Source organism: Physcomitrium patens, chromosome 26, assembly GCF_059467195.1.
Source record: "Physcomitrium patens ecotype Gransden chromosome 26, ASM5946719v1, whole genome shotgun sequence".
In the NCBI taxonomy this organism is placed as follows: Eukaryota; Viridiplantae; Streptophyta; class Bryopsida; order Funariales; family Funariaceae; genus Physcomitrium; species Physcomitrium patens.
This window is the reverse complement of record NC_143435.1, coordinates 6,613,802-6,757,980: the sequence shown is the minus strand read 5'-3', so window position 1 is coordinate 6,757,980 and position 144,179 is coordinate 6,613,802. Positions and strand designations below refer to the sequence as shown.

General features: G+C 33.4%; 8 protein-coding genes and 4 long non-coding RNA genes across 38 annotated transcripts; 8 read left to right on the top strand and 4 right to left on the bottom strand.

The window, feature by feature from the left end:
- Nucleotides 1–28,743: 28,743 nt before the first annotated feature.
- LOC112278040 (putative protein phosphatase 2C 55) lies at nt 28,744–34,117 on the top strand. Of its 5 annotated transcripts, none has more exons than XR_012216835.2 (10): nt 28,744–28,805; nt 29,850–30,206; nt 30,531–30,868; nt 31,365–31,441; nt 31,752–31,824; nt 32,084–32,171; nt 32,511–32,674; nt 32,983–33,139; nt 33,287–33,415; nt 33,848–34,117. XR_012216835.2 is itself a non-coding variant. In XM_024511042.3 (10 exons), the coding sequence occupies exons 2-10, from the start codon at nt 29,936–29,938 to the stop codon at nt 34,001–34,003; spliced, it is 1,440 nt and encodes a 479-aa protein (XP_024366810.1). In that variant the 5' UTR covers nt 28,744–28,805; nt 29,850–29,935; the 3' UTR covers nt 34,004–34,117. The 5 variants fall into 5 exon arrangements, 3 of the variants coding, with proteins under 3 accessions (XP_024366810.1, XP_024366809.1, XP_024366811.1); XR_016501142.1 differs by having other exon boundaries at nt 28,744–28,959; XM_024511042.3 differs by having other exon boundaries at nt 32,983–33,126.
- Nucleotides 34,118–37,624: 3,507 nt separating this feature from the next.
- LOC112278125 (uncharacterized) lies at nt 37,625–38,889 on the top strand. Its single transcript, XM_024511240.3, has 4 exons — nt 37,625–37,766; nt 38,173–38,295; nt 38,415–38,534; nt 38,683–38,889. Exons 1-4 carry the CDS (start codon nt 37,697–37,699, stop codon nt 38,742–38,744), a joined length of 375 nt encoding a protein of 124 aa, XP_024367008.1. The 5' UTR covers nt 37,625–37,696; the 3' UTR covers nt 38,745–38,889.
- Nucleotides 38,548–46,095, bottom strand: LOC112278124 (uncharacterized). 5 transcript variants are annotated; one of them, XM_090247941.1, is made up of 9 exons: nt 45,894–46,095; nt 45,517–45,575; nt 45,049–45,213; nt 44,614–44,741; nt 43,516–44,496; nt 41,846–42,291; nt 41,143–41,753; nt 39,581–40,945; nt 38,548–39,395 (listed from the first exon to the last, which is right to left on the bottom strand). In XM_090247941.1, exons 1-4 carry the CDS (start codon nt 46,093–46,095, stop codon nt 44,712–44,714), a joined length of 456 nt encoding a protein of 151 aa, XP_090104067.1. In that variant the 3' UTR covers nt 38,548–39,395; nt 39,581–40,945; nt 41,143–41,753; nt 41,846–42,291; nt 43,516–44,496; nt 44,614–44,711. The 5 variants fall into 5 exon arrangements, with proteins under 5 accessions (XP_090104067.1, XP_090104065.1, XP_073387805.1 ...); XM_090247939.1 differs by having other exon boundaries at nt 39,581–41,753; XM_073531704.1 differs by having other exon boundaries at nt 39,581–41,753; nt 45,067–45,213.
- LOC141044998 (uncharacterized) lies at nt 40,470–43,925 on the top strand. Of its 2 annotated transcripts, none has more exons than XM_073531703.1 (5): nt 40,470–40,919; nt 41,258–41,373; nt 41,506–41,749; nt 41,896–43,431; nt 43,555–43,925. In XM_073531703.1, exons 1-5 carry the CDS (start codon nt 40,470–40,472, stop codon nt 43,561–43,563), a joined length of 2,355 nt encoding a protein of 784 aa, XP_073387804.1. In that variant the 3' UTR covers nt 43,564–43,925. The 2 variants fall into 2 exon arrangements, with proteins under 2 accessions (XP_073387804.1, XP_073387803.1); XM_073531702.1 differs by having other exon boundaries at nt 43,543–43,925.
- A 7,282-nt stretch (nt 46,096–53,377) lies between the features above and the next one.
- Nucleotides 53,378–58,227, top strand: LOC112278141 (uncharacterized). Of its 13 annotated transcripts, none has more exons than XM_073531733.2 (11): nt 53,378–53,615; nt 54,211–54,284; nt 54,567–54,866; nt 54,986–55,190; nt 55,297–55,387; nt 55,626–55,765; nt 55,900–56,248; nt 56,444–56,626; nt 56,736–57,418; nt 57,588–57,659; nt 57,796–58,227. In XM_073531733.2, exons 3-10 carry the CDS (start codon nt 54,617–54,619, stop codon nt 57,598–57,600), a joined length of 1,914 nt encoding a protein of 637 aa, XP_073387834.1. In that variant the 5' UTR covers nt 53,378–53,615; nt 54,211–54,284; nt 54,567–54,616; the 3' UTR covers nt 57,601–57,659; nt 57,796–58,227. The 13 variants fall into 13 exon arrangements, with proteins under 13 accessions (XP_073387834.1, XP_073387830.1, XP_073387832.1 ...); XM_073531729.2 differs by lacking the exon at nt 53,378–53,615 and adding an exon at nt 53,622–53,769; XM_073531731.2 differs by lacking the exon at nt 53,378–53,615 and adding an exon at nt 53,622–53,769 and having other exon boundaries at nt 54,211–54,405.
- On the bottom strand, nt 57,836–60,004 carry LOC141045003 (uncharacterized). Its single transcript, XR_012216863.2, has 2 exons — nt 59,586–60,004; nt 57,836–59,213 (listed from the first exon to the last, which is right to left on the bottom strand). It is a non-coding gene; the product is annotated as an uncharacterized LOC141045003 (long non-coding RNA).
- LOC112278142 (uncharacterized) lies at nt 60,002–62,307 on the top strand. 2 transcript variants are annotated; one of them, XM_073531736.2, is made up of 4 exons: nt 60,002–60,421; nt 60,925–61,222; nt 61,644–61,826; nt 61,990–62,307. In XM_073531736.2, the coding sequence occupies exons 1-3, from the start codon at nt 60,131–60,133 to the stop codon at nt 61,700–61,702; spliced, it is 648 nt and encodes a 215-aa protein (XP_073387837.1). In that variant the 5' UTR covers nt 60,002–60,130; the 3' UTR covers nt 61,703–61,826; nt 61,990–62,307. The 2 variants fall into 2 exon arrangements, with proteins under 2 accessions (XP_073387837.1, XP_073387836.1); XM_073531735.2 differs by having other exon boundaries at nt 60,910–61,222.
- A 10,048-nt stretch (nt 62,308–72,355) lies between these two features.
- Nucleotides 72,356–75,692, top strand: LOC112277681 (3-phosphoinositide-dependent protein kinase 1). Of its 2 annotated transcripts, none has more exons than XM_024510292.3 (9): nt 72,356–72,764; nt 73,124–73,304; nt 73,501–73,553; nt 73,807–73,908; nt 74,212–74,314; nt 74,437–74,512; nt 74,669–74,834; nt 75,018–75,137; nt 75,328–75,692. In XM_024510292.3, exons 1-9 carry the CDS (start codon nt 72,612–72,614, stop codon nt 75,412–75,414), a joined length of 1,041 nt encoding a protein of 346 aa, XP_024366060.1. In that variant the 5' UTR covers nt 72,356–72,611; the 3' UTR covers nt 75,415–75,692. The 2 variants fall into 2 exon arrangements, with proteins under 2 accessions (XP_024366060.1, XP_024366059.1); XM_024510291.3 differs by having other exon boundaries at nt 74,434–74,512.
- Nucleotides 75,693–75,892: 200 nt separating this feature from the next.
- LOC141044975 (uncharacterized) lies at nt 75,893–80,692 on the bottom strand. The gene is made up of 3 exons (XR_012216822.2): nt 80,675–80,692; nt 80,028–80,120; nt 75,893–76,031 (listed from the first exon to the last, which is right to left on the bottom strand). It is a non-coding gene; the product is annotated as an uncharacterized LOC141044975 (long non-coding RNA).
- A 318-nt stretch (nt 80,693–81,010) lies between these two features.
- Nucleotides 81,011–87,971, top strand: LOC112278100 (uncharacterized). 2 transcript variants are annotated; one of them, XM_024511195.3, is made up of 17 exons: nt 81,011–81,266; nt 81,787–81,854; nt 82,044–82,184; nt 82,558–82,725; nt 82,995–83,151; nt 83,524–83,603; nt 83,708–83,983; nt 84,100–84,243; nt 84,719–84,853; nt 85,180–85,278; nt 85,477–85,527; nt 85,874–86,001; nt 86,138–86,226; nt 86,594–86,724; nt 87,004–87,072; nt 87,283–87,381; nt 87,656–87,971. In XM_024511195.3, exons 1-17 carry the CDS (start codon nt 81,191–81,193, stop codon nt 87,926–87,928), a joined length of 2,184 nt encoding a protein of 727 aa, XP_024366963.1. In that variant the 5' UTR covers nt 81,011–81,190; the 3' UTR covers nt 87,929–87,971. The 2 variants fall into 2 exon arrangements, with proteins under 2 accessions (XP_024366963.1, XP_024366964.1); XM_024511196.3 differs by having other exon boundaries at nt 81,021–81,266; nt 82,998–83,151.
- On the bottom strand, nt 87,839–88,320 carry LOC149986226 (uncharacterized). The gene is made up of 2 exons (XR_016501259.1): nt 88,181–88,320; nt 87,839–88,070 (listed from the first exon to the last, which is right to left on the bottom strand). It is a non-coding gene; the product is annotated as an uncharacterized LOC149986226 (long non-coding RNA).
- A 5,427-nt stretch (nt 88,321–93,747) lies between these two features.
- On the top strand, nt 93,748–97,998 carry LOC149986225 (uncharacterized). 3 transcript variants are annotated; one of them, XR_016501184.1, is made up of 6 exons: nt 93,748–93,890; nt 94,487–94,641; nt 94,995–95,064; nt 96,106–96,155; nt 96,322–96,448; nt 96,963–97,998. It is a non-coding gene; the product is annotated as an uncharacterized LOC149986225 (long non-coding RNA). The 3 variants fall into 3 exon arrangements; XR_016501182.1 differs by lacking the exon at nt 93,748–93,890 and adding an exon at nt 95,431–95,487 and having other exon boundaries at nt 94,500–94,641; nt 96,312–96,448; XR_016501183.1 differs by lacking the exons at nt 93,748–93,890; nt 94,487–94,641 and adding an exon at nt 95,431–95,487 and having other exon boundaries at nt 95,015–95,154; nt 96,312–96,448.
- Nucleotides 97,999–144,179: the final 46,181 nt, after the last annotated feature.

Below are 144,179 nucleotides of genomic sequence, written 5' to 3'. Positions count from 1 at the left end.
ATCTTGGAACGTGTTCCATCAAACTTATCTGGAAGGCTAACTCGAGGCTCCTTATGTTGTAGAACTAGTGGTTCTTGTCGAACCTGAGGTAAAGTTGTTTCTCCAAGTGCCGAAATTTGAGGCTGGTGTAGTTTAGATTGTACTATCCCAGATACTCCATCATTATGAAGCCTTGCCACCACTCCTTCAATCTCTGCAGTTCTTTGTGATAACGTAGCGAGGACATTCATAATAGCATCTAACTTAGACTCCGAACTTTCTGTCATACTAATATCTTGACCTCCGGCCATTCTAAAAGAAGGACAAAAATGACCGTATAAGAGGCAATATTGGTTTATAGGAGGGTAATCCACAACCTATAAAACGCCTTAAGAATTTCAAGAAGAGGGGTAATCCACTCTCTCCAAGAAGAATAAGACTCCAATATTGTAACAGAAGAAGTATTAATTTAGAGGAGGGTAATCCGCAACCTCTAAAAAATGCTAGCATACCTTCAAGTAGAGGGGTAATCCACACTCTACTAAGAAAGAACTAGCTCTGATATCTCAAGTTAGTGCAGTCTCGACAAACTGTCATGGACACAAATTACAGACTTGAAATCTAACAAGAAGTTCAAGAAGAAGTGGCAGAACTAGATTAAACAGATGAGTACAAGAACAACACCAGAAAGGTGAGCTAGAACTCCAAGAGATGTGTTGTCGAGACTGAAGAACTCTTCAGCCTCGATCCCTATATATACTCCTACTTAGGAAGCTTCTCGAGCTACTTCTATTAACTAGGAAGCTTCAAGAAGGTTCCAGAGGCTTCCTTTCTAGAAGGTTCTAGAAACTTCTCGAGCTACTTCTATTAATTAGGAAGCTTCTAGAAAGTTCCAGGGGATTCCTTTCTAGAAGCTTCTAGAAACTTCTCTTCTAGAAGATTCCAGAGACTTCCTTTCTAGAAGCTTCTAGAAACTTCTCTTCTAGAAGGTTCCAGAGGCTTGTTTTCTAGAAGGTTCTAGAAACTTCTCTCTAGAAAGTTCTAAGGAATATGTTCCTAACAAGAACATGCTAAACTAAGGTAGTTTGTATCACTACTACATCATATTGCCAATTACTCATGTCACATCTTATTTAGAGATGTGATAGAGGAGCAAGCACAAAGTACCATGAATAATAGCATAAAGAACATCAAACTACTCAAACAATATGACAAATCATACACATGTTGGACATTAATTAAATCTTATTACAAGTCCAATAACAATGCGAGCCAAATATTGCTTCTCAATAAACTCTTTGAAATTACAAAAAATAGTAGTATAGATGAATATCTCACTAATATAAAGAAGCAATAGATTTGCTATACAAGATAGATTGGAGACTGTCTAAATCTATTATTATTTTATTATACTTAGATAAATATTTCTAAAGAATATGATATAAAATGCTAAGTGATCTACAAAAAGAAACAACTATCCATGTATTTAAAACTCAAAGACAGATTATTAAGAAAAGATCTGAATAAAAAGCTCAAAAATAACAACAAGAATAACAATGCCTTATTCACATTTTGAAATAACTTATGAAGGTTCTTTAATATAAGCAACTAGAAATAAGGCAACAAAATGAACTACTAAAGATCTAATTAACACAATCTAGACTTTGGCAAACAACATCATCATAATTTAGGATCACTTTATCAAAATGACAAAAATCAATTATACTTCAAGAGAAATTGTCTATACAATCAATATCCAATTTATTTTCAATCTTAAGATGGTATTGATTGATTTCAATATTGCCAATATTTGAGATTATCAAGAGATATTAGACAGAAGAATAACTCTTTAGAAGAAGATTTTAAATCACTACTTAAACATATATAAGAAATGAAATCAAGCTCCAAAAAATTAATTATACAATACAAAATTGTTCCAACATGCAAATCCACAACATTAACATTGAATCACAAAATGACAACCTTGGCAGCTATAAAGCACTTGAAGATGAATAAGCCGAGGAAGAAACATCAAGTTCCAAAGTTGTAAAAATATACATAGCAAAAATAAAAATAAAAATAGATTTGAAAATATCATCCTCATTGTAGTACATCAACTCCAATAATTCTAATTTCATTACATGTGATATTTTAGTTTTTTCATTTTTCACTTTTAATTTAAGTACTTAAGTAACTTTTGTTGGTAGAAAAATACATAATGTAATTAGTACAAGATATGTAGCAATCCACCTTTCTAATAGTAAAATATAATGTATCAATTATGTGCTTTGCTTCCTTGGTATTTAAAAGAATCTACTATTTGTTGACTATCTTAGAAACAAAAATTTATAGTTTAATTTTTTAATAATCAATGTCAAATTAGTGATCAAAATGGCAACCCATTGATATTTACAATATGTAATAAGTACAATAGCTTATATTGATTATTAAGAGAAATTATACTCAATTATTTTGAAGTACTATTATACACAACTTAGCTTATAATTGGATGTAACAATAAAGCTTTGAATTATTCAATTGAACATCTTTAGAAATTATGATATGGCACAAGAGACTTGGATATTTTAATTATCAAGAAGTCAAAAGAATAATAGCAACAAGATGTGTCAATAGATTATTAAATCTTATTATTAGTAATAATTCTTGTGAGATTTACCTCTTAAAAAAATAAAGCATAAAATTATTTTAAAAGTCAAAACTATCAAAACTAATAGAACTTTCTAATTGATTTATATAGATATTGTTGGACTCTTTAGTGTTACATCAATTAGAGGGTTGAAATATTTCTTGATTTTTATTGATGGCTTCTTAAAAAAAATTGTATATTTTCTAATGTATAAAGGTAAGTGCTTCAAAAAATTCCAAAACTTCCATAAAGAATATAAGAAGCAGACAAAGTAACAACTTGTCACTCTATGTTTTAATAACAATAGAAAAATTTATCCACTAAATTTTGTAAGTATTGCTTTGATGATAGAATTCCACATCATTTCATGCAACTTTAAATATTACAACACAATTATGTAGCTAAATGTCACAATTGCATCGCTTTCAATGTGGCAAAGTATATTTTTTTACTAATTGCAATCTTTTCATACATCTTTGGGCTAAGAATATTAAAGTGGCGTACATTGTATTGAAACTCCAATCCATCCATGCATTCCTTGACAAAATCCATGATGAATTTTTATTGGAATTAAACCAAATATATTACACGTCCAAATTTTTGGATGTCTTATCTACATCGTAGATATACCTTCTCAAAAAGAAAACTTGATCCATGACCAAGTAAACATCTTCATATTAGTTTTGATAAAAATATTGAAGTGTATCATTATTATGAGTTGGTAAGCAGCAAAGTTATTATGTCAAAAGACAAGTACTTTTTTGAAACCCTGATATTTTTTGCTCTTCTTTCTATAAAACCAATATCTAATTCATCTTCAACTATTTGCTTCTAAAAGACTTAGATGATATTATTTTTAGCATGCTATCAATTCTACATCAACAACAATTGCTACTTTCACCAATCACAAGCTCTTCATTTTTATCTAATTTTTCATCACTATTATCAACTATTAATTCCATATAACTTCATACTCATCTAGATTCAATAAGCAACATACTATCACAACCTCCAGATCTTTCATTATCTCATATAACTCAAATTTTGCCTTATTAATTGGTACAACAAAGATTAATATCAACATATCTCATTGATTTTTTTTAATTAAATAATCTAGAATTCTACATTAATAACATTAAAAAAAAGAGAGAAATCTATCACCTTTGACTAAACTTCATAGGACTCTTGTTATATGAAAGCAATAGCAGCCAAATACTCTTCCATTTCAAAGAATGATACTTAACATCTTGTCCATTTCTTACTAAAATTTTTTTTATATAACAATGCAACAAGTTAAACTAAATCAAACTAGGTGTGAATGGAAGGCCCAAAAAATTCAAAGCCCAAATTATTGCACAAGGCTTTCAACAAAAATATGGAGTGAACTTTCAAGAAATTTTTGTACCAACAATTCATTAAAAATCAATCATATTAAATACAAGATAAGGAGTATATTATGGTTGAAAAATCTTCCAAATGGATGTTACTAGTGTCTTCCTAAAGGATCATTAAGAAAAAAATGTATACATAATACAATCACCAAGTTGGTTCAGTACAAACTGGCTCTAAGTATATTGTTTACAAATTGAAATAATCTTTATATGACTTAAAACAAAGTCTATAGGCTGGTATCGTGTTGTGGTTCGGCTACCATGTAAAAATAATGTGATTATGTATTTAATGTATAATTTACTTAGGAACATGGTGGGAACCATATTACTGGATTTTTGTTGGTTATAGGATGTAGATAGATTACTACCTCAAAAAGAGGTTGTTTGAAAGGTCTATTATTAGAATTTGTATAACTTTATTTCTTTTATAGTAACTTTGAAGTTGATCTTATTAGTAGTAAATTTTAAATATTTAGAATCACCTTTGTTAGATACTGGTGGCCCTTAAAGTCTTATATTGTTTCATTATATGGTGCTTAGGGCATATATTGATTAAACCTTATAAAGAAAAGAGTTGGAGAGGGATTTTGGTAGCAAAAAGAGAGTTTAGGGCATCCATGTAGATGAATGGAGATGGATGATGAAAATCTCTATTCCTAATGGTCAAAAATCATGACCAATGGACTTTAAGGAGGCTATCCGAGGCCATATTAGAGATAAGGGTTAGTTTTGGGGGGCATTCCAATTCTCAAGACTAGAGTTAGAGAGCTCATGTTTTTGGCTATGATTTTAGTACAAATCTTATATGATTTGGAATTTAAATGAAGGAGATATAGGCAGTCAAAGTTAAAATAATGATTTAGGAGTATCAAGGACAAGAACTTGATGAAAAAATAATTCAGACAAGTGAGCCTTCACTCAAAGAAAGGTAGCAAAATATAAATAAACAAGTATGTATATAGAAAGAGAAACAAAATTGCTATTGCCAAAAGGCAAGAAAACTAGAGATCCTTGAAACTAGACTGGAAGCAAGAAAAGAGTTGACAAGAGTGAAGAAGACTTCACTCTTGTCTCTATATATACTATCTAACTAGGGGCTACGTGGCGACGTTCTATAGGACCTCCAATAAATGTTGACTTTGTAGGACACATGCCTTGACTTATAAGGCAAGTTTTTCTATGTGTAGGTCGCATAGTTAGCTTGGACTTCAAGCTAATAATATGTGTGGCACATGGCCAACTTGTTGACCACGTTTCTAATCTAAAAAGTCAATTAAAGGCACCTATAAAGTCAAAGCAGCATCTATAAAGCTTCTAAGAAGCTTCCATATCAAATACATAGAATTAACTTACTTTTATCTACTTTTACTTACCTCTACCTATTTATATATGTAATTATTGGCTTATATGAGTATGTCCGTGACATTATCCCCTCTTCTAAGAACGAGTTCTACCATGGGCATTCATCATATGTTAAAGAAATCTATGATGCGACGAATTGTATTCATAACATACTCTGATCTTTGTTCTCTTCGAAGATGATTGATAAGGCCTCTCAACCATCGGTAGCGTCCCATACCAGGGCGGGAAGACCACCCAATTATTTGATCATTGTTGAGGCCTTCATAACTTCCTTCAAAATGAACATTTAGAATACTATTAAGAGTTGTTCCTACTTCTAGTAAAATCACCAAACATCACGAGTCCCTTCTCAAGTCGTGATATCAAACACGTTATATCTCACCATCTATTCGAGGAAGAACATATTGTTCTTCAAGATCTTCATTACGATTTTAAAATCTTGAAGGTTATAACAACCAAAATATTTCATCCAGTAGGTGAGTAAATGAAGGCTCTTGAGTCGAATCTACTGGTTGTTGGTTCTCCATCTCCCGAGCGTAACAACTACAAAGAAGCTATAAACAAAGATTGAAAGTAGTATGTTATCTTGCCTAGATGTTGTTTCTTTTATAAAGAAGGTTTTCATCTTGATTTTGATCGATGTCGTCGAAGAAAAGCCTCCACCGCCTTTGCTGCATTTGCAAGATTCTTTATTGGCTCCCATGTGTATTCACTAATATCATATCCGCGCCATTGGACAAGATATTCTAATTTATTTTGGCGCCGCCTTGAATCTAAGACTTCTTCTACTTCAAACTCTTCATTATTGTCCACTTCTATAGGAGGAGGTAGAGCTTGTCGTCTTCTTGGTATGTCCACTGTCTTGTATGGTTCAAGAAGAGATATATGGAATACCGTATGGATTTTTATTAACTTCAGTAGATGTAAACAATATGCAACTGGATTGATTTGTGTAGAAATAGAAAATGGTCAAAGTCTTTGATAGTCCAACTTGTCACAACAACGAGTGGTCTTGATATTACGACGAAGTAGCCATACCTTATCACTCAAGAGGAATGGTAGTTGTTCCTTTCGATAGACATCTGCATTGATCTTTTGTTGTTCTTGAGCCTCTTTTAACTGCGCCTTTATCGTTGCATGTAGCTCTGATAAATGAATCGCCAAATCTTTCGCAGCATGATTATCAACTTTTGAAAAGTCAAAAGTATCAAGTCGTAGATGATAACCATAATTAGCAAAGAAAGGTGTTTGTTTTGTAGAAGAATGAACCATATTATTGTAAGCAAACTCTGCCAATGTCAAAAGAGTTGTCCAATCATCTTGTTGATAATTAATGGTACATCTTAAATATTGCTCCAAAACTTGATTAACACGCTCCGTTTGTCCATCAATTTGAGGATGGAATGTCAAAGATAGTTTTATATCCACTTTTAGAATCTTAAAAAGAATCTACCAAAATCTTGATACAAATTGAGTTCTCCTATCTGATATAATATCCTTGGATAATCTATGATAGCGATAGATATTGTCAAGAAAGAGCTTAGCTGTTTTTTCACCTGTGATAGATTTTGTACATGGTACAAAATGTGCCATCTTGGTAAAACGATCCACTATCACGAATATAGAGTCATAAGAATCTGAGATTGAAAGATTTATGATGAAGTCCATAGAAACAGAAGACCATGGTTGTTCTGGAATGGGTAATGGCTGAAGAAGTTCAAAAGGTCGATGACAAGGAGTTTTTGAGCTTGAGCAAACATCACATGATTGTACAAAATCTTTGATTGCCTTCCACATTTGAGGCTATCAAAAATCCCTAGATATCAGCTTCAAAGTCTTATTATATCCAAAATATCTTGCTGCTTGGAAGTCGTGACGAGCTTGAAGAATACGTAAACGTGCTTCTCCTTTTGGAACATATAGGTGTCCTTTGAAATAGAGTAGGTAATTTTTGAACTCGAATTTAGAGAGATCATGAGATTTAAAAGAATTATTCTTGATATCATGAACAAGAGGGTCTAAAGACATACTTAACTGGACTTGCTTAAGAAAAGTTAAATCAACAGTCAATGTTGATTTTATTACTCAAAGATGAAATTGCTTTGGCTTCAAGAAAACCGTTCTTTGTTGCTCAAAAGCTCCATCTCCTTCTTTTGGTGCAAGATAAGAACATCTAGACAAAACATCGGACAAACCTTGTTGTTTTCCTAGCCAATAAGTGATGATGAACTCAAATCTTGATAAAGACATGCTCCAACGAGCTTGACGATAATTTAATATACGTGTTGACATAAAATACTCGAGGTTCTTGTGATCCGTATATACGGTGATTGGACTGGAAGTGCCTTCTAGATAATGACACCATTCTTGAAAAGAATCCACAATTGTAAGAAGTTCTTTGTTATAGATCTCATAATTGATTTCATCTGCTAAGAATTTTCTTGAATGAAAGGCTATTGGATGAAGTTTGTCATCTGTTCCTATTTGTGACAAAACAACACCCAGAGCAAAATCTGATGCATCTATTTCCATAAAGAATGCTTTGGAAAAATCAACATGATACAAAATTGGTGCAGAAACAAACGTTGTCTTCAAAGATTCAAAAGCAACTTCCGCTTCTTGATTCCATTGGAGTTTGGCTTTACAAGTCAAATGTGTAAGTGGAGCTGCAACTCGAGAGAAGTTATTCTTGAAGATCCGATAGTAGTTGGCAAATCTCAAAAAACATTGGACATCTCTTACCGTTTTTGGGATCTTCCAATCTATAATAGTTTCAACTTTCTTAGAATCCATCATATGTCCATCATTTGAAATGATATAACCTAAAAAATTGACTTGAGTAGTATGGAATACACACTTTTCTATCTTAGCATAGAGTCCTGCATCTCTTAATTTTTGTAACACACAACGAACATGAAGTTCATATTTTTCTGGATTCTTAGAATAGATCAAGATGTCATCGAGATAATAGACCACAAAATTATCCAAAAACTCTTGAAAAACATCATTCATTAGATGTTGAAAAGTTGCTGGTGCATTTGTAAGTCCAAAAGGCATGACATTGTATTCAAAATGTCCATACTTAGTTCGAAACACAGTCTTCCATTCATCTCTTTCTGTGATGCGTACCAGATTGTATGCTCCCTAGAGATCTATTTTTGTATAGATCTTAGCTTAATTCAATTGATCAAGAAGTCAAGATATTAAAGGTAGTGAATACCTGTTCTTGATGGTAATCTTATTGAGTCCTCAATAATCAACACACATCCACAATGATCCATCTTTTTTCTTCACAAATAGAATTGGAGCTCCTGTCGGAGATTTAGAATGGCGTATGAAATTCTTGGCTAGATTTTCTTCAATAAACTCCTTGAGTTCAGTCAACTCATTTTGTGATAAACTATAGAATGGTCCAAATGGTGGTTGTGCTCCTTCTTGAAGATCAATTGAGCAATCATAGAGATGATGTTCTGGGAGTGTATCCGTATTTTCTTTTTTCAAATACATCTTGAAATTCTTGATATTGGCTTGGAATACCACATGAAGTCTTTGCACTGTTAGAAACGGGTGTGACATAAATAATATATGGTGATTCCTTCATAACAACATGCAAGAAAGCTTTTGCACCTATAAACACGGGTTTAATTGAACTGAACTTATGACTCTCTACTTGATTAACTACACTGTTAGTTATACTTTTAGAGAAAGTAAGAGTTCGAAAAATCCAATCTATTTGAGGGTTGTATTTTTTTAACCACGATAAACCTAAAATGACTGGATTAGAAGGAGATCTAATGATATTAAATACTACAAAGCTATTATGACCATTGATTATTACTTCTATAGGAAGGATTTCGTGAATAATATCTCCAGAAGATAATGGACGACCATCTATGACTTCTACATGAACAGGTTTAGTTTTCTTTACTAAAGATATGCTATGTTTTTGAGTAAATTCTTCATCTAAGAAACACGCTGAGACTCCTGAATCTAATAAGGCAGAGGCTTTGTAATGTTTAGGTCCTGAAATAACATTTAATGTAAAATAAGGAGAGGGCTCTGAGGAGAGAATAAGACCTTTATTAGATGTTGTGCAAGGTTCCAGCCGCACGGTCCCTATTGTAGTTGGACAAACTCGTTTTCTAACATATTGTCTTTTTTAACAGCCATACTCCTCATTTTGTGGTTGTATTGTTTCTTTGGACAATATTGAGCAGTGTGTTTTGGTTCTCTACAATATAAACATAATCCTTCTTGTTGACAACAAGTCTTTTCTTTCGTAGTAAGATGTTTGAAACGTACTGCATCAATTTGCATATCCTTTACTTTCGAATATATGTGTTGAAGAGGTGTTGGTGTTGCCATTGAATTATAGTAACGTTGAGGTCCACTTTTACGGTTCTCAGATCAAAATTCATAAAGGCGATTGTCGCACTTCACAACAAAGTCAATTGCTTGACTCAATATTTGAGGATCAGGTAAGTTGAGCATTAATTATTTTTACCTCATATTGTAATCTGTAAAAAAATTGGCTAATAAGTGCAGCATCATCTCACTTCATATCAGTGGAAGTTGTCAAAATTGTGAAGCATACAACGTTACTTATCGATTGCTTTGTCGTAAAATACGGATCTTATTGGTTGCAACACGAATTGCATCATGTTTTCCATACATGGATCAAAATTCCTCTAGAAAAGCCTCTAGATTATTTAATATTGGATCTTGTTGTTCAAAAAAAGATGAAAACCACGATAGTACTGAACTTGAAAGAAGCGTACCAATGAATCTAACTTGCAATCCTAGAATTGAATAGCATTGGGATTGAAGTTAAATCACAAGTTGCACTTGATTGATAAATCCTCGAAACTTGGATTTGGTGCCATCAAACTTCTTGGGTAGGATAATTCTTGGTTCTCTTATACTAGAAGGGTGTTCCACCATAGGAAAAAAGACATGGTTTGGTGCAGATGTTGAAGCAGCTCCAACCATTTCTATATCTTCACTTCCTGCCAATCTTGTTGCTCCTTGTGGTGGTAAATTAAGTTAATGCATTGCAAGCATTAACTCCCTCAATTGCTCTTGCATTTGTGCCATTGCACTCTTCATTTTAACAAGTTCTGCCATGACAACACTTAGAAAAAAGAAGATGTCTTATATCACTTAAGTTAAATAGAAGAAAGGACTTGAGAACAAAGAAAATACTAAAGATAATATTAGTTTAGAAGAGGGTAATCCGTAACTTCTAATATGCTTATATCTTATCAAGAAAAAGAGGTAATCCACTCTCAATCAAGATTAGACAAAGCTCTGATATTGTAGGTGTATTCTTGACAATCTGTCAAGGATAAGAACTCGGTGAAAAAGCAATTCAGACAAGTGAGCGTTCACTCAAAGAAAAGTAACAAAATATAAATAAATAAGTATGTATATTGAAAGAAAAACTAGAATGACTATTGTCAAAAGATAAGAAAATCTAGAGACCCTTGAAACTAGACTGGAAGCAAGAAAAGAGTTGACAAGAGTGAAGAAGGCTTCACTCTTCTCTCTAAATATACTATCTAACTAGGGGCTACATGGCGACGTTCTATAGGACCTCCAATATGTGTTGACTTTGTAAGACACATGCGTTGACTTACAAGGCAAGTTTTTCTATGTGTGGACCACATAGTTAGCTTGGTCTTCAAGCTAACAACATATGTGGCACATGGCCAACTTGTTGACCACGTTTCTAGTCTAAAAAGTCAATTTAAGATACCTATGAAGTCAAAGCAGTGTCTATGAAGCTTCTAAGAAGCTTCCATATTAAATACTATAGAGTTAGCTTACTTTTATCTACTTTTACTTACTTCCACCTATTTGTATGTGTAATTACTAGCTTACATAAGTGTGTCTGTGATACCTGTTAACTCTTATGGCAAGCATTGAAGACTTATTTTCACATTTAAGTGTATACCGCTATTAACTAAAAGTCATTGGATTTCTAAAGAATTGAGCTTTTGAACAAGTTTTAATTAGTGGAGGTAGAAAAAGAAATTTGCAATGATGTAATGATCTGAAATGAAAAGATTCAAAAGAAAAAATAAAATAGAATTGAAAAAATAACTAACTAATAAAAGCTTGTATACAAAAATAATATATATTTAATAATATATATAATAATATAATATTGAACAAAAATAATATATACAACTATGTAAGTTAATTTATTTTAGTAATTAGAGGTGGTTTAATGACTGGGTTATAAACAAATATTGAAGCTTATATTTTTTTTTTTATTAATGTGCTTAATTAATTAGTATAGATTTTATATTACATTCTTTGAATAGATATGATATATATGCTTTTCTATTATTGAATGATCATTCTAAATTATATGCTTTAGGAAAATAAAATTTTACTTGAATCATATTTTGTTGGCTTATCTTTCTCTCATAAAATATTAGAAAATATAAATCATTATTATATATTTAGTAAAAATAAAAATATACATCAATACAAAAACTATTTCATATTAATTCATAATTTTGTATTAAATTAAAATTAATTATATGAAAAAATTAGTAAGACATAAACACTAGTAAATCAAGTCATTAACTATCCTTAGATTGCATGTGCTCACTTCAAAATCCAATATCTCCTTCAAACCAACATTGAATCCAGCAAGTAATATACAAAAAGTATAGGTACAAAAGTACTCTCTCCAATCACGATTACTGATCCTCAATTGCCCTCCATACAGATGCATTATGCCAAAAAAGATGAGAGTAGCTGCCTATCACAGACACACTTATGTAAGCTAGTAATTACACATACAAATAGGTGGAAGTAAGTAAAAGTAGATAAAAGTAAGCTAACTCTATAGTATTTAATATGGAAGCTTCTTAGAAGCTTCATAGACACTGCTTTGACTTCATAGGTATCTTAAATTGACTTTTTAGACTAGAAACGTGGTCAACAAGTTGGCCATGTGCCACATATGTTGTTAGCTTGAAGACCAAGCTAACTATGTGGTCCACACATAGAAAAACTTGCCTTGTAAGTCAACGCATGTGTCTTACAAAGTCAACACATATTGGAGGTCCTATAGAACGTCGCCATGTAGCCCCTAGTTAGATAGTATATTTAGAGAGAAGAGTGAAGCCTTCTTCACTCTTGTCAACTCTTTTCTTGCTTCCAGTCTAGTTTCAAGGGTCTCTAGATTTTCTTATCTTTTGACAATAGTCATTCTAGTTTTTCTTTCAATATACATACTTATTTATTTATATTTTGTTACTTTTCTTTGAGTGAACGCTCACTTGTCTGAATTGCTTTTTCACCGAGTTCTTATCCTTGACAGATTGTCAAGAATACACCTACAATATCAGAGCTTTGTCTAATCTTGATTGAGAGTGGATTACCTCTTTTTCTTGATAAGATATAAGCATATTAGAAGTTACGGATTACCCTCTTCTAAACTAATATTATCTTTAGTATTTTCTTTGTTCTCAAGTCCTTTCTTCTATTTAACTTAAGTGATATAAGACATCTTCTTTTTTCTAAGTGTTGTCATGGCAGAACTTGTTAAAATGAAGAGTGCAATGGCACAAATGCAAGAGCAATTGAGGGAGTTAATGCTTGCAATGCATTAACTTAATTTACCACCACAAGGAGCAACAAGATTGGCAGGAAGTGAAGATATAGAAATGGTTGGAGCTGCTTCAACATCTGCACCAAACCATGTCTTTTTTCCTATGGTGGAACACCCTTCTAGTATAAGAGAACCAAGAATTATCCTACCCAAGAAGTTTGATGGCACCAAATCCAAGTTTCGAGGATTTATCAATCAAGTGCAACTTGTGATTTAACTTCAATCCCAATGCTATTCAATTCTAGGATTGCAAGTTAGATTCATTGGTACGCTTCTTTCAAGTTCAGTACTATCGTGGTTTTCATCTTTTTTTGAACAACAAGATCCAATATTAAATAATCTAGAGGCTTTTCTAGAGGAATTTTGATCCATGTATGGAAAACATGATGCAATTCGTGTTGCAACCAATAAGATCCGTATTTTACGACAAAGCAATCGATAAGTAACGTTGTATGCTTCACAATTTTGACAACTTCCACTGATATGAAGTGAGATGATGCTGCACTTATTAGCCAATTTTTTTACAGATTACAATATGAGGTAAAAATAATTAATGCTCAACTTACCTGATCCTCAAATATTGAGTCAAGCAATTGACTTTGTTGTGAAGTGCGACAATCGCCTTTATGAATTTTGATCTGAGAACCGTAAAAGTGGACCTCAACGTTACTATAATTCAATGGCAACACCAACACCTCTTCAACACATATATTCGAAAGTAAAGGATATGCAAATTGATGCAGTACGTTTCAAACATCTTACTACGAAAGAAAAGACTTGTTGTCAACAAGAAGGATTATGTTTATATTGTAGAGAACCAAAACACACTGCTCAATATTGTCCAAAGAAACAATACAACCACAAAATGAGGAGTATGGCTGTTAAAAAAGACAATATGTTAGAAAACGAGTTTGTCCAACTACAATAGGGACCGTGCGGCTGGAACCTTGCACAACATCTAATAAAGGTCTTATTCTCTCCTCAGAGCCCTCTCCTTATTTTACATTAAATGTTATTTCAGGACCTAAACATTACAAAGCCTCTGCCTTATTAGATTCAGGAGTCTCAGCGTGTTTCTTAGATGAAGAATTTACTCAAAAACATAGCATATCTTTAGTAAAGAAAACTAAACCTGTTCATGTAGAAGTCATAGATGGTCGTCCATTATCTTCTGGAGATATTATTCACGAAATCCTTCCTATAGAAGTAATAATCAATGGTCATAATAGCTTTGTAGTATTTAATATCATTAGATCTCCTTCTAATCCAGTCATTTTAGGTTTATCGTGGTTAAAAAAATACAACCCTCAAATAGATTGGATTTTTCGAACTCTTACTTTCTCTAAAAGTATAACTAACAGTGTAGTTAATCAAGTAGAGAGTCATAAGTTCAGTTCAATTAAACCCGTGTTTATAGGTGCAAAAGCTTTCTTGCATGTTGTTATGAAGGAATCACCATATATTATTTATGTCACACCCGTTTCTAACAGTGCAAAGACTTCATGTGGTATTCCAAGCCAATATCAAGAATTTCAAGATGTATTTGAAAAAAGAAAATACGGATACACTCCCAGAACATCATCTCTATGATTGCTCAATTGATCTTCAAGAAGGAGCACAACCACCATTTGGACCATTCTATAGTTTATCACAAAATGAGTTGACTGAACTCAAGGAGTTTATTGAAGAAAATCTAGCCAAGAATTTCATACGCCATTCTAAATCTCCGACAGGAGCTCCAATTCTATTTGTGAAGAAAAAAGATGGATCATTGTGGATGTGTGTTGATTATTGAGGACTCAATAAGATTACCATCAAGAACAGGTATTCACTACCTTTAATATCTTGACTTCTTGATCAATTGAATCAAGCTAAGATCTATACAAAAATAGATCTCTAGGGAGCATACAATCTGGTACGCATCACAGAAAGAGATGAATGGAAGACTGTGTTTCGAACTAAGTATGGACATTTTGAATACAATGTCATGCCTTTTGGACTTACAAATGCACCAGCAACTTTTCAACATCTAATGAATGATGTTTTTCAAGAGTTTTTGGATAATTTTGTGGTCTATTATCTCGATGACATCTTGATCTATTCTAAGAATCCAGAAAAATATGAACTTCATGTTCGTTGTGTGTTACAAAAATTAAGAGATGCAGGACTCTATGCTAAGATAGAAAAGTGTGTATTCCATACTACTCAAGTCAATTTTTTAGGTTATATCATTTCAAATGATGGACATATGATGGATTCTAAGAAAGTTGAAACTATTATAGATTGGAAGATCCCAAAAACGGTAAGAGATGTCCAATGTTTTTTGAGATTTGCCAACTACTATCGGATCTTCAAGAATAACTTCTCTCGAGTTGCAGCTCCACTTACACATTTGACTTGTAAAGCCAAACTCCAATGGAATCAAGAAGCGGAAGTTGCTTTTGAATCTTTGAAGACAACGTTTGTTTCTGCACCAATTTTGTATCATGTTGATTTTTCCAAAGCATTCTTTATGGAAATAGATGCATCAGATTTTGCTCTGGGTGTTGTTTTGTCACAAATAGGAACAGATGACAAACTTCATCCAATAGCCTTTCATTCAAGAAAATTCTTAGCAGATGAAATCAATTATGAGATCTATAACAAAGAACTTCTTACAATTGTGGATTCTTTTCAAGAATGGTGTCATTATCTAGAAGGCACTTCCAGTCCAATCACCGTATATACGGATCACAAGAACCTCGAGTATTTTATGTCAACACGTATATTAAATTATCGTCAAGCTCGTTGGAGCATGTCTTTATCAAGATTTGAGTTCATCATCACTTATTGGCTAGGAAAACAACAAGGTTTGTCCGATGTTTTGTCTAGATGTTCTTATCTTGCACCAAAAGAAGGAGATGGAGCTTTTGAGCAACAAAGAACGGTTTTCTTGAAGCCAAAGCAATTTCATCTTTGAGTAATAAAATCAACATTGACTGTTGATTTAACTTTTCTTAAGCAAGTCCAGTTAAGTATGTCTTTAGACCCTCTTGTTCATGATATCAAGAATAATTCTTTTAAATCTCATGATCTCTCTAAATTCGAGTTCAAAAATTACCTACTCTATTTCAAAGGACACCTATATGTTCCAAAAGGAGAAGCACGTTTACGTATTCTTCAAGCTCGTCACGACTTCCAAGCAGCAAGATATTTTGGATATAATAAGACTTTGAAGCTGATATCTAGGGATTTTTGATAGCCTCAAATGTGGAAGGCAATCAAAGATTTTGTACAATCATGTGATGTTTGCTCAAGCTCAAAAACTCCTTGTCATCGACCTTTTGAACTTCTTCAGCCATTACCCATTCCAGAACAACCATGGTCTTCTGTTTCTATGGACTTCATCATAAATCTTTCAATCTCAGATTCTTATGACTCTATATTCGTGATAGTGGATCGTTTTACCAAGATGGCACATTTTGTACCATGTACAAAATCTATCACAGGTGAAAAAACAGCTAAGCTCTTTCTTGACAATATCTATCGCTATCATAGATTATCCAAGGATATTATATCAGATAGGAGAACTCAATTTGTATCAAGATTTTGGTAGATTCTTTTCAAGATTCTAAAAGTGGATATAAAACTATCTTTGACATTCCATCCTCAAATTGATGGACAAACGGAGCGTGTTAATCAAGTTTTGGAGCAATATTTAAGATGTACCATTAATTATCAACAAGATGATTGGACAACTCTTTTGACATTGGCAGAGTTTGCTTACAATAATATGGTTCATTCTTCTACAAAACAAACACCTTTCTTTGCTAATTATGGTTATCATCTACGACTTGATACTTTTGACTTTTCAAAAGTTGATAATCATGCTGCGAAAGATTTGGCGATTCATTTATCAGAGCTACATGCAACGATAAAGGCGCAGTTAAAAGAGGCTCAAGAACAACAAAAGATCAATGCAGATGTCTATCGAAAGGAACAACTACCATTCCTCTTGAGTGATAAGGTATGGCTACTTCGTCGTAATATCAAGACCACTCGTTGTTGTGACAAGTTGGACTATCAAAGACTTGGACCATTTTCTATTTCTACACAAATCAATCCAGTTGCATATTGTTTACATCTACTGAAGTCAATGAAAATCCATACGGTATTCCATATATCTCTTCTTGAACCATACAAGACAGTGGACATACCAAGAAGATGACAAGCTCTACCTCCTCCTATAGAAGTGGACAATAATGAAGAGTTTGAAGTAGAAGAAGTCTTAGATTCAAGGCGGCGCCAAAATAAATTAGAATATCTTGTCCAATGGCGCGGATATGATATTAGTGAATACACATGGGAGCCAATAAAGAATCTTGCAAATGCAGCAAAGGCGGTGGAGGCTTTTCATCGACGACATCGATCAAAATCAAGATGAAAACCTTCTTTATAAAAGAAACAACATCTAGGCAAGATAACATACTACTTTCAATCTTTGTTTATAGCTTCTTTGTAGTTGTTACGCTTGGGAGATGGAGAACCAACAACCAGTAGATTCGACTCAAGAGCCTTCATTTGCTCACCTATCAGACGAGACATTACAATTATCATATCTTTCAAGACGACGCAATCGAGATGAAGATCTTCAAGAACGATATGGTCTTCCTCAAATAGATGGCGAGATACAATGCGTTTGATATCACGATTTGGGAAGGGACTCTTGATGTTTGGTGATTTTGCTAGAAGTAGGAACAACTCTTGATGGTGTTCCAAATATTCTATTCGAAGAAAGTTATGAAGGCCTCAAGAATGATCAATTAACTGAGTGGTCTTTCCGCCCTCGTATGGAACACTACCAATGGTTGAGAGGCCCTATCAATCATCTTTGAAGAGAACAAAGATCAGAGTATGTGTTGAATACGATTCGTCGCATCATAGATTTCTTCAACATATGATGACCGCTCCTCGTGGAATTCATTCCTAGAAGAGAGGTAATTACACGGACATACTCTTCTAAGCTAGTAATTACATATAAAAATAAGTGGAAGTAAGTAAAAGTAGGTAAAAGTAAGTTAATTCTATTGTATTTAATATAGAAGCTTCTTAGAAGCATCATAGACACTGCTTTGACTTCATATGTGTCTTTAATTGACTTTTTGGATTAGAAACATAGTCAATAAGTTCGCCATGTGCCATACATGTTGTTAGCTTGAAGATCAAGCTAACTATGTTGCCCACACGTAGAAAAACTTGCCTTATAAGTCAAGGCATGTATCCTACAAAGTCAAAACATATTGGAGGTCCTATAGAACATCACCACATAGCCCCTAGTTAGATAGTATATATAGAGACAAGAGTGAAGCCTTCTTTACTCTTGTCAACTCTTTTCTTGCTTCCAGTCTAGTTTCAAGGGTCTCTAGTTTTTCTTGTCTTTTGGCAATAGCCATTCTAGTTTCTCTTTCAATATACATACTTATTTATTTATATTTTGTTACTTTTCTTTGAGTGAAAGCTGACTTGTCTGAATTGCTTTTTCATCGAGTTCTTGTCCTTGAGAATTGGTTTTAAACAATTAGTTTATTATACATTTTTTAAACTTATTTTTATAACACTTTTTATTTTTCTTTTATAATTTCTATCTAAATGTATTAAGTAGATATATACATGTTCTACTTAAACTTGTGTGTATATAAAAATAAAAATAAATTATAATTCTTTATATAATAACTACTTCATTGATTTCTTATATTTTCTCTGTAAATTTTAATCAAATTTTTAGTTCTATCAACTAATATTTTAGTGATATCATTTATATTTTAAATCATTTGACATCAATAATTAGTGCACATATCATTGATTAATATTGAATACAAGACATATAAATGCTTTACTTCTATTTAAGAGTTACAATAACAATGAAAATGGTTTAAGAATATATTAATTCAATATGTTATCATACATAGTTACTTCTGTAAAGAAATGATTAAAATATAAATATAAATATAAATAAATTTTAACATATTTTTGTATGTATGATAGATAAATTAGAATATATCATGTGCTAGTATGCTTTAACTATTGCAAGAAAAAAATACCTAATATAAAGAGCAAAAAATTAAAATTTATCATTAACCCTGAATTTTTTTAAATTATTACAAACTTAAAATCTTATTGCTTGCATTGTAAAAATTTTTATTCACAATAAATTTTAGAAATAAAATCAAAAATATAGATTAAAATATGAAATATATGTATTAATATTTTTAGTTCTATATAATGGAATTTATAGTATTTTATTCTTTGAAATAACTATATTAAGTATATAAAAATTATTTAATAATTATCTATACATAAAAAAATTCTTATATGAATAATAATAAGAAAAAGAAAGTTTTTAATAAATTTTGAATATCTAGAACTAAAAAATATTAATAAAATTATAGAATTAAATCAATATTTGTCAAAGTAAATCTTGATTAACAACTTTAAAATACTTTATTATAATATAAATGTGTATCTTTAATTATTGTAATACCACTGTAAATAGGAATAAATAGAAGTAGGTAAAATTATGTTATAGATACGTTTTAAAAGTATCATAAAGACTTTTCAAATATAAATTTAATCTATAATTGTACCATGTAGATATAAAAAAAAAATCATATCTATATATGAAAATATTGTCTTTCATAAGTTTGTTTCAATCTGTATCTTCAATAGTTTGATAAAATTAATATTTGCAAAATGAGTGTTTATCTGTTCTTCACAAGTAGTAGACTATTTCTTCTTAAGAAAAATATTTAAGTAATTTAGGCATATCAGATTTTTTTCTTTTAAAATAATGTGTGTATATATATATATACATATACATATGATTTCATTTTATATTTTTTAGAATCTAAATATAAAACATAGATTATATTTCTTTCTTCTAAAAAAAATATTATAGATAATGAAAAAAATTAATGCATAAATGCACCAAAAATTATAAAAAAATAATTCCTATAATAATTCAAATTTATTTTTTACCACAACCAACATCAAAGTATTTTAAAAGTCATAAATATAGAAAGAGGTTTTTGTACAACTCTATTATTTCAAATATCCACTTTAATTGTAAATGAACATGTAATCATAATCTTCTATATTAGAGAACCAAGAGTTGTATATATAAATTTTTAAATATAAAATTATCTAATTTCAATAAAATTTTCAATTAATTACATCTTGTCATTAAGCTAAAACCACAAAGTCATACTGTGATAATATTTCAAATAAGGTTTATGACTGCTTTGATTTGTAGAACAACTATATCTTAAATTTTATCATTTTAAAGGAAAAGATGTAGTATTGAACAACTTACATGGTTTTTGTAAAATTTATATTTAAAGTCAAAGAATATTATAGCATATTTGCTACAAAAAATCATTTTGCATTTGTGTATGTCTCATAATTTTGATAGTTATAAATCAATGTAAAGTAGAATAATGTTGCACATTCCCACTACTTTCTTTATGAGTTAAAACATAAGAAATAACTGAATTTTGAATCTACTTGATTTACAAATTTTAAATTAAACACTTAATTTATTTGTCAAATGTGACACTAAATTCTTAATTGTTTTTTCAAAGTATCACATGATTGTACCTTAATATTTTTTTTAATCTTGTAGTATTAATTATAATTTCTAAAAATAAAAAATAAAAAATGCAACTCATGCAAGTTGATGTTGTATAATTTAAGCTCTTTATGGTACAAGAATAGACTTAATATTAGTAGGAATGTTATGATTTATATTTTTGAAAGCATAATATTTTTCTTATCATTTTCATAATAAGCACCACAATTTCAAAACAAAAGCCTAACCTCAATAAATAATAATAATTAAAAAAAAGAAAACAACGTGTCAAAATCAAGTTTGTCTACCTACAATAATAAAGATTATACAACTATAATTGTTAAAAATAATAGCTTGTTCTGCCATTCACATCTTCTCCTTGATTTGTATTACTACTTTTTGAGAATCAAAATACCATATAATCTTTGTTTAACTAGATTTTTTTTTTCATTTTATTACTTTAATAAAAGATTTGATAAGTTTTATTAGATATTTTTGGTTAAAAAAAACTGAAAATTCTGCATAAAAAAGTCGTAGATTTTTAACTTTATCTTTTGAAAACATCACACGTGAAATTATGGTTACATATGTAGTTGTTTAAAGTTTTAAAACTATTGTAGAATTTCATACAATAAAATTTCTAATTAATTATGTTATTTTGGATTCATCTTGATTAATAAAGTAATTTTTTAGATATAATAAAAATCATACATATATATATATATATATATATATATATATTATTCATGATTTCTTGGAAGTGCCTCAATCTTATTAGTTAAAGAAAAATAGATTTTTAAAAATGTCAGTAGATAATAGCAGACTTAAAAAATGAACCAGCAAAATTTGTTATTTTTATGAATTTTTTATAAAATTATTTTTCAATTTTATACAGCTAAGCTACATGTTAAAATAGATCTTTAGAAGTTATATAATATAATCAGCATTAAAAAAAATGATTGATTAAAAAAATAAAAGATGGACAAAGACATTTTAAATTCAGCATTATGAATACTGTTTCAAAACAATGTTGTAGCTTTTTTCACCACTTGATAAATCATATTTTTGTAAAATTTTAGATAATTGATGGATATTCATAGAAAAAATTGTTACTTATTCTAGGTATTTATTAGAATGTAAACATTATATATGTTTTATATTATTAAATACCAAAATTAAAAAGATTGTATTCCACTATATATATATATATATATATATATATGTATTTATATTGCATTCCAAGTAATGTTTTTAGATTATGTCATTACCAGTAATGGTCTAAATGTGATGTTAAAAAATAATGAAATATTATAGCTTAGATTTATTTTGAGGATGTTTCTATTCAATCATGGTTTTCAACAATAACACAGATTCGAAGTATTTCATATTGTCAGATGTCTTAAATTATTTCCAAACTTGTTTAAATACTTAATCATTACAAATTATTTTTAATATTTTATAAAATATTATAAAGAAAAAATGTGGTGAATGATTGATCTAATTTTTTTATATTACGTTTGATGTTAATTAATATTATTAACATAATTAGATCAATCATTCACCACATTTTTTTATATAAATTGTTTTGAAAGAATTGTTTAATGTTAATTATATAAAAATGTGGTGAATGTTTGATGTTAATTATATTATTTTAAAAACTACTATATACTAAAAAAAAATATTATTTTTTAAATATAAATTATTAATACTATGGGTCTTTAATAGATATTATTATTTTAAATTTTATAATTTCTTAGATACTTAGCCTACAAGCCTTGTAGTTCTTAAGAAGCTTTAAAATAGTTTTTTTTTAAATTAATATATTTATAAATCTATCTTCAATCTTGTCAATTCATTCTTTTTTATTCATTTTTATTTTAGACTTTATAATATCTTTGTAGTTAATAATTATGATTTTCAAATCTTCATGCCTTACAACATATTTCTTTGTAAATTTTTGTACTTGCATTTTTTTTCTTCTACAAATATGTTTAGATTTAAGTTTTTAATAAAAAAAATAATATTATTAATATTATGAATAGATAATAAAATATATAATAATCTTTTCAAAAATTAAAAAAATATTATATTTTAGAATTTTAATATGCTTATTTTTAGCTTAAATATTTATATTTATATTTATTAAAAATACTAATTTCATTTAAAATCTGAAATAAAATATCATGATCAATTTATATTAATTTTTAATGATTTTTAACATATATTATACATAATTGGTTTATAGTTCAAACTATCCTAATTTATGATAATTTAAAACAAATCTTAAACAAAAAACGTGAATAGAGTAATATTTACTCTAATTGTATATGCATCATGAACATGAATTTAAATAAAATTTAAAATATAAATATTTATGTATTAGTAATGAATGAAAAAAAGGAAGAAAATATAAGATAGTTACGAAGTAGAAAAGAAATAAAATAGTTATTGTCAAATTTTCAGAAATTTGAGTCTTGAATTGACGTTGGAGCAAAAAAAAGACATTTATCATGATGATGAAGGACATAAATGATGTGAAGGAAAAAATCACAAAAAAACTCTAAAGAGATAATATATTCTTGTATTATTGAAAGAAAGAAAATTTACAAATTAAAGATAGATATAAGATAGAAATTAGAATGATTATTATAAAATACAAAGAAATTAGAGAATCTTCCATTAAAAGCAAAGCACAAGAAAGTTTTTGACTAGAGTAAAAAAGAATTCACTCTTATCTATGTATATAAAATTTAACTAAAGAACTATGTGGCAACATTGTATATGCCACATAATATATATCCAACTTGTGAAACATTGGTTTTAACTTATAGAACAAGTTTTCAACATGTGCATCTGATAGGCAACTTATATTACAAGTATTCAACACATTGAACATGTTGACCAAGGTTTCAACCTATCAACCACCTACAAGTATTTGAAAAGACAAGTTTGTGTTTTTGAAGCTTCTAATATGTATTTCAACAAGATAGTATTTATTTTATTTTATTTTATTTAATTCTATTAAATCCTACTTATTTATACTTATTCAAGTAAATATATTGATAAATATGGATATCTATGACATATCGCCTTAATCTTGCTTCTATGTATAGGAGCTAAAAATAAAAACGTGTAAAATCTATCAAAGAACTAGAAAGCTTGTGGCCTAAACAATATGTTGTATGTTGCTTCTAACACAGTTTCTTAAAAGTAAGAAAATGATAGATTTTTTAAAAACAATCATGTGACATATCAATAAAAGCCTGATTATCCAATCTTTATGCAAGAAACTTCTTCAAAGCTTCTAAAGGAAGTTATAATATTTTCAAATTTTTTTCAATTTAATTATATTTATCATTATTTGTTTAAAAACTATGGAAATTTATTACAATACTTCCTCTTCTAGGCAACAAGTTCCATGAGAAACAATCAAATTATTTCACAAACTAGTGAAGTTGAAGATCTTTGACATGATGTTGTAGATATACCATGATCTATGCTCTATACAAAAGTGTTTGATTAGTTCTTTTAACCATTGATAATATTCTATAATAGGGCAAAAAGACCATCATCTTTTAGTATCATAGAACATCAAGAATCTCTTCTAAGCTAGTTGTATTAAATATGTCATATCTTATTATGTATTTATAGAAGAATATGTCTTTCTTGAAGTTTTTCATGATAATTCTAATATTTTCTAAGTTAAGACAACCTAAGTGCTATATTTATTTTAAAATCTAATAATAACTCTTGAGATGACATCATTGTTGACTTCTTCCAAAGATATAGCAATAGTGATTTTATAAATAAAATTGCTAATATGTGATATTTTAATTGAAAGAATATTAAAAAGCTTATGAATATTTTTAATAGTTTAAAATACATTCTTATTTTCATTAATTATAACATTCATATATTTTTTTCTTCCATCTAAGTTATAAACAATTAAAAAAATAAATAAAAAATAAAATACATACACACAAGTTAAATTAAATAAGGATAATCCACAACCTCCATCACCAAATAAAAATTTGTACAAAAAGAGGTATTTACATTATTTTAAGAAATATATATATATATATATATATATATATATATATACATATCAAAGAAAAATGTTAGTCTAAAGTTTAGTATTCAACAATCTATAAAACCACAAAATTATTTCTTAAGCGATAGATTAATCCATTCATTTTTTAAACAAAACAACTATAGCAAGTTATTAATCTTGTCAAATTTTGAACAACAAAAAGCTGGATAAAACCCAAAATATGATATATTTATGTGTTACCTATGAAAGGAGAAATTTAAGAAAGATGAATTTGTTAAAAGATTGAAAAGAATTAAAATGGCTTATGTCAAATACAAAGAAATCATTTATTTAGTATATCTACAAAAATCTAAATATCTAATCCACATTCAAAAAACATATTTAAAGCTTCTTAAAGATATTATTATTTTTCCAACATGTTATAATTTAATTCTATTTAATTTTTTATTTTAGTAATATAATATTTTATTATAATATACCATATTTTTATTTTTCTCTGTAATATTATAAATCAAATTAATGTATAAAATCTGAGATGTATTATTTTTATTACTTTGTTATTATTTTAGTAATCAATAATTTCAATTCATAAAAATATTTGATGATTTTGGTTTTCGTTAAAATATTGATATAAGCAAAAACATGTACTTTATTATCTAATCTGTACTCTTAAAAAGTCTTTTATATAATTTTAGATTTTTTTTTTAAACCTGTGACAATTTTTTTAACTTGAATAATTATATTGTAAAATATTAATATCTTGTTTTAATATAAAACAATATATATATATATATATATATATATAGTGGTATTAAGATAAGCTTATTACAAAGGAATTTCGTATTTAAATCTATAGAAATGAAGGATGAAGATCATGTTTTAATGATACTTCATTAAAAAAAGTATGTATATATTTAATTTAGAAACTAAAAAATTATTTATAGTTTCTAAATTATGAACACTACATATTAATACAGAAAATATATAAAAAAAAAATTACTTTAATATAGAATTTTAAAAATAAAATAAAACATATTATTATATTCAAATTGAAGATTTCTAAATCAATGCAACTATAGTATGTCAAGAACATAAAATCAAATATTCTCCTTTCAAAAATAAAAAAATAAAAAATTACAAAAGCTGGAACACTAATTTTAATCTTAAGATCTCTTTCCAGTGACAAATTATTGTTAGTATTGATAGAATTTAAATTTAAGGTTAAATAAAGTTTGTTATTAAAGAAAAAAGAATTTAATACAATTGTTGTAGAAATAACTGTTTTAAAAACAAAAAATAATTTTGTATTGCTTAATATGGGTTTAACTCTCTTTTATGTGTCATCAAGTGTGCTTTCCTGCATAGTATATAAGAAATTTTGTTATTTGTATTTAAAATTTTATTCAAAATAAACAAAAATAACAATATGTCATTAAGTAACTTCAATTTAATATTATATTTAATTAATTTTTTATCTTTAAAATTAAATATTTTACCAAAAAATTGATTTTTTTTTTGTTTTAGTTTGTCAATTTAGTATTTGGAAATAACTTATATTTTTTCAAAATCTAATTATGAAATTAATATTTAATATAGTTTAACTATATTTTCTTGTTGAATATATTTATATGAATACATATATAGATATAGATATTATCTTTTTTTTTACTTTTTGTAAAATATGTAATTTTCTTGAGGATTCTCTAATTTTAAGAATAATAAATATACTTATTTCAATGAAAAATTGAGTAGAGTAAAATATTACAAAATATTATAAAGTTACAAAATCTATTTGAAACTTAAGTTTTTGTAAGCTGTTTTAGCAACCCACTAGTTCAATTTTAGTTGCTTTTGTTACAAAGTAATAAAAGATACTTTTCTGTGATGATTATTTCAAAATTAATATTTCTGTAATCGTTTTAATAGCTTACTTTAAGGTTTTCTATTTAAAACTTGAGTTCAGTTTAAATACGTTAGATTAATTTAACATATTAAAAAATAAATCTACATTTAACTAATAAAATCAGAAATTTATTTTTATAAATCCCTGTAAATTCTGATCAAGATTCAATAATATAGTTTTTCATATGTTGAAGTTTATCAGGATATTTTATAAAAAAATATTTAACAAAACCAAAATATAAAAGAAAAACTAGCTAATTTATTACATAATAAGAATAAAGTTAAAAAATTGTAGTTGTTTTATAATAATTATTTTTAAATTGTATTTTTTTAGAACGCTCTATAATTTTACATGTTAAATTAATAATGAATTTTTATTTTTATTTAATTTTATCTTATATTATTGTATTTTACTACTGTAGATGTATTAGTTATAAGTTAAAGATTTCTATCTTGTGGAATAAAGATTTAATGTTTGGTTTTTTTTGTATCTTTCTATTGGTTTGAAAATTTACAAATCAATCACTCCTTCAGCAATTTACAATGACCTTCATCAAGTTATTGAAACATTTCTGTGATACCAAGATACATGACTGAATTACATTATTTATTTTTTTTGTATTAAATATCATTTTTATAAGATCATGAATCCTTAACATTAACACTATCTTTCACTTCACGAAATTAGTTTATTGGTCGAATAATATCTTGTTTGACGTGACTAGGTGACTGTCAAAGGTTGTTGTACATATTTGATTATTATTTAATTAGGTTGTCAAATTATGTGTTGTATAGGTTGTTATGAATTATAGTACAGTATGTATATATATATATATATATATATATATGAGTGACTTTGAACTCTAAAAACATAAATATTAACAGAGTGCACATCTTTGGTGTAGATTGTTGACAAATTTTACATAAAGTGGTTGAACTGAGTGCCTTTTTTGTTCAAGTCAAAATCAATTACCAATCTTGCAAGATTCAAAATTTTGATGTACTTATATTTTTTCTTGTAGACCAACTCATGATCATATAAATAAAAATGAATTACAGCTACATTTTTTATTTATTTTTATTTTGCTTTTTATTTTGCTTTCTTAATTTACTTGCATTCCAAAAGTCAACTAATACTTGGTAATAATATTGAAAGTTTTAATTCTTACTTTTCATTTATTTTTTCAATCTTAATATCTTAAAAAGAACATATGTTGGTTGCTGACAAGATAATAGATCCAAGTTTGTATGTTGCACACATTTTAGTTTTACATTTCTGATGAAACAATCTATTCTGATGCTTAGTTTTGTTTTTAAAATTATAATTATAAAATCAAAGCTGTGAATAAAATTAGCACAACAGAAGCATTGACATAAGCAATCAGCAACCTTGTGTAAACTCTGAAATAAATAAAAATTAATTGATGATTTTGAGAAAACTATTACAACACACACACACACACACACATATATATATATATATATATATATACACCAATGATTTTATAAGTAATTGAAATTTACGTTTGAAAGATTTTTTCATTGATACAATTGCACCAATAAAATAATAAAACTCAATGATCTCCTTACAAGATAATACATATATATTTTTAATAAGTATTTATTTCAAAACATGATTGATTTATGAATATGAATAAAAGCTCTATTGATATGATTCATTGGATTTGAAAGTACTTTACTCTTTGATATTGTTAACATAAAAAGAACTCATTAGTCATGTTTTTAGTATTAGAAGTAGACGAAGGTGAGTTACACATCCAAAATCATTAGTTTTTTTTTGAGGTTAAAAACAAGAATCACTACCCACATGTTCATCGTGATCATCCATCCACGCCATCATCCATCCACGCCATCATCCATCCACGTAACGATTCATCGATGCCATGACGGAACAAGTGTGAATAGCACACTCCACGTGGCGTTCCCCACCGTGGGGACGTGTGCCTCCACGTGGTCCTTGTTGTGGGCGAGATATTTTCAATCACTTCATCCACTCGCTTGATATTACGTAGATCAATTCAACACCTATCTAGGATAATGCGAACTCTTCCAGAGAGTAGATGTATTGGTATAATCTTGGAAATTGAAGATTGGGGGGAGAGAGGGCGTGAAACCCTAGTATCTATCTATCCATCTGTCTATCTTTGTGTCTATCTTGACAGCATTAGCCGCGAAGCAGGCTTTCCTCCCATTAGTCGGCCTTCAATTGTGCGTCGGACCAGGTGCGTTGTTGTTGTTGTTGTTCCTGAGTGAGTGAGTCATTCGGATTCTCCTCTCTTCCTGTGCTTGTGCGCAATCTTCCAATACTGTGCATGTGTGTGTGTGTGTCGTCATTGCGCCGTGTTGGGCTGCAATTGTGGAATTTGTGTTCTCCAGGTATTGGTCCTTTCCACTCCGTTGTCTGCGTGAGTTCGTCTCGCAGAGATTGCAGCTGGCGATCGTTGAGGTTGAGATAGCTAGCTCTTTGGTTTTTCTATTTGTCATCTTATTCTGTTCTGATCGAGGTGATTCTCATTTTGCTGTGAGTGCTGGCGTGTATTGAGACTGTGCTTTTTTAGGGTTTTTTTTCGGGGTTATTGGGGTTTTGGGAGTGATCCTTGTCGTCGTGAGTAGAAGAAACTTTTGGATTGTTCATGGATCATGTTTCATTATAGAGCGGATTGTGTTAAAGTCTTCAGTCTCGTTGGGAATATGAGATTCACATGAAACGGCTAAGGGCGGGAATACAGTGGTAGGGTTTTAATTCTTGTCTTGTTTGTGCTTAAAATTTTGGCTTGCATTGTATACTAGACTGGATCGTGCATCATGGCAAACATAAGTGTATTCTGGGTGTACCCCTAGAGAGTTGTTGATTCTACGATCGCACCGGATCAGTTTTCGATTCATTGTATGGTAGTGTAGCTCTAATTCTGGGATAAGCAGTCTTCGATTAATTTCTTCTCCGGTTTTATTGGTCTCGTTTGTGTTAGCGCTGTATCTCTGGCATTCGAATTGAGATTATTCAACATTAAGATCATTGCCTTGAAACCATACAAAATTTAGAATAATGAAGAGCTTTAGTTTTGAAAGTGGGACGTTGTTGCACCTTCATCAGATTGAATTTATATGCGCATTTTTTTTTGGATTTAAACCACAATGGCGACTCCGATCGTAGCTGATGGTTTTGGACGCATCTGCTTATGTTTTCGCTTTAGTAGAACTTTCTAGAGAAGATGATCCCAAAAGTAATCGATTATCACAAGAAATGTCGCATTCATGGTGTGCAGGCATTTCAGTAACCAAGGCAATGTCGGCGTAAAGAGATTTTGGTTCAAGGGGAAAATTTGAAAATATTTAGAGCTGTGGAAAGACTATGAACAACACCTGTTGCAATCCAACCATGTCAGTGGTGGGCGTGCGAGCAGCTGCTTTAGGAAGTCGAGGTTTATTGTTCTGTCAAAGCCAATGCAAATTCGTGCTTGGGATCAAGGGCTCCTCTCTCCCTCATTATGCTCGGTCCGTGTTGCCCCATCCTCATAGGCCGACTCAGAAGAGTTCTCGGCTTCCTTCGCTACTCACAGTGAAGTGTGCGTCACATGATCCGTTTCCGCCAGCCACTACGTTTGTTCTTCTGAACACCAAAGGTATTAATTTCTGCTTCAATAGCTTGAACAAAATTCACTGCTTTCAAGTGTATGGTGTTAGGTGACTAAAGTATGATCCTCTTCCTGGATTTGAAACTTTTAGTTTAGTTTTGATTTTGGTTTCAACTTTGACTTCAGTTCTTTGTGATAGACAAGATCTAGCACAAATGATGCAGATGTGACATAGAGTAAGCTTTTAGACATCCATTCTGAATCGCATCAAAGGCCGCCCTGGTGCCACTGTTTAGCTCAATTCATTGCTAGGCCGAATCGGGACCTTGTCTGAGTTCACAGTTGCTGATGTTTTGCAATTATTCGTCGCAGAGTGTGCAGATGGCAGCATCATGTTCAACTTTGGTTCAACTGAACAACAGACCTCTAATGCACAATCAAGTGAAACAAACATTGCTGAAGTTAATAGTTCAGACTCTGGAGACGTGAAGGCTAGTGTGAATATAAGCCGCAACGAGAGTGTCGTGGGCAACTCCGCAGCAGGTGCAGAGGATTCGTCTGACATCGAGGATGTACCAGATGCAGCAAGCTTGAGTGATTTAGTTCATGGTGCCGAGGAACTCGCAGAAGAGCTGAATAAGGAGGACGATGAACTGAAGGCAGAAGCATCAAGAATTAAAGAACAGCGCCAGTCGGAAATAGCAGACAAGGTATCCATTTATAATTGAAAAGCCACAAGCTGTGTTTGATTGTGTACTGTTGTATCCACAATATATTGCAGTAATCTCCGTGTTCTTGGCGATGTAGCTAGTTTACAATGTAGGAACCTCCCCTGAAGAGACCTGAAGGTCTGGGGGATTCCTAGCGTCACCTACAACCCCTGGACTGCACTGTGAAATTGGTTTCTGCATATTGTTAGATATCTGTGAGAATTTGCCAGTTTAGAACACGACTCTGGGAGTGATCACGTGGTGCCTGTTCAGAGGTTGTCAAGTATTCTCTCTATTCTGCCAATAGTGTTTTAATGCAGATCTTGCTCTTGCTGCTTGCACACTTGCAATTGTTAGTTACTTCTTTACCCACAGTTATCTAGTTACTCTTCTTTATCGGCTGCTGAGGTCTGCCTAGCATCACATCATTGCCGTGGTCTGGAGATGATTATGTGTATTTCATTACAAATTACTGTCTGTGAATAACAAAACCCAGGCAGGAGCTAAAAGCAACGGGTCGTCAAATGCAGTTGCCCCAACCAGCAGTGATGGCTCTGATTCGTCGGATACCGGGTTAGCTTATCTCTACTTGCTTCCTTCATAACTGCAGATTCAGCTGCCCAGGAAAGGGATGTTCAATGTTGTTTCGTATTCTCATCTTTCACAAATTATATTAACTATATCAATCTTCTCTCATAGGTTGAAGAAATGCATTGCAGACAGTAGGTGTAAGTGTTTGTTTTGTTTTGTTTTGTTTTGTTTTTTTTTCAAATTTTTCTCCCCTCACGGTGTATATAGAATTTACGCAATTAATCATTTTCATTACTCTGCTCTTTGTGTACACAAGAGTAAACTTAGATCATTCAACCCGCTTTATTGTCAGAATCAAAGAAGGGATTCCGAATCACGATGTGATGTTCAATTCTGCAGCTGCTATGATTCCTCATCCGGAGAAGGTCTGTGAAAATTAAACAGATGTATAAATGAGCTGATTGTGCTTGGCCTTGAACTTCTACTGATTTTGGTTTTCTCTATTGTACTTGAAATTGACCTTATTCACTGTCTTAGCTATCTTTCTCTCTGCAATTTTGCTAATGGTTCTAAAAAGGTTGTAAATCTCTCTACTATAGTTGTATTTGATTATTTTGATTTAATGACATGAGACTGCTCTGTCCCTATTTGTCTCATGTTTAGTTTGTTCTACATGGCATGTAGGCTAGTATCGGAGGAGAAGATGCGTACTTCATAGATGGAACGAGGTGGGTGGGAGTAGCTGATGGTGTTGGTGGTTGGGCTCTTAGTGGTAATCATTTCTTGACCTAGCATTGTGTGACTACGCATCAGCCATAGCACAGTTTTCTACCTTTCAGTTGAAAGCTTTCATGAAGTGTGGTATGTTTAGAAACTCCAGTCGTGTTTCTTGCGATGCTAATTTTGGGATGTTTTTTGAATTATCGCGCTGGTTTCGCAACGTCTTTTACTTACTCCCCTTAAGCTTTCTACATAACTACATGTTTTGTAAGGTGTTTTGCCTTGTATCTTTATTTCCTAACTTTAGATTATGCTTCCTGACTTCTATAGATAGAAGTCTGTATACATGAGAAGTGATGATGTCCAACTTTTTGAACGTGTGATCTGACAGGAGTCAATGCTGGAGATTATGCTCGGGAGCTTATGTGGAACTGTGCGGAGAGGGCTCGCAAAGTTGGAAGTGAGTCCGACCCCAAATCAGTTCTTATTTATGCTGCTAAGCGAACGAAGTCCAAAGGCACTGCAGCGACATTGATTGCTTCACTATACGACCAGGTGAAGTTCGCCTCCTGGAGTGTCAGCTCACATATTCATCATAAAAGTTTTGGACCAATTTAGCTGCTCCATCTTTTAGCTTGAATAGAATTCACGAGGTATTTAGTCTCATTGTTCCACCAAGGATTTGTAGGACCTCACTTGTGATGTAAGTGTTAGTCGAAGCCTCGGACCTAATCCGATATAATATCATATTCAGCTCGACTTTAAGGCTCAATTTCCAGAATATCATGAGGTCTAACGGAATTCCGTCATATTGTTACTCCTATGTATGCACATGCATCCTCACGCTTGAGACTGGTATGCAGACGCTTCGAGTAGCCAACGTCGGTGATAGTGGGTTTGTGGTGGTGCGGGATTCTACCGTCGTAGCAAGATCAGAACCTATGATCCGGGGGTTCAACTTCCCCTATCAAATCGGTACCGACGGAGATGACCCAGAGATGGCCGAGGTTCGAACTTTCGGTAGTCCCTATTATCAGTGGCCTGAAAAATCAAATGAAGCTTGTATATGTGTAAATTTCAGCATGTGGTACTTGCCGTTAGTCATCTCATCTTGCATCCATTAGTTGCCCTCTTTAACATGTCTGTGTTAATTCTGACCCTATGCAGGTTTACGATATCAAAGTGCAGAAAAATGATGTAGTAATTCTAGGCTCAGATGGTATTTGGGACAATCTATTTGAGCAACAGGTGATCGAGATTGTTGATTCTGTTCACACGGCTGGCGGTGGACCAGAGGTATGATCACTATCGCGACTACATCTACAAGTCCAATCTTTGATATTCGTGAACAGTTGGAGTTTATTCATTTATTTTTTGGTGGGCTCATGTTGTACATGATTTGTGAACACGGTCTGTAATTGGTGAATTTGGGATTCCATCACAAGATGATGTATTATGAACTTTACTGTAAATTCCTTTTTGTTGTGCTGATTTTATTTGGTTTTTTTTACTTTGAGCTTGGAAAATGATTATGTATTCTTTGTGGTAGAGTTTTTGAGTGAGATATCACATAATCATACCTGCTCAATTTCTGGTGGTATTTAATGATATTCGTTTCTTTTTTTCTCTCTAAAATGGTTTAGAAGTAGTTACAAGAATTAGATATTTAGGAAGTCCGGATTTATTCTTCTAATTGGTTACTATATTTGATGTTCTCTGTTCTCGCAGATTTTAGCGAAACAGTTGGTGACAATGGCAAACAAATTGGGACAAAGGAAGCAGGGAATGAGTCCATTTGCAGCAGCAGCACATGCGGCTGGGTACACTAGTTATTTTGGAGGAAAGCTGGACGACAGCACAGCTGTTGTAGCGTACGTGACCTGAGGCGACAGGCCATCTTATCTAAATTTTTTTCATGATGCTTCCCTCTCTTGTACATCTATCACCATCATTTGCCAAGGGCTGAATACCTCAAAATGCTGTTTAGATTGCCCTGTACGCATCTCTAATCTCTGCATTTTTCTGATGATGCGTAATCTCCTCTACACATTTTCCCGGAGTTGCTGCAAGTATCCAGCATAAAGAGTTTCATTGGTGTAATTAGATGCAGGACTAACTTTTGAGTGAACTGCATCTAGGTAGTACAGAAGATGCGTGTTGTAGCCTAAGCTTTAGTGTAATTCTCTTACTAGAATTATTGGTTGTCAGCTGCAGGTTTGGTATCTCATCTTTTGTTATCACAAGTGCCTCAAGTAGTTCCAGTGATTCTTTTTCAAAAAATATTTGTCTTGATTTTCGAATGACGTTATTCCGTTGTTGTTCATCAATAATTAGCCTACTTTCTCTTAATGATCAAAACATTTTAAAAATACGACATATCACGAAACCGATTATTATTATTTGCGACAAGTTCTTTGTCCTTGTCTGTGAATAATCAATCTAGTCACGAACGATCAATATGTCAAACAGGTGAAACTACTTAGAAAATCAAAGATTAGGAATGCTTACAAAATACAGGAAGTAGCACATTCTTCTCGATTTGATGAAACTACTTTTTCATTTCTTTTTGTCTTGCAGCCATGTTATCTTTTAAAATTATCATAACGGTAAAAGTAAAAATAAAAAATGTTCCAAACTTGACACCAAAATCTCAATCAATATTCATTCTGTTGAATCTAAAACAAAATAAAAAATAAAAACTTCAAATAAGAATATGACTGTTAATAAAAACAAAACTTAGTAAATTGAGTATTACAAATCCACCAATAAAAACTATATCTCAATCAAAACAAATTAACACCAGTACAAATCTTTTAAATATATTTTTTATTTTAAAACCAAAAAGAAAGAAAATGCATAAATTACAATTGTCTCATGGCAAAAAATCACTTTAAATAATCCTAAGATATAAACATAATTGCTTAACAGTAAATATAAATAAATAAATAAATAACATTGTCTGTACTTTTGATGCAATTCTTTTTATCATTCTTAGAATGTAATTAATGCATTAAAAAACATTATTTCAAAAGTTAAAATTAATTTTGTTTAAATACATTTTTTTGAAATGCATTGGTTATTAATAGTAATTATAATAAAAATTAATAACTTATCTATCACAACTTGGTTCAAGACAAAACTTCTTGTAAGGCCAAGTTTCTACTTCAAATAGAATTTTTAATGCATCAAATTTTATGAATCCTAGTATTTCACATAAATTCAAAAATATAATAATATCACAATATATTAAATTAATATTTTACATCAAATTTGATGAATCTGAATTAATAATATTATTAATTTTTATTTTTAATATTATTCTTAACATTATTGGTTGTATAATTTATATTATTGATTTTTTTAATTATATTATAAATAAAAAAGAAAGGATGATATATAAAAATTTAACGAAATAATTTAGAGGTAGAATTAAAAGTAATATATGCCAATATTACTTAAGTAAATAGAAATAGAAAGAAATATGTTGAGAAGATAATATATTTTTTAATAAATTTCAAGAAAGCTCTTTAGATGTAGATTAGATATTGAAACTTTTATAGATATGTTACATGACTATTGAAATTTGTCTTATAAGTTTTGTACTTTTAGAAAGTTGAGTTAAATGCAATCTACAATTTGATACTTTGACCAGAAGTCTTGTGGTCCCTAGTAAGCTTCTACAAGACCATGTTCATTACTAGTATATATTAAAGTAAGACTAATGCTATCTTTAGTTTTGTTAATACTCAACTTGTATTCAATCTTAATTCAAGCCTCTCTAATTTCTTTGTATTTGCCAATAGCCACTTTAATTCTTTTCTATCTTATAACCATTGTTACTTTCTTTATTCTTTATTTTTTTATTTTTTAAAATTAACACATGAATATATTGTCTTTTAGGTTTTGTTGTGATTCATGTCATTGAGATCAAGAAGATGCTACAAACACTGCAATATAGCAATTATGTTATAGAAATATGATGGTTATAGGTGCAAAGAATGATTAAGAATGATGTTAGAATTGAATAGGTGGCATAGAATGCCAACTTTGTTTTTGATACTTTTGGTATTGATAATGTTTGATGTATGAACAATAATTTATACCAAATCATTTAATAACATCTTTTATGTACATTTGTTGTCATAGTCATTTTTTTCACTTGATACAATAAAAAAAAATCTTCCTTTGCTTTGCTTAAAATATGGTTATTATATATTGATATAAATAATAATAGACAACCTTGAATAAGAAGACAACATCAACCTTATAATGTAATGGGAAATTTTTTTCTTCTCTTCCATACTCCCAAAAAATACAACCCATCCACCCACAGCTCACACAAGCAGAACTGTTATTTTTGTTATTTTTGTTTTTGTCATAAATCTTTCCCTTGGATCAAAATATTAATTAATTCAGAATTAGATGGCAAAGAGAGAGGGGTGTGATGTGGGGTTGTGGCAGTTCCTCCGTTGCCTCAAAGAAAGATGAACATGGAGAATGAAAATGGCAACAACGCCACCTTGGCAAGCAAGCAAGCACAGGATTGCATTTGCAAATTGCACAGGATTTCAGAAGATAGAGGAGGGAGGGACACGGTAGAATGATGCAGCCTCAACAAGCAAGCAAAGCATCGCATCGCATCGCACTACCCAAATGCCCACAACAGAGCGAGAGAGCGCAGATGCAGTTTGGGATTAATATTGGTATGGAGATGGCAACACTGTGGAGTGGAGTAGAGTGGTGTGGTGTTGTGCCCCAACAGCAGGGCTTCGATTCTGACCTGGAGGAGAATCTAGATTCTTATAATAGTGCCCCCCATAAGCCAATGCTATAATGTGATCACGGTGACACATTGTAGTTGGAGAATCCGAATAATTTCCTTCTCGCCCCGTTTGTCAGAGCACTTCGTACGCTAATAAAGTGAAGATTAGAACTGGAAGTGTGGCGAAGAACGGATAATCTGTTTTAGACCTCATTTGTTCTTTTTTGTTTCTTTTTTGTTTTTTGCAATTTCCGGCAACGGAAATGTACGTCAAAGTTTGGGTTGGAATGGACCCTTGCCTGCTTTCTACCCCCCCACACCTCTCTTTTCACACCCTTGTGTGGATGGATGTTTTGGTTGCGATGATTGTGTACTTGCCCTTACCTTTTTTTCCTGTGCTGCTGTGCTTTGAATGATTGTACTCCGCCAACCTAGGATTGAGTGATGACACCGTGAATGCGCCACTGTGGATGCGATTGTGAGAAGAGTTATATTATTGCGTGTACAATTTGAGCGCCTGCCATGTGAAGTCCACGCATCCGGCAGCCAGAACCCAGAACACGGGTTGTGTAGAATCGAGATCAGTCAAAGGCGTAGGTAGTAGGCCTTCTTTCCCTTCACCTCCTCGCACTCAACACTGTTTGTTTCTCCCTCTCCTCCCACCTCTGATTGTTGCGGGTGCCGAGTCGGTCGTCTCCATTTTGAAGTACTGTGAAGAAATGGCTGCTCACAGAAAATTGCACACTGTAATTCCGATCCCAACCTACCTCTGGGCAGGCACTCGGCAACGTTCTCCCGAGTGTTGTGCTTGAAAAATGTCGCAATCTTATCGTTGGGTCGAGACACCTCCTGCACAGTTCACGTCACGAGGAGGTCGCTACATGGGTATCTTCCTGTCCCCGCAAAATTGATGGGGTGACGCAGAGCAGGAAGAAATAGAACAGTTAGATTTGGTTTTATGATGACAGGGAAAGGAATGAACCTGCACGCACGAGGGGTGCAATGAAGCTGAAGTCAGAGCCACCGCCTTTTGGATTTCATCGCATGATGTTTTTATTAATGTCGCACTTCTGACGTTCGATGTAGGCGATGATACGCATAGATTGCGTCCCGTGTCTTTTTGTCTGAATCAGAAATACGTCTAGAATTTAGGTCAGATTGGACATTATTACGAGGCATTGAGCATGGCCTCAGGGCGTGCCCTTAACTCCCACCCCCAATCCCACTACTTCGTTTGATAATGATGGTGCCTTTAATATAATAAACTTTTTTCTCTCTTTCTCTCTGCCAGGGCATCGTAAGAATTTCAGAAAACCAAGGTCGTGGAAACACACTGAAGCCATTACTCGCGCACAGCTGAAGCAGATGAGAGACGAGTTTTGGGATACAGCTCTTCACTATGGTGGTCAGAAAGGTATGCTACTAGTTACTGTATAGCTCAAGGAACATCACTTCTCTCATACTGTTTTTTTGCAGGTTTGGTGCATCCCACCAAATGAATCGCAGGCTCTGACTACACGTTTGTGTATGCAGAAATTTGGGACGCTCTTCGAGCTGCTGCTGGAGCTGAAATCAATCTGGCGCAACTAATTGTTGATAGCGCTGGTATTATCGTCCAGTCTGAAGATTTGTCTACTTGTTATGATGAAAGAGGTCAGCTTCATACCTTGCAATTCCTATTTGCGTTCTTTTGCAATACAATTAGGGTTTCGCGTTACTCGATCGTTGTTCAGATGGCCTCTTGTAATGCTGAATTGGTTCAGGGTCTTGTTGATTGATATAATGTATTCATGCCTGCCAGGTGCTAAGTATGACCTACCCACTTATGTGTTGAGTGAGCCAACAAACATCAAAGAGGACTAGCCCTTCTGTTACTGCCGGTGTTACCGTGACGTATTTTTATTTAACAGCGGCCGATGGATACTTCTGTAAGGAGCCGTGCAAGTTCAACATCTGTATTCGTGTGCTTGGATTCAATGGCCAAACTTGAATTGCTCCTTTGATTGCATTCTCATGTAGGTACAGAAATCCCGTACGATGTGATTCTTGTATATATATTCTTCGGCACAACCTGTTCTGGTTTCATGCAACGTTTACGTCGTTGTCTCACTGTTGTGAAGAGCCTCTACACATGTATGTCGCAACCCTGCTGCTTTCCATGGGATCGAAGGAGTTGAACTAAACTCAGAACTGCAACATTGTCCTTGACTTACGAAATTGTGGAAACATCCGTCTCAGCTGCGCCAGCCTTGCCTGGGTTTTCACGAAATTCGGTTTATGGAGAATGTCTTCTTATGATTGATTGCTACTCTACTTTTCAAAAGAAGTCATGCTTCTTTTGAAGTCATCCTATCTTTAGGCAGCTACTAATGACCAACAATATGATTCAAATCTTTGTATGGTGCTCTTTCCATCATGAAGCAGTAGAACCTTCAGTTGATGAAACGGTTGGGAAACGGCTCCGGGTAGAGCTTCAAAGAACGGAATCCTACTCAAGGAATGAATCAACTGTACCTGTCAACCAAATCGTTTTGATCATCATACAGTGCAGCCTGTTGTTACAAATCTGAACAAAAGCTCAATAAATTCGGTTACAACAATACCAACGTGAAGTTAGTGGACTCGGCACCGACTAACAGCAAGCGGACATAGAAAAACGAAATCTCCATAGTTTTGAGGAAAAGTGCGCGAGTAGTTACCCTTAAAGTAAAATAGATCCGAAAGTCAAGCTGCCTGGCGCACGCTTTGTTATGACAGACTGTTGTCGAAGTAGCTATTGCAGAAAGCCCAACCAGAAGAGATACGTTGTGGAGTATGAGACATGTCAAATTGTTCGACCACCTTGAATGTTGATAGGCCCAATTTATGACTCGTCCAACACAGGACAGTGAGTATTTACTAAGATTCTGAGTATTTTACTCCGAAGCTCCTGTCGATCCCATGTCAAGCACATCCTGCCTAATGCAGATAGAAGAATTAAATATACGCTTTAAAAGAACCACCGATCAGAGTATGTTATTTAACTTAACTCGGAGTGATTCTCAATAGGTTCCTTATAACATGAAAGTTGATCCTAACCACTTCTTCTACACAAATCAATTGATTCTTGACATGATACAGTTAGGTCAGGTTCATGACAATGCGGGATTATGTCATGAGTTGTCCTGCTATAACTACCACCCAGTAAAAAGGCTTCACTCACCTTCTTACTAGATTCAAAAGAATGGCCAATCGTACCTTAATGCACTAGTTCTTGATGCCCGCAAGAGCATTTTGACCTAATTTACCGACCACAACTTCGGCATTATTCAGACCTATTCGCTTAATTTATGATGCTCACTCAACAATCGATCATTTGACGCCAATTATTTCATCTATTTTTTCTGGCAGAATGTGAATTTTTCAAAAGAAAAGTTGCCCTTCGTAATCAGATGCTCCTTCCCAGGAACAACATACTCTATAATAGAAAAATACTTCCAACTTCCGAGGCATAATTTCCAAAATTTTCCGTAGTGTGTTCCACTTAATCTGAATTTTGGCCAGAATCACATAGACTCTCGTCAATCTCGTACAGAGTTATTTCTGGCCATGATGCCGCTGATTTCTTCAGAGGAGCATAATGCATCCGAAGCTTCAACAAATAGTGCCGCCGCCAGCGTAATCCATCCTCATTTTCCCAGCGAAAAACCAGACGCCACTGTAGAGGCAACATCAGTATCGTCTAGTACCAAAAACTCTTTACTGAAGCATTTGCCATCCTCAGATAAACCAGAAAGAAAAGCAACAGGCATGGACTCAAAGGGCAAGATGATGAGGACTGGGCTGGAATCAGCACTGGAGACTTCGCAAATATGGTTGTCAGCGGAAGAGCCCGCAACACAGCTGGGAACTGCCCCAGAAGATTCCTTGAAATGGTTGCAAGCTTTGGATCTCCAAGTCGTTGGAGCTTGTAGAACTGACGAACGTCTTCAGCTTTTGTTGCGCTGGAATGTGTTGTGCTTCGGATCAGACGGCAAACTTCTTGCTCACCTAGATCAGGTTCTCATTCATCAACCCTACTACTCCTAAAACGTGCCAAGGATATCCACATGGCCACCAAACACGTCAATGAAAATCTCACTTAGCTGTTTGACAACCTGCTAGAATCATCTGGGTACAATACTCTGGGCTTCATTCATGATAAGATAACTGTTGCAAAGCTGTGAGGAATCCATTAGAATCTGCCATGGCTTGTCCTGTCGTTGAATCTCTGACCACTTACCCCGTCAATTTCCTCGAGGGCAAATGAACAAATTGCCAATCGAATCCTCGAGTGTTGTGTCGAAGTATGTTGGATGCTGAAATACCAAGTGACTATTGCGTATTTTGATGGGTAGCTTTTCAAAGCAAGAGAATTGGCTTTGTTGGCACGTTCTCTCTGCACTCCAGTGGTTTCACTTCGAGTTGGGAAAGTGACTCGCTATGGCCGATACCTTTACCCGACTTCTGCAAGGTGATCTGCTTAAATCTTTTACTCCACTCCACACTCCGAAATGCTATCCCATCTGTGATCCTTCCGCATCCGACAGTGGATTTTGAGCCCTTTTGAGTAAATGAGATAATCCTAATAGACTGGAGTCTGCAGGGGTTACTTGAACTTGATGCTGCTACCATGTTCAGAAATGCGCTTGTCATTCGCCGATGATGTTGGCATGGTAGAGCGAGTGGCAATTACGAGCCCTGGAATGGAAAATGGTGGTATCTTAATCCAAGAGCTGAAAGAGGATGCCTCCAAAAGGACGTTTCTCTCGAAGGACCGAAGTGGGAGATATCAATACTTCTGGCAATCGGAGAAACTGAATACCACTGGGGATGAACTCATCAGTAAGGTACCTGTTTTAGCCACTCCAAACATGAGCAACATTATGTTGTGGTTTGGATTTTCCATCAAATAGAAACAAACTAAATAGTATGATAGATCTCACCAATTGATACTTGAAACCAACGAGAGTCTGAATTATTTCTTAATCTGCAGATAAAGAGCATGTTGAAACGCCGGCCGACGTTGACCCATTTGACAGGCATAGAGGAGGGTAAATTGGAGTCCTTCGTTAGCTATCTCCGTACTACAAATCTATCCCAAGCATCTAATCCTTCGTCTCAAACACCGACTGTCCCCCGGCTCCCTTCCCTTGGAAATGGCGAAAAACCTTCCAAAAGTGTATCTAACACCCTCCTTCCGCTTCGGAAATCTTTCTTAAAATTCTCCACCTTAAAAGAATTCTCCGGTCGAACTGATGTGGGCAATCATACCCATCTCAGTCAAGCAATGACATCCGCATGGTCCATGATTCCTGAGGATTCAGCACCCCACAGCAGAAAACGGGATCCATCAATTCTCTTCCAACATCTTCAGTCTTCCATAGATAACCTGCGTCGATTCATGAATGGCACCGATAAGTCAGAGTGTTCACCTGGCCCTGATGGCAGCTCGTCAAAAAGTCGCCATCCCGGCACAGCTAAACTCATAGAAAGTCTCAAGAGACTTCAAAATAGCCTTCGTTCTCTCAACGATAGAAGGTCCGAGATTTCCCTTAGCCTTGGTGAAACCCTACCTTCTTCGTCACGAGTTCAAGAATATCAGTTGAGGCACACAGACAGTCCACCAGATTCAAACGGTGTAGGTCGTATTCTTACAAAGTTCATCACCAAACCACTGATTACCAACGTTCATGCTGCAACACCATTTGCATGTCGTAAATATCTGCCAGTTTTATTTTCCTCGCCTATCCCAACCCAGATACCCTTGGAGACTCGTCATGGTCTATCTAAACCATGCCCATCAAATCGTGCACAAGGACCATCATCTACCACAGTAGTACACAGAGATCTGGGACCTGCCCTAGACCTAACTAGGAGATTACAAGCTCAGTCTGTGCACTACTGTCCTTCGGAGACAAAATTCTTTGATTTAAATTGCCCATGTCTGATTCCTCCGACAGATTCTGATGCTCCTTCCCAGCTGTTTGCACAATTAGTATCACAAATTCCACTGACGATTTCCCACTTGTCAAACGAAACCCCTGGCACACACAACTTGTATGTTCTACCGTTTGTGTTGAAACATGAAGGCGCTAGCTCCCTTCATTTGAGTATTCTCTCTCGTGTAAGAGACCACCTCCGGAGAGTGAAGTATTTGCACCTCCAAGCCTACTCAGGATATAGCGTTCCATCCTTAAGTAAGACCCTACCCATGTTTTCTACCCTAAATCAGAGGATTATACGTTGGAGAAGTGGAGGGCCACATCCCATGACCAAGAATGTCGTCGTCCACCCAAGTGCCAAATTGCGAGGGCCAGGATATAAGACTACAGGATTGGAACAAACTAGCTTGGAGATTTGTCATGACAAGGGAACATCCTCCAGTGGACGATGTAAGAGGTGTTATCGCTGCGAACCAGGATCTGGTTTGGGCAATCTTGTCCTCATCAACTACTATGCACAACAAACTGGGCATGGTCTCAGAGTTGTCATAGCAGAGATCACCAGCGGCAACATATCGTACATCGTTGTAAGAGATTTTCAGTTTGGCTTCATGACTACAATATTGCTTCGTGCATTTTAGCTCAGACAATGTATAATATGAAACACTTACTTTGAAATCTGTTTTCTTTAATTTCAGAGATTTTTGCAGAGCTTCTAGCCGGATCTTGCACTTCGATGACTTTTAGTACGCGGATCTTAAATGATCATCGTTCCTGAAAGCTTCTGCAACTATCTGAGGTACGGCAAGATCCTTTTCATGGACCTTGCTCAGGAGTTCTCCAGCTCCAGAACTCACAAAAAAAATGGTGAACAATGTCGACAGTCTGAAACTTGTTAAGATGAACAACAGTGCATGAATACAATCAACACTAAACTCATTACCCACCTTAATATGGCAGAGATAACCATAGCTGAACTCAGAGGTTTGAACAACAGAAAATATCTGTTTATGTACGTTGTAAAATGATGAAGTCCATTCCCAATGATGAGATTAGACATGCCAGAGACAATTAAACAACATACGATGCGTATTTCGACAGAGTTTCACACTCAAGTTCGCCTTCCATATCACTACATGTCGATACTATCCAACTGATCAAGAACTAAATTAAGCACCAAGGGATTGGTCATGCGCACCATTATCCGGGTCATTTTCTAAAAGAAGAATTCTAGGAGGGAAACAAAGAAAATGATAACCCTTCATGCCAAACAACATGTTTTAACTAAATGATAACCTGCAGTGGGCTGAGGTCCATGAGATCAATGGCAAACAAACCTACACCCTATCTGCAGTCCACATCATTGACTCTCTTACAAAGATTTGTGAATCTGGCAGAACTTGCTTGGAATCATCTATGAGAGAATACTGATTCCACCTTGGGTACGCAAGGAAAAATTTCGGAGGTAGTAAGTTCCTAACTTAGTGGAGATATTTACAAAACCTTCGCAGAATGCAGAGCACGTCATTGTAATGATAGTTCAGATGCTGACATGTGCTTAAATTTTGATTTTTAAGACTAGTATGCTCCATCTTTTCTACCGATCCATGTCCATTGTTGAAGCTTCGGGTTCTTGTACAGCAACTCTCACCCTGTAGCAGAAGCGTAAAAAGAAGCTACTAAAACCTCAGAAGATTGACTGGTAAAGAGCTACTACTGATATTTAGAGAAGAATCAAAAGTAGTCACAACAGAGAGCAAACTGTGCACCTGAAACGAATCAGAAATTTCTTCTCGAGTTACCGAAGCATCGCTCTGTACCCCTTGATATTTTGTTTTGGTGAGATTCATTTGTTTGTCATCAATTTCTACGAACGAGCACCATGCATGATCATGTCCTACATAAACACCATAAACTTTAGAAATACAGATTATTTATGATTAGGATTAGGTGGGCGAAATAAAAGATTAAAAAAAAAAACATAAAAAAGCGAAAGCAAAAGCAAAGCCCAAACGATTCAACAAACGTCACATCAAGATGTATCGACCCGAATATCACAAGTAACAAAAACTGAAAGTAAACTAGTTACTAGTGACAAACCGCCATGGAAAATACATAGCCACCAATCGAACAGTAGCTACAGTTAAGCCCAAACTATACGGGGTGGGCAAGACTATAGTTGCCATCGACGTGCGGACACCTACTGTAGTCCAGTGGAAAACCTGTTGGGAATCTGCCCTCTTAATTTCGTCTTCTCCATGTGTCACGTTTGTGGCAACCTGTGTTTGTTCTTCAAACCTTACCAAAGCTTCAATATCCTCCGCAACTTCCTGAGCTTGTTCATTCTTCTGATGAAGAACTACTGACAACTGTAAAAGACAACATTATTTATTTGCAACAAAAACAAAACTGGCCGTATAAAAGAAGAGGCAGACCACTGGGAATACGTCTATGAACATCCAGCGATATGAATTTTCAGTCGTGCAAAGACGCCGAAGCATTCATAATGCCACAACATTCAGGCACCAAATGGTCCTCTCAAAACAGCGTGCACTTTCAATCAACAAATTCAGCGTCATAAGCCATTAAACTAGCACGTATTTAGGGATATTTTAAAAGGAATTTTAGGGGATGATAATGACTTGGTGTTCATGAAAGGACTGACCACATACGGGCAAAAATCGCAGGGACTTGGTCACTGTCAGCTCCTCCGACGTGGACTCTTTTGAACCTGACATGATATGACCCAGTTCAAATTTAAAACCTCAACATTGAGTCATAATAATTTTCAAGTGATGGACAGTGGAAATCCCACTTCATTTTGCAGCTCCTCATGTATCTAAAGTTTGCAGTTGCTTATCACACTCTCTCTCTCTCTCTCTCTCTCTCTCTCTCTCTCTCTACCCACGCTTATCAAGCATCCTATCGAACATCACAACTAAACGCACATCCCTCAAGATTCAGAAACTGCTATTATCAAGTGGATGAGTAGAAAGATGTTTCAATAATCCGCTCTCCACTTCAGCTCAATAATATTGGAAGGCCTTACCAGTTGCATGAACCACAGCAACAGGACACCACTTGTAGAGCACGACACTACAAACGGCAGCTGACGCAGTACAAGAAGGAGCCACCGCCGTCAAGGACTTATTCCATCGCCTCACTCGCCCTTGAAACAAAGGAGCGTTGGGTCCATGGCGCGTGGAAGTCCGACTACTCATCCTGGTGCTCCCGAAAAGACCCCTCTCCATATCCGACCCCCCCTTCACCCACCCTCATCACGACCCCTACAAACCTGTCCTAATTCTACCTGTAGCCATAGCCTGAATCGCTTTCGCCATGCATCGGAGGTTCGATTTAAGCAGCCCACCGCAGTGTAAAACTCGCGCCGCGAACGATACATGCAAGGGTAGGAATCCACAGTCTGACACACACGTCGCTGCTGCATGTTGCGTCCGTCTCCATGAGAGGCAGGCATGCGGACATCCACAGTCTGCGAATATGTCAGGAATCTATGACGATGCATGCTTGCTTGCTTACACACAGGGAGGGAGGGTCATGACGATGGTGGATGTGGTGCACTCCGATGACAATGTCGCTTGAAGGGAGCGCCGCGGAGCACGTAGAGGAGGAGGATCGCCGCGGTCCATTATGCCACGTCGGACGATCCCTCCAGTTTGAATTCGAACACAGTTGGCGCCAAACTCACGAACCCCCCGCCAAGCCCCGCTCTTTTTCCCATCTTTTTCTTTCTCTCACTCTACCTTCCGTCCTCGTGAGTTTACGACTTACTATTTCATTTCACTGCAGTATTTCAATACTTCCATGTGAAAAAAATAGGGGTATGGTACAATTCTAAGGTTGGTAATAATTTACACGACCAATTTCATGGTCATGTTGAAGCCAGTCTCTCTCTCTCTCTCTCTCTCTCTCTCTATATATATATATATATATATATTTAACTTTTTATCTAGAAGTCCACTATGAAGGTTCAAAAGTCTTATTTCTCATTTGGTGAAAAATAACCCATATTTAGAACATCTTCAAAAAGTCATTAGAGGTCATGGAATGAACCAACTTGAACAACAAAAACTAAACAAAAAAACATGTCTTTCTTAGAAATCTAATCCATACCCTTAAATAATAAGTTCTGCAAATAATGGGAAAGAAATCTATCATTTTATAATGATTATAACATTTTAATGATTTTATTATTAAATCCTGATTAAAAGAAAAAAAAAATCCAAAAAATAAACACATCTATTCATAGAAAAAAATCAGAAAATAATTTTAAAACAACAATTTGAATGATTTTCTTGGATTTAAGTATAGAGGCTTGTTGAGGCTTGGCAAGTTGTGGAGGTGCCAAAAGTATGAACTTTGCCACTCCCCATGTGATTCATGTTTCTAGGGTGGGCTTTCCATCATGCTCATGCTTCTTTTCACTCCTCTCTTTGCTTCGGGTCTCTCTTTCATGCTGTGCCTTTCATGGTAAGGTACCCACAAACTTCTATTCTTTCAGACCTGACCCATAAATAAATTTTGTCATTGTAAAAACTTAAATATGACTAACAAAACATAGATTTACAAATGAAATTGAGAAAATGATATATATATATATATATATATACATATAATTTTAAAAAAAATGAAAATTACAATATTCAAGAGTGCAAACATGTATTTATTATGTATGAATATCTATTGTATAAAACAACTCGGGTAAAACAAAAAGAGACAAAAAAGTCTTTTGATTGGATGTGAAGAAAGGAACTAGGATAATGCAAATGGTGTGATGTTGTCAACATCACTGTAAGAACTAGGAAACATGAAAATGGATGGATGTGCTGAAGATTGCAGTGCCCAATGGCACAAGTTTGTACTGTGATATCTCTATCTCTCTCTCTCTCTCTCTCTCTCTATATATATATATATATATATATACATACTCTTCCTAAATGTGATACATGCCTTTCTCTAGAAGAATTCATGTAAGTTATGTAATGCTTGGCATGAAAATAACACAGAAACATTGTACAAATTTGAGATGTTATATATATATATATATATATATATTTAAAATACGTTTAACAGAAACTTAACAATTGAAACACAATTATCACAAACCACAATGAACTGAGGATATAGCTTGATAGTCATCAAAGGCCAAAATTCACAGACAGGAGAGAATAATAGAATCAAATGCTAGGAATGTATGTAACTATTGAATGAAAAAAGAAACACTGTTAATATTGAAAGCAGCAATATTGTTTCATTCATTTTTTTAAAAAACCAAGATGATGCAATTAAAGAATTTATGTGACCATGTTTTTTTGTTTTTGAATTTAGATCTACAGCATAGAAAACTATTGAGAAAAATTGATAAAAATATGTAAAACCTTTGAAATGTGATAAAAAAATAATATCTATATTGATTTGACGATTAATCCGAAGAATTTTCTTTTTCATATGGGGTATGTTTCATAAGAATTCTCAACTCAAAATAAGCAAGTGCAAAAATGAATCCACTGTGTGTGTGTGGGTTCAATGAAAGGGAAGCAAGGGAGGAAAACGGGGACTTGGAAGCTGGATCGACAGTGAAGAACAAGAAAAGCAGGCTGGCTTCAGGGCAGGGATTGGGTTGGGGGTTGGGGGGGATCATGATTCATTCTTTCCTTCATTCTATTCATTCTGTTCTATTCACAATCCCAGCACTCACTCACTTACTGGATGTAGAACCCCAGGCAGGCAGGCAGGCTGGCAGGCAACAAATGTGTGTGTATGTGAATGGAGTATGGCTGCAAAGCAGCAGCAGCAGCAAGAGGATGAGGAGGCGGATGAGGAGTAGCATGGCTGGGTCTGTGCATGTGTACAGCCACACACACACACACACACACAGAGAGCCACAGACACTGTGAGTGAGTGCATATGTGTGTTTGGGTGGAAGCCTCCCTCCCTCCCTCTCTCCCAGGGTGAGGGAGAGAGAGCATGCTGAGGAATGCTGCCGCAGCCGGGAAAGGCTATGGCAGGGAAGGCAGTTCGGGTGGACGAGTGAGTGGGTAAGTGGGGGCACAGAGTCGTCAGTCCGTCAGTCAGCCCCCTTATGGCTTTTTGTGATCCCCAACGTAGTGTGCATGACACCACTACATGGATGGATGGATGGATGGATGGATGACAGAGAACACAAGGGAGGTAGGGAAGGAAGGAAGGAAGGAAGGGAGATGCATTAGAGCAGCAAAGACCAGGTTTAAATTTAACTAGATAAAATTAGAAACAGATTAATTGTATGTTACTAAATGCAGATATAAATAATTATTTATTCTAAAGATTATCTGATTTTTTGTAAATAAATTTTAGTATTAAACAAATAAGAATATAATTTAAAATTAAACTTCATATATATATATATATATATATATATATATATTTCATAATGTAATGTAATGTTTAAAACGTAGATTTTCTTCGAAAAGTTTAGTTTTAAGTAAAAAAATAGAGATAGAATTAATTAAAAATGAAAATGTATACCAAATATTCTAAAGTAACTATTCAGTTCTCAATTATTTCTAAGTAAAATCTTAGTTGATTGTATTGAACGTGGTTAAAAATTAACCATTGATCAGAAATTATTTGATCAGAATATAATTTGAATTTACCAAATATAAAACGAAATGATTTTAGATTTGTGTGATCTTTTCTGTACAGTCTACATACTATAAAACAGTAAATCGTATGGTATAAACCATGTATTTCTTGATAGGCTATTATTATTTTACAACTATAAGAATTAATATTATACATATAAGTTAAACATTATTTATATATATATATATACACACACACACATTTTGGATGATTGTTTATAATATGTTTTCTATTCAAATACCTACAACATAATTTGAAAGAAAATAATTCTTATAAGCTTTACATTATTATCAATAAATTATTTATTTAGTTAATTTTTTATCACTTTGTGCTTTATAATTTTTATCATGTAATTAAAACAAGTTTAAAATTTGTATGCAGTTATACATATTGTTTAATTATTTTTTATTAAATTAGTTATAAAAGATTTCATAACTACTTATAACATTATTTTATTTTTTCATTTAGATTTTCTTATGAATATTGTTGATACATTCTTATTGATACATGTTATCAAACTAGTTTATGTATTCAAAATTTAGATTTTTTGATTTTTACATAATTTATTAAATACATAAAAATTAAATCTTAATAAAAATAAGTTTAGTTCTTTTATTTTTTTTAGTAATATTCATCTTATATTTTATATTTTTTGTAAATATTAAATATAAATTAATCATAAAAATCATGATTATTATATATTATAGAAAACATCATGCATTATGTGTGTGTGTATATATATATATATATATAAGAAGTTGTTAAAGCCTCACTCCAACATTATTAAAGCCACCCATTCATTCCCAACTCATGCCTCATTTTTGTACAAGTTCCACGTCCCCCACCCCGTTCCCATCTCACATCCCTGTTCCCCTGCCCCAACCCAACCCCCTTGTTTTCATCTCTCCCTTTGGCCAAAAATTAATGATATATGTATGTATGTTTAAGTCTATGTAAATATACATTTTAATTTTTTTTTTTTGAATGGAAGTCAACAATGACTTGTGCAATATAAAGTAGAAGTGCTTCTGATTTTGATAAGGCTGAGATCATATCTGTCACTATTTATTCAATTAGAATCATTCATTTTAATTAATTGTTTGAAGAATATTAACTTTATTACGGATAATTAAATGTTTTGTAATCTCTATATGACTACTTTCTTACATTAGTTAATTTTTAATAATTGAAAATTTTCTATTGTGTTTCAGTATGTGTATATATGAATTTGCTGGGATTTGAAAATAAATAAATAAATAAATAATCACGAAATGCTTTACTCCAAAGGTCTTTGCCTGATAGAGATTTTTAAAGTACATACGGATTCCAAAATTATTTTGATTAAAATCAATGTATTACATCAGTAAAACTGACATTTAATTAATTGATTGCTTTTTTTGTTTTGTTAACCTTATATATTATAGTTAATAATTAAAAATAAAATAATAGAAAATTATTGCAATGAAAACACATGACCATGGACAGCATTTGACATAAAGAAGTGACACAATAAATAAATAAAATAAAATAGCCACTTGCGGATGATTTGGCCATAATGAAAAATATATTGTTAAGAAATAACCACAATAATCCGATTCTTTATTAGTATTCAATCTTTTATTTTGATATTTTGATATCTAAAAATAAACAGGTTTTATAATCTAAGTTACATATTTAAGGTATTGATATTTTTAATTTTGTGTATATGTATGTATATATATATATATATATATAGCCGCTTTGCTAAGCAATTAAAATTATAAATTAGATGTGGCTTCTTGAAGGCTTGGATTGATATCTTAATTGTAACGTAAAGATGAGAGCAAACCAAATACCCATATTAAAAAAATGTATATTCACATATAAACATATATCATTAATTTTATGCAATGACCGAAGTGAGAGGGGGAAATAAGAAGGTGGGGCTGGAACAGGGATGGGGTAGGCTGGGGTGGAGAACGGGGGTGGGGGACATAGAACTTGTACAAAAATGAATCATGAGTTGAGAACGGGTGTGGCTTTAACAATGTTGGGGTGCAGCTTTAATATATATATATATATATATATATATATACATACATACATACACATAATAAATAATAAATGTAAGTTTGATTGATAAACTAAGTCTTTATCAAATAATATCAAAGAAGCTTTTTATACACACATTAGATCTATAATTGTGTATAAATGCACCATTTGTTTATAAAAGCTTCTTTTATAAGTTTATTACAATAGAAAAGTCATTATGTTGGCATCTTACATCTTAGATTTGACTGTGATTTGTATGAAGCTTTGACTAGGCCTTGTTGTTGAATTATTTACAAAGAGAGAAAATTAGAATATTGATTTGATAGATATATGAATTATGGTTTGTTTTAAATGCTACATAAGTAGAATATTGATCTGATAGATAATTTGAAGATTCGAATTTTTAACTCAGTCATCCTTGTTAATAACAGTACACACAACTTTTTAGTACAATCATAGAAGATAGATGTGTATTTACAATAGTAAAAAGATTGTGAATAGGAGTCATTTTCAATATGTTAAGTTGTTTATATTTCAAATTAATCAATTTGACAAATATATTGTGTTATTTTAAAAGATGATCCACTAATACGGGTAACTGAAACAAGATCTTCAACACTGCAGAAGAATAATCATCAAACAACTTTGTATTTCCTTATTCCTTTCAAACTTGTTGTTACTTTATTTTGTGTGCACTCAGTTAAGCTTCAGTAAATGTGTATAAATAATTTCTCTTTAGTAAGACATTTATGATTGCAACTAAAAAGACAATGCATCGTCCAATAATCAGGTGTAGCAATATAGGGTTAGGTTGGAAGTTTTGAGATGAAGAAATCCACATGATCTTGATCTCCTCTGGTGAAATCAACTGGGTAGCAAAGATCAGATAAAATATATATATATATATATATATAAATAAAGGGGTGTAGCAAAAAAGGTGGTTTGCAGAGGGCTTCAGCTATGCAATAACCTGCCAGTACTGACATCAAATCATGTCCTATCTTTCACCATTCTCCTATAGATTACACATTATGCACAAATAGAGTTCACCAGATTCCTTTTACCCATCAAGCCAATGGCACACTTTAATTCCATCTTAACCCTAAAAAAACTCATACAGTACAATGCCATGTACACACACAAGTCATATCTTGTTATGATTTAGTTTATCATTGTTTGTGTATTTCAATTCCACCCAATTTAACCCAATTCATTCATGAACACGAAAAGAGCAAAAGAATAGGATGATTGCCAAAGGGAAAGGGAGTGTGGGGAGGCGGGGGGGGGGATTGAATGCTTCAGGGAGAAGTGTGGGCCATAAAGTCAGACATTTAAGACATCCTGCTGACTCCAGTCTCTCTGGAAGTTATGCTGCTGCTGGTGCAGCAGCATAGAATCCAACCATCACTTATACACGCCAAAGGAACCATAAATAAGCGGCAGGAGCTCAGAATGGCAACCAATTACTATCAATAAAGGTGGAAAAAGCAAAATGGAGGAGGAAGACCACTCTCAAGGGGCGTTGAGAGTGGTCCCGTTGGCAGCTCCCACAACAAACGACACGCTCTCCCGCTGATTCATGCGTCGACGACCATGGTGGCGATGCCGAAGAGTGATCCCCGGCCATGATTCTGGCCGCTCTCGACACCCAGCCCCACAAGTCGTGCTGCAAAATCTGTCAGGGGGTGAGGGGAGGGAGCAGAGCAGGGCACTGGACTGGGTCCTGTCACTGCATCATCATGTGTACAACGTGGAAATGAATTGGTGCAGCCCAGTCCAGCGACACACCCAGTTGTGCAAAGAGATGTAGCACAGCACTGAAGCGGTGTCACTAAATCAAAGGAGGAGGACGAGGAGGAGGAGGCCAATCGCTCGACGGAAGGGGTTAAAAGCAAAACCTCGTGCAGCACACAGTGTGCATGGCCGGTGAGAGGGAAAGGCTAATTAATCGCCATTTCGTGTCGTGGGTACAACCACATCTGCTGCAGAAGAAGCTGCAGTCAGTCAGAGAGCTATCCCTCTAACCCTACTGCCACGTACATATCTGGAGCTGGCCCTTCATATATTCGTCGCCGCATTCTTCGATGGCAGCCTGGTATGCGCACCAGCAGACAAACATGTTACGAATATGTTCTCCCCTGCGTTCCCTGCAGTGCCCTTGAGCTCCATCCGATCAATATCTTTCCTGTTTCGTCTTATATGTTGGCAAACAGCTGAGATGGTCTTGCCACCTGCCACATCTTCACCAGGCGAGAAAACGTCTCTGTTTGCTGCAGTTTATTGTTTTGCTGACTCTGGTGGGTGGACTTGGGCCGTGCTCTGCGAGTTTTAGCGTTTCCCATGCGGTTACCGAGTATCATCACTCGTTATCGTTCTTTCTATCTTCGTAGGAGTAGCTATCGTTCTCTTGCGCGTCCGCGGCCATTGTGCTTCTGTGGTTCGAGGTGTCTTCGAACTCTGCATGGCATGTACCTGAGGTTTGAGGAGCTTCGTTGGGATTGGTTGTGATTAGCTGTGAGGCTGTCCTGTTTTCTGCAGCTGCTCTGTGTTGGAGCCCTCTCCTCTTACCGGTCTTCTTGGACAGGTTGCCGAGTCGGCTATCTGTCACGCAGAAGTTGAGTGTCTTAGAACACACCCGTGTGCTGTTGCAACATTCTGAAGCAATGTGGCGTTGTGTGCACATGATTCAGGGACAGAAATCCCGGTGCTGACCCAACTTCCAGACATCCCAGTCCCGACATAGCTTCGAGCCAAACATGCAAAGGTGCAGCTTGAGTCACAGGGACATCTTTCATCTGGAATCCACTGTAATATTTTTTTAGAGATTATCTTGAGTAAAGATTCTTCCAGTGACTGTCCTTCCTTTTTGTGGAAGTCCATGGTTGGTACGTGATTGCAGCTATACTCCGAAAATCCCGTCGTTTTGTTAGCACTCACCGATGCTCTCTTTCCGTGTGTTGAGTGTGTTATGCTTCTGAGAGAAAGTGGTGACATTAGCTCGAGATCACCTTCTATAGTCATTGACGAACAGGTATTACACATGCAGGTGAATTAACAGGAATTCAGTTGAAGTCTCGGCTGCGACATAGTTAGCTCATGGCAATGGCATTGACCTCGCGGCTGGTTCTGGTCACTCTGGTGGCGTTCTTGGCATTTCATGGCACCCGAGCCAAACAGTCGTCTGTGAGCAGGGACCGTTACCGATTGTACCAGGATGCGAAGCGGCCCGTGGAGGACCGAATCCAGGATCTACTCTCCCGCATGACACTTCTGGAGAAGATAGGACAGATGACGCAGACAGAGCGCACCGTTACCAATCACACTAATATTAGGGAATTCGGACTCGGTGTGTGTGCTTGCTGGTCACTCTCTGTGCGTCATTGAATTATTTGAATAAGGATATCGAAGTGCGAAGTTGGTGATTGAGCTCGATTATGAACCTGTTATTCTTGGTGCATTGCGCAGGAAGTATCTTGAGTGGAGGAGGAAGCGCTCCGGCCGAGAATGCAAGTGTGTTTCAATGGGACAATATGACCAACTACTTTCAGAGGGCTGCCATGAGCTCACGCTTGCAAATTCCAATTAATTACGGGATTGATGCAGTTCACGGCAATAACAACATCTACGGTGCTACAATCTTCCCTCACAACATTGGCCTCGGTTGCACAAGGTAACAGTTCTGCGCATTCTGTTTCTTCCTAACAACTGACAGTTAGACATTGGTGATTAATGGCTTGTTACGGATTTTCTCAAAATCAACCTCATGGAACGTGCAGGGATTCCGACTTAGTGGAGCGCATTGGGACGGCCACAGCTCTGGAGAGTCGGGCAACGGGAATTTCATACGTCTTTGCTCCTTGCATTGCGGTATAAAAGTTTGTAACTGCGACAGAGTGAATGGGATTCGCTGGATTTACTCGGATATTAGAGCTGAGGAATTCGTGTACTGTCACCTCATCAAAATTGTCATCCGGGAAACATCTTCTGTGACTTGGGTCTGCGTTTTTTGAGATTGGAAGCATGCAATGTGAACCAGTTTGGTGTGCGAACGGAATATTGAAGTGCCCGATAGATTTTTGATCGGAATTGGTGATAATTTTGCCAGGTTTGTCGGGATCCAAGGTGGGGACGGTGCTATGAGAGTTACAGTGAAGACCCGGAGATTGTGAGGAACATGACATCCCTGATCGATGGTTTGCAAGGCAGGGCTCCTCCCGGATGGGATGGCCCCTACGTAGAGAGTAGGTACGCGGCATGTTTGCTGGTACACTCTTTTTGTTGCTAAAGAAATTCGAAGATATAGAAGTTTATGAAACAATTCAAGCGAAATTCTTTCGCTCACAAAGATTAATTTCGGTGCCATGGCTGTGATCATGCAGCGACAGGGTGGCCGCGTGTGCCAAACATTTTGTGGGTGACGGAGGCACAACTGACGGAATCAACGGAAACAACACCGAAGTTAGCTACGATGAGCTAGTGAACATTCACATGAAGGCCTACAAAGATGCTATTGACAAAGGAGTGACAACTATCATGGCGTCTTACAGCAGCTGGAATGGGGTGAAAATGCACGCCAACCATTTCCTGTTGACTAAAGTGCTAAAGGAGCAGCTGGGTTTCAAGGGTTTCATCATCTCGGATTACATGGGTATCGACCAGATCACTGATCCACCGGGAGTTAACTACACGTACTCTGTTTACGCTGGCATTCAAGCCGGCCTGGACATGGTACCACCCACCCATTACCCATATGTGAAGTTTAATGTCAATCTTAGCAATATGGTTCAGCAACTACATTAGTTCGGTGTGTTTGATCAGATCGAAGCTTCTCGAAGACCTGTTAAAACGATTAATGGTGTGTTAGATCCTGAGCTTTACATGACAAACGTTAATTGATGAATTTCAAAATTGACGGTGGCATAGATAATGGTTCCTTTCGCGTACGACCAGTTCATTGGAAACTTGACCCAAATGGTGAAGAGCGGCTTAATTCCCATGTCTCGTATTGATGATGCGGTCACGCGCATCCTGCGCGTCAAATTCCAGTTGGGCCTTTTTGAGCGCCCTTATTCTGATAACAAGCTCAAGTTGAGTGTCGGCCACGATGTAAGTCACGTCAACATAAATTTACAGTCATCTCTTAACTTGATGGCAATTTCTATCGAAACATGCTTAATTATCTGAAATAACTGTTGTCATCTCGTGACGATTGCAGTGGCACAGGCAATTGAGCAGAGAGGCAGTGCGCAAATCTCTTGTTTTATTGAAGAATGGAATCTATCCGGGGTCGCGCCTTCTTCCATTAAACAGACATGCGAAGAAGATCCTTGTGGTTGGCTCTCACGCTAACGACATTGGATTGCAATGTGGAGGATGGACGATTCATTGGCAAGGAGGCTTTGGGGACATAACCCCTGGCACAACAGTCCTGCAGGGAATTCAGCAGGCTGTCTCTCCCACCACCGAAGTGGTGTACTCCGAGAGGGCTAAGAAGAGTCTTATCAAGGACCAAGACTTTGATTACGCCGTCGTCGTGGTTGGAGAACCTCCATATGCCGAAAGCCAAGGGGATAATACCAACCTTACCATCCCTCTTATGGGCACCCACGCCATCCGGAACACCTGCCGCTACGTAAGATGCGTGGTGGTGATCATCTCCGGAAGGCCTTTGGTGATCGAGCCATACCTGCCTATGATGGATGCTCTTGTTGCAGCATGGTTGCCTGGAACGGAGGCGGGCCTCGGCATCGCAGACGTTCTCTTCGGCGCTTACGATTTCACAGGAAAGCTCTCAAGAACGTGGTTCCGAAGCGTAGATCAGCTGCCCATGAATGTGGGCGATAAGTATTACGATCCTCTGTTTCCGTTCGGCTTCGGCTTATCCATGGGAATCGACGGGTACACACTCATCTCGTCTGGTTGAGTTTGTGATCTTGTTCTAAAGAATTGCACCACACATCTTGTGGTCGTATGCTGTGTGATCATTCAGTTTGTTTCAGCTCATCACATTTTTGCAACGCGGAATTGTTCGCTGAATCAATCTATTGAATTGCCGCTTCTATCACAGGACAAGGAATTAACAATGCGCATCCTTTTCTGTCCTCCGAGCTGCCTACTACGAGACATCAAATTGACCCTAGTGAGTAACAGCTGTACATTTTGATTCTGGTTTTGTGTAAACATCATGGTATCTGATTACCGCAATCATTTGTTTTATTTCTATACCAATTGTGAGTTCATTCTAGCTAATCCCTGACATTCTGTGGTTGACTCAGCAAAACCTCATGCGTGATAGGATATGGAGGACATGCGGTACCACCAATTTATTTGTGATGCTTATTCAATAGTTTCAAAAGTAGTGTGGAATTAGCACAAACTTTCCACTTATTATCCCGCTACAAAGAACGGGTGCAGGAAAGTTTATTGGTACTCCAATCGATTGTTTGATAGATTCTTCATAGTAATAAGATGCAGACGAAGCTATCTACTAACCTCCTTTCTCTAGACGCTCTCTGTTTGCAGCGTGAAGTATCTCGTCGTCGGCTACATGGAGATAAGTTAAGAGTTGTTCAATTTGCTTGTTAACAATGTTTTACAGCCAACATGGCTCAAATAGCTGTTCTCTGACGTGAAGACCGTAGAAAATTGAACAGTATGATGTGAAAAAGCCCATTTTAATGCTACTATCTATGGCTATTCTTTGTTCACAGTCCGATTCTACGGATCTTTTCCACATATCTTGCTGGTCATTGGCATGGTGATTATTTCATTTGTGGCACTCAAATATCCACTTGCTGCATTTCACCGATGTTCCTTCGACATTACCGATGTCGAATCACCGATGTTCCTTCGACATTAGTTATTTCTCAAGCCATTACTTGTGAGAACTGAATCAATGCACCATACTTCTTCGTCGTCCTTCGGAAACCCAGAGCATCCGTGCACATAAGTTCTTCGCCCACCACCCACACGGGCAGTAAGGAACACTAGTTCAGCCAGGCCAGTCGACAAACGTCTCATTCGAACCACTACAGCTATGCAAATGTGTTGTTTTGCTTAAGAGATTTCCGCTTCCTAACCGACCGCCTTGTTCACTCCTTCAGACTCACAAAACCACATACTACACTCTCCACGATCACTTAAATTGTAACAAATTAGTGGGTGCTTTTGGTGCCTGTGCGCAAGGCCCAGCTATGTAATCAATCACAGCAAGCATCAATTAACCCCATGAGGGCTTCAGCACGGGGTATGTGTTGATATGAACTCGCATGGTTTAAATTAGGGGAATATTAAATTGATCCACTTAAATTTTAAATTGATCTATGGTCTTACTTCCACCAAATTCCCTCTATTCTACTCTATTTTTTGACATGTACTCAATGTGTAATACATATTGCATAAGATTTCAATAGATAGAATTGTAGATGCCTTATCCATGATTTGTACAAAATGATTAATGGCTGTTTTGGTGGAGGTAAGATTTGTATTTTTAGTAACAATGAGTTGATTTAAGATTTAGGTGGATAGATTTAATACTACCCTCAAATTGTCATCACTAATGGTGTGCATGTGATAACGATATTACAGATGGTGTGCATTGTTGAACATTCATACGCACAATGTAATCAAATTCTTTGTAGTAGTTCAAATCAGTGTTTCAAATCATATGCTAGGTTGAAGAAATTACTTCATTCTGCAATTCCGGTACAACCACAAATATATCTCTTTAGTTATAATCCGTTTATTTAAGTGGATCAAATTTAAAATAAAATCTTTACAGAATGGATTTGGTTAATCAAAACTACGAACTAACAAATGATTATTTTATCTTTGCACCTTTACACTCCACATGCCATAACTCAAAATTTTCTTAAAAACAACTTAATGAAATTGCCACAAAACGTGAGTTTGAAAATCAAATCATGTTACGTTACTCTGAAAACATGATGAGCTTGCAAGGGGATGTGTCTACTGCAACAGAATCTTTTCAATTCGTTCAAATTACACGTTCTAAATGAATCAAAACACTTCCTTCTCTTACTTCAAAAAAATCATTCAAGTTTACCATGGTTTCCCGATTGAATTGGTTACAGCTTTGTGTAGAAGTGCCGGGTGTGCTATCCGAACAAACGTAACAAAGTATTCCAGGCTCGAGGAACACCGGTTTTCATTGAACCCATGTGCTCATTAATGCACGTTGTTCTTCGTTATCCTTAAAAGCGATCACATCAGAAGCTCGTAGCATGACCAGCATCGGATCTCGAAGGCCGTCGTCGCGGTGGTGAGTCAGATAGCTCGTTATGAATCTGTGGAGGCTGCTAAACGGACACATGACTAGAAGCATGTCGCATCACGGTCTGCCAGTAGAACGTTGCCACAGACTGGTGTATCGTTTGGGAAGTTCCTGATTAACCGGCGTGCGAAGGGTCAAGAGGCGCGTCCGTTAGGGATCAGTAACCTCATCAAGAGAAGAAGTTAAGCTCCACCCGGTGCACGACTTGCCCATAATATCGACCATTTCCCGGTCCTGTCAATCCTGCAGAGCTGGTCGGGTTGCAGTAGCGTTAGATTCCAGGACAATCAAGTAACAAAGCTCACCTCGCGTGCGGCATGGCCTGTGAACAAAGGGCGTCAACCAATCCCCCTACCCGATCACGATGGAGTGCTAATCAGCAGCAGCTGCAAAACCTAGAGAGTATCTTCGAGCAGGGAAATGGAAACACTCCCAACAAAGCTAGGATTAAAGACATAACCATAGAACTTAACCAGTTTGGTCACATCTCAGAAACAAATGTGTACAACTGGTTTCAGAACCGTAAAGCACGAGCTAAGCGAAAGCTGCAGCAGCGGGTTGGCAGAACTCGCAGGCTGAGCTGCACCGCAACTGGAAGTACTTGTAAGGTAATCTGAATATGACTGACTTGATCCACACGTCTCTTCATTACAGCAAAATAGCTCTCCACCCTTATCTTACAGCAACCTAACCAACCAATCATCGCTTGATCGACGAGTAGCAATTCAAACCGCATTGTGAATAGATTATGAGTTGCATTATGAGTGGCATTCCTCATAGTAACACTGCCGATCGCTTTCATTTGCTTAGCCCAATGTCGTAACATGCAATACACATCCACACAGTTTTCAACATGTCTAGATGACTCTCTTATCTCGGTACTCAAGGCACCCATCAGCTGAATGTCCAGAATACGTCCACCACCGCAACTGTTCCAACTTCCACAAATCCACATCACAAGCTGCCAACTAGACCGCATTCACAGAGGAAACATGTCCTCCGGGCGTAATTGAAGTATGCAAAACCGATTACACAAGAAACGGAAGGTGTGGATCGCATTTTCATGGGGTTTTTGTGTGTGTGTGTCGATGCGGAGTGGCGGGTGAACCAGATGAGGAGCGGGGAAGCGGAGATCAGTGGGGATGTGCAGCCGTATCTGCCGGACGCCAAAAGGTTGAAGGCGGTCGGGCCTCAGAGCCAGTCGGCGACCGGGTCAGCAGCCACGCCTGCGTCGGCGCTGGACGCAGGGAGCTCCATCGCTGCGGCGGAGATTGACACTGAGCTGCGGTCGCGGCCGGCATTGATGCCGCTGACGTCGATTACGCCGCTGACGATGCCGCTGACGGTGACGCGCGTCGAAGCGATAGAAGAGACGCTAGGCGGCGGGGCAGAGCATTGGCATGATCAAGGTCTGCCCGTCCTCCTGCCCCCTTCTTTACATGGAGAGACCTCGTTTATTGATTATTACCGCTTCAGAAAATAAAATAAAAATTATTATTATTATTATTAAATAATTAATAATAATTAAAAAATTAATTAAATAATTATTGATATTTAGAAATATTTAATTCTAAAAAATTCAGTTAATAACATGTTATAGAGTTTTTACTTATCATTATTATTAAATTTATGTTTTATTCTATTATTAAAAAAATGAAAAAACATTTGATGGCTTCAAACATGTCAAAGACTTTACAATAATAATAATAATAAAACATAAGGTGATATGTGGAAGTTGGATTTCTTTATTTTTAGAATGAATTAATATTGATTGATTCATTTATTTAATTTGATTTGATTTGTTTTGGTGGATGGGATTTTGAAATTTAGAGGTTGAAGATTATAGTATTTGGCAAGGATTTCTGAACAACCAATATGTATTATTATAAAAGAAAGATTCAGCCCAGCCTACTCATTTCTAAACTTTTTTGCAAAGACAATGTAACATTAATTCATCAATCATTTCATTAATTACATCAAGCACATCCAAGGCAATCCGCACGTACACATAATGTAATGCTCAAACTTAATACTAAATTATGATTTTTGGATTTCATATTTGATACCTTTTATTTGTGTTTGTGTGAATGTATGTGAATATATATATATGTATATATATATATATATATATATCTCATGTCTTTATATAGTAAGTATGACTTGAATGCTAATGCAGGAATAGTTCATGAAAGTAGTCTATTAAAGACATACTGGAAGCAAAAGAAATTATTTGATAAGAACTTTTATGGGACAAAAAATATTTTTTTAAAAGATTAGAAAATTTGGTGATGATATTTTTAAGAATCAAATTTTATGTCTATCTATAATCACTTGAAAATTGTTTATAGTTCTATTGAAATGTAAGTAGTTAATATAGCACAATACAATCAGCATTCAAATTTATTTAACCTTGCACTTTCACAAGATTTTCAGTTACATATGCATTTATTTAATTGAATTTAAATATTAAAGCTAGTTTAGTCATAGCAAACCTGATTTGCTGTACGTTTTCTTGCGCTTAATGCATAAATAATAATTATATATATATATATATATATAGCTCGTACTTTTGCTTGACATAATAACAAAAACCAACAAATAATCATGACATAAATATATTTAAATTTCTTAATTTTTTCTTACTCTATGATTAATTTGACACAATTTGTCCAATTTTTAAAATATCAGCTAGTAAAATGATGTTCATAAATTATTTTCTTACATATGTTTTGATCATGAGTAATCATCAAAAGAGCAACAGTTTAAATACGATTGACTAATGATATCCTTAAAAAACATAATTTATTTTAAAAAATTATTTTAAAAATAATTCACCATATATTTGTATTAAAAAAATTAGGTTCAAACTCAATATTTCTACAAAACTTATGTCACTTATTTTTTTAAAATTTCTAAATAAAAGATAAATAGATGTTATTAAAGTCCAATATTTTTGTCATGATTATTTGTTGGTTTTTACTTTCTTTTACCTCCATATATATTCTCTAATTAAGAGCTATGTGGCAATATGCTATAAGACCTTCAACACATATTGACTTTGTTAGACACATGTCTTAACTTGCAAATTATCTATATGTAGGCCACATAATTAACTTGTTATATAAGTTATTAATATGAGTGATACGTGGCTAACTTATTGACCAAGTTTCTAGCCTATCAATTAACTATAAACTTGTGTAAAGTCAAAGCAATGTCTATGAAGCTTCTAAAAAGCTTTTTTAAAAGATATTATGAAATTAATTTATTTTTATCTACTTCTACCTAATCATATTGATAATTATTAGAATAAATATATATATATATATATATATCCATGATATTATCTTTTCTTTTAGAGACAAGTTCTACAAGGAGCAATTATTCTCTTTCATGGATCTTACTTTTCTTCATCTTGATTTTGATGGATGTCATTAATGAAAAACTTCAATTTTCTTTGTTGCATTTGCAAGATTTTTTATTAGGTACCATGTGCATTTATTAATATCATATCTATGTCAATGAATAAGATATTTTAATTTATTTTGGCATTACTTTGAATCTAAAATTTCTTCTATTTAGAAAAATGTACTAAATTATTGTATGTAAATTTTGCCAATAGCAAAAGAATTGTTCAATCATCTTAATGATCGTTGATAGTACACCTAAAATATTGTTCTAGAACTTGATTCATCCATTTTGTTTGCTTATCAATTTGTAGATTCAAAGCCAAAAAAAATCTTTATATCTACTTTTAAAATCTTGAAAAGGATTTTTCAAAAGCTTAATACAAATTGATTCTTCCTATTTGATATTATATCCTTGGGCAATCCATGATAGCAATAAATATTGTTAAGAAAAAGCTTAGTCATTTTTTTACTTATGATAGATTTTGTATATAGTATAAAATGTACCATCTTGATAAAATGGTTTATTATTATAAATATAAAATCATACAATTATAAGACTCAAAGATCTATGATAAAATCCATAGAAATAAAAGACTATGTTTGTTTGAAAATAGGTAATGGTTGAAGACTTCTTCAACCATTAGACAAAAATTGTCATCAAAAACTTCAACCATTAGAATTCTTGTCATCAAAAACAAGGAGTTTTTGATCTTAAAAAAATATCACTTGATTATACAAAGTCTTTCACAACTTTCTACATTTGAGGTCACCAAAAATCTTTCAATAATAGCTCCAAATTATATCCAAAATATTTAGTTGCTAGAAAGTCATGACAAACTTGAAGAACACATAATTGATCTTTGCTTTCTAGAATATATAATTGTTTGTCAAAATAGAATAGATTATTTTTAAACTTAAACTTGGAAGTTATATGAGACTTAAAAGAATTATTCTTGATATTATGAATAAGAAGATCAAAGGACATATTTGATTGAATTTGCTTGACAAAGGTTAAATCAATAGTTATTGTTGATTTTATTACTCAAAGATGAAAATACTATAGCTTTAAAAAAAATCCTTATTGATAAAAAGTTATGTTTCTTTCTTTTGGTAAAAGATACAAACATCTAAAAAGTTGTCTAACAAACCTTATTATTTTTGAATTGATAAGTAATCCTAAAATTAAATCTTAATAAAGACATGCTCCAACAAGCTTAGCAATGATTCAAAACACACGTCAACTTGAAATACTTAAGATTTTTATGATTTATATATATAGCAATTGGATTTAAGGCGCCTTTTAGATAATAATGCCATTTTTGAAATGAATCCTCAATTATATAAAGCTCTTTGTCATGAATCTCATAATTAATCTTAACTATTAAAAATTTCTTAGAATGAAAAACTATTAGATAGAGCTTATCATCTGCTCTCATTTGTAACAAAATGGCACCTATAGCAAAGTTTGATACATTTATTACTATAAATAATGCCTTAAAAAAATCAACTCAATACAAAGTTGGTACAAAAACAAATGCTTTCTTTAAGGCTTCAAAAGATGCCTTAATTTCTTTGTTCTATTAAAATTTATCTTTACATGTCAAACATATAAGAAGAACTAAAATTTAAAAAAATTTCTTTATGAAAATCCTATAATAATTGACAAATTAAAAAAATCATTGCACATCTCTTATTGTTATTGAAATCTTCTTATCTTTGATAGTCTGGACTTTCTTCAAATCTATTATTTGACCTTTGTTAGAAATGATGTATCCTAAGAAATCAACTTGAGTAGTATAGAATATACACTTTTTTTTGGTATATAATCATGTATCTCTAAATTTTTGTAATATTCAAAAAACATGAAGTTCATATTCTCTTATATTCTTAGAAAAAATTAGAATATTATTTAAATAACAAACAATAAAATTATTTAAAAAATTACAAAAAATATCAATTTTAAGATATTAAAAAGAGGATTATGTATTTGTGAATCCAAAAAGCATGACATAATATTCAAAATGTCCATACCTAGTTTAAAAAGTAGTCTTCTATTTATCTCTTTTTTTGATGTAGACTAGATTGTATGCTCGTCATAGATCTATTTTTGTATGGATTTTTGTTTGATTGAATTGATTAAGAAGTTTTAAAATCAAAAGTAAAAAAATACCTATTCTTCATGGTGATCTTGTTAAATCTATGCACATCCATAGATGTCCATTTTTTTCTTCACAAATAAGATAAGAGTTCTTGTTGAAAATTTTAAATAATATATGAAGTTAGCTAAGTTTTCATCAATGTATTTCTTTAGTATAGCCAGATCATTTTGCAATAAGCTATAAATTGGTCTAAATGGTCATTGAATTCATTCTTGCAAATCAATTGATTAATCATAAGGTTGATGCTTTGAAAGAATATCTATATTTTTTTTATAAAAAACATCCTAAAAATCTTGATACTGGCTAAGAATATTACTTGTTATCTTTCTATTATTAAAAATAAATATGATATATATAGCAAAAAATAATTCTTCTTTTGCTACATGCATGAAAGCTCTTGCACCTATAAATAAAGGTTTGGATATATTAGAATTATGTATTTCTACTTGACTAACAAGACTTTGGATTAAACTATCAAAATAGTTAAGGTTATGAAAAATCCAATCTATTTAAGGATTATATTTTTTTAACCACAATAATCCTAAAATAATTGGATTGAAGGAAGATCTTATTATATTAAATATTACTATGCTATTATGACCTTTAATTACTACATCTAAAGGAATAGTGTCATGAGTAATATCTCTCAAAGTTAACAAATGTCCATCTATGACTTTTACATATACAAGTTTAGTTTTCTTCACTAAAAATATTTCTTATTTTTTAACAGAGCCTTTGTCTATATAACAAGTTAAGGCTCTTAAATATAATAATGCAAAGTCTTTGTGATTTTTAGGTCTTAAATATCTATTTATTGTAAAAAAAGTTGAGAGATTTGAAGAGAGAATAAGACCTTTATTAGGTATTGCATATGATTCCAATTGCATGGTCTTTATTATAATTGAAGAAACTTGTTTTCTAATACATTGTCTTCTTTGGCAATCATACTCTTCATTTTGTGATTGCATTACTTCTATGAATAAAGTTGAATAATAAGTTTAGATTATTCACAACATAAGCACAAACCTTCTTGACAATGTTGAGTTTTTTTTTGCTATGTGAGGAATTTAAAATGTATTGTATCAATTTGTATTGGTTTTAATCTTGATGAATAAGTTTTTGAAAGTTTAAAAGATATTTGTTATTACTTGATTTATTCCTCTTTAGTCAAGTCTTTGTTCTTAGTGCCTTTCAAATAATCAATTATTGCATGTAATGGCTTCAGTACTAAATTATTCCAAAGATTTTGCTTTCAATATTGTCATTTGAGTCTACAATACAAGCAAGGTTTTAGAATTTAGTAGTATATATGGTGGCTAATTGTCATTCTTATCATAAAGATAAGAGCTTGATCTTTGTTATTCTTACTCAATTATTTTCTCCAAATATGAATATAAATACTTTTAAGAATGAATTCAAATCATAAAAGAATTATGAATCTTTTTCTATCAAAGGTGAAAATTAAGAGAAAGCACTTTCAAATAGAAGTGCACCTATGAACTCAACTTGAATAAATCTATTAGGGTATTGGAAGGAATGCAACCTTAGAGAGAACTTAACATGTTGCAACATGTCAAAATTTTGTCCTTATTCCATCAAACTTCTTAGGCAGACTAATCCTTATCCTTATTGTACTTATACAAACAAAACTTCATAGATTTAGTTATGAAATCAATCTATTTGCTTCCTTTAATTATACAACTTCTTGACATAGACTATGAACTTCTTCCATAGGCATAGAATTGGTATTTCCATGGTTGAGACTAGTAATACATAAAATTTCTATCTTAAGAGTATTGAAAAATTTATAAAGATCTATAATAGTTACAAATCTATTTTCACTTTTGTCAAGTGTAGCATCTATGATTTTTTCTTCTATTTCAAATAATTTAATAAATTCACAATTCAAATTAAAAAAAGATAATCCACAATCTTTTAATATCAATAAAAATTTCTAGAAAGAAAAATAATTTGTTTTCTTTAAAGAAAAAATGATTATTAAAAAAATAAATAATTTATTTAAAGGTGGATAATTTGCAAGCTTCAAAAGATAATAATAAAAGTGAAATAATCTATTTATTTTTAAAATAAGACAAAAACAATGAATTAGCACTCTTATCAAACTATCAAGGATATAAATCTTAAAGAACTAAAAAATCAAGATATTCTTGTGGCACTCGAAAAGACTAGATAATCATTCAAATTATATAATGTTAAATTAGAATGGCTATTGCCAAAGACAAGAAGACTAGAAAGTCTTGAAACAAGACTAAGGAATAAAAAGGCATTGATAAGAGTGAAGAAGGCTTCATTCTTGCCTCTATATATATTTTCTAACTAGGAGCTACATGAGAATATACTATAGGTCCTCTAATATAAGTTGACTTTGCTAGATATATGTCTTAACTTCCAACACAAATTATCTATATGTAGGCCACATAGTTAGTTTGTTCCACAAGTTACTAATACGTGTGATACATGGCTAACTTATTGATCAAGTTTTCAGCCTATCAATTAACTACAAACATGTGTAAAGTCAAAACAATATCTAAGAAGCTTCTAGGAAGCTTTTTTAGAAGATATTATAAAATTAATCTATTTTTATGTACTTCTACTTAATCATATAGATAATTATTGGAGTAAATATGTATATCCATGACAATAGTATCTAAAAAGTTATTATTAAAAAAAATCAATATACAAGATTCATTTAAGATAAAAGATCAATTTCCATCAATTAAGATAAAAAGAAATTAAATGAAATTTGATGGATGTCTATTAATAATTTTAAATTACAAATCCTATGATTATTAAAATTATATTCAACATAATAGAAGAAAAGTAATCCACATATGAAGAATTTTTTCATGAGGATCTACTTACTATTATTTTAAAAAACAAACTATAAAAAATACAATAGATTAAGATTAAAATGAAAAGCTAACTTTATTTTGGACAAAGAAAAAAGTTGGTTTCAAATTTTTTGATTAATTATTAGAGATTATTTATGTTTAAAAAAATGATTATTAAGAAGATAATCATATTTATTTTATAATTGAAAAAATGGATTTCTATATCTTTGCATTAAGTACTATAGACCTAGCAAAATTATAATTTTTAAAAAATAATAAATTGATAGAATAAGTTTTTGAAATGTAATATTATAAGAAAATAAAAATTAATCAAAAAATAACATATTGTGACAAAAAAATTAATCAAATATCCCATTTAAGTATATACAAACATATATACATACACTAAAATATTTTTTTGATTTTATGATATTTTTAATAAATATATTATTTTTTATTAAATAGTATTATAATAAAAATGATAATTTATCCACTTTATATATATGTATACATATATTTCTTAAAATTAATTTAAATAAATAAGAGTATTGATTTTATTTTTATTTTTTATAAGAAGCATTTTTTTAAAGAAGAGTATTGATTAGAATTTATATAGAATTTAGAAGAAATGTGATAATATTTGACTTATTATAACTATCTTATTTCTTATGCAATAGTAGCAAAATCTCACATCATAGTACATAATTTTTTTTAATATAATTTTAATTAATTTCTTAGTTTGAATAAATCTCTTCTAAATTCCATATAAACTCTAGACAATACTATTACTAAAAAACTTCTTATACACAAAAAAAGTAATGTATTTTTTGAAAAGTCTTAAAAATAATAGAATTAATATATTAGATATGAGAAGTGGATATATAATCTTTTTATAGTAAAATAAAAAATATGTAGAAATTTTAATATTTATCAAATACTGGTTGGTTTTAAAGTTAAAAATAAGAAACCATAAGTTTATAGTAGAATCTAATATCATATTTTGTCCAATATATTGATAGATTTATACACATATGACAAAAAAAACTATGATGATTAAAATAACTAGAAATCTAATGGTCCCTAACCTAATTTAATTATTGATATTTTTGAGTGTTTTTTTTAAAGATTCATCTTAAAAATGATATTTTCATAAGTTTTTTTTTTTTATTAGATATATTATTATTTCTTATTTCTTAATTTTTATAGTGTGGCAAAAATAATTACCTCCAAATAAAAGTTTAACATACACAATCCTCATTGGTGCACTAACACATCATTTTCTATCAATACTTTTAGTTCACTACATTTTATCTTCAAACAAACTAACATAAAACAAAAATCAAACCAAAATAATAAAAAAAAAAGAATAATAAAAAAACAAATAGTATAACAAGATTGAAGTATTATCTGAAATAAGAGGCTTTTTAAGATATCTCTAATTTCTTCAAAATCTTTTTGAGGGCAGCATCCTTTAAAATATTTTTTTTACAAAAAATAAAAAATAAAAACAGAGATTAAGGCAATTTTTGAGATTTGGTAGTGACATGGCAATATGATGCAATGCATGCACAGCTCCAAACCCTTTTTTTTTATTTTGGTGGCAAAGGCGTTGTCTTCCAAATTGTGGCAATGATGCCAAATAGACTGACTAATTGATTATAGTTCAGAAATTCTTTAATTTGATGCTTTGTGAAGAGAGAGAGAGAGAAAGAAATCTTATAGTTTATATTTATATGTTCTCAATTCATTTATATTAAACTTTTGATTGGATCATTAGTAAGTCTCTTTAAATTAGTCTTTTTTCAAGAAAAATCCTATTTTTCATAGAATAAGCTTAGCAAAAAGTCCTAAAATAAGGCCCCTACAATATTCCTCTATACAATTTGGAGAGATGCTGCATGATGCAATCGTTATGAAGGAATATCAATTTGTAATTACAACAGTTGCATTGAGGTATACATATCAAATTCACTATAATAAAGGAATTGCAAACTCTTTGGAAATCTTCTATGGAAACAAAGTTTGATCTTGTGCCAAACCTGCAAGAAGTAAACCTCAACCAAGTTCTATCAACATGGTGCTTGTTTTGTAAGAAGCTCAGTTGTAAAGAAGTCAATCTCATAGAACAAAAGCAAACAATGAATGTAAAAATATTTTCAATTCATTTTTGTACAAATGATGATGTTGAGGAATCTATAACAACTTTTAAATAGGCATTGTTAATTTTCAAGTTATTTGAAGAAGCAAACAATGACCAAGTTGAGCTCGATGGAAAGCAAGATTTGAACTACAAAGTGTATATGGTGGAAATCAATTCTTTGTGGCTATTTTGTCTAATGATCAACTTTGTTTCTTTTGGAGTCTTATTCCAAATGATAGTATATCTCATGGATGTCACAAAGACCATATTGTACATGAGCTACTTCAATGGGTGTAATAACAACCATGTGGCTTTATTCACAAAGGTGGTTTGAATTATGAGCTTATAAAAAATCATCAAGTTTTTTTATATGTAGCACATATTTTTGCTCACTCTTAATGTCAATTCAAATCAAGGTACTTCTTACCTTGACTTTTGAGTTTGATTTGAGCATCAATCAAAGTTACACAATCTCTATCTTCTTATTATTTTGCTTTTTGATTGCAAGACAATCAAAGTAATCTTCATTGTAGATACAATTTTTTGAGATATTGTTGTTCCAAAATAGAAGACACAACTAGTAGGAATTAGCATGGATGGCAAGTAGACAATGACTCAGCAAATTTTTGGTATCGTGATGAGGATGGTCAAGGTGGCTAGTAATAGGATTGTACTAGTCTGGTGTGCTTTGCACCAACTTAATCTCGTGGTCCAAGTTGAATACGTCAAGTTGTATGAGGACCAATTTGCCAACATCTTGATGGGCCTCATTTCTTACCTACACTGATAGTACAATCTCATTGGAAGAATGGGTTCTACATGTCCAAAATGCATGGATATGCAGTGGTCATCCATGAAAAAAATTGAGTAGATTTTTGCAATAAGAGCACATAATGATCTATAAGTACCTTGCAAAGAAGCTACCCGCATATATCTCTCTTTTTTGGTAGGTGGTATTTCTAACACTCAATGATGTTGCGTAAGTAATCTCTACTATTGTGACATATTTGCAAGGACTAGGTACCTTTTTGAAAGAAAGTCCAACTCAATGACTTAATTCAATCTTTGATAGATTTATATAATGTAAAGACTCCAGCTATGACTTATGGCTCCTAAAATCTGGTCATTTATAGATCTTGGTGTATTGCTCTCAGAAGTGCAAAGGCTTTCATTCAAGATCAAGGCATCTTTGTCATGAGCCTCATAGCTTCATTACTTATAGTTGAAGCCAAGGTCATAGTTTGTAATATGGCGGCCTTATTTGTTGGCCTCATCAACATCATTGTGTCCATTGTTGCTCAACATAATTACAACAAAGATGTCAACAATGATGATATTTTATAAGTGTTGTCCCACGATTTATATACACTATGGATGTCTCCGTTGTGCATTTCCATGTGTTGATATAAGTTAGAATTGCAATTGATTGAATAGGATGTTGAATCTATTGAGATTATTGAGAATGACCACCAAGCCATGATGCGTGCCTACTATAAGGAGATGATTTTCAAAGACATTGTTGATAAGTGCTCTAATTTGCAAACATAATTTCATGGTGGATGGGCTTATTGTAATGGCCGATTTCCACGACTTCAAATTTTTTGTGGTGGACTGGCCTCCATTTTTCCTACCACAAGCATTGTCAAATCCACCTACTTTGTGATGGAGTGGGAGAAGGACGAGTATTGGCAGTGCATCACAAACTTCTTGCTTGAGAATATCCTACATTCTAAACAATTCAACAAAGTATGTCATGATTGACAAGGATGGATGTTTTTTGACAACTACATAAATGAATTTCATCCATTCCTAATTTACCTTAAAATAAAGTAAATTAGGTATTGCAGGGAAATCCTGGGGACCCAAGCGAGAGCGAGAGAGCAAATGCCGGCGAAAACGACCTCGATTGGCGCCCGTCGAGCAGCATCATCGCCCAGACGATGATAGAATCGCGGATTCCTCCGCACAGCCCTGGATTGTCAGGGTTGCTCCCCCCTTGTCCTGCTGGAGGCTCGTGATTTTCGTCAGCTTTGCAGCACGCAGCTGCAGTTGAATCGCTGCGTTCTTCGCGATTCGGCCCTGTCTGTGTTGTGATGTGAATGGTGCCGAGGGAATGTTGTGCGGGTGATTCAGTGCCATGGCTCTAGGATTGGGTGCTTGTGGGTCGTGAGGTTGGTGGGCGGCTGTGACGGGGAAGCAGAGGACCTTGGCAGAGGATTCTCGGCACCAACATTACAGGAATGGCCATGGATGGGACCTCCCCCGTGTCGCCTGAGCCGAATCAGTCCAAACCTCTCGACCCCAAACAACTCGTCATGCGTGCACCGCAGATGGATTTTACTTCCAACGATTTCTTGTTTGCCAAGTTGCTCGGCCTGGGGTCCTATTCAAAGGTGAGCTACGATTTCTCGTTTCTTGGGCAGACCGACATGGGATTAATCGCTGTTTGTCATTGTAAAAGTAGATACTACATTGTGCGTTTTGTATGACGTTGCTTTGTTTAAATGTGTTGAACCTTGGAAAAAGGTGGGTGTTCTTTTGTACATCGTCCCCATGTTGAATCAGGCATTATGCAATTTTAGGGGATTTTTTTGGATTGTTTCCGAGCGGTTTTCGTACTTGTTGGATACTTGAAATTTGGGTCTTTCTGAAGTGCTTCTAAGAAGGCTGTTGATTTGATGTGCTTTCTTGAAAACGGTTCTCATGGTATTATCAATTTAAGCCATAACATGTGAAAGCTGGCGATGAGCAGGTGACAAAAGCGAAGAGGAAGAACACGGGCGAAATATATGCGTTGAAGATAATGAACAAGAAGCACATAATTCGTGAGAATAAGGTTAAGTTTGTGAAAATGGAGCGCATGATACTCGACCAGCTCGACCATCCGGGCGTAGTGAAGCTATGCTTTACATTCCAGGATGTCCACTCTTTGTGTAATGATCATTCTCGCAAATTGTTCTGTGTCTGATCGTCTGCACCGCTGTGGATTATTGTCCGTGCAAGTGATCTTAGCTGAGTGCCTGTTAGGCACTTCCAGTACTGAAGAAGACAGACATTTGTTTTAGCCCATATGTCCAACCTGTCAATTATGAGCTTGCTACTAATCAGTCTGATTGATGGACATGCTAGACATGGGGCTTGAATGTTGCACTGGTGGAGAACTTTTCGAGCAGATAAGAAGGGTACGTAATCATATCCAGCAAGAGTACTTGCGCTTCTTTCTCAATTTGGTTTGTATCATATCAAGATTCTGTCCTAAGCAGCCACTATCAGATCTTCCCAACGGCTCGTCCGGAATTGCTTCGCTTAAATCATTATCCTAAAGTAGATCTTGTTCTTGCCAGGATGTGAATACACTACATAAAGGGGATTGTTAATGTCAATGGCAACTCAATATAATTATCCATTTTTTATTTATTTATTTTTAATGTACAGAGTAAACGGATGTCCGAAGAAGATACTCGATTCTATACAGCGGAGATTGTTGATATTCTGGAGTACATTCATTCCCAAGGCATTGTCCACCGTGATCTTAAGGTAACCCCTTTTGCCTTTTTTGTATACATATGAGTATTAAGTGCTATTCGGACCATGAAAAGCTGCATTGGTACTCGGTGCATAGTCTTGTTTGCTAATTGTGCGATTTTTTTCCCAGCATCTTGTATCTGCATAAATTTCTTCTTAGTTGGGATTTCACGAGTCGCTTTGATTGTATTACCTGTTATCACAATCTGTTTGTACGTATGCATCATCACTTCAAACCATGTAAGTTGTCGAGATCTCCAGTGAGCCCCTTGACCTCCAATTTACGATTGCACTGATGTTCTGCAAATGTGGCAGCCAGAGAACATACTCATATCAGCAGAGGGAAACCTTAAACTGTGCGACTTCGGCAGTGCAAAGATGTTCCGACCATTACCAAATGGATTTTTCCAATCTGAAGGTGCTGATTATCCGAAGCTTGTTTTTGGATTCTATTACGAGTAGTACGAAGCTTCTCCATGCTGAAAGGTTCATTGCAGATGAGTTCTTGTGATAAAAAGCCCTAATTACCTGTGACAGAAGAAGATTCTTCCGCCTTCGTTGGCACAGCAGAATATGTGTCACCAGAAGTTCTTCACGGCAAATCAGCTAGCCATTCGTATGTTACAAAATTCTGTCCTGCGAAGATTTGCTTGAATATGTTTTCTTTACATGAGTTACATTTAAGATATTGTTAGCAATTTCATGTGCAGTTTGCCTTTCAAGTTGCGGATTCTGCATCTTCTTATTGTGCTATATTCTTGTTTTGCATCAGTGTCGACTTGTGGGCATTGGGTTGCACTATATACCAAATGTTAGAAGGCAGACCCCCGTTCAAAGCTGCGACAGAATATTTGACCTTTCAGAAAGTGATGGCACGAGAGCTTTCCATTCCATCGCATTTTAGTCCCGAAGCCAAAGACCTGGTAGACAGTCTGCTGGTAAATATTCTGTTCTACTATTCATTTCGGTCCATTTTTATACGTCGCTGTTTGTTTCTATGAAAGGAGGTAGAATTTGAATTCCAAGATGTATTTTGTTTACTATTTTAGTTTTCAGGTTTTCTTGTACTAAGTTTATACGATTAGCTGTCCGCTAATGGAAGTGGCTTTTAACAACTGCAGAATTTGAAACCTAATGAGAGACTGGGAGTTCAAGGCTATGATGACATCAAGAACCATCCGTTCTTTAAAGGATTTGATTGGTCCAGGCTCAGGAAAATGGCTACTCCGAAGCTGCTAAAGGTCCGGAACAAGTGTACTGATTCTATTGTGATGTTAACAATTTACTCCTTGTCTAACAATCTATACCTGCGTATCTTCATTGTGTTTCAAGATGATCACTGAAATGAATGTGAATGGAAACAAAAGCGAATCTGTTTTTTTGCACTTTCAGATACTATTCAGTGGTCCTTACGTTGCGATTACTTGGCAGGATCCCAATACTGAAAGTTTGGATGAAGAAGAAAAATGGCAAGCAGGGATAATTGATGGTTTGGATGCATTTGTATACGACGTATGAATTATCAGTAGACTCACATGTAGAATCTGCTGTTGAACAAGTTTGGCTCCCTGCCTCTCGCTCTTAATGTGTTTTCCTCGATAGAAATTCATGTTAAGTTGCTAACTGATGGAAGGCCCGATCCATTGCAGCATTAATTACCAGTTGGAGATAAATGTATTTTTTGAAAACCTCGATCTCTTTTATGAACATCTTATAAAATTCCCTTCAGTCCATAATGTGGTCTGATTCCCATATTAATGCTAATTGAATCATCTTGATTCTCAAATTGTTTGACACTTGGTTCTATTAAATAGTGGTTATTGGACTTCGATGATGTCCATTATGTATCGTTTTTACACCATCTTGTCTGATTATTTGATGGGACATGCTGCCTCAACCTCACAAATTGTTGATAGATTCTGGAAGAGAGTGTCACCACAAAATCCCACTTGGATTCATGATCCATATTTATTCACAAATGCCCGCAGGTAATCTGTTTTGCTATGTTGCGCCTATTATTCACATTACGGAATTTGGTTCTCGGTGTGGCAAGACTCATTTTGGCAACTGAATGTGGGGGTCGATCAGCATTGAATGCAGAAATTGCTTGGTGTTATTCTTCATGTATATTGAAACTACACCAACCAAGCCAGGAAAGTTGCACATGTTAGGGGTGGGATTTCTACAAGTTTTAGATTATTTATATTCAAAATTAAATATATGAAATCCATATAATTAAGTGTAATCATACTCACATTTATTAGAAATACAAACTATCTATTGCAAATTTAGGGAGACTTTAGACTTTCAAGTCAACTTTCAAAGGCTACAGTTTAAAAGTCTTATAAAGGTCTTCTATTAGGTGAAGCAAAGTTGACATTTGGAGATAGTATAAAGTAAAAAAAAGACACCAATTTTCTAAAAATATATATATATATATATATATATATAAGAAAATTAATAGTATTTTTGTTTTATGAGTTTAAATTTAAATTAAATTTTGTTTATTGGATTCAAAGTCTTTATCTTATTGATGCAATGTAAGTATCACAATCAGTTTATAATATTTTTATTTTTATTTTTATTTTTCTAGTACTTCTAAAATATTATAATTAATTAAAATATTCCTTTTAATCACTAATATTAATTCTAGGTTGGTGTTACATATCTTTTTGTTATTATTCTAGTATGAACTTAATATCTTTTTGTTACAAAAAAGTAATAATAATTAATTCTAAATACAATGTTTTTATAAATTATATTATAATGAAAAGGTCTTTATGCTGAGGAAAGAATACAAGAAGTTGTAACTTTTAAAGCTAGTAGTTAATTGTAATCATGAACAATTTCTTGGTTAGATGTATACTTAAAAAATTAGCAAAAAATCATAAAAGTAAAATATGAGGTAGAATGTAATTTTTTTTCCCACATGAATATTATTGCTCCTTATAGTTTGAATGTGATCCACCCTAAGACCTAAAATTTTCAACAATTTGATAAGTTATAAAAAAATAATGCTAAAAATAACTATTTAATTTTTTTGAATATAATTTTTAAAAAAAATTGTTATGACTATTAAAATTAAGGTATAAAGTACCATATTTTGAATTATAACAAAATAGTAACTTGACATAAGTTATAGCCTTTTCTTCCTTTAAACTATCTCCAAGGGACAAATCTTTCAAAGAAAAGCTTTTCTACACCAAGTAAAGGACTTATAAGAGGTTTTTGAACCATTGCCTTTCAAAGTGGACTTTTAGGCATAAATACATCTTAACATTAGATTAAATTTATGTCACAATATTCATGATAAATATTCATATTCTTACTCACTTATCTTTTTAATATAAAACTAATTAAACAATAATAAATCAATATTAAAACTTATAAAGTATTTACAATGACATGCATTAAAACTTGATAAACATATTTGAAAAAAGAAAAAGAAAATTCAAGATTGTATTACAAAATACACCATTTTCTATTAATGCTTAATAGAAAGGAAAATATTACAATGGAGGTCTTTGCATTTAAGAGACGAGGTAAGAGGCCACAATTTTAAATCCTTTGATTGGTTAAAATTAAGAAGCCTCACTTAGGTAGTTGTATACTTAGAAAAATGAATTCAAAGGCCATAAGAGAATAATATGAGATATAATGCAATTTTTTTCTTCATAGCATGAGCAAGGTTGTCTCCTAAAGTTTTTGCTGGGCCAATCTCAAGAGGTAGTTTTTTAAAATAATTGGTAAGGAGTGACTAAAATTGCTAAAAAAAAAAAAAACCATTAAAATTTGTAAACCATATTTTTAAACTTCTCATAATTTTTAAAGTCAAGATATAAGGTAACACATTTAGACTTGTAATAAAAGAATAAATTGGTTGATTTTATGGAGTCTTCTCATCGCATACTATATTCAAAGGCCTAGGCTTTAAAAGAGAGTTTTTTCTCACTAAACAAGGGACCAAGCATGATTTTGAACCATAGCCTTTCAAAATGAGCTTCTAAGTATAAAGACCCCTTAAGATTCTAGACTAATCATAGAAAACTTTAGAGACTTAACATTCACTTTACATTTTTATTTATTTTCTATTTATACAAAACTTGTATACAAGTCATAATGATAATAATACTAATAATCATAATAAAATTATGACAATTAATGAGATAAAATTTCAAAAATAGCTTTTCAATTATATTTTTAAAGAAAAAAGATCTGTTGTCTGAAATATTAAAAATTAAACTCAAAATAAGAAAACTTGTGACTGGACATGAAAAATCAGACCTAAAATTAAATAACTATTCTTGAAGTAAGTACCTATTACCGCTTACAAAACAAATAACACATATATTGTTCAAAAACAAATTCTCTCTCTCTCTCTCTCTCTCTCTCTCTCTCTCTATATATATATATATATATATATATACACAAATGAAGAAATTATACCATGCAAAAATCTCAATTATAAATAAAATTACACTCAAATGTCTTCGAAATCATAAATAAAATCTATCAATGCATATTAACTTCTGGAGAAACAAACTGGTAAATGTACCAATGTGTGATTTAATTTAATTTTTGAAAACGAAATTCTAGGTGATTTTAATGCCCATAACTTTTAAATTTTTCATATTCATTCATACAAACATGTATGTGTATATGTGTGTATGTAATGCAATGTAATTTTATGAAAATCAAAGTTTAGAAACTTTGTTCAAAAGTAAATAAATAAGATTGCACATGAAATATTTACTTAAATTGTCTACATTTTCTAGAGTTTTTCTTTTTTCTTTTTTCTTTGTTTATGTTCACTTCTACGTGCAGATCAATGTAAATATCTTACGATAATATGTTTCTCCAAAAACCATACAATTTCTAAAAAAAACTAACATTTCATATATATATATATATATATATATATATATATATATATATTACTCATATGCTGCAAAAAAAAGAAGTAATAGTGGTTTTTTCTATCATGTAGAAGTTGTTTTTCAAGATGAAATGCATGAAAACAAAGTTCTAATATGAAGATTACAAATATTGATCACAATTGAAAATATGATTTTTTCGTAAAAAAGGGTAAAATCTAATATTTTTCATGTAATTATTTTTTTACTTGAAACTGACATTCAAGGAATCATTGAACTTAATTGTGACAAGTTCAAATTAATCAAAATCTTAGATTATAGACCAACTATTTTAAACCAAATAACACTGTGTATATAATCCTTGTATCATGTTGTAGATGAGAATAGTCAAATTTTTAATTTGGAATTTTCAGAAGATTACCTCATTCATTCATTTGTTCACATGCATTTATGAACATATGTAAATGAATGTGAACCACTAAGTATAAATATGAATTTGTTCTTCTTATCAAAACCTATTAAATTGATGTGCAAAATTATATATAATGGGTTTCAAGAAATTAGACAACACAATAAATAGCAATTTTCCTCTGTTATTTTTGTATATAAATACATATTCAAATACATGTAATTTTACAAGATGATTTGGGTTGTTTTGAATTACCAATAAGTTGATTACAAAACTAGAAAGATCCACATATATTTGAAAAATGTACCAAATTTGATATTTTTAGAATACCAAATTTTATTGTTAATCATTTGAATTATTATAAAGTATTTAATTTAAATCATTATATGGACATGTTTGAATTTATGTGCCATGTGTTTTATATCAAATTGACATTTTAAAATGACTAGATATATTTTAAAACTCTTTAAAACATTATTAAGATATTATTTCTGTTTCTTGTTTGATTATATTTTAATCTTATATATATATATATATATATATATATACCACAATTTGCTATTGCCACTACAACTTGCCATCCATTTGATACATTTTTAAAGTTTTTATAACTTTTAAATTATTTATTCTATATTATTTGAATATAAATAAAAACACACACACACACACATATATATATAGATATATGTATCAATATATATATATATATATATATATATATATGTACATTAGAAATATTAAGATTTTTTTGATGGAAATATAAAAACTAAAAAATTGTTTTGAGTGGGTGACAAGTTGTGGTGGTATTAGCAACATCTTATATATACAAGGAATTATTGAAACCACACCTCCATATTATTAAAGCCACACCCCAAAAGCTGTTGTAGTTGCTCGCATCATGATTCCTTTTGGGATTGCACTTAACAATTCCTTTTGGAATGCTTTAGAGAAGATTATGCACAAGTAAAAAGTAAAATGAGAGAGCATGTGTATACACAAATAAAAAAACAACAAGGGAGAGCTGGAGTAAACACAATTAGAAAGTAGGAGTGTATCTACGTGAGGTGTGGCTTTAATAATACAGAGGTGCTTCTTTAGCAACTCCCTATATATATATATATATATAAGACATATAAAAATTTATTTGAATTTTAAAAATTTGATTGTAAAATTATAATGTCAAAAGTATTATAATCATTTTTGGTAAATGTTTGTCTAAAAGAATTGAAAAAGATGATATTCAATTTTCAACTTATGTATCTAAGTAAATATAAATTTATTGCATAAAATTCAATATTCATAGCAAACTATTAATTAGGGTAATTGCTTGAATATATTTTTTTTCTTTATAAGTAATTTAAGTAACATGTGAAACTTGTGATTATTTTGTAATAAATCTTTAATTTAGCTTCTGAAACTCATTTAAAATTAAATTTTCTACAAAAAAATAAAAATTCAGGATAAATAAAAAAATTTAAAATTTCAAAATAAATACCAATGGATTGAACTCAAATTAAACTCAATTTTTTTGAGATACATATGAAAATGAAGCCGTTTTGTTCAGCAGGGTTCGGGCGAGATACTAATGCCATTTGGATGAGAAAAGGGGATGAGAAACGAGGATGACGAAAGAGAATGAAAACCGAGGATGAAAAGGGTGAACGAGCGTCGAGGATGAAAGATGGAGATGAAAAACGTGGACGGTCGTCGTGGATGAAGATGGAGGATGAGGAACAGTAAGCATGTGGGGAACGGGGAAAGAAGGGAACGGTAATTACGTGGGGAACGGGGAAAATGTGTTGAAGCTTATTCCTCGCTCCCTTTCTAGGGTTTCGTGCTGTTGCTCCTGTTGCTGCTGCTGTTGCTGCTCTTGCTCTTACCGCGCTTGGCCTCAAGCTCCCTCCCTCTCTCTCCCTTCCTCGGTCTATTCTAGAGCTGCTGTTTCTTCCTCTTCCTCCTCTTTCCTTCAACCTGGGACATGCCCTGGTAGTGGGCCACCATCTCCGCTACCATGGATGCTGCTGTCCCCGCGGGTGACCAGACCATCTGGCTCGACGCCTCGTCCTTCCTCTCCTCTGTCTGCAATGGTACCCTACTGCCCTGTTTCCCCGTGCCCTCGCCCGACTGTTCCATGTTCTGATTGCTTCTTCTCGGTCGTATTCTCGGTTCTCGCCGGCGGCAGCGAGGAGGATTGTTAGTCGTCTCAGAATTTCGCCCTTTCTTCCTACCAACACTGTGGATTTTGAGAAGTGATGCTCTGTGTCCGGGTTGCTGTTGGCCCTGATTGCACTGGACAACTACATCGTGCTTTGCGCTTTAATTTGAACGATTTGAGTTGGGTTGAATACTTATTGTCCGTGTATCTGATGTCCACTGGACGTCAGGTGCATGCTTTTTCTCCTGCTATTACACACACTCTCTCTAGAACCTCTAATTACCTCTTGAGGGTGATGGTGAGCAATATGAGCAATCTGCGTTAGTATAGCTCATGCTTCCCTCAGTGTTGAATGGTTCTTCCATTTGTGGACTGATGAAGGCATGTTGCGATCAAATGAGCTTACTTGGTCACGCCAAACCATCAATAATTATACTTCACTCGTATTGCAGAGCTGAGTGTTGGAGAGCTGGTCCATGGCGAAAACTTCAGATTGTTTGAGGCTATGTCAGCATTGGAGGTATAACTCTCTTACTGCACGAATTTTTGCCCGATAACTTCACAGTGATATTTGTTGCACCGGAAAAGTGCATTTTGAGTTTCAGTCGTTCCTTTCCTGCCTCAAGAATCTGTTTTGACAAGTAGTGGGCATGAGGATTAAGAAAACTTGCTTTCCTTTGCGCTGATAGAATTTTGTTGTTTGGACAAGATTATGGACCCGAAAATGGACGCAGGCATGGCCACCACAGGGTTCAAAACCTTTGAAGAGGCCATAGAAAGCGGCGCAGCTCCAATTGAGCTGACCATCCCGCAATTAGTGGATGTTTTCGACCATATTCTCGCATGTGAGGTATGTCTGATCTCCAGGTATCAAAGTTCATACTTTTAAGAGTTAAATATGGAATCTTGGATACTTCACGGAGGGATGTCTTCGTTGAGAATACTGCACATGCCATGCTTTTGGCATATAAAATATTTCAGTATTGTGCGGTATGCCGCTACACATATGTAACAAGCTTGAATTTTGATTATATAACCGTGAATTTTCTTTGGGTTTTTCCAGCTCTTATGTCTTGTAGCTGTTGAAAAATGAGCTTGCTAAGGTTTTTCAAATTAAAATTACCTCATTCCCATTAGTTTACCAAAGTACGTAGTTATAGCAGTTGTTTGTAAGTCAGAGATTTAAGTTTAATTCAAGTTAACTAGGGGTCGTGATGTTACAGGCTACGTGGCAAAACGGTCATGCCCTTGCGCAGACTGTATTTTCTTGCCTTTACCTCTTGAATGTGGATCGAACAGCTCCGAATGCCTTGCTTCATGCGTTTTGCAAAACTACTCGAGCCTCTTGTAGCATGATACGAACAGCTATTGCACTGGCGGATATCCACGAGGTACAAATTGGTCTTGCTGTAAATTCATTTGGTTGTTGCCCAAAACCCTAGGTTTTTCTACATCGTCCATTTACAAAGCATCCTTAGGAATTTACAACATCATGTCCGACAGAGGGGTTCTACGAGTTTTTTTTTTTTTTTTTTTTTTTTTTTGTCCCAGGATTCACAATCTGAAACCCACTTCCTTTGGTGTAAATGTCTCGGCTCTGTTCTGTCCGGGAAGAAGTTGCAAGGTCTGAGGTTTTCTTGGCGTTTTCGTCTGGAATCAGCAGGAAGAAGATTTTATAACAATGGCATACGGTTTACCCGTTGAAGGAGAGGGTGACTCTAGGTGCTTGGCACTTTTGAACACAGTAGAAGAAGTTGTTGCTAGGCAGCTGCGGGGATGCAAAGGTGGCCTTTCTACGAAAAAGAAGAGTCTTGAAGGTAGGTGTCCTGGTTACTGGGCTTAGAACTACAATTTCTGCATGTTGCTTGTTCAGTATAAGGTATATATGTATGAAGCGGAATGGAGTTTACTCAAGACATACACATGATTCAGCTGCTGTTTGAGTATCTCTTACGTGAGGTAGATCTGACATGATTAGTGTAATTTTTTTCAGTTGATCTTTCTCTTCTCAGAATGACATGTAAGAGTTGAATATTCGGGACTCGGGTGATGTTACATATTTGTTCTGCTGGTAGCATTATCTAGGAACAGGGAGGTCCTATTTTTGTCGCATCACCTTACAAAAGTCGCGGCTGTTTTGGGCTCGCAATCGATATATCGTTAACTTGCTTGAGAGCCATGATATTCAGATGCCGAACCGTTGCAAGATGATCCTGCTCTTGAAGAGGGTTACTGCCACGCTATTTTATGCCGACTGCGGTTTCGTAAGGTTGTAATACTATATCCAAGTTCTTAAAATTAATCATTTGTGGACCAACTTATTTTCCTTACCATTGTAGTTCTTCCTAAAACGGTAGATCCTGATTGTAACAGGCACTGTACCATATTTTGACCTACATGGACAAACCTCAAGGAAGAGGATTAGAAATGGCTCGTAAGCACATCTTAGTTGCTTTGTCTGAGCTGCAAAATATACGTTCTTCGTCGGCATTCCTATCTTTTGGGCAGGCCCCTGACTCTGTAGTTGAAAGTAAGGAACGAGGTTCAACTGCTTCCGGAAGAGTTGCTATAGGGTTTGATGAGTGTGTGAATCGAAGGCTATTAGCTCCCACTCCCCCTCGGTCAATCAGTATTCTCAGCTGGGAAGATGTAAGCAGTTCGTACCTCCCTTGAATTTGAAGAAATAAGTGCTGTTCATCTTAAAGACTCTGACATACACCCGGTTTAGAAAGATTTACTAGTACTTACTTTGTGTTTTGTCACAGACTTTAGCTTACTTTGAGAAGCTATTACAAGACCTGGACCGTATCTGCTCCCTACCTATGACGCTTGGATTAGAGGAGATTCTGCAGTTTGTGATGGATTACCAGAAATTAAAACCTGATCTTTTCGCACGGGCTAGGTTACAGGTACTCCGATACGATGCATCTCGCTCCTACTACTGTGTATGTCATCGGTCCTTGAGTTTGGTTCATATCGCAGTATCTCAGTCTTAAGTACTTGGCTTCATCTAGAAATATGTCCTTACCTCCCTGCGGACTTGTTTCTGTTGAGTGGTTTTCTGTTCTTAATTTATACCAATAGGTCTAGGCAGATCCAGTTGAGAACCCCTGTGGACGAGTAAATGAACAAACTTTTTGTATATTTAAAAATATGTCTACTTGGAAAGCGCCTCATAGCTGTTGCAGTTGTAAATGTGAAATTTCATTTTCTTCATGGAGCTCAGAGTCGCGTCATTGAATGAGCCTTTTTTATTTTTTTATTTTTTTATTTTTATTTTATTTTATTGTATAAGCTAGCTGTGGCTGCCATTCTCCATCTCCCTAATAGCTCGTCAAATGACTATGTAGAGGATTCATCATGATAGTGTTGAATTTGCTTCAGCTGCTTCTACTACATGACGGAAAGTTACTAGGGAGGGATCCATTGGCGATTGCGTTGGTCAAAGTTTTCAATGTGCCTCAAAGTGTGATGGCAAACGATCACCAAACTCAGGCGTTCACTACCCAGGCTGCCCGAGTAAGTCTTTCAAAGTTGTATGATCTGACAATTCTTATGATTTGTAACTTTGTTCAGGATTTTGTCCCTAATCCCGTCAACATAATTTAGAATGTTTGAGGAAGTAGTAATGACTGATTGTCTATCTTGCAATCAAGCATGTCTGAATCTTTACTTGAATTTCTTTAAGCAATTCACTGAAATTAATGAGATGGTTGGGAAGAGGAATTTCGTGATCTGTTAAAACTGCGGTGTTTGTCTGTCGGTAGGAGCGACAATCAAACTATTCTAACTGTGAGAAGGAATGCTTATCAGACGTATGTGGGATCGTGCTGTACTTTCCACAGGTCACAAAACAATTACTGAAAATTATGTGCACCAATACAGCTTGGCAACGGCGCAAGCTTGGCAGAATATTGCAGGACTGGGGTAACTTGCTCCAGCAGGTACGGAATTCTTCCTTATGAACCTTCCCTGTTTCATTATGTAATTGAATACCATTCAGGCTATAGATTTCTTTTTGAAAATTGGTTATTGTTTAGCTGACATCAGATAGTTAGTGTAAGATTGATTGGATAGGCTCTGTTGCCTTCAGTATTTTAACTGCAGTAAGTCTGATGTTATCCTTGCTACCTGCATAACAGTCCAAGGTGACTCGAGATGTTTCCATTGAAGGCAGTCAATTGGGGGATGAGGTAATTATCTTTGTGCACGTGATCTATATGTTTGTGTAGCATTCAGTCTTTTTCACGAAAGATCTGATAAATTTGTGTGTTTTGCTGGAATCTTTTTATGAGTATTTTGTGATACCGGCTGCCGAGGTAGGTCTTATGAGTATCAATACTGGAAAGAACAGTCCCAGCTATGTAATTTTGTGAAGCAGAGCATATTTTTGATCGAGCACGTTTATTAGTTTCCTGCGTTCTTGTATTTTTCTTAGTGCTGGACAATGAGTTGGAATAGTTTCACTGAATATTGTTTATGTTGTAGGATATTCTCGGGAGTTGATAACATTCCTTATGAGGTATTTACTGGGTGCAGGTTATTCAAACAGAGAACATGTTGACAGCCTGGGTAGCAGAGCAGACATGCTGGGTTGTACGTCAATTCCTGATGTTGGGATTTCAGTTGGATCTTTACTCACTAAGCGAGTTTTGCATGGTGTACTGGTGCGTTAAGTCTTGACATTGGTCATAAATGTAATTATCCGCTCAAACTGGCAACTGAAGTGCCAAGTTTTCTGATTTTGAATTCCTGTCGAATGTATAATAGCTAGCTAAAAATTGAATACCTGGATGGTACCAGGTACTTGGATCACGTGTTGCTGTCGGCTTTACATTACAAGCTTGCTAAGGAGAGTCAAACGACGCCCGCGATAGATTCTCCTGATTCAGGTTTTTGTCTCTCCCCTCCCTGTGTATTGGTGCTTTTTCCGTGACCGTCCAAAAGTGTAGAGTCGTCTATATGTGCAATTACAAGGCTTTTCCGAAGTAGGAAATGATGCTCAGTCGCTTTGGACTCTCTTTGTATCGATATAAGTTTGAATTTGGTGAGGATCATTTGTTCTAGTGTGTTTGTAGGAAAAATTGGTCTAAGTTGAGTAGCAGTGAGATAATAGAACAAGGTCGAAGAAAGAAGGGATGCAGAGAAATTCAGATTAGCTCAGACAGGACTAGCAGGGAGGGAGCGATGACGGTTGGGGTTGCTTCCATAGGCTTACACGGAAGGCATCACTTGCTCTGTTGAATTTTTCATCATCAGTCAAAAAGAAGGGAAAGAAGAAGAAGGGATCTGCAGCTTTGAAGCAGCCTAAAACACCGAAGGATGGCAAATTTATGTATTCAGTCCACCTACTGCAGTGCTACAGCGACCTTTGTAAAGGATTTATCTGGGTTTGTACCGTATTCATATTCATGTATTTTATTTTATTTTTCTTTCTTCCTGATGTTCTACTATGTTCGCTCTATTAAATTTTTGTTTTGTTGAAAAGCAGAGGCAGTGCTCACTAACAGCTGCCTTTAGTTTTCGTCTTAAGTTACAGCATGAGAGTATCTACTAGTGAGTTTCATTCACGCCCCTCTTAGTTTTCAAATACACTAGAACTTGGTTGCAACCCTTCTTCTTCACATTTCCCGTTTTATTCTAACAGTACTTTATTCTTGGTTTATCAGATGTTGACAGCATTAACGCGAGATCGCAAGCTCCTTCACCGGGAAACGATATTTAACACTGAGCAAGAGGTAATGCTTCTATGAAAGTGACCATGTTTGTATTTAGGAGATACTCACATGTTGCCGCTACGAATTGGGAACATTGATTTGGGGCAATGCTCCCTCATCTAACGTGGAATCCTGAGACCTAGTTGCCACGTGTTAAGAATTTTGTGCCTTCCAGATTTTTTTCGGAAGACAAGGTTAAGAACTGATTAGTGTGATGGTTTTGGACATCAGAGGTTCTTCCAGAGATTCGATTTGCTGCATAAATTGATGATTCCAGCGCCTATGTCTTATTTTCACTACAAAGACAGCACCAGCCAGATGCACATTTCGGTACGACGCAACTGTAAAGGGTTCAGTGACGAAATTATGATGGGCGTCAAATTTGTGTCATCTATGTCTCAAGGGTGGCATCTTCTGCTATTTTGATTTTTTTTTTCTTGATAAATATTGACTTGACCAAGTAGAAGATTATGCCTTTGAAAATATGTGGGTGGTAATTATATTTCAAATTTAAAAGTAAATCTAACAACAGCAGACCTCTTAGTTTTGAGGTTATTAGTGGATTGCATCCGTTGTTTCATTTTTGGGTTTGTTCCTGTGACAGGTCAAGGAGCTTTACCAACTGTCGTATGACCATTTTATGGCTGTCCAACAGCATTTGCAAGAACTCGGCGCATCAGCAGCCAAAGCCTCTGAGCTTTCTGCAGTGAGTCGTACGCAGTTGGCGCTTGAGGTCAAGCAAATGGAACAAGTTTCTCTAAGAAACCGTGTAGCTCTGCAGATAGTGCATCAAGTTGGTCCCGGAGATAACCTTCGAGTTTCCTTCGAGTTTTCTCAGCATCCCTGCTTTCCGGTTGCTGTAGTGAAAAAGTCTTAATGTGACCCCTTGAAGAGAATAAATTGCAAGATTTTGATCCCCAGATTCGAATAATATATAGTTCATTAGATAGATCTGTTGACATGCTTTTATCTCTTGGTAGATGTAATCTGGCTGTGGTATATTTGTATGAAAGTGTAATCTGCAATCAACTATTTCAGTTGATAGGAGACATAATTCTTAATCTTCATAGAATTTAGGATCAACATTGTAGAACTTCGGAAACGGAGTAAAATGGCAAGAGCAACGTACCCAATATGTCGCACCGTTCGTCTGGTGCTATTGTTGCTGTATTTCATTATTCGTCATCTCCCAATTCGCTTAAACCATCACTAAGACACCAAAGTACAGTTGTAACGCTGAATTATCATCCATTGTGTCTGACCGTGCTAAGTATCCGAGGGTTGAGCCTGGAAGTTTCTATCCGGAAGAAATAGAGAACTTGCCTGGGCAAAGTGGCGTTGGACTTTATTCTTTTTATACGTACATGTGTTTTTTTGCAGACAATTCTTAACGTTTCACACCTTACCTTCTTGCACAGCCTGGAATGGGCGATGAAAGTTGGGGATAACTAACCAGAGCTATTTTTATAAATATTGAATTCCACCACTAAACAAAATGAATCCATCATTTTGTTTGAGGTTACATTGCATCTCCTTACTATTTTCTGTTGTGGAATAATATTTATCGTTATCACCACAATACATTCACAGATGAGGTTTGCAAGATTGCTGTGTTCACAATATTCAACTTGAATAGTAAGTGAACAGGACAAAATAACAATGAGAGAGGAACACAACAGAAGCCGTTAAAAAAAAAAAACAAAACTACATGTTGCCCGAGCAGAGTGCTGCAGAACATGATTTTACTGCGCAGTGGCAAACCTTATTCCCATGGGGGGTTGTTCATTGCCATGCTCATTACAGCCTGACGCAACTGTGTACAACTCTGGCAAACGGTTTCGCATTTAAACGCTTCAGGTTACAAAGGAAATGCTCAGAGACTATTTCAGTCTGGGAAAATGTTCATGAACCGTGTCGGATCACAAAAACTCCTTTTTTTAAATAACTCAAAGTGTTTTCTGAGCAGAAAGCCCTAAAATCCATAACCAAAGTTCAATGTATGAAGCACCGACAGTTGAACTCCTCAGCCCCCACAGAATCCCTCCATCTCGGGAAGGGGGATCGCGACAATGGCACTGGAATTGCAGAAAACAGGTCCTTTCTTCCCTTCCCTTCCCTTCTTACTCAGGAGATCCACACTCTCCTAGTCTTGACCCCCTCCTATGACCGTGGAAACGACGGGTCACACCCACCCACCCATGCATGCACCCCGAGAACTAACCACCGCCTAATTCCGTCCAAAATGTGGGGGGGGGGGCGACATTGAACCTGGGCTCTCCCTCCCGATCTGCGCCGTCCACCTCCATCCATCTTACCATCGCTGCGGATCTCCATGTGGGACCCAGCTTATTCATGCGTGTGAGCAATTTGAATTTTGGCCGTGGATCAGTACCTCGGGGGTTTGCATCTGGTCCGTCAACTGTTACACGTACCAGTCGCAGGCGGAGCAAGGGGGGTTCATTCCATAGGGGGGTGGGACTGGACGGGCCGGGCCGGGATGTACGGTCCGTCCATCTATACACTCTTCTATTCATCCAAAGCCCCCTTTTAAAGCTGCTTGAGAAGGAATTCATGGAAGGAGAGGGAGACGGTGAATTGTTCTATGGGAGTCAGGCTGACTAGATTCTGATATGGGGTTTCTCCAGCTGGCATTGTTCATTTAGTCTAGTTGGCAAGTGGGGTTGCTATTCTTGGGCTATAATGCTGTTTCGCTTCAGCGATTCAGGGCATGGTGGTGAAGAAACTGTGTTCCATCCCTATGCACCAATTCAACTAGCGGGATTTGAACCACAATGACCGAATGGTGAACTCTCTTTCACGTTCATCTCGGTAGTTTTTTCATCGTAATTTAATTAATTAACTGACCAGGTTCGGTGTCCAGATCGTACACCAGTTGTAGGAGCATAATGAAAGGGGCCACACACTCACTGGTGGGTAGGAAGCACAGGGGGGAGGAAAGTTATGTGAAACCCCGTTGCAAAGCAGAATGTCGTGAGGGTGTCAGATTCTCACCACCGGTGGATTCTTATTATTCTTATTATTGTTGTTGTTTTCTCTTTACCTCCAGAGGTGCCTCGCAAACCCCTATCGACCCTGTTATTCATCCATTATGTGGGGTATAACTCATCCATCCTTCAACGTGCGTTCATGTTTTAGGATTACACGGGTGTTGGTGGTGATGCTGTTCACATGACGTCAGGTGGAGGATGAGGTCAGCAGGGTAGTTGACCACTAGATCTGAGGAGTCCACTTGCTCACATGGCAACTGATTTCCAAACAATCAGTTTTGTATTATTTTATTATTTTTTCTCTATTTTATTTTATTTTAAATGATTCGTTTTAACTTTCTGTTCCTACAATACATTCATTCGTACATCTTTAACTTATGCTGTCATTTGTAATCTCATCATGCGGCTGGTCACAAAACAGCGCCTATTAGAGAATTTGGTTGGTGAGTTCATCGACATAGATGTAAGGAAATGGAATATTCCAATAATGGAAGAATGGGTTTGACCTATGTATTTTATTTGTTAGAGCATGAGGTTTGTGCTTATCTACAAAAAATCAGTTTAAGTTGCCTGTAAAAGCAAAATGTGTTATTTATTTATTTATTTATTTATTTATTTATGTGAGTGCAAAATAAATAAACACAAAAGTGAAAAAATAAAAATAAAAATGTTGTGATTGTAATATATGATGTGTCATGAGGTATGTTAATGACTATTTCATTCACAGAATCTATTTTGTTTTTGCAAACATTGTGAGAAGCGTAATACTTGACAATATTGGTTTTAAAGAGATCAACATGAAAATTTGCAAGTTGTTGCAGACTTTTTTTCAAAGCAATATTATTTATTTGACTAGAAGTATTTCTTTCTATAATATATATATATATATATATATATATATATCTGATTGCTTTTAAATTGTGCAAGTGTGTGTATGATTTAAGTTAGCCAGATTTAAAACCTATTTTGGATGCATATGTAGCTGTTGACTATTCCTATGTATGACAAAATTTGTACCATGATACTTTTCACAAAGTTTGTTTTTCAAGCACTTGCAATGTAGTCGCCTCTTAGTTCAAAAAGCTTCACTACTAAAAACAAATTGTCCATATTGAACGGCTTGTTGATTGAGTAATTGTCATTAAATTTTGATTCCAGTATAAATAGGAAACACCTGAATAAACTAAGTGCAAAAATAATATATTTTTTGATATTTTGCAAAAAAGTTGAAGTCAACTGATGTTTTTGATATTATTATTATTATTATTATTATTTTACATTAAAAATGATGTCTCTTATTTTACTTAAGCAAAGTACATGTAAATAGGCCAATACAATAAAATCATTGTAGGGTGTATTCAAGATCGATACTAAGCTTTGTATGAAAGTTTGATTATGCTACAACCCATGAATAAGCTTGTGAATAGTATTAACGTTCTGCCAGGAAATATACCAGCCATATTACCATACAGACTCAAGGAACTATTTTAAAAAAACCATGCTTAAGAAATTATTTTGCACACATAGATTATGTGTGAGACATTACACAAGCAACACCATATTTTCACAAATGTCTATAACTGTTTACATCAGTGCCATGGAAAACTTCACCTAGCACAATGTATTGGTTCATTAGGCCCCAAACCAAATGACTTTCAAACTCATCCATAAACAATGCAAAACAAAAACACAACCATAACATCACCATGAAATTGATATCCTTTTTTTTTTCTTTTTTTCTTTTTTTCTTTTTTTCTCTCTCTTCGTCTTCTTAATTACAATAAATAAATAAATAAACAAACAAATCATAGATGGAAGGGAATAATTAATATTAGCAGCTGAGGTGGACACAACAGACAGCCGGGTGGAGCTGGCATAGTGCAAGGGGAACAGACGAATGAACCAGGCAGGGGTAGATATAGTGTTCATCCATCCAACGATCATTCATCGATACGAGGAGTTATTCATCCACGGGCCGTCTCCGTCGTTGGACCCGGCGTCGTCGTCCAGGGAGTCGTAGTCTCCGTCTGCAGAGGGGCGGGGGCGGGGCAGGGCAGCAGTCCCCACCCCCGCCATAGCCTGGGCCTTCTTTTGTCGCTCGTTTGCTTCTTTGCAGTAAGTTGCAAGGTCCCTCGACGTGCGAGCCAATACGGGCTCCATCTCCACGTCGTGCCACTACCCCCCCTTTCTCCAGGCCGCATGCATTTCCCATTCAAATGCTAGTGGCTCCTGCTCAACCGCCACCAGCTTGTCGAAGAATCTCGACAACGTCTGTTGTGTGTGCTTCTCTCTCTCTCTCTCTGTGTGTGTGTGTGTGTGTGTGTGTGTTTATATACGTAACATATATGCCATATATATATATATATATATATATATATGTGTGTGTGTGTGTGTGTGTAGAATTGTGTCTGTATTTGAGTGCTTTCGGGTCTCTCTTTCTTTCGTCTTTCGCTTCTTCTTCCTCTCCCCCCTGCTCAACCTCGATCATTTGTTTTGAAATCCAAGAAGTTTGAATAATGCAAAATTTGATCACACTTGGTTGTGGTCTGGTTGCACTAGCGGAGGGGGGATGGAGGGGCCGTGATTGAGTAGGGAGATTTGTTGCATTGGTGAAATGTTTCGTTTACGTATAGGGGAAGCAAAATGTAAGTGCAAGTCGCGTGCTGTGATTGTCGAGGTTTATTAGTTATGGTGTGTTGAAGTCGGAGGCTGATTTATTTTCTTAATGGTGATCCAATTCTTTATTTGACTTCTACGTAGTCGTATTGGTTGTGTTTTAATCTGAAAAGTGACTGTATACTGTGATCCGACACAAGGTCGCAGAGCTGTGATCATCTGTGTATTGCGAGATACGGACGACGGTGCGGAGGGGGAATTGTGTCAGGAGAGATTAGTTGGTGACACAATCAAGAGAAGAATCATCATAAAAAACTAGGCTCTGTTTCGTCAAGAGGGAGAAAGCGGCCGGTGTCTTGGTGCAGCTGATTGCCTTCTGGTGAAGCTACCAGAGGTTCATGCACCCTTCAAGTTGGCCCGACAGTCTCCCACAGTGACAAACTGCTGTACGGAACAGGGCAGTATTGTTGTTAGGAGAACCTTCGTTCCTCTCTTCAATCTCCTAGGGACCACAATGCTTACCTTGGTGGGGACCACACTGCGTAGCTATGTGGGGACCACTATTTAAAGATAATAAGTCTCACACAGTGCATTCACGCATTCGCAACAGGAAGCTGCAGGTAAGTTTACGTCAATGCTATGGTTTGGAACCCTTGTCGGTCGGCGACTAAGAGAGGCTCAATTGCTACTCATGCCAGCCTTGAAGATACATTACGCCTACTTTCACTGGAGCGCAATCTCCCCTACTGCTAATCGATATTGTCACATAGAGTACCGCGAAATATTCGCAAGGAACACTAAAAGTTTTGTAGAAGAGCCACCGCGCTTGAGAAGCCTGTGGAACCACGACTGCTGCCTTCATGCTTTTCTTTGGAAAGCGACTCAACTGAATGGCCTCAGCCATGATGATCTGATCAGCCGATTGGCTGCTTTTTGTCGACTTGCGTGGGTGTATCGTGTTCAAAAAAGTTCACAGGACATCGATCTGAAGAGGGCAGGTGATTTAATTTGATGGTTAATTTCACGTTGATGTCTGTGGTGCTGCTACTGAGCCTGGCCTTCATGCTGCTGGTGCTTCCGATCGTCCTGCCGCCGTTGCCTCCTCCGCCCCCGTTCCTCATGTTTGTCCCGGTGGTCATCTTCATCTCGCTGATTCTCATCGCCTTTGTGCCCTCCGGGTTCAATGCTATCGTCGTTTCGTACGTGTGATTCTTGGTAAATCTGCCCTCACAAGTTACTTGTTTTACAACATATTCTGTCTTCATTAGAAATCGTATTCTTTTCAAAGATGTAAAAAAAAACATTGTTTCAATATTTGCGTCGATAAGTTTAGTCGATCTTGCAGAGCTGCGATCGGAAAGTTGGAAAATCAGAAGCACAACCATTTAATTCACCTCTCGCATTACAGTAGATTCAACCAACACCCTGAAAGACTCCGCATTCAGTATAGTTGGAGAGGCTATACTTCAATGTACTGTTACACAATTAAACTTAGCGATCTGTCACAGATTATGTACTTGATAAGAATCTATTGTCTTGCCTTGAGAATGCTCTCTTGCAACCAAATCACAATAATTCTTATGTCGAAGTGCCTGTATGCTGTGGCGCTGACCTGCACTTTCGTTGCGTTCACTATGCCAAGCTTTTTTTTTGCTTGCCATCACTTGATGCGTGAACCAGAAAATCGAGTAGTAACCGTTTAAAAATTGTCCTCCCTGCATGGATTGACGATTAAGTATATTTCATTAGTGGTTCTAGATCAAAGTTCAATAACATGTTTCAATTTGTTGCATTGGACGATCGCATTTCAGACGTTTACAGGATTGTGTCATCTATCTTGTTCAATCGTCAAGTAGATGGAGACAAGTAACAAATACCAGGTGCAATCGAAGAGCAAATCAGAGATGGTGACTAGCGTATTTTTGCTAGCAACATTTACAGTTTGCATCAAGGAAACTTCAATGAGGTATTTGGTTCTGCTTTTTTGGGAATTTGTGCACTAGGTAGTACATATTGTGTCTCGATTTAATCTTGGTTGTAGATAATTAAAACTCGTGTGAGGCTTCAGACAGTGAACGTCTCGAAGACCAAACGGAAAAAGATCTGACCAAATGCTCAAAGATCTTTGGCTTGCAGGCACTAACTTATATCAAAAGCCTGGTGTTACAGTGATCTCTGCTCGTTTTTCTGTGACGGCGAGTGTTTTCCTTGAATTGTTGCCCTTGTTACGCGTAATCTGAGTCTCCAGATCCGTAAGCTCATGATGAGATTAAGAATTCAGGATAATTGAGGGGCACACCAACATTTTCTTTTATGCAGATATGCTGATTATCACAGCTGGAGCATATTGAGAAGATGAATTGTATATTCAGAGGAATAACACGGCTCGGTAAATTGTTTCTCCTTCCAGTTTATTACTAGTACCCGACCGCTTGATTCTGCAATAACGACGTACTTTCTGAATGCTTGGCAACTTCAAGTAAGAGCTTAAATGCCCTCGATCTGAGGCGTCACAATGACTATCTTGCATTAGAAAAAATCACATTTAACCTAAGCTATTGTTAGAAAGGAAGTGGTTTATCAGTTTACCTAGTGGAAAAAAAGCAAGGTATCCACTTGCAGAATAAGCTTAATCTTAAAAATATTCTTAACTCATTAAATTTTTGTAGAGATGAGATAAACCTTCTATCCTTAAAATGTACCTTATTTTCGTCTTAGTAAGAAATAAATTAAATGAATTCGATTTTGTTCGCAGGATGATAAAAGATCAGGATTTATGACGATATCGACTCCCTTCTGCTGGTTTATTGAGGTTGTTAAAGCCTAGGCATTCCACAGAATGAAACTTTATTATGTTGCTGAGCTTTTTGAAAAGCTTAGCGCGTATTAGCTTTAACCATAAGCCTCACCGACGTGCTCCTCCTTGACGGACACACGGAAACTTCAATAATACACCATTCTTTCAATTCCTTTCTTAGTCTTTAAGTCTTCGGTATGAATCAGCAATATTGTTTGCATACTCATGGACTTGCACAAATCAATGTGAACTATACATCTCTTGCGCTTAGAAAGTTCTGAGGTAACCAGAGCTATTTGAAAATTACTCGCTTGTTGAAGTAGCATGCCCTGCCCAAGATACACTAGTGTGTGAATTTCGACTAACAACAGATGTTTATAACTAACGTTGTCCACAGGAAGTTAATTTTACGTTCACACGGATAATATGTCGTAATTTCCTTTACTGTATGCTAATCTAGTTTGACGAGATTTTAAATTATGCTCTACAAGTTACGAGCTTTCTGAGTTTTAAATGTTATATCCAAGTAGATTGGGGATCTCAATTGACAAATATTGATGTATCATATGGTATTATTTTTCGTAAGTAGTAGATGTTGAAGTTTTGAATTTTCTGTTTACTGTATTGAAGCAGTTGGAGGTTCAGGAACATGCAGCGGCGGTAATGCTCTCAGTATTACTAAGGTGCCAGATTTATTTTGACCAAAGAGGAATTAGGAAACAGTTGAGGCCATTAAGAGCAGCTTCATGAACAATGTTTTCACAATTTCTGACTTCTTTGTATCGTTTCGCACTTTACTGTTTATCATCATTCCGGTAACCCTTGAGAACAAGCCTCAGGAACCTGCAGGGGCATCGAAAACTGTCAGAGAGTTGTGGAGATCTGAGAGGCTTCCGGGGCAACAAGTATAATAGCTGCATTTCGAGGGTGATCAGTTTCAACACCCTACAAAACTATTGTTAAACCTGAAAAAGTGGTAATAATCATCTCATCAATCTCTCTTCGGATGATGGCTACCTAATGTAATAACTTGTATTCTGCTTTTTTCATGTGAATGGCTGATCAGTTCGGTTCTGGTGATTACAATTGAACGTTGGTTTTCCTTAAGATTGCATGCGTAATTATATACTACCCTTGACTCCATATTTGATTTCACTAGCACATGCAAGTCGACTTATTATTGTAATTGTTAAAGTGGACATAACACTGTAGTTGAACTGCATGTGAATTCGACATAAACCCCCAGAGATTCAGTTTGGTAGGACAGAGTCAACCCTCAATAAGGATGGTAACATGACCTTATTTGAGGATGAGCAGCAGTAGGATCTGGTAGATTTGAGTGTTTCCAATGCTTTTAACCTTGTCATCGAGACTGCTAACCTTGCTAGCTTGTGGAGTTAGTCATAGGTATTTTATTGGAACTAGGGCAAAGCTGCAAGCTGTTTGTACTATTGGAATTTTCACCACTGTAAATCCTTATTATGAAGCAGTGAGCCTTGCGAAACAACTTGCTGAGCCAGATCAAGCACAGTCAAATGTTTGTCAACGAAGGAACTAATATTGAAGGCGAAGGACTCCCCCATACAAGATGTTCAGAGTGTCACAAGAACCATGAAGGTGTATGTTGCGGAGGCTGAGTTTTTGTGTGTTGTACTACACTACATGGATGCAGTAGCTGCTTTATACAGTCAGCCTCTGTTATCTCTTATGAATGCTGTATCAGTACTTAACAGTTTCACAAATGCTTTCCACATCATTTCCTCATTAAACTCTCTTCCCTCAGCTGCAGACATCAAGATAGAACGGACAAGGATAATGTGTCTATATTGGAGGATGTGTTTATGTCGAACAAAACTGGCGATCCCTGTTCTGAATATCTGATTTCCACCTACAGCCCATCACATTCAACTAGTCTTTGATAGCTGTGTGCCTACATATGGTATTCTATAGACGAAAGTAACGTACTCTATGGTTCCAAATTTGTTCCATCAATTTCTTCTGCACCATGGCACAAATTTGTCTTCATATTGAAGGCTGAGAACGTAGAGACTATGGACGAGGTTGGCTTGGATCAGGAATGAAGCACCAGCTCTCCGGGTGAGTTAACAGTCATTTCGACACAGTAGTGTCCTACTGCCCTTAGGAAGTACTCTCTTGATGGCCCCATTTTACAGTTTGTTCGTCTCTGCTTTCACAACTCTTGTAAAATCTAGTATTGCCACTATTTAGGTCAGAGAGGTCCTTCAAATTAGATTCTGTACACCACGTCAAAAGGGTTCTGCAAGGGGGCATGCAGGCCAGAGCTGGTCTTGGAACAAGGAGGCAGTGAATGAAGTGCTTTAGTTTGGAAATTGTCGTGGGTCTGAATTCCAACCATCTCATTAATAGTAAGCATAATATTCAGTTTTCAGCACAATTCCCCAAACTACAGCTCTCCTGGAAACCAACACAAACAAAGTTTTCAATGCAGTGCAGAACCCAACTGTAGATACAGAATAATTAAAGTGAAAAAAATATTTGGAATAATGTTGGCCTTCGTTATGGGTTGCAGTTTGCTGGCTGAGTTCTAGCTGGCTGAAGTGTTGTTTGATGATATCTTTAATTAGCAACAATATAGCATTTCATAGTCCTAAATATAATAAGACTTTGTTTTTTTATAGATTGAATACAATATTACTATTATTGTGAATACATGCCTATATAACTTGTTAAGTGTTACATTTGATATTTGATATTTATTATTGATATATTTATAAATAATAAAACATCAATACTGGTGGTTTAAAAATTACAATATTTTTTAAAAATTAAAATATCCATCCAGATTATTAATATTTGATACTGGAGGCAAATCATAGATAGCTCAACATTGGTTGTTTGACTAAAATTAAACACTCAATAAAACATGGATAGAGAAAAAAAAATTTGAATTTAAATTTTGTGAAAAATTTGTTGTAAACATAAAACAGATAGTAATATTTAGAAATATTGAGGACCTTAAATCTTTTGCAAAATCAATGCACATGTGTTGTTTTTATGCAAATAAAATTAAAATATTTTGTAACAATGAATGAATGAATGAATGTATGTATGTATGTATTTATGTATGTATAAATACACATATATTGCTTATTTTTCAACCATTCATTAACAAGGGCCTTGAATATTGGTAATATTTAGATTTTTCATGATTATTACATGTAAAAAAAATATAAAAAATAAATTTGAATTTTTTTAATAAAAAAATCTTTTTAACAGAAAATTTATCAAAATATTTATTTCTTTTATTAAAAGAATCATTCAAAATTAATATACCATAAAAAATAAATTTATTTTTAAAAATATTCATTAATTATATAAATATTTTAGATATAATTAATATCTAATTTTTTACTATTTAGATATAAATATATTAATAGCATATTTACTACAAACTATCAAAAATAATCTCAAAAGTTTATATTTAAAATATTATCTTGTATAGTTAAAAATAAAATAAATTTATAAAATAAAAGAACTATTTTATTTATTTTTATTTATTTTATAGTTATTATTATGTAGCTAAGAGTTTGTTTTTCTATCTACATAATATGCTAAAAATTGATAAATCAAGTATGCATGCAAAGTTTGTTTAATTATAATAGAATTATTAAAAATTGATATCCATAGTATTTTAATTTTTTTATTTCATGACATTAAGATATAATATATATTAATATATAAATAAATAAATAAATAAATAAATATATATATATATATATATATGTATATATATTAAATAGATCCAATCTTTTATTAAAAAAATTCATCTATAATCATAATTATATATAAAAAAAAAACCTTTAGATTCATTTCTTTACTACTGGATCCACAACCAATAAAAACTAAGTATATTAATCATGATTACCATACTTTTTTATCATGGTTACAATCATAATTGTCTCCAATTTTATAATCTTCCTCAAAGAATCTTAACTATTTAAAAGGAAATGAGAGACAAAACTCAAAACAAGTTCTTCTCTTATTCCCACTTTCTAGCTTAGAGTTGCTTAAGTCCACTCAAATTTGGTCATAGTCTCTACTTCTGAAGCAACATTCTCTTAGTTTCTATTATGTGCATATTTTAGCTTTGTCATACTATACTTGTTTAAGTTGAGTTGTGTCGAGCAAGTTCTACTATGTCAATTGAAGTACAAAATTGTCACATTATGCTTATTTGAGTTGTGTTGTATTATGTTGAGTAATATCTACCATTTAGGATAGTGGTTGCTAAAGTTCCACATAGATATATAGATCCAACTTGCATAATGTTTTAGACTCATACAAGGATAAAGTGCCCTAGTTCATCCATTGTATGTATTCTAAATATCTCTGATTACATAAGTCTTTTATTTTACATTGCTTATTTGTTTATTATAAATAATCTTATAACAATTTATTTGTAAAAAAATCACATGTCATTATTGTTTTATGTATGTATCTTTATTATCAATATTTTTTTATTTTTGTAAGAGTTGTGGCTATATCGCTTTTGATCATTCTTTAAGAATTGATGGTAATGAATTCAATATTACTTAAAATATTCTCTTGGAATTTTACATGAAATACAAATAATTTGACTTATTTTGAATGATTTAAAGATAATTTATTTATAATCAATGGTTAATTTTTACATGTTATGTTTGAAATGATTACAAGTTGCTAACCTTGAAGATTGTGGTTTTATATTGATGACAAATAATCAAACCATTTTCAAGTCTCTAGTTCAATAATAATAATTTAATATCCCTTTTCAATTAAAAAGTGGTGGTAGTGATCTACCTAATCTTGTTGAGGTAACTATGCTTGATAATTTATATGCAATACAATAGCTTATTTATTTATTGATGCCCTTTTTATGTTAGGTCTTCTTCATGGTAAATAGTTTCTTTTGTTTATTCAAAAGTTCTTCATAATCTAAAAAAATGCATGTTTAAAAAAGTAATTGAATATAATGATTCATCTTTGTCTTTGTTTATTATAGTTGTGATCATGATTAAAATGAAAGTTTGATTTTTTGTTGATATAAACAATTGATTTTTGCAAGTTTTTTCTTTACAAGTTGCTAGAAGAGATATATTTATTGCAAGTATAGATGGACTATTTGGCAATTTGTATAATAATGAGTTAGTAGGAGTTGGTAGTCTAGATACTATATTTGACAAGGTTTGATCTAATAGAAATAGTGAGGACTATCTCAAAGAATTGATTGCATCTTCTGTAAGTGGACAAAAACATAGGTGATTTTTTTGATACGTTTTTCAATTCATAACATTTAAACTATGTATTATGCTATGTAATCAAAGTATGTTTATTTTTATGTCAATGATTTATGAGTAGAAATACTTAATGATGCTAAAAAGAAGAAGATTTTGTGATGATTAATTAATAACTAGTGGTGTAACTTCATATAATCTTGTGGATTTGCTATATTATTGTTCAATTTCTTTTATCATGGAAGAAATCAAGGTTGTTCCATTAACTATTTTTTAACAAAATATACAATTATAACTCTATATATTAATAATTTAAGATAAAATTTACTACTATTTGGTGATATGAATTAAAAATATAACATCAAAATGGTATCATACTAAAAAGTAGCATAATATATAAAAATTATTTGAAATATTATGAAAGTTTGGATTGTAATTAAAAATAAAATAAAATAAAATAAAATAAATAAAATACTTATCTAATTTGTTTAAGTTTATAATTTAAGTTTTGTAACTAAAGATAAAAGTTGTAGGATTTATTAATAAGAAGTTTAGAGGGGCTTTGGTATCAAAAGTATAAAATTTTGGCTCTTAGGCCATTCCATGTAGGTGGATAAGATGAGTAATAAAAGACTTTATTCTTATTAGTTGAAAGACATCTCTAATGGGCTTTGACTTATTGTCTGGAATTACAATAGAGTTTGAGGCCACTTCAAGGCCCCCATTTGAGGCAAGAAAGACTATTCAAAGTTTGGAGGTTGGATTAAAAAGCTTGTGTTTTGAATTAGAAATTCGGTATAAAAAATGTATGATTTGAGTTTTGGATGAAGAAGATATGGTTGTTTGAAGTTAAGATGTGAATTTGATACCTATTGTTACTCTTTTAAGTACATAGAGTGGTGTAAGATGACATTTAGTAATCAAAAGATGGCATTAAAAAGTTAACTTTAACAGCTACATTTTATATAAAAGAATGAAAGAGAAAAAACTATTAAAGTTAGTTCTTCAAAACTAGAATTTGTAAGTGAGTTCTTTTCATAGAGGTTTTGGTTTGGGTCAAATCTTGAGTTACTCAACAAATTTTTAGCTCAAAATTTCTACAACTTTAGATGACTGAGTTAAAAAGTTATAAATGAAAAATTCATGGTATTTAAGTATTGGATTTTTTAGATATATTGAATTTAAAGCATAAGTGCCTAGAAATTGATATGTTTAGTACTTGCTAGAAATTAGGTGATATCTAAAGATCTATATTGAATTTAAAGTTGAATTTTTTTATGGAAGTAATTAAGGATATAAAATAATCTATAGAAAAGTTTAAATTCAATTAAATGGATAGATTGGAAGTTATAAGATAATATATAATTAAAAAGAATTTTTATAAAAATAGTAGTAGTTTTAAGATATCTAGTCACATCTTGAAAATTCTTATGCATCCCAAATTTGTATATTTGATATAAATGTCTTCATGAGGACAAACTATAAATAAGATTTGTGTTTTATAAAGTTACAACTTGATTGAGTAATTAATAGTAGCGAGAGGCCCAATACTTTTTTGAGGCAAACTCTTTCTACTACAATATTTTTTTGCTTAAAATAAGATAGAAACTTCAATATTGTGACAAATTCTTTTCCTCTTACAATGGCATTATGAAACATTGTTGTATTGTGACACGATTATATAGTAAAAATATGACTAAAAATAATTTTTAAATTAATACTCTATTATATTAGTTCAACAAGAATTCAAAATATTTTAATAAGGCTTTTATGAAAGCCTCTTAGCCTATTTTCTTGTCATAATAGCAAGTAGATAAAAGTTAGTTAGTATTTTTACCTTCTAGGATATAGAAATTTTTTTATAGCCTTAGAAATACCATAAATTATTAAAATTAGAATAGAAGAGGTAAATGGTTGGTATGGTTGATACTAGGATCAAGTTTAGGATAGGATTGGGCTAAAAAATCCTTAGGATAGATTAGATTGATACTCGAGAGTCAACCATTTGTGAGACAGGGTCAGAATCAGATCTTTGGTTACTAAAATGAATGTCTAGGATAAATTAGGGTTTCATTTGAAGATCGAAGACTAAGATTTGAGAGCTAGCTTAAAGTTCTTTCTAGAAGCATAAGGATTGTTTTTTTAGGATTTTTAAAGACTTAAAAATTATTGTTCAAAGTTAGGGATTATATTGGTGATTTGGATTTTATATAATATAACTAGGGCTAGCAATTTTGGCTAGTTCATGCAATTGTTGTAACATCTATAGTTCAAAATTTAATATTGTTTGGATTATTGAGTGTTCTAAGTGTATACAAAATTTTGTGATAATCTAATGGTGTGATTTAAAGATATCTGGTTTTTAGCACAACAGGATTTTGGAAGTTGGCAGTTTGGGGTTGGATAGGATTTCTATGATATTTAGAGATCTATTAATCGGATTAAGGTGAAATTCGGCATGGTCTTGAAGGACTTGAAGATCAAGGTGCAAACCAATTTTGAATAAAATTTGATGGTTAGAGAAGGAGAAATCACTACTGGGAGTATTGCTTCACTTTTCAAGTTGGTGACCAAGTAACATCAGTGCAATTTTTGGAGGTTTTCTCACAATCTATATGTTGGATTGGGCTGAAATTTCTAGAGCGTATAGAAGACTTACATTGACAATTGCATGCAAAATTTTACATCAAGTGGATGGTCAGATTAGAAGTTATAGCTTATTAAAGCTCACTGATTAGGATTGGGGCTTATAAGAAAAATCTAAATTACTTAAATATGAAAGTAACAAGGTAACTGAGGTTTATGTATAATTAAGGCTATTAAGAAGAGTATTTTTTAGTACTTTTGAATTGAAATTTGGATTATATTCTTTTCATATGGATGAAACCTATTAGGATTTCTTGCATACTTGTGAAACACAACCTCACCTTCCACAGCTAGATACCTGATGCATTCCTAAAGAAGACAACACATAATACAACAACGTCAGTGAATATTTTTTCACAGTTTTATATAAGTAGAAGTATTAAAACTTTTAGAGGTCATTAAAATTTTCAAATTAAATGATTCATTTTCATAAATCACTTATAGAACTAGCATTCATATAGATCAATTTAAGATCAATTTTTATAGAAATAGCTTAATTATTATAAAATATAGATGTTAAAATACTATTGTTATACTTTTTCATTTGATCTCTACTTTATCAAGTGATATGTGATTCCAATTTTAAAACTCTACTTGTAGAAGTTGCTATTCAAGATGTTGAGTATATTTTTAATTACAACCTTTTATATATAATTTATTATAAATAATTTCATTTATTAGTATTATAAATTAAATAAGTATTGAACTTAAATTATTAAAATAATTTATTAAATTTAAAATTATTCATCAAATAATATTAATGATAAAAATAAAAAAATTTCAAAATACCACTATTTTTTAGTAAAATTTGAATCTAATGTTTATATAAAAGGCCTAATATATTTGACATTGTTCTTACTTTGAATAAAATATTATTATAAAATTTTCTTTTTATTGAAGAAAAAGAAGTTTAAAGTCATATTTTACAGCATTAACAATGTTGCATACAAAGAGAGTATAGAGTAAGATGACTTTCACTTCTAACACCCATTACTTATATGTGGTGGTTGCTATCTTAAAAGATAACTTCCACCTTTTGACTTTTATATATGGTCCTAGAATTCTTTTACATCTAACTTATTATGAGGATATCCTATGGTCCTTAGATCTTTTGGCATCTCAATAATCTTGAGGATATCTTATACCAAATACTAATTATTCTTATCTAGTTTTTGGATATTTCATAGTTGATACTTTATCTTCTTAATCTTGATTTTGATTCTTAGCCCTTGATTTTATTCTATATTATAGAATATTATTTTTATATATCAAGAATCAATCCTTTGACTATTAGTAACTTATCTAAGGTAATATCTTCTATAAAATAATTTATTCTATTTTTATTTTCATTTACTTCCTTTAATATTTTCACTTTGTTATTAGTCAAAGACTTTCAATCCTAATACCTTTCTCAATATGTAATGTTATCTTAGTCATATTCCTTCCATTATACCATAGCTACTGCTATATATTTTACTTCTATTATTGACCTTGTAATTATTAGTTGTCTCTTATAATTCCATGAAATAGCTCCTATTTCAATAAAAAACACATATTCTATTGTTGACCTTCTATTATTTTCATTTCTAGTCCAATATACATCATAATAACTATGTAAAGTAATGTTATTACGTTCAAGATACAATTTGAAGTATAAAGTACCTTTTAAGTATCTTATGATCCTTTTGATGGTTGTCCAATACATTGGTCCTATTTTTGACATGTGTTGACTTATAACACTCACTGTATATACAAGATCCATTGTTAAGCCAACCATTATATACATTAGTGAGCCTACTATTACTTTGTATGGAATACCTTGTATTTAATCTTCAACTTCAGCAAATTCCTCATCCGTAAGCTTTATCAACTTCAAATTAGTATTTAAAGATATTCCATTAGGCTTATACTTCTTCATATTGAATTGTTTCAATACCTCTTCATTGTACTTGCTTTGGCTCATTGTAATGGTCTTTTTAGCATAATTTCTTACAAATTCCCTTCTCAAATAATAGTGAAGCTTTTTCAAATAACTCTTTTCATATTCTTTTTCTAACTTTGTCTTCAACTAATCCATTATTTTTTTAGATATTGATTAAAATGATCAAATCATCAACATAAAAGATGCCAATGAATATGAACTTATTTGATTGTAATATATATATATAGAATGGTTAGTCTTACTTCTTATAAACTCTCATTCACAAAGAATGTATTATTATATTGGTACTATATCTTTACTGATTGCTTGAATCCATACAAAGATTTCAACTTACAAATAAGGTATAGTTTACTTTCTTCAATTTATAAATAAGGTGTTATTTACATTCTTCAATAAATCCTTGAGGCTGATCTATGTAAATATCTTTTTTCAAGTTTTCATTTAAGAAAGCCATCTTTACATCCATTTGATGCATTTCCAAGTCCATTGCTACCTCAATTGCTACAACGGTTCTAATGGTGGTGAATTTGGCCATAAAAACAAATATTTCATTAAAATCAAAACTAATAACTTATAATTAGCCTTTGATAATCATTCTAGCTTTGTATTTCACAACATTTTTTATTACATTTCTTTTGGTTCTAAATATCTATTTACAATCAATTGAAGATTGCTTTAATATAAGTTGACTTAATTTCCATGTTCGAATGTCTATGAATGATTTGTATTCTTTTTTCATAGTATTTTCCAATTTATAGTATCCATGGACTTCATTGCATCATATAAATTCAATGGATTAGTAAAGAATATAAAATTGATATGCTCTTCACTTATTTAAAGAAAGATATGTTTCTTCTATTTTTATTAATTTTTTTTTCTATTTTTCAAAAGATATCTTTCATTTATTGAAGATTCACCTTCATTCATTCGAAGGTATCTTGCAAGCTTCTTTTTTCTTAAAACTTATCTCTTTACATTCAAAGGTTGATACTCTTCATAAACATCATCATCTTTAATATCTTAATTGTCTTCATTGGTGGTTCTAGCAATTATAGACACACTTTGATCTACCTTTTTTTGCTCTTTATCTTGATTTATATTTTTATTATCTTCATTGTTATCATCTTATTTTTCTTTCTTTGCTAAAATTAAAAATATATTTACAATCCCACCATTGCTTCTACTTGGATATATCCCCAAATACTCATAAGTATTCTTGTATTTCAAAAAGTCTACATCATAACTTTTAATAATCTTCTTGGTTTCTAGATTTATTAGCCTAAATGCCTTGATACCTTCACAATATCTAATAAACATATATTTTGTACCTTTTGCATCAAGTTTGAACCTCATAAAATCATATAACTTTACATAATTAATGTATCCAAAAATCCTCATGAATAAAATATAAGATTTTTTACCACTTCAAACTTCTTGTAAAGTCATTAATATAAGTGCACTTCTAGGACACTCATTCCTTGTATATATTACTGTAACTATGGCTTTTGCTTAATATTCATGTTCAAGATTTTGTACATAAAGAATATTCGTTTTTATCTCTACAATAATATAATTTATTCTATTAAAAATTCTATTTTATTGTAGAGTATAAAGAATAGAAGTTTATCTTGTAATATCTTAAATCTTCAAAAATTTACTAAAATGTTTTGATATGTACTCACCTCCATTGTTCATGTATGATATTTTGATCTTGAATTTATATTAATTTTTTATAAATCCCTTAAATTCCTTAAACCTTGAAAAATACTCACTCTTGGCTTTAAGTATGTAAATCTACACATTTTTTGAAAAATCAAAAATAAATATGACAAAATACCTTGCTCTTTTAATTGATGGCATCTTCATTGATTTACAAACATCATAATACACAATCTCTAATAATTTACTAGCACATATTACAATTCTACTTGGAAATAAAGCTTTTTGTTGTTTGTCTTAGATATAACCTTCATAACTAAGTGTCATGGTATTATAGCTAAATTAATTATGATCTAAGCCACTTATCATGGATTCAAGTTCTTTCATGCTTTTGAAACTTAAATGGCCAAGTCATTGATGCCAAATTCCAAACTTATCTTGATAGTGTGAAAATTCAAGAAATGCCACTACTTCAACTCCATTGACCTTTTTACAATTGATGAAGTAGAGATTGCTATATCTAAAGCCTTTTATAACATCTTATCTACCTAATGTCTTTACAATATATCCATTTATATCAAATTGAACCTTACAACCATGTGATATAAGTTCGTTCACCAAAAGAAGGTTCTTCTTCATCTTTGGCACATATAAGACTTCTTTCAATTTTATCTTCTTGAGTTGGTCCTTTACAACAATTTCTACTATAATAGAGCCAATTCCAATGGCTTGTACCATACCATTGTCTTCCAACCAAACTTTTGTGATTGGAATGGTTTCATAACTATTAAATGAATGCTTGTGTAATGTCATGTGCTAAATAGCATCCAAATCTATAATCTACTTAGACATGGTAGCTCCTTTACTTGCCATAAAAATATAGTCATCTCCATTAAAACTATTACAAGCATTGTTTGTATTCTTCCTATCTCCTTTCTTAGCCTTGTAGTAATTTTTTATAAAATGATATGATTTTTTATAAATATAGAATTTTTTTATACTACTTTTTAAATTAATATATTGATAAAAATAGATACCTATGCATTGTCTTAAAAATTAGAACCAAATCTTCACTTTGATTTTTTTATTTTTATTTTTATTTTTACTTTTTATTACTTTATGGACAAGTCTTAATATGATATAATTCATAGTAAGCATTATGATCATATGATAAGAAGATTTTAAAAATATTGTAAAAATATTCTATTAAATTTTAAAATATTTCAAATCATTCTTTAAATATTTTATTAGAAGATTTTAGAAGTTTTTCAAAATATTTCAATAGATTTTAGAAAGTTCTAGAAGATTTTTAGAATATTTTGATAGATTCTTAAAAATTCTAGGAGATTAAAAAACTTGTTGAAGAAGCTTTTTAGGATTGCTTTATCTTCAAGTAATATGTGAACTTCTTATGAAGCTCTTAATACTTAGTATATATTAGATTCAAGGCTAAAGAGTTCTTAAGTCTTAAAAATAAATCTCTTGAAGCTTTAACTCACCTTTCTTAGTATTAATCTTGTATTCCTCTCATTTAATCAAATTCTTACTAGCTTTTTTATTAAAACTTATTCAAATTCTTCTTTAGTTTTTAATATAGTATATTTGTGACAATTTGTCAAAATTGCCCTCTTATCAATAATAGAGCTTGATCTTTTTTGATAGAGAGTAGATTATCTCTCTTCTTGAAAGTATTTGAGTACTTTAGAGGTTAAAAATTACTCTTTTTTTTTCTTTTAGGATGGTTGAAGGTAAAGATGTTAGTATGGTTAAGTTTCTTAATTCTAAGTTAGATATTATTATGAACATGTTCAATGCTTTATGTCATAATTTTTTTGAAATTGAGAGATTTTTTGTAAGATTTTATGGTGATGTAAAACTTAGAGTAGTTCAATCTATGATGCAATTACTTTCTTAAGCTTCTACATTCAAAAAGGTAGTGGCACTTCTATTTCAAAAAAAAAATAAACTTATTTAACAATATAAAGAGCCTTGAATTAATCTTTCAAAATAATTTGATGGTACATACTCTAAGTTTTGAAGATTTATTAATCAAATTTAATTATTAACTTTACTATAATCTCAGCGCTATCCAATAGAATAGTTGTAAGTTGATTTAGTTGGAACCTTACTTATAAGACAAGCCTTTTCTTGGTTTGCTTCTTTATTTGATAAGAGATCTTCAATCTTGAACAACTTTGTAGTTTTTTAGAAGTATTTGCAGAGGCATTTAAAAAACATGATAAGGTCCAATAGGCAATAATAAAGATTAATCCATTATATCAAGGATCATACTTTGTATCAATTTAATCATTTGATTTTAGGTAATTGGCTTGTAACATCAATTGAGATGAACAAGCTCTTATGAGCCAATTCTATTAGAGACTAAAAGATGATGTAAAAGACCTATTTTTATCATTATTTGATCTTCAAATACTCAATGAAGCTATCAACCAAGTTATAAAGTACAATATTTGATTATTTCAATGCCATCAAGATTAATACTTGTAGAATTTGATAAAATAATGTATTAAATTTTTTTACTTTATTGCCTCAAAAAATACATTATTTCTATATTCTTGAGCTATGGATATACAAATTGATGCGGTACAATTCAAACCTCTTACAACAAATAAGAAGAAGTTTTAATTTGAACAAGGTCTATGCTTATATTATGGTATGGAAGGCAATAAATTTAGAAATTATCCAAAGAAATAATATACAATCAAGATTAAGAGTACGATTGTTCAAAAAAATAAAGAGGTCCAACTACAATAGGCACAATGTGGATGGACATTTCAATACTTCAAATTCAAGAAGGTTTGTCTCTTTCTATCCAATCTACTTGTTATTTTATTATACTTTTATTTCTTGGCTTATAAAAACTTTAAACAAATATCTTGTTAGATTCAAGAGCATCTGCTTACTTTTTAAATGAAGAATTTTTTAAACTTCATAAAATTCTTTTAATGCAAAAATCAAAACTTGTACATATATAAGTAATAGATAGTCAATCTTTATCTTAAGACAATGTTACTTATAAGACCATATTGCTAGAAATATCATTTAAGGGCCATAGTAGTAAAATAATATCAATATTATTAGAACTTCATTCAATCCTATGATTTTAAGTTTTTTATGGTTAAAAAGATATAATCTATTTATAGATTAGAGATTTTATAAGGTTGAATTGCTTATAAAATCTCTTTGAATAAAATCTATCAAGAAGTCATTAACAATAGAGCCTTCGTTTTTTTTAGAGCAAAGGCTTTTATGAAATTGGCTTAAAAAGAAATGCTATTTGTTATTTATGCAACTTCAACTCATAAAAAAACAAACTTACCAGTAGTTATTTCAAAGTAGTTTCAAGACGTCTTTGAAAAAAACAAATATTGATATATTATAAAATCATCGACTATATGGTTGTGCCATCAATCTTCAAGAAGAGATTCAATCACTATTTGGTCCAATCTATAATCTATTTTAAAATGAGCTTTTGATATTGAAAGATTACATTGACAAAAATCTTGTAAAGAACTTTATTTGGCATTCCAAATCTCTAGAAGGTGCACAAATATTTTTTTAAAAGAAAAAAGTTGGATCTTTATAAATATATGTTGATTATTGCAGCCTTAATAAAATAACAATGAAGAATTGTTATCCATTAATATTGATATTAGGGCTTTTGGAGCAATTTTGTCAAATCAGGATTTACATTAAAATAGATCTCTATGAAGCATATAATTTAGTGTGGATTAAAAAAAGACATGAATGAAAGATAGAATTTTAAATAAGGTATAAATATTTTGAATATAATGGCATGACTTTTTAAATTGACAAATGCTTCAACTATATTTTAGCATTTGATAATTGATATTTTTTAAGAATTCTTAGATAAATTTATTGTTTGCTATCTTGATGATATTTTAATTTATTCCAAAACTCTTAAAGAACATGAAGAATATATGAGATATGTATCTTATAAAAATTACAAGATACATGATTATATGCCAAATTAAAAAAATGTATATTTCATCATCCAAAAGTAGAATTTTTTAGATATATTATATCCAATGAAGGCTTATTGATGGACCTAAAGAAAGTTCAAGCTATAATGGAGTCGATAATTTTAAAAATAATATGAAATATAAAATGTTTTTTTTAAATTTTTTAATTTCTATTAAATATTTATCAAAAATTATTTCCAAGTTGCTATTCTTTTCACTCAATTGATATATAAAGATAAATTGAAATAGGAAACTCAAGTACAAAAGACTTTTTAAGATTTGAAGGCAACAATATTATAATTTCAATTTAGATTTTATGAAGCTCCTCTATTTAGAGATTGATGCTTCTAACTTTGCATTAAAATTTGTATTATCTTAAATAAGAAAGCATAGAAAGCTTCATCCAATTGCATTTTATTCTAGAAATTTTATAACTATGGAGATCAATTATGAGATTTATGATAAAGAGCTTTTTGCAATTGTAGACTCTTTCCAAAAATGGCATCACTTATTGGAAGGCACTATATGTCTTATGATTGTATATATAGATCACAAAAATTTGGAATATTTTATGCTAGCTTGGATTTTGAATTATTGCTAAACTCATTGAAATATATCATTATCTTGTTTTAATTTTGTAATTACATATTAACCAAGAAAGTACTAAAGACTATCACATACTATATCAAAAAGTTCATATCTTATTCCAAAGGTCAAAAAAATAGTATTTGATCAGCAATACATTACTTTCTTGAAGCCAAAATAATTTCATCTTTGTGTTACTTCTATAGCTATACTTATTGATTTAAGTTTTTTTGAAAAAAATTATAATGCATCAACTAAAAATTCATTAATTTCTAATATCAATAGCACCCTAATAACAATAAGTTCAAGTTTGTCGAAGATCTTTTGTATTATTAAGATTATTTATATATTCCAAAAAGATTGATGTAACTTTGTATTCTTCAATCTTATCATGATTTTACAACTTGAGGATATTTTGGGTTTAACAAAAAATTCGAGCCTATTTCTTATGATTTTTAGTAGCTCCAAATGTGGGAGACTATGAAGGACTTTTTTCTCTCATGTGACATCTGTTTAAGATCCAAGAATTACCATCATTGTCTTTATAGACTTCTACAACTATTGCTAATTTTGAAGTGACCATGGTCTATAATATTAATATATTTTATCAATAATTTGCTACCATTACTTATATTTGATACTATTTAAGTTATTATAGATCAACTTACAAAGATGGCATATTTTATTTTATGAAAAAAAAAAGATTTTGAAAAAGAAATGGCAAGATTCTTTCTTGACAATATATATTGATATCATGGCATACTTGATGTCATCATTTTTGATTGAAGACCTCAATTTATATCAAAGTTTTGAAAATCTCTTTTTAAAATATTGAAGGTAGATATTAAACTTTTCTATGTCTTCTACCTTCAAACCAATGATCAAATAGAATGTATCAATCAAATTTTAGAGTAATATTTATGCTATAACATCAACTATTAATAAGATGATTGGACCTCATATTTAACTTTAGCAAAGTTTAATTATAATAATATTCTTCATGCTTTGAATCAATAAATATCATTTTATGCAAATTATGATTACCATCCATAGCTTGATTTATTAGGTACACCAAAGGATAAAAATCCAACAATTGAAGATCTTACAAAATAATTGCCACGACTTCAAATAACTTTGAAACTCCATTTACAAGCAACTAAAGATTCTTATAAAGCATCTTTAGATAAATTTAAAAAGAAATATCTTAATTTTTAAGTTATAAAGTAAAGTTTTTTTGACAAAATAATAAAATCAATTAGCCTTGTAATAAGTTTAACTATTAAAGATTAGGACCATTTAGTATTAAAAAATAAATCAATCTAATGGCTAATTGATTAAAAGTACTTATATCTATGAAGGTATATCCAATCTTTTATATTTTTTTTCTTAAAAACTTATTCAAAATCAACTATTTTTCATGCATATATATATATATATATATATATATATATATATATATATATTGTAATTATTACATAGGTAATATGAATAAATAGAAGTAGATAAAAGTAGATTAATTTCATAATACCTTCTAAAAAAGCTTCCTAAAAGCTTTTTAGACATTTTTTTGACTTTACATCTGTTTGTAGTTGATTAGCAGATTAAAAACTTGGTCAACAAGCTAATTATGTACCACATATATTGATAGCTTATTGAACAAGCTAATTATGTGGTATCCATATAGAAAACTTGCCTTGTAAGTCAAAATACTTGTCATACAAAATCAACACATTTTTGGAAGTCCTTAGAATGTCGCTATATAGATCTTAGGTAGATAGTATATATAGAGGCAAGAGTGAAGCCTTCTTCACTCTTATCTGCTCTTTTTTTGTTTCTAGTCTAGTTTCAAAAGTTTCTAATTTTCTTGTCTTTTGGCAATAGTCATTCCAGTTTCTTTTTAATATATATACTTCTTTATTTTTGTTTTGTCACAAATTTCACAAGTTTGTGCATCTTCTTTTAGTTCATGTTCTTGATAGATTGATAAGAATATACTTTAGAGCTTTATCTTTTCTTGATTAAGAGTGGATCATCCCTTTCTCTTGATAAGATATAAGTATATTAGAAGTTGCGGATTACCCTCTTTTAAATTAATATTGTTCTTAGTATTATTTTTTATTCTTAAGTCTTCTCTTTTTCTTGTCTTGAGCAATATTAGATATATATTTTTTAAGTTTTATCATTGTGAAGCATCTTAAAATGAAAAAAATAATAATACAAATACAAGAGTAATTAAGAGAGTTGATGCTTGTAATACATCAATTCAATTTTCTGCCACTAAAAGCAATAAAAATAGCAGAAAGTGAAGATACATATATAATTGGAGCCATTTCAACATCTACACTAAATTACATCCCTTCTCCTATAATAGAACATCCTTCTATTATTAAAAAATCCAAAGTTACTTTACTTGAGAAGTTTGATGATACAAGATCTAAATTTTGAAGATTTATTAATCAAGTACTACTTTTGATAGAACTTCAATTTCAAAGCTATCCAATGTCAATGTTAGGATAGAAAGAGTTTGTTTCAAAAAATCATTGGGCTTTTAGCTTCCACTAAATGCTAAATCAAGTCTAAGATATTAAATTTGTAAGTTTATAAATATAATATATTTTTTTTTAGGAAAATTACATCAATACATAAGCCTAAGTACATAAAAATATCTAAATATATGATAAAATATCTTAAAACCTTATATATTTTTATGGAATTTTTTTCTTAAACTTCAATAGTTTATATCTCACAATCTAACCATCCAAACAAGCTAAAATTTTATATAAAGTACTGATATACTTTCAACAACTATCAAAAAAATAAATTCAATTATAAATTTGTTAAGGATCTTGAGATATTGTCAAAATCCTAACAATAGCTTCAAATCCTTACTTACATATATCCACGTGCAATTTTCTTTATATCTCACAAAGTAAGTACTTAAATACTAAGAAACTTTTATTTAAAGCTTTTTAATCTTATAACACACACTTGTGGAAATTTTGAGCCAATAATTCGTCCAAAAATTTAAGATATGGCTCCAACCATTACTATCAATAAAACAACTTACTTACTATCTTTGAATTATATGTGCTGCCTTCAATGCCTTATAGCTCCTATAGTTAGATTTAGAATTCATCAAAAAATATATGAAAAATATAGCCAAAAAAGTGTTCTCTTCAATCCTAATTTCCGATCCTTTGTTGCTCTCTGTAAGCATATGTTATGCTCCAAAGAATGACAATAAGTATGAAATTGATACCTTAACTTTGAGTGCCTCCAATTCCTTCATAAAAACTCCAAATCATACAAAATTTGTACCCAAACCATATCTAAAAACCTAAACTTGCTGATTTTAGCCTTCAAAGCTCAAATGACTATAGAAAGAAAATCCTAATTCCTAATAAGGCCTCGGGCACCCTCCTTGAAGCCCATTGGGTATGACATTCGATTAATAGGGATGAAGATCTTCACCCCTTGCCTTCATCCAACTATACTTTACTTTCATCTTTTCCAATAAGCCTCCAAATAGTTTAGACTTTCATCTTCAGATTCCAACCTTCTCTTAAGCTTTATACTAAATATTTAAATCCTACATAATATGAACACTATAATCAAAATAAATAAACTTCCAAATAAATTTTTTTATATCAACTCTCTTTAAATTTACTTACTAATCACTCTAATTTATATCAAGACTTATAAATATAATATACATTTTAATTAATTTTTTACATACTATAAGTAATTATAATACAACATCGAGATCATAAATTAGATTCATTGGTATACTTCTTTCATGTTTGACATTATCATGGTTTTTATCTTTTTTTCAATGAAAAGATCTAATATTGGATAATTTGGAGGCTATTTTGGCAAAATTTTGATCTATACATGAAAAAAATGATGCAATTTGTATTGCAACTAATAAGATTCACATCTTGCAATAAGACACTTGATCAGTGACATCATATGCTTCACAATTTTGATAATTAGTAATTGATGTCAAGTGAAATGATATTGCCATTATCAACCAATTTTTCTATGGATTATAATATGAGATAAAGAAGTTGATGCTGAACTTACTTGATTCTTAAACATTGAGTCAAGTAATTGACTTTGCTAAAAAGTGTGACAATTGGCTTTTTGAATTTTAATTTGAAAATTTTACAAGAAAACCTTCACATTATTACAATTCAATGTTAATATTAATGACCTCTCAATCTAAACATTTGGAAGTAGAAGACATACAAATTGATGCAATACATTTCAAACATCTTATTAAATAAAAAAAAACTTTTTTTTTTTAAAAAATATTATATTTATATTATAGAGAAGCTAAGCACATTGATCAATATTGTACAAAGAAATGACACAACTACAAAATGAGGAGTACAACTATCAAAGATGAAAAAATGTCAAAAAATGAGTTTGTCCAACTATAATAAGGACCATGCAATTGAGATCTTCTACAAATGAAGGTCCTATCTTTTCCTCAAAATCCTCTCTTTATTTTATAATAGATATATATTTAAGACCTAATAATCACAAAGCCTTTGCTTTGATAGATTCAAGAGCCTCAGGTTATTTTTTAGATGAAGAATTTATTAAAAGTCATAGAATATCATTAATAAAAAAAATTAAAATCATAGATGGCCATCCATTTTTTTCTAGAGATATTACTTATGAAACACTTCCTATAAATATAACAATAAATGGTCATAATAGTTGTATAATTTTTAATATAATTATGTCACTTTTTAATTTAATTATTTTTAGTTTATCATGGCTAGAAAAGTATAATCTTTTGATAGATTGGATTTTTCATAACTTGAATTTTTTAAAGTATTATTAAGAATTTTATAGAAAGATATGAGTCTAGTATAGCCAAACTTATATTTGTAGGTACAAAAGCTTTCTTGCATACTATAAATAAAAGATTATATTTTGTTATTTATGCCATATTTTTTTTTAATGATGAGAAGACTTTAAGTGGTATTCTAAGTTCACGTCAAGATTTTAAAGATTTTTTTGAAAAAAAGAATGAAAATATTTTCTTAGAGCATCATCCATATGATTGCTCAATTAACCTTAAAGAGAGAAGTCAGCCACCATTTGGTCCAATCTATAATTTATTATAAAATGAATTGGTTGAACTCAAGAAGTAAATTAATTAAAAATTGGCTAAGAATTTCATACACCATTTGAAATATCCTACAAAAGCTCTTATCTTATTGATGAAAAAAAAAAAGATAAATTACTACAAATGTGCATAGATTATCAAAGATTCAATAAGATTACTATCAAAAATAGGTATCGTTTATCTTTGATATTTGGACTTTTTGATCAATTAAATCAAGCTAAGATCTATATAATAATAGATCTATGAGGAGTATACATCTTGATCTGCATTAAAAAAAGAGATGAATAAAAGACTACATTTTGAACAAAGTATGGGTACTTTGAATATAATATTATGCCTTTTGGACTCATGAATGTACTAGTTACTTTTCAAAATCTTATGAATGATTTTTTTATGAGTTTAAAGATGATTTTGTTATTTATTACTTAGATGATATTTAAATCTATTCTAAGAACACAAAAAAAATATGAAGTTCATATTTGTTGTATGTTACAAAAACTTAGAGATGTGAGATTGTATCCCAAGTTGAAAAAGTAAATATTCTACACTATTCAAGTTGACCTCCTAAGATATATCATTTCCAAAAAGGACTTATGATGGATCTAAAGAAGTTTCAAACTATTATAAATTAAAAGATTTTAAAAACAATAAAAAATGTGCAATGCTTTTTGAACTTTATCAATTATTATTGGATCTTCATCAAGAATTTTTTTCAAGTTATGACTCTTCTTACACATCTTACATGCAAAGATAGACTTGATTGGAGTAAAGAAGTTGAAGCATCTTTTGAAGTCTTAAAGTCAATATTTATTTTGAACCAATCTTGTATTACATCAATTTTTTAATGTATTTTTTTATAAAAAAAAGATGCATCAAATTTTCCCATGGATGTTGTTTTTTCACAAATAGAAAAAGATAACGAACTCTACTCAGTAGCTTTCTATTCTAAAAAATTCTCAGCAGCCAAGATTAACTATGAAATCTATGACAAAAAACTTCTTGCAATTGTGGATTCTTTTCAAGAATGACATCATTATTTAGAAGGTACTCCTAGTCCAATCATAATATATACATATTACAAGAACCTCAAGTATTTTATGTCAATACATGTTTTGAATCGTTGCTAGATTCATTAGAGCATGTCGTTGTGAAGATTCAAATTTAATATCACTTATCAATTAGAAAAAAAAAAAAATTCTTTAATGCCCTTTCTAAACATTCTTATCTTACACCAAAAGAAAGAGATGTAACTTTTGATCAATAAAAGATAATTTTATTGAAGCCAAAATAATTTTGTCTCTAAGCAGTGAAATCAACATTGATTATTGATTCAACTTTTTTCAAGAAAATTTAATCAAGTATGTTCTTTGATCTTCTTCTTCATGATATCAAAATACTTCTTTTAAGTCTCATGATACTTCCAAGTTTTAGTTTAAAAACAACCTATTTTATTTTGAAGGATGCACATATGTTTTAGAAGGAAAAATATATTTATGTATTCTTTAAGTATGTCACAACTTTCTAGCAATAGGATATTTTAGATACGACAAGACTTTGGAGCTAATATCTAAAGATTTTTAGTCGCCGCAAATGTGGAAGATTGTAAAAGACTTTGTTCAATCATATGATATTTGTTCAAAATCAAAAACTCCTCATTATCAACCTTATCGACTTCTTCAACCATTACCTATTCCAAAATAAGAATGGTCTTTTGTTTCTATAGATTTTATTATAGATCTTTCAATTTTAGGTTTATATAATTTTATATTTGTGATAGTAGTTTATTTTACCAAAATGACATATTTTGTACTATATACAAAATCTATCACAAGTAAAGAAATTGCCAAGCTTTTCCTTGATAATATCTATCTATATCATAAATTATCAAAAGATATTATATTGGATGGAAGGACTCAATTTTTATCAAGTTTTAAAAAAATCTTTTTTAAGATTCTAAAGGTGGACATAAAGCTTTCTTTGGCCTTTCATCTTCAAATCGATAGACAAACAAAGCATGTAAATCAAGTTTTGAAGCAATACTTAAGATATATCATCAATTATCAATAAGTTGATTGAACAACCTTCTTACCATTGGCAGAGTTTCTTTGTAATAATACAATGCATTCTTTTACATAAAAAACACCTTTTTTTATAAATCATGGTTATCATCTATGACTTCATACTTTTGACTTTGTAAAAGTTGATAATCCTATCCCAAAAGATTTGACAAATCATTTATCAAAGCTACATGAAACAATAAAGGCATAATTAAAGGAAGCTCAAAAACATCAAAAGATCAACGTGGATGCCTATCAAAAGAAACAACCATAATTTAATGTAGGTGACAAGGTATGGTTACTTCATTGTAATATTAAAACTACTCGTCTTTGTGATAAGTTGGACTAAACCTGGCTTAGACTTTTTTTTATTTGTAGACAAATCAATCTAATTGCTTATTAATTACATCTACCAAAGTCAATGAAAATCCATTCTATATTCCACATATCTCTTTTTGAATCATATAAGGCTGTGAATATACCAAGAAGAAGACAAGTTCTACTTCCTTTTATAGAAGTAGACAATAATGAAGAGTTTGAAGTAGAAGAAGTTTTAGACTTAAGGTGGCGCCAAAATAAGTTGTAATATCTTATTCATTGGTATGGATATGATATTAATAAATACACATAGAAGTCATAAAAAAATCTTAAAAATGCAACAAAGAAGGTCAAAGCTTTTTATCAACGATATCCATCAAAACCAATATGAAGGATAGTAAATCTTTGCTATAAAAAAACACAATTCAGAAAAGATTATTTTCTATCTTCTATCATTGTTTATAATTTCTACATAATTGTGGTATAAGGAGATGGAGAACCAACAATCGACACAATCAATTCAAGAGCCATTATTTATCAACTTATTAGAAAAGACATTGCAATTATCATATCTTTTAAGACAATATAATAGAGATGAAGACCTTCAAGAACAACATGTTCTTTCTCAAATAGATGGTGAGATATAATGCATTTAGTATCATGACTTAGGAAGAAACTTTCAATGTTTGGTGATTTTATTGGAGGTAGGCATGATTCTTGATGGTGTTATGAATATTTTGTTTGAAAGAAGTTACAAAGGTTTTAATAATGATCAAATTATAAGGTAGTCTTCTCGCTTTGGAATGGAACATTATTGATGGATGAAAGAACCTATTAACCACCTTCAAAGAAAATAAAGATTAGAGTACATGGCAAATACGATTTGTTGCATCTTAGACTTCTTCAACATATGATCATTGCTCTTTATGGAACACGTGTTTTTTTTTTTTTTTTTTTTTTTTTTTAAAATATACATGCTTTTTTATTTCTATATTGTCACAAATTTCATAGTTTTATGCATCTTCTTTTAGTTCATGTTCTTCACACTATTACAAAAAAAATAAAACTATTATTGCTTTTTATTGAAATGGATAATTAAATAAAATATGACGTAAAAAATATCCTTGATTTTCAACAAAGAAGAGGTAAGTTGGAATATTTTATTCATTGATGTGGCTACAATATTAATGAGCATATGTAAGAATCAGCAAAAAATCTAATTAATAAGCAATAAAAAATATAGGAATTTCATTGATGCTATCCTCAAAAATCTACTCCTATTTTAAAATGACTTCACTATGAAGCTATTACTAAGATGTTATATATAATAAAAAAAGCAAGTATTGTTGATAATAATCTTAGAATTTAATATATTTAGTTTATGATCTAATATATTAAATAAATGTGTTTATAAAACCTTTAGATTATTAATTTTAAAGTAGAACTAGAATTGAAGCTTTTCATATCATTGCTATCAAATCAATTATTTTAGCTCTCACAACCTTTGTAAGAACATCCTTAAGATAAAATTTGACTTTCTTAAAGGAAGAAATGTCAATGCTACAATCAATTCAAACAAAAAAAACCTTAAAGATCATGCTTGACTTTTGATCATTCTATTACAGATATAAAATCAATATTCTTCATGGAACTCGGAGTTAAAAAGAAAAGTGATGTTATAAATATCCAATAAGAATATTTTTAAAATATTCTTAAAATATTCTATTAGATTCTAAAAGATTTTAAATATTCTTAAAATATTTTAATGGAAGATTCTTAAAGATTCATAGAAAATTCTAAAAGGTTTTTAAAATATTTTAATCGATTCTAGAAAGTTCAAAAAAAAATTAAGGAAGTTATTTGAGAAGCTTTTTTAAGTTACTTTGTCTTTAAGTAATATAGGAACCTCTATAAAAGCTTTCTAATACCTAGTATATATTAGAATCAAGGCTAAAGGCATCGTTAATTTCAACAATACATCTCTTGGAGCCTTAAGTTACCTTTCTTGGTGTTGATCTTATACTCATCTAGTTTAATCAAGTTTATGATAGGTTTCTTATTGAAAATATCTTATTTAACTTATTGTTTAGACTTTTCTATAGTGTATCTATGATAGTAAGTTCCTTCATGTAGATAGAATTCAATGCCACAATAAAATAGTTATAGGATTCTAAAAGACTCATGATCAATATCAATATAATTTTTTTATTTTTAATTGGCATATCAACAACTACTAGTTGGCTTGCAAGTACTTTTATCTTGTTGATATGAATCATGATGCCATTTCTTTCTTCCATCTTTATTATTAAAAAAATTCTTTATTGTCCATAAAATATTTACAAGGTTTCTATTTTTATAGATATTGTAAAAATTCTTCTATAGTTTTATTGGTGTATTACAAGAAATTACATGTGAAAAATTGGCATCATCAAGATTTATTGTAATCATCTCAAAAGCCTTTGTTTCATAACGTTTGTACTTCTTTTTCATCTTGACATTAACATCCTCTTTTGGAGGCTCTTCTCTTTTAATAAGAATGTTCCAAAGATCCAATGAAGCCAATAAAATATGTATTTTTTCTTTCAATGGTAGAAATTATCATCTCTAAACTTCTAAATTACTTACAAGCTTTTACCCTCACTTAAAGCCATATATAAAGAAGAAATGTATCAAAGAAAAAAAAGACAAAGAAAGGTAGATTTCTCAAAATCAACAAAAAGATGTTGATGCTTTAGAAATCCAAATTCCTCTTTTTGTAAGTAAATTAGTGATTTCACTCTTTAATCACATTTAACTTCACTTATAAGTCTTTTCACAAGTCTTGTACTCTATCTAAATTTTTTGAATAAGCTTTGTTACTTTTTAATCACCTCTAATCTTACATAACACTTTTAATTCAGCAAATCAACTCTTGTTACTATAAAATGATCTTTTAAAAACTTTGAAGTCACAATACATAGCATCAACAATGTTATATTATCAAAAAAGTAATAAAGAAAAATTTATACTTCTTGAAGGTCTTTGGTAGATAATTTTAAATATGATTTAAATATTAAATATTAAGCTTCTGTTTATAATGTAATAATACTTTCAAAATGAAGAAAATTATTTCTCTAAGCTTTAAAAAATTGGTTCTTATATAATATCTAAGTATTTTATAACTAAAAAATAGTTGCATGAATAATAATAGGAATATATTTATTGCAAAGATTAGACCATTCTAAATTATAAAGTTCTTTAAAAAAAGTACTAAACATAGTGGTCCAATTTGTAAGAAATATAGATTAATATATTTCTACCTCTTTTAAAAGGTATTTCTTTCAATTTACTAAAACATTTTTTTGAATGAGTAAAATGTAAAGTAAGACAATTGAAGGACATAAAATACAAATTGATTCACATTGAACTTTTTAGTCATTCATCTATTGTTTGTATTATAGAAACTTTAAATGCTATTAATTATCACTTTATTTATTAATTTAATAAAGATAATAAGACAACTTCTTTATTTTTTGTACATTCTGGTTATCTTGAACTTCAATGTCTTTGACAGTTTAACAAAAGTACTAACATATTGATTTATTCATTCTTGGACATGAAGTACAAATTAAATGCCTTAAGAAAAAGTATTCTAGTAGCAAAGTTATTATTTATATTATATACAATGAGCTTCAATTTGTACTTCATGTCCTTGACAGTTTGACAAAAGTGTTAACATACTATTTTTGTCTTATTTAAGAAGTAAAAAATCTACCTTTAAATAAAAAATAATCTTATTTTTTAATACTGATCTTTTTCTTAAAGAGAGTAGAGTACCCTTCTTTGTGAAAAAATTTATTAGAAGTTGCAGCTTATTTTCTTTTAATTTAACTTTTTGAATTTGTTTGAATTGTCTATGAAAGGAAAGATTATGGATGCTACTCTTAGTGGAAGTAAAAATAGATTTGCAACTATTGCATATCTTTATGAGCTTGTTAACACTCTAAGAGTAAAAATCTCTTATATTTTCAATGCAAATCATGGAGATACTATGCCTACGTCTATTAAAGAAGTTCAGAGTTTGTGGCAAGAAGTTGTGTAGTTGAATGAAGCAAGTAGATTAACCTCACAACCAAATCCAGAGAATTTTGCTTCTACAAGTATGATAGAGATAAGAAATAATATGCTGAAGAAGTTTCATAAAATAAGATCAAAATTTCAAAGATTTTTGCAATAAGTCAAGTTCTATGTAAGGTTGCATCTTTTTCAATATCCTAATAGATTTATTCAAGTTAGATTTATAGATGCACTTCTATTAGGAAGTGCTCTCTTTTCATTTGCATCTTTAATAGAAAAAGATTTTTGACTCTTTTATGAGTTGAATTCATTCCTAGAAGAGTTTACGACCATATTTGGAGAAAGAGTAGCAAAAATCAAGCCCTTATCTTTATGGCAAGGATCACAGTTAGCCATCATATATTCTGCTAAATTTCAAAACCTTGCTTGCCGCATGGACTTGAATGACAAAGTCTTTATTAATTAATTTTGATATGGATTGAAGGATAATGTCAAAGACTTGTTACTGAAAATATCAAAGACAAAATCTTTGGAACAATTTATTGATCAAGCCATTGCATGTGACAATCGATTATTTAAAAGATATTAAAAACAAAGATATGACTTTAGAGGAATAAATCAAATAATGATGACAACTCCTAAGTTTTCAGAAACTTATTTATCAAAGCCAGAACCAATACAAATTGATATGATAAATGTTAAATCCCTCATAGATTAGAAAAAGAATCGATCACATCAAGAGGGTTTATCCTTATATTATGAAGAAGCTAAACATATTACTCAATATTATTCAAAAAAATAATGTAATGACAAAATGTAAAGCACAATTGCCAAAGAAGATAATGTGTTGAAAAATGAATTGTTCTAGCTACAATAGAGACCATGTGGCTGGAATCATGTACAATATCTCATAAAGGTCCTATTCTTTCTTCAAATCCCTCATCTTATTTTACAATAGAAGTCTGTTTAGGACCAAAAAATCACAAAGTCTAAGTCTTATTCAATTGAGGAGCCTGAGCTTGTTTTATAGATAAAGACTTTGTCAAAAAATAAGATATATCCTTAGTTAAGAAAATCAAACTTATACATGTAGAAGTAATAGATGGAAATTTATTGTCTTCTAGGGATGTTATATATGAAACTATTCTTATAAAAGTAGCAACTAGTGATCACAATAGTTTAATAATATTTAATATGATTAAATCTCCTTCTAATTAAATTATTTTAGGATTATCATGGTTAGAAAGATATAACCTTAAAATAGATTAGATTTATTGCAATCTTGATTTCTCCCATAGTTTAGTCCAAGGTCTTGCTAGGCAAGTAAAAATCCATAAGTTTAGTATATCCAAATCCTTATTGGTACGTGCAAAAGCTTTCATACATGCTACAAATACAGGGCCATCTTTTGCTATATATGCTACATCTATTGTTGATGGTGATAAGATATCAAGTGGTATTCTTAGCCAATATTAAGATTTTTAGGATTCTTTTGAAAAAAAATACAGATATTCTTTCAGAGTATTTGTCAAGGACAAGAACTCGATGAAAAACAATTCAGACAAGTGAGCCTTCACTCAAAGAGAGGTAAATAAACAAATATATATATTGAAAGAGAAACTGGAATGGCTATTGCCAAAAGACAAGAAAACTAGAGACCCTTGAAACTAGACTAGAAGCAAGAAAGGAGTTGACAAGAGTGAAGAGAGCTTCACTCTTGTCTCTATATATACTATCTAACTAGAAGCCACGTGGCGATATTCTATAAGACCTCTAATATGTGTTGACTTTCTAGGCCACATGTCTTTGCTTGCAAGGTAAGTTTTCTATGAGTGGACTACGTAGTTAGCTTGTCCTTCAAGCTACCAACATGTGTGGCACATGGCTAACTTGTTGACCAAGTTTCTAACCTAAAAGTCAACTATGGACTTCTATAAGGTCAAAGCAATGTCTATGAAGCTTCTAGAAAGCTTTTCTAGAAGATATTGCACAATTAATCTACTTTTATCTACTTTTACATACTTTTATCGACTCTTGTAGGTAATTATATGTATATCCGTGACAGTATTGTCCTTATGATTGTACCATCGATCTTCAAGAAAGAACTCAACCACCATTTGGACCAATCTATAGCCTATCACAAAATGAGTTGACTACACTCAAAGAATATATTGATGAAAACTTAGCTAAGAACTTTATATGCCATTCTAAATCTCCAATCAATAATTCTATCTTATTTGTGAAGTAAAAAGATGGATCTCTATAGATGTGTGTGGATTATCAAGGATTTAATAAGATGACCATCAAGAATAAGTATCTTCTGTCTTTGATTTTAAGACTTTTTGATTAATTAAATCAAGCAAAGATCTATACAAAAATAGATCTATGAAGAGCATATAACCTAATTTATATAAAAAAAAGAGATGAATGGAAGACTACTTTTTGAACTAAATATGAACATTTTGAATATAATGTCATGCCTTTTGGATTCACGAATGCACTAGCTACTTTTTAATGTCTTTTATGAGTTTCTTGATGATTTTTTCATTTATTATTTAGACGATATTTTTATCTATTCTAAGAATATAAAAGAGTATGAAGTTTATATTCATTGTATATTACAAAAACTAAGAGATACAAGATTATACATGAAGATGGAAAAAAGTGTATTCTACACTACTCAAGTTGAATTTTTGGGATACACCATTTCCAATAAAGGCCTTATGATGGATCCAAAGAAGGTCCAAATTATCATAGATTGAAAGATTTCAAAAATAATAAGAGATATGTAATACTTTTTGAGCTTTGTCAATTATTAATAAATCTTTATTTAGAGCTTTTTTCAAGTTGCAGCTCTACTTACATGTTTGACTTGTAAAGACAAAATAGAGTGGAATAAAAAAGTTGAGGCATTGTTTATTGTTTTAAAGAAAAGATTTATTTCTGCTCCAACTTTGTATTGCTTTGACTTTTTTAAAGCATTTTTTATCAAAATAGATGCATCAAACTTTGCTTTTGGTGTATTATTATCACAAATGGGAATAAATGATAAATTCCATCTAGTAGCTTTTCATTTCAAGAAATTTTCAATGATCAAGATTAACTATGAGATCCACGACAAAGAACTTCTTGTAATTATGGATTCATTTCAAGAATGGCATCATTATTTAGAAGGCACTTCAAGTCCAATCATAGTATATATAGATTATAAGAACCTTCAATAATTCATGTTGGCACATTTTTTGAATCGTTGCTAAGTCCGTTGGAGCATGTTATTATCAAGATTTGATTTCAAGATTATATATTAATCTAAAAAATAATAAGATTTATGAGATACAATTTCAAAACGCCCTTATCTTATATCAAAAGAAGGAGACGTATTGTAAAATAGGTAAATAAATTTTGTCATAAGTTACTGGTTGGTTATTGACAACCTTGAAAATTAGACTTATGGTTAGGTAGTTTAGTTGGTAACAATAGGTTGTTAGTCGAACAAATGGTTAAGAATTCAAAGGATCATAACCTTTGGAATCTATTGGCCGATGGTGTTGTGTTGTAACACGAGTATACCGTGAAAATATAAAGAAAGGGGACTTTTATTAATGTTCAGTTACCTCGAATATTGGGAGCAACGACCAACTCCAGTGCAAATACTGAGTGGCCAGGTTCAGTCACCCCGTTACATTCAGCCGGGGCATATTGAAATGCTCCGTTCGATTCGATTAACGGGAGTCAGCAGGAAGAGAAAGGACCAATTCACACGACGGGTGAGCCTAGTTCGAAGAGCCAATTGGATCCAATTTCAAGAATCCAATTCGAGTACTCTTACCCAATATGAGACCTGCATTGGTCGGGCAACCCAATGCAGTCTAATTATGGAAAAATCCAGGTCTTACTACGGGCCTCAGCCAGTCTCACACGAAGGACCAATTTGATCCAATTACGGGAAAATCCAGGACTTACTATGGGCATCTTACCCAATATGAGACCTGAATTGGTCGGGCAACCCAATGCAGTCTAATTACAAGAAAATCCAGGTCTTACAATGGGCATCTTACCCAATATGAGACCTGAATTGGTCGGGCGATTCAATTTGGATCCGAGTACGGGGTTTCGATTCTGTTTCAGGCTGTCCTATTCTTTGTGCCGTTTCAGGGAACGTTGTTTTGGTAAATGGATCTCTTAAAGGTAAAAACGGAGGAGGAAGCTCTGACGGCGGGAGCCAATTTTGGATCTAAGCTCTGACGATAGGAGCCAATTCCGGATCCAAGATGGAAGATTGAAGAAATTCAGAGGATAAGGTTAGGGAGAGAATAAGTTTTTGGGGGGGTTTTTTTTCAGATGGGGGGGGGGGATTTTTTGGATCGAAGAGCTAGCTTCAAGCTTTTTTCAAGGTTACTAGTTCAGTTTTCATTGGAGGTTTTTGAAGATCAGGGATTGGAGAGGAGCTTCATGCTTTGCGTCGGGGAAGAAAAGACGGAGAATTGGATTTTTCTTCTTCATAGAGTTTTGGGAAGACTGAGGCAATCGTTGCTGAAGTCAGTGTTGTAATGGTGAATCGAGATTTTTTAATGAAGTGGGTTTGATTACTCTTGATTGTTTTGTGAAATCGAATTACGTCTGTGATTGAAGGATTAAAAGGGTGTCTATAGGATTGAGTATGCGAAGTGAATGAAATTTATTGGGTTAATCTAACAAGACAGTCACTGGATATAAGATCGTAAGTACAAAGCGGTATCGAAGATTAGCAGATTGGGTTGTTCAGGGTTCTGTGTAACGTCTAGAGATCTACCGGCTGGGGCAAAAAGGACTTCGATAAGCAGTCAAAGGGCATCCGTATAGATTTACGGTGTATTCTTGCAGTCGTTTATATTCCAGCAGTCAAAAACTGATAGACTGCTTGACTATTGGCGAATCTCCATACTACCTTCTACAGTCAGACGCTCGGCATGTTCTCGAGCAGGAAAGCACGTAATACGACAAAAGTGGTGAACCCGACGTGAAAGCTTGAGGTGGAAGGTATTGGATTTTGGTTGATTTTATCTTTATTTTATGGAAAACGAAAATAAAAATTTTGAAGGATTTTTGGGAGGAGTTTCTGGTGGGGATTCTTCTAAAGGACAAGGTATGCATATGGATCCGTCTATTGCTAGTATGTTTCAAGCCTTCTCATTGTCAATGCAGCAACAACAAAGCAATGATCGAAAAGAAGCTTTGGCAACCAAAGCATTGCAAGCAGTGGTCAATAAAATTGATCAATTTGATGGGAGGAATATTTCAAGGTATTTAAGATGTTATGTTCGTGAAATGGAATTAAATCGGATTTCTGAGAAGAAATTGGTTGCACTATTTGGACTTGCCACGATACCGGAGATAAGAGACCACATTATATCGATTACGAATCGTTATGGGAATTCATGGGAGGTTTTTTCACATGCATTGAAAGACAAATATTTCTTGGAAGATGCTGATCGCGTTACTAAGAAGCTGTTTCTGGAATGGATTGAACGGCCCAATAAGAATTTGCAAGCAACAGAGCTACTAAGGGAATTTGAGAGGTAGTACTCTCAATTGTCGAAGGTAGAAAAATTAACATTGGAGCCGAACAAAGTTGATCTATTTCTTCAAGCTGCTGATGGAGAATTGCAAGGGAAATTAGAACTCCTTCTTGAAGACAAAGAAGAAGATGAAGGATTGACAATGAAGTGGAAGAACGTTGAAGATGAGGTGGGGTTGCTTACAAAAAGAGAAAGGAAGAAGGATAGGAGCAATATTCCGAAAACAGTACAAGCACCCAAAGCTCCATTACGTACAACACCACCAACAATGCCTACAGTTCAACCTTCGACATCCTTATCAAAGAAAGCAGATATGGGAATGGAAGAAATTATACGAGGAATGCGAGATCTTCAAATCAAATTGGCAAGACTTGAAGAGAATACTTCTACAAACAATTCGAAGAATGTTTCAAAACAAGGATATGTACAAAGATGCATTTGGTGTGATGATGCTTCACACACTAGAAAAAATTGCAATGAATTTAATAATATGATACAACAGGGAATTATTTGATGGAAAGATGGGAAGATAGCATTGAAAGATAGGGATGATCTTCTTCAAACCAATTTTGGCAAGGGAGGAATGAGAGCATTGGTTCAAGATTACCTAAAAGAGCATGAAACAGCAGCACGAGAAAGTGCAAGTTATGGTGCTAGAGTAGATGATGAAATTGGTGGAAGTACGGAAACTAGTGAGTTTTGGGCTTCTGCCGTTTCTACAATGCAAGAAGGGAAATTACCTCGAGAAGCGTTATTGAGAACTGCAGCTACAATACGAGGAAGAACATGATGGGAGGATCCCGTTGAGTCTCTTTCAGTTCATGCATATATTGCTAAGAGCCAACATGAAGCTTTGATGGAAGAAAAGAGACGAGGAATTTTGATGATACTAGAGAAGGAATTTCTTCTAAGAGGTAAACTCGAGGAGACAAGGCTCGGGAGGTAGCTTCACAAGAATTGCCTGTAAAGGATACCTCAGCATCATTGGGAGAAAAAACAAAGGAGACAAAAGATAAGGGCAAATCAATTGCTTATAAGCTACTTTCTAACATTGAAGCGGCAACAAATTTGAAAGGGGTGTTGGAAGAACGTATATTAAACGCTAAGGTGGAATTCACATTGAAAGAAGTCTTGGAAATTGTAAAGAAGGAGTTTCATGATGTTATCATTGACAGCATTAAGCGAAAGAAGCAATTAATGGGTGAAACTGGAATGAGTCATGCTATTGATGCAAGAATATATAGAAAAGAAGAAGAGGTTGATATTGGTTACAAGCAACCAACAAATGAAAAGAATGGGTATAATCAACGAGTACATTTCGAAGATTCTAGTGACAAGAAAATAGAAACTTTGAGCCATTATACTCGAAAGCATTGGGCAAGGGCAACTACTGAGGTATTGGTGAAAGTAGGAGATATAGAAGAACCAATAGTTGCTTTAGTCGACCATGGTTCTGAAATAAATCTTATGTCTAAAGATCTTTATCAGAAGCAAAAATGGTCAATTGATATGAAACATGGATGGGCAATTCGAGCAGCTAATAACACACGGAGCGAATTATATGGAGCTTGTCCAGATGTCAAAATTCGGATTGGGGATGTTGCGACGGAGCAACATTTCTTTGTTCAGGATACAACGTCTTATCCGTTGATTTTAGGACAACCTTATATTATAGCAACACGGATGGAAACAAAAGTACTTGACGATAGTTCTACTTATGCAAGGGTACGTAGCGAGGATGAGAGGAAAGCTGTACAATTTCTAACAGTACCTCCTAACCATGAACGGAATCGAGATAGGTTGAGGGAGAAACCATTGCCTGTCACGGACACAAAATACAGACTTGAAATCTAACAAGAAGTTCAAGAAGAAGTGGCAGAACTAGATTAAACAGATGAATACAAGAACAACACCAGAAAGGTGAGCTAGAACTCCAAGAGATGTGTTGTCGAGATTGAAGAACTCTTCAGCCTCGATCCCTATATATACTTCTACTTAGAAAGCTTCTTGAGCTACTTCTATTAACTAGTAAGCTTCTAGAAAGTTCCAGAGGCTTCCTTTCTAGAAGCTTTTAGAAACTTCTCTTCTAGAAGGTTCCAGAGACTTCCTTTCTAGAAGGTTCTAGAAACTTCTCTCTAAAAGGTTCCAGAGGCTTCTCTTCTAGAAGATTCTAAAGGCTTGTTTTCTAGAAGGTTCTAGAAACTTCTCTCTAGAAAGTTCTAAGAAAATGTCCCTAACATCACCCCCTCCTTTAGCTTCGAGGTCTTTGAGAAGCAATATTGTTGATCAGTACCAATGCAAGAAAATGAAGATTTGTCGCATAACTTCTGCTATGAATTCCAACTGTTGTTCACGAGGCAAATGGTTCATCGACCCTTGAAGCCAACGGTAGTGGCCCACGCCTTCGACTTCTGACCAAGCATGAACTTCCGTATCCTCATTGTGAAATTGTCCTGCAAACACGCCTTCTAGCTGACCATTGTAAGCAGGCTCGATCTCAAATACGATCACCAGTGATCGGTTACTCGGTATCCTCCGTCGTCGTCGTGGTACATGTAGTTCTTCATCTCGGGGTCACCTTCGTGAGCTACTCGGTTGCGATACTCTGACTGGCATAGTATCTATCTCTTGGCTATCCATATCAAAAGACCAAACTACGATCTATCTTGGAGAAAATAACTACATCAACTACGAATTTTGCTGGTGCTCTCCGCTTTTCTTATATTGTTGGGAGAACAAGCTTCAGAAAGAAGCTATCGTCGAATTGATTTAGGTTTATCAGAATGTCGTTGATGAAACTCCTGTACCTTTTGTGGCGCATTCGCAAGATTTTCAGCTGGCTCCCTTGTTCGCTCATTAATGTCATAGCCGCACCAATGAACAAGATATTCTAACTTTCCCCACCTTCGTCGTGAATCCAATACCTTTTCAACCTTGTATTCTTCGTGGTTCTCGATTTCAATACTAGGTGGCGGACATTGCACTCTTTCAAGAAAAGATGACTCTCGATAAGGTTCCAACAGAGAAACATGAAAGACTGGATGTACCTTCATAGAAGTCGGTAACTCCAACCGGTATGCCACTGGATTAATTTGCTTCTGGATGATAAATGGTCCCAATCTTCGATAGTCCAACTTATCACATAGTCGCTTGGTCTTGATATTTCGTCGAAGAAGCCAGGCTTTGTCTCCAACTTTGAAAGTAGGTGCTTGATTCCGAAATCTATCTACAGACGTCTTATAGGATTCTTGAGCGGATTGTAATTGAAGCTTCAACATAGTTTGAAGCTCTGATAGTTGCTTCGCAAATCCTTCAGCTGCTGGATTGTTATTTGTTGACGGACTCAATAAATCAAGCTTTGGATGATACCCATAGTTGAAAAAGAATGGTGTTTGTTGAGTCGACGCATGGAGGGTGTTGTTATATGCAAAATCGGCTAACGATAGATATGCAGTCCAATCGTCTTGCTGATAGTTGATGCTGCATCGTAAGTACTGCTCCAAGACTTGGTTCACCCGTTCCGTTTGGCCATCAGTTTGAGGATGAAAAGCTGAAGAAAGCTTGATATCCACCTTCAATATCCCAAAGAGAGATCTCCAAAACTTTGACACGAACTGGGTACCTCGATCTGATATGATATCATCTGGTAGTCCATGATATCGATACACATTATCGAGAAAGAGTCTTGCTGTGACTTCACTAGACGATGTCTTCTTACAAGGAACAAAGTGTGCCATCTTCGTAAGCCGATCTACAACGACAAAGATGCTGTCAAATGAGTTTGATGATGGCAAGTCCATGATGAAGTCCATAGAAATTCAAGACCATGGTCGACGTGGAATTGGCAATGGCTGTAGAAGTCCATAAGGGCGATGCCGAGGATTCTTGGATCTTGAACAGATGTCACAGGAGAGGACAAAATCTTTCACATCCTTTCACATTTGGAGCCACCAAAAATCTCGAGAAATAAGCTCCAAGGTCTTATTGAATCCAAAATATCCCGCAGCTGGAAAATCATGGCGAGATTGAAGAACTTGGAGTCGTTCTAGTCCTTTTGGAATGTACAATCGCTCTTCAAAGTATAAAAGATCTCCCTCCACCTTGAACTTGTCGTCATTGGTACGTTGCTTGATATCAATGGCTACTGAATCTTTAATGGTCATAGCATGTACCTGGTTTAAGAAGTCAGCATCAAATGATACAATAGTAGCACAAAGTTGAAATCTCTCTGGCTTCAATAACGTTGTATATTCTTGATCAAACGCTGCTTCTCCAGCCTTTGGTGCAAGATACAATCTCCTTGATAAAGCATCGGATAGTCCTTGCTGCCTTCCAGGTCGATAAGTGATAACAAAATCGAATCTAGATAGCGACATATTCCATCGAGCTTGACGCCAATTTAAAACTCGAGCCGACATGAAATACTCCAAATTCTTGTGATCCGTATATACAGTTATTGGATGTGCAGCTCTTTCAAGAAAGTGACGCCTTTCTTCGAAAGAATCTACTATAGCAAGAAGTTCCTTATCGTGGATCTCATAATTGATTTCAGCAGCAGAGAACTTCCGAGAATAGAATGCAACTGGATTGAGCTTCTTGTCTTCACTCATTTGTGAAAGCACAGCTCCCAAAGCAAAATCTGAAGCATCAGTTTCTAAATAGAAGGCCTTTGTAAAGTCTGGATGTACCAAAATTGGAGCTGTAGTAAATACTGTCTTCAAGTCTTGAAACGCCTTCTCCGCCAAAGGTCCCCATTCCAACTTATCCTTGCATGTTAATCGAGTGAGAGGAGCAGCAACTTGAGAATAATTCTTGATGAAGATCTGATAGAAGTTAGCAAAACCAAGAAAGCATTGTACATCTCTAACCGTCTTCGGAACCTCCCAAGACATGATTGCTTCTACTTTCTTGGGGTCCATCTTCAAACCTTCTGTAGTCCCAATGAATCCCAAAAACTCCATCTCCGTCTGGTGAAATAAACACTTTTCTAATTTGGCATATAGTCCTCGCTTGCGTAGTTTCTCCAAGACCAAACGAACATGCTCTTCATGCTCTTCCTCGTTTTTAGAGAATATTAGAATATTTTTCAAGTAGATGACAACAAAATCATCGAGGTGTTCTCGAAAGATATCATTCATCATATGTTGGAAAACCGCTGGAGCATTGGTAAGACCAAAAGGCAAGACATTATACTCGAATTGACCATACCTTGTACGGAATGCTGTCTTCCACTCATCTCCTTCCTTGATTCATACGAGATTATAAGCTCTTCTTAGATCAATTTTTGTAAAGATCTTCGTACGTCCAAGTTGTTCTAAGAGACTAGAAATCAAGGATAATGGGTAACGATTTTTCTTTGTTACCTTGTTGAGGCCTCGATAGTCCACACACATCCGTAATGATCCATCTTTCTTCTTCACAAATAAGATGGGTGCTCCAGCTGATGATTTTGAATGACGAATGAAGTTTTTGGCTAGATTCTTGTGTCAGAGACAAGAACTCGATGAAAGCTAAAGAGTAAGTGAGACTTTTCTCAAAAAGAAATAGGACAAAATAGAAATATGTATATTAAGAAAGAAACTGGAATGGCTATTGCCAAAATACAAGAAAACTAGAGACCCTTGAAACTAGACTAGAAGCAAGAAAGGAGTTGACAAGAGTGAAGAGGGCTTCACTCTTGCCTCTATATATACTATCTAACTAGAAGCCACGTAGCGATGTTCTATAAGACCTCCAATATATGTTGACTTTCTAGGCCACATGCCTTTGCTTGCAAGGCAAGTTTTCTATGGATGGACCACGTAGTTAGCTTGTTCTTTAAGCTTCCAACATGCGTGGCACATGGCTAACTTGTTGACCAAGTTTCTAACCTAAAAATCAACTATAGACTCCTATAAAGTCAAAGCAGCGTCTATGAAGCTTCTAAGAAGCTTCTAAGAAGCTTCTCTAGAAGATATTACACAATTAACCTACTTTTACATACTTTTATCTATTCATATAGGTAATTATATGTATGTCCGTGACATTACCCCCCCTTCTAGCGATGAGTTCCACGAGGAGCGGTGATTATATATTGAGAAAATCTAATATGCGGCGAATTGTATTTGCTACATACTCTGATCTTTGTTCTCTTCGAAGATAGTTGATGGGTCCTCTTAGCCATCGATAGTGTCCCATTCCAGGGCGAGAAGACCACCCTGTTATTTGATCACTGTTGAGGCCTTCATAACTTCCTTCAAATAATACATTTGAAACACCATCAGGAGTCGTTCCTATCTCCAATAATATCACCAAACATCGAGAATCTCTTCCAAGGTCGTGATACCAAACGCGTTGTATCTCACCATCTATTCGAGGAAGAACATGTCGTTCTTGAGGGTCTTCATTTCGGTTGCATCGTCTTGAAGGTTGTGACAATCGCAATGTCTCATCCGGTAAGTCAGCAAACGAAGGTTCTTGAGTTGAATCCGCTGGTTGTTGGCTCTCCATCTAATTAGCGTCACAAAATGCAAAGAAGTTACAAACAAGGATAGGAAATTGAATGTTATCTTGCCTCAATCTTGTCTCTTTTATAAGAGAGGTTTTCATCTTGGTTTTGATGGATGTCGTTGATGAAAAACTTTGACTTTAGCTGATGCATTTGCTAGATTCCTGGATGGCTCCCATGTGCGCTCACTAATATCATATCCGCACCAATGAACAAGATATTCCAGCTTATTTCGGCGCCGCCTTGAGTCTAATATCTCTTCCACCTCAAATTCTTCATTATTATCTACTTCTATAGGAGGCGGTGGCATTTGTCTTCTTCCTTGTATATCCACTGTCTTATATGGTTCAAGAAGAGACACGTGGAATACAGGATGGATCTTCATTGACTCCGGTAGATGTAACCGATATGCAACTGGGTTGATCTGTTCAGAAACAGAAAAGGGGCCAAGCCTACGATAGTCCAATTTGTCACAAGGTCGAGTGGTCTTGATATTGCGACGAAGTAGCCATACCTTATCACCCACGTTGAGTTGTGGTTGCTCTTTACGATATACATCTGCATTTATCTTTTGTCGTTCTTGAGCTTTCTTCAACTGCGCCTTCATTATTGCATGTAACTCTGACAACCGATTTGCCATATCTTCTGCTGTAGGATTATCAACTTTTGAAAAATCAAAAGTATCAAGTCGTGGATGATAGCCATAATTGGCAAAGAAAGGTGTTTGTTGCGTGGAGGAATGTACCGTATTATTATAAGCAAACTCTGCCAATGGCAGAAGGTTTGTCTAATCATCTTGTTGGTAGTTGATGGTACACCTTAAATACTGTTCCAAGACTTGGTTTACGCGCTCTGTTTGTCCATCAGTTTGAGGATGGAAAGCTGAAGATAGCTTTATGTCCACTTTTAAAATCTTGAAAAGAGTCCTCCAGAATCTCGACACAAATTGAGTTCCCCTATCCGATATGATATCTTTAGGTAATCCATGATAGCGATAGATATTATCAATGAAAAGCTTAGCTGTTTCTTCACCTGTGATAGATTTTGTACATGGCATAAAATGTGCCATCTTGGTGAAACGATCTACTATCACAAATATAGAATCATAAGATCTTGAGTTTGGAAGATCTGTGATGAAATCCATAGAAACAGAAGACCATGGTTGTTCTGGTATAGGTAATGGCTGAAGAAGTCCGTAAGATCGATGTCGAGGAATTTTTGATCTTGAACAAATATCACATGATTGTACAAAGTCTTTGACTGACTTCCACATTTGTGGCCACCAAAAATCTCTTGATATGAGTTCCAGAGTCTTATTATATCCAAAGTGCCCTACTACTGGAAAGTCATGACGTGCTTGAAGAACACGCAAACGTGCTTTTCCTTCTGGAACATATAGGCGTCCTTCAAAATATAATAGATTATTCTTGAACTTGAACTTAGAAGAATCATGAGACTTGGAAGAATTATTCTCGATATCATGAACAAGAGGGTCTGAGGACATACTGGACTGGATTTGCTTGAAAAAAGTTGAATCAACAGTCAATGTTGATTTCACTGCTCGGAGATGAAATTGCTCCGGTTTTAAGAGGACCGTTCTTTGTTGCTCAAAAGCTGCATCTCCTTCTTTTGGTGCAAAATAAGAACGTCTAGATAGGGCATCGGACAAACCTTGTTGTTTTCCTGGCCGATAAGTGATAATGAAGTCGAATCTTGACAAAGACATACTCCAACGAGCTTGACGACGATTCAACACGCGTGCTGACATGAAATACTCGAGGTTCTTGTGATCTGTATACACAGTGACTGGACTAGAAGCACCTTCTAGATAATGACGCCATTCTTGAAAGGAATCCACGATTGCAAGAAGTTCTTTATCGTGGATCTCATAATTGATCTCGGCTGCTGAGAATTTTCTTGAATGAAAAGCTATCGGATGAAGTTTGTCATCTATTCCCATTTGTGATAAAACTGCACCCAAGGCAAAATCCGATGCGTCTGTTTCCATAAAAAATGCCTTGGAAAAGTCAACATGATATAAGACTGGTGCAGAGACAAACGATGTCTTCAAGGCTTCAAATGCTGCTTCCGCTTCTTGATTCCATTGGAATTTATCTTTACTAGTCAAGCGTGTAAGTGGAGCTGCAACTCGTGAGAAGTCTTTGATGAAGATCCGATAGTAATTGGCAAATCCCAAGAAACATTGGACATCTCTCACAGTCTTTGGAATCTTCCAATCCATGATTGTTTGGACTTTCTTAGAATCCATCATAAGACCATCATTTGAAATGATGTATCCTAAAAAGTCAACTTGAGTAGTGTGAAATATACACTTTTCCATCTTGGCGTACAATCCTGCATCTCTGAGTTTTTGTAATACTTGACGAACATGTATTTCATGTTCTTCAACATTCTTAGAATAAATCAGGATATCGTCTAGGTAGCAGACGACAAAATTGTCTAAGAATTCACGAAATACATCATTCATGAGATGTTGAAAAGCAGCTGGTGCATTCGTGAGTCCAAAAAGCATGACATTATATTCAAAATGCCCGTACCTGGTTCGAAACGCAGTCTTCCATTCATCTCCTTCTTTGATCCGTACTAGATTATATGCTCCTCTTAGATCTATTTTTGTATAGATCTTAGCTTGATTTAACTGGTCAAGGAGTCCTGATATCAAAGGTAATGGATACCTGTTCTTGATTGTGATCTTGTTGAGTCCTCGATAGTCAACACACATTCGTAAAGATCCATCTTTTTTCTTTACGAATAAAATTGGAGCTCCTGCTGGAGATTTTGAATGGCGTATGAAATTCTTCGCTAAATTCTCGTCAATATATGTCTTGAGTTCAGCCAACTCATCTTGCGATAAACTGTAAATTGGTCCAAATGGTGGCTGAGTTCCTTCCTTGAGATCGATTGAACAATCGTATGGGCGATGCTCAGGAAGAATATCTGCATTCTTTTTCTCAAAAACGTCTTGATAATCCTAATATTGACTTGGAATGCCACTTGAAGTCTTTACGCTTTCAGAAATAGGTGCAGCATAAATAGCAAAAGTTGATCCTTCTTTTGCTGCGTGTATAAATGCTTTTGCACCTATAGGTGCGAGTTTTACTATACTAGACTCATGGTTTTTTACTTGGTTAATAGAACTGTTACTAATGCTCTGAGGAAAATCAAGTTTACGAGAAATCCAATCTATTCGAGGATTATACTTTTCTAACCATGATAAGCCTAAAATTACTGGATTAGAGGGAGATCTAATTATATTAAAAATTACGCAACTACTATGACCATTTATTACTACATCTACAGGAAGTGTTTCGTGAGTTACATCTCCAGAAGACAACGGACGACCATCTATGACTTCTACGTGTACAGGTTTAGTTTTTTGTATTAATGATATTCTATGACATCTAGCAAATTCTTCATCTAAAAAACAAGATGAGGCTCCTGAATCTACCAAGGCAGAGGCTTTGTAATTATTAGGTCCTAAACGCACATCTATTATAAAACAAGGAGATGGTTTTGAGGAGAGGATAGGACCTTTATTAGAAGTTGTACAAGATTCCAGCCGCACGGTCCCTATTGTAGCTGGACATACTCGTTTTCCGACATACTGTCTTCTTTGACAGCCGTACTCCTCATTTTGTAGTTACGTCGCTTCTTTGGACAATGTTGAGCAGTGTGCTTAGGTTCTCCACAATATAAGCACAATCCTTCTTGTCGACGACGAGACTTTTCTTGCTCAGTAAGAGGTTTGAAACGTACCGCATCAATTTGCATATCCTCTACTTCCGAAGGTATGTGTTGAGGAGACGTCGGTATTGCCATTGAATTGTAGTAACGTTGAGGCCCACTTGTGCGACTCTCGGATCGAAATTCAAAAAGTCGATTGTCGCACTTCACAGCAAAGTCAATTGCTTGACTCAATGTTTGAGGATCAGGTAAATTAAGCATCAATTTCTTTACCTCATATTGTAATCCGTAGAGAAATTGACTCACAAGTGCGGCATCATCCCACTTGATATCAGTTGCAAGTTGTCGAAATTGCGAAGCATATAATGTTACTGATCGATTGCCTTGTCGCAAAATATGGATCTTGTTGGTTGCAACACGAATTGCATCATGTTCTCCAAACATGGATCGAAACTCCGCCAAAAAAGCCTCCAGATTATCCAATATTGGATCTCGTCGTTCAAGAAAAGATGAAAACCATGACAATGCTGAACCTGAAAGAAGTGTACCAATGAATCTTACTTGTGACCCTGGAGTTGGATAGCTCTGGGGTTGAAGTTCAATCACTAGTTGGACCTGATTGATGAATCCTCGAAACTTGGATCTGGTACCATCAAACTTCTCGGGCAAGGCAACTCTCGGTTCTCTAACACTCGAAGGGTGTTCCATTCTGGGAGAAGGGACATGGTTTGGTGCAGATGTTGAAGCAGCCCCAATCATCTCTATATCTTCACTTCCTACCATTCTTGTTGCTCCTTGTGGTGGTAAATTGAGTTGATGCATCGCAAGCATTAACTCCCTCAATTGTTCTTGCATCTGTGCCATTGCACTCTTCATTTCAACAAGCTCTGCCATAGTAGCACTTAGAAAAGAGAAGATGTCTAACAACGCTCAAAACAAATAGAAGAGAGGAATTGATAACAAAGAAAATACTAAGAACAATATCAGTTTAAAAGAGGGTAATCCGCAACTTCTAATGCGCTTATGTCTTATCAAGAAAAAAGGGGTAATCCACTCTTAATCAAGAAAAGACAAAGCTCTGATATTGTAAGTGTACTCTTGTCAATCTGTCAGAGACAAGAACTCGATGAAAGCTAAAGAGTAAGTGAGACTTTTCTCAAAAAGAAATAGGACAAAATAGAAATATGTATATTAAGAAAGAAACTGGAATGGCTATTGCCAAAATACAAGAAAACTAGAGACCCTTGAAACTAGACTAGAAGCAAGAAAGGAGTTGACAAGAGTGAAGAGGGCTTCACTCTTGCCTCTATATATACTATCTAACTAGAAGCCACGTGGCGATGTTCTATAAGACCTCCAATATATGTTGACTTTCTAGGCCACATGCCTTTGCTTGCAAGGCAAGTTTTCTATGGATGGACCACGTAGTTAGCTTGTTCTTTAAGCTTCCAACATGCGTGGCACATGGCTAACTTGTTGACCAAGTTTCTAACCTAAAAGTCAACTATAGACTCCTATAAAGTCAAAGCAGCGTCTATGAAGCTTCTAAGAAGCTTCTCTAGAAGATATTACACAATTAACCTACTTTTACATACTTTTATCTATTCATATAGGTAATTATATGTATGTCCGTGACATCTTGTCGATATACTTTTACAACTCTGCCAACTCTGTTTGCGATAGATTGTAGATTGGGCCAAAAGGAGGTTGTGCTCCTTCTTGCAAGTCTATGGCACAATCATATGGTCGGTGTTCCTGTAGTATATTGGCGTTCTTCTTTTGAAACACGTCTTCAAAATCTTTATATTGCTCTCGTATACTTGCTGTTGAGATCTTCTCCTCGGTAGTTGGAGTCGCATAAATGACAAATGGAGTGCCTTCCTTAGATGATCTTATAAACGGTCTTGCGTCAATGAATAAGGATTTCTTTTTTCGAGGTTTTTTACTAGGTTTTTTCTTGGGTGGTTTTGTGGAAAAAGTCATCTTCCGCAACCTCCAATCTATCGATGGATTATGTTTTTCCAACCAAGAAAGACCAAGAATAATAGGATTTGATGGGGTTCTAATAATATTAAAAATAATATGACTACTATGGTCTTTAAACGTTACTTTTATAGGTTTTGATTCATGGGTGATGCTACTAGACAATAAAGGTCGCCCATCTATGACCTCAACATGAACAGGTTTTGATTTTTGTACTAAAGAGATCTTATGATGCTTTACAAATTCTTCATCTAAAAAACAAGCAGATGCTCCTAAGTCTAGTAGTGCTAAGGTTCTCAGTTTTTGAAGACCGATAAACAGAGGGATTGTAAAACAAAGTGCAGGTTGGGCAGAAAGAAAGGAACCTGATTGTTGTTGGGATATTTCATTGTCCAGCCGCACGGTTCCTACTGTGGCTGGGCATCCTCTTTTTCCTGAACAAATACTCCCCTACTCTTGACTATGCCTCGATTTTGCTTTTTGGGACAGTTTCCGACTTTGTGGCCTTCTCCACCGCAATACAAGCATAAATTTTCCTCCATACATCATTTTTTTTCTTCTATATTAAGAGATTTGACACGTACCGCATCAATTTGCATGTCTTCCACCTCTGAATGCGAATTCACAGTGCTTGCCGACATAGTTGGAGCATGGCGAATTGTATGTTGTCTTGAGCGTTGGTCTTGGCGATGTTGGAATAGGCGATTATCACACTTCACAGCTTGGCTAATGGCTTCATTGAGCGTTCGTGGATCAGGAAGAGTTAACAGCAAATCCTTCACATCATCTCTTAAACCCCAATAGAATTGACTCATCAACGCTTCTTCATCCCAATTAATGTCGTATACTAATTGCCTAAAATCCGAAGCATAGACTGATGTAGAACGCATCCCCTGTCGTAGCGACCGGATCTTTGTTGTAGCCCATTGAACCTTATCGTGTTCACCAAATGCTTTTGCAAATGCTTCCAAAAAGGTTTCGAAGTTGTTTAATATGGATGATCGTTTCTCAAATAAAGGAGCAAACCATGATAGAGCTTATCCCGTAAGTAAGGTTCCAACAAGCCCAACACGTGACTCCTTTGTTGGATATCGTTTGGGCTGTAAAATTGTTATCAACCTGATTTGATTGACGAATCCTCGAAACTTGGAACATGTTCCATCAAACTTATCTGGAAGGCTAACTCGAGGCTCCTTATGTTGTAGAACTAGTGGTTCTTGTCGAACCTGAGATAAAGTTGTTTCTCCAAGTGCAGAAGTTTGAGGCTGGTGTAGTTTAGATTGTGCTATCCCAGATACTCCATCATTATGAAGCCTTGCCACCACTCCTTCAATCTCTGCAGTTCTTTGTGATAATGTAGCGAGGGCATTCATAATAGCATCTAACTTAGACTCTGAACTTTCTGTCATACTAATGTCTTGACCTCCGGCCATTCTAAAAGAAGGACAAAAATGACTCTACAAGAGGCAATATTGGTTTATAGGAGGATAATCCACAACCTATAAAATGCCTTAAGAATTTCAAGAAGAGGGGTAATCCACTCTCTCCAAGAAGAATAAGACTCCAATATTGTAACAAAAGAAGTATCAGTTTAGAGGAGGGTAATCCGCAACCTCTAAAAATGCTAGTATACCTTCAAGTAGAGGGGTAATCCACACTCTACTAAAAAAGAACTAGCTCTGATATCTCAAGTTAGTGTAGTCTCGAAAAACTGTCACGGACACAAAATACAGACTTGAAATCTAACAAGAAGTTCAAGAAGAAGTGGCAGAACTAGATTAAATAGATGAGTACAAGAACAACACCAGAAAGGTGAGCTAGAACTCCAAGAGATGTGTTGTCGAGACTGAAGAACTCTTCAGCCTCGATCCCTATATATATTCCTACTTAAGTAGGTTCTCGAGCTACTTCTATTAACTAAGAAGCTTCTAGAAAGTTCCAGAGGCTTCTTTTCTAGAAGCTTCTAGAAACTTCTCTTCTAGAAGGTTCCAGAGACTTCCTTTCTAGAAGGTTCTAGAAACTTCTCTCTAAAAAGTTCCAGAGGCTTCTCTTCTAGAAGATTCCAAAGGCTTGTTTTCTAGAAGGTTCTAGAAACTTCTCTCTAGAAAGTTCTAAGGAAATGTCCCTAACATTGCCAAAGATTGTTGAAGGATTTAAGGATTTTGGGGAGGTACCACTGTAAAGCGAGATTATGGAGGTACAAAAGAGGAGGTACTCTCGCGAGATGAAGGTGCCTTTGATGCGAGTTTTATTGGTATATTGGAGAATGGAAATATTATGTATAAGAAAGTTGATGATTTTAAAAGAAAAGAAAGAAAAAGATTATATGATATTGAAGGACAATTACGCAAATTAGGTACATTGCAAGATGATGAGAGGATTTTAGGTGTTTATGAAGAAAATGGACTGGAAGATTCATTGGAATTGATTATATCTATTGGGTTAGGGGATAATGATAAGATTGTTGAGATTCATTCAAGAGAGGTTTATACCATGCTTGAATCTTTTCAAGCACCAGAAGTCACTGTAGAGACGAGATATAAAACGACAGATAAGAAGGTAAAGCCTGTTGCCGGACCATTACCAGAAGATTCTAAAGAACAAATGGGAGAAGCATCAAAAGAAGCAAGTTTAAGAGATCCAATGAGTATTGGACATCAGTTTACTAAAGAGACTTTTGAAGAATTGAAGATTGGTTCTGATGGTTCTTTATTGCCAGAGGAAATTACTTGCTTCAAAAAAATGTTGGCTAAACAAGGTAGATCGTTTGCCTTCGAATCTCATGAGATTGGGTGTGTGGATCCAAATATTATAACACCTATGGTTATCTTCACTGTACCGCATGTACCTTGGAATCTAAGACCGGTTCCAGTACCGAGGGCACATTTACCTAAATTGGTTGAACTATTAAAAGAAAAGATAAAGATGAAAATATTAGAACCTTCATTTGCGCCGTATTCTAGTCGATAGTTTACGGTACCTAAGAAGAATGGGTCACTACGGTTTATTCAAGATATGCAACCGGTGAATGCAATAACTGTCAGGAATGCAAGAATTGGGCCTATTGCGGATGAATTTGCTGAGGCGTTTGCTAGAAGGGCGATCTATTCAATGGGTGACTTGTATTCAGGTTATGATCAATTTCAACTTGCCGAAGGAAGTAGAGATATGACAACGATGAGAACACCGCTTGGATTGGTTAGAATGTGCACTCTTCCTCAAGGCACGACCAACTTAGTTGCGCATATGATGAATGGGATGAATAAGGTATTGAGAGATTTTATTCTGGAAAAGACTATGCCTTTTCTGGAT

What these genes read in the sequence shown, in the direction of transcription:
- LOC112278040 (XM_024511042.3), top strand. Translation starts at nt 29,936, where the DNA reads ATGAACAACACCTGTTGCAATCCAACCATGTCAGTGGTGGGCGTGCGA. An exon ending in TGGTGGTTGGGCTCTTAGTG is followed by an intron (nt 32,172 to 32,510) that starts GTAATCATTTCT and finishes GTGATCTGACAG; the next exon opens with GAGTCAATGCTGGAGATTAT. An exon ending in ATGACCCAGAGATGGCCGAG is followed by an intron (nt 33,127 to 33,286) that starts GTTCGAACTTTC and finishes GACCCTATGCAG; the next exon opens with GTTTACGATATCAAAGTGCA.
- LOC112278141 (XM_073531733.2), top strand. Translation starts at nt 54,617, where the DNA reads ATGGCAATGGCATTGACCTCGCGGCTGGTTCTGGTCACTCTGGTGGCG. An exon ending in GGCCCCTACGTAGAGAGTAG is followed by an intron (nt 55,766 to 55,899) that starts GTACGCGGCATG and finishes GTGATCATGCAG; the next exon opens with CGACAGGGTGGCCGCGTGTG. An exon ending in TTCAAGCCGGCCTGGACATG is followed by an intron (nt 56,249 to 56,443) that starts GTACCACCCACC and finishes ACGGTGGCATAG; the next exon opens with ATAATGGTTCCTTTCGCGTA.
- LOC141044998 (XM_073531702.1), top strand. Translation starts at nt 40,470, where the DNA reads ATGATGCCGCTGATTTCTTCAGAGGAGCATAATGCATCCGAAGCTTCA. An exon ending in TTCTTGCTCACCTAGATCAG is followed by an intron (nt 40,920 to 41,257) that starts GTTCTCATTCAT and finishes TTTGATGGGTAG; the next exon opens with CTTTTCAAAGCAAGAGAATT. An exon ending in CTTTACCCGACTTCTGCAAG is followed by an intron (nt 41,374 to 41,505) that starts GTGATCTGCTTA and finishes TGGAGTCTGCAG; the next exon opens with GGGTTACTTGAACTTGATGC.
- LOC112278100 (XM_024511195.3), top strand. Translation starts at nt 81,191, where the DNA reads ATGGATGCTGCTGTCCCCGCGGGTGACCAGACCATCTGGCTCGACGCC. An exon ending in GCCGACTGCGGTTTCGTAAG is followed by an intron (nt 83,604 to 83,707) that starts GTTGTAATACTA and finishes TGATTGTAACAG; the next exon opens with GCACTGTACCATATTTTGAC. An exon ending in TCGCACGGGCTAGGTTACAG is followed by an intron (nt 84,244 to 84,718) that starts GTACTCCGATAC and finishes AATTTGCTTCAG; the next exon opens with CTGCTTCTACTACATGACGG.
- LOC112278124 (XM_090247939.1), bottom strand. Translation starts at nt 46,095, where the DNA reads ATGGAGAGGGGTCTTTTCGGGAGCACCAGGATGAGTAGTCGGACTTCC. An exon ending in TGCTGTGGTTCATGCAACTG is followed by an intron (nt 45,576 to 45,893) that starts GTAAGGCCTTCC and finishes ATATCATGTCAG; the next exon opens with GTTCAAAAGAGTCCACGTCG. An exon ending in AGGTTTTCCACTGGACTACA is followed by an intron (nt 44,742 to 45,048) that starts GTAGGTGTCCGC and finishes GTGTTTATGTAG; the next exon opens with GACATGATCATGCATGGTGC.
- LOC112278142 (XM_073531735.2), top strand. Translation starts at nt 60,131, where the DNA reads ATGGCCTGTGAACAAAGGGCGTCAACCAATCCCCCTACCCGATCACGA. An exon ending in CAACTGGAAGTACTTGTAAG is followed by an intron (nt 60,422 to 60,909) that starts GTAATCTGAATA and finishes GTCGATGCGGAG; the next exon opens with TGGCGGGTGAACCAGATGAG. An exon ending in AGAGCATTGGCATGATCAAG is followed by an intron (nt 61,223 to 61,643) that starts GTCTGCCCGTCC and finishes TTTGAAATTTAG; the next exon opens with AGGTTGAAGATTATAGTATT.
- LOC112277681 (XM_024510291.3), top strand. Translation starts at nt 72,612, where the DNA reads ATGGCCATGGATGGGACCTCCCCCGTGTCGCCTGAGCCGAATCAGTCC. An exon ending in TTTTCGAGCAGATAAGAAGG is followed by an intron (nt 73,554 to 73,806) that starts GTACGTAATCAT and finishes TTTAATGTACAG; the next exon opens with AGTAAACGGATGTCCGAAGA. An exon ending in CTACTCCGAAGCTGCTAAAG is followed by an intron (nt 75,138 to 75,327) that starts GTCCGGAACAAG and finishes ATTACTTGGCAG; the next exon opens with GATCCCAATACTGAAAGTTT.
- LOC112278125 (XM_024511240.3), top strand. Translation starts at nt 37,697, where the DNA reads ATGTCGCAATCTTATCGTTGGGTCGAGACACCTCCTGCACAGTTCACG. An exon ending in ACGAGGAGGTCGCTACATGG is followed by an intron (nt 37,767 to 38,172) that starts GTATCTTCCTGT and finishes TCTCTCTGCCAG; the next exon opens with GGCATCGTAAGAATTTCAGA. An exon ending in TCACTATGGTGGTCAGAAAG is followed by an intron (nt 38,296 to 38,414) that starts GTATGCTACTAG and finishes TTGTGTATGCAG; the next exon opens with AAATTTGGGACGCTCTTCGA.